The sequence below is a fragment of the Dipodomys merriami genome, unplaced genomic scaffold (genome assembly GCF_024711535.1).
Source record: "Dipodomys merriami isolate MVZ:Mamm:240054 unplaced genomic scaffold, mDipMer1.0.p SCAF_10, whole genome shotgun sequence".
Taxonomy (NCBI): Eukaryota; Metazoa; Chordata; class Mammalia; order Rodentia; family Heteromyidae; genus Dipodomys; species Dipodomys merriami.
Genome location: NW_027202271.1, coordinates 46,937,008 through 47,081,186, shown reverse-complemented (window position 1 = coordinate 47,081,186; position 144,179 = coordinate 46,937,008). Strand labels below are relative to the sequence as shown.

Below are 144,179 nucleotides of genomic sequence, written 5' to 3'. Positions count from 1 at the left end.
AAGGTGTGTGAATGAGAGAGAAAACACACGTGGCTCCATAGAAATTATATAATTTGGAAAGGGCAGAGCATGAGGAGAGAAAAAAAATCCCAGCAAGCTCAAGGAAGGAGATTTGTGGCCCTCTTCCAGCCCCTGAGAAAAGTCTGACGGGGAAAAGCAGCCTGTCTGTTATGTCTGCGGGCATCTGAGGCAAGCCCTGTTTCTCCACAGAACGAGGCGATTCATGGAGAATGTAAAGCTGAGAGGTGCCCATTTTCCAGGAGCTGTGATGCCAATTCCAGTTGCAGTAAGAAGGTGACAGGAGCCTGGAGGCCTGGTTGTGCCAAAGTACACAGTTCTAGTGGGTACACCATTAAGGCATATAATAAAAAAATCATAATTGTGCTCAGAGGATTTCCATAGATCTTGGCAGCTGGGACATGGCATAGAATATGTAGTTCCCAGGCTGACTAGATGTGTCAGAGGATTAGGGGCCTGGGGGTGGGTGGTGGGTGGTGGTGAAGAAGCCACAAAGATCTGCACCGATGCACAAAAACAATGTTAACTTTAATTCTACTTTGATATCTATGTTTAAGCAGCCACATAAAATTTGTTTCTGCAAACTAAAGTCACAAGAGGGTGGCATCACTCCATGAAGTTTCTCCTATGCAGAATGAACTGGGAATATATTTTTTAGAAATTCTAAATGTTCTTCTAAATGTTGTTGTTGGCTTTTTTTTTTTTGAGTTTTGCCTTGTAGAAATTGAAAGGGTGAAGTCTGGGCCCAGGCCAAGGGTAGGAATAAGTGCGAACTGCTATATTGTTTAGAATAAAAATGTTCAATCTCTATTGCCAGCTGCTATCAAAAAAAATTCCCCCCAAAATACCGAAAGAAAATTACAGATCTGAATTATCAAGTAATCTTGTGCATTGCTGCATTTCAATTTAATGAGGTGAATTAAAGTTAAATAAAAATTTAAATGCTATTCCTCAATTTCATTCACCACATTGTAAGTGTTCAATAGCCCAGGCTGACAATTAGCTATCCTGTTGGATGATAGAGAAAATGGCTCACACCTGTAATCTTAGCTACTTAGGAGGCTAAGAACTGAGGAATGTGGTTTGAAGCCAGCCCAGGCAGGAAAGCCCTTGAGACTCTTATCTCTAATTAACCATCAGAAAACCAGAAGTGGAGCTGTGGCTCAAGTGGTAGAATGCTAGCCTTGAGCAAAAAAGCTCAGGGACAGTACCCAGGCCCAGAGTTCAAGCCCCAGGATCAAGGGGAGTGGGGGAAAGAGATGGGACAGGAGAGAAGAGAAAGGAAAAGGGGGAGAGGGGAGAGGACATTTCTTTCATGGCAGAAAGTTCCGTGGGACACTGATTTCACCCAGAGTCTTGGTGCTCATAGACTGAATTAACTTCTTGACACACAAGTAATTGCAGTGAGGTCCCCATTACTGAGTCCTTGGGCTGCCTGGCACCATGTATTAAAGCTCTCTGTGTCTGGCAGGTTAATTCATTGAGAAGTTGACTTGCTCATGGGTATTGGTGGGAGGTAATCTAGCATGTATTAGGAAAGGGTTTTGCAGACTGAAAGCTAAAGTTGACTGAAAGCAAATTATCTACTTGGTTTTGAACAAAAGCTAGTCTAGCAGTCTAGATTATGCTGGGTCTCATGGTGAAGAAGAAAGGAAAGGAGAGGGAGGTAAAAGAAGAGAAAGGAAAAATACAGCAAGTCCTCCACTGAGGTGAGGGCAAAGGTCAGAAAGGCTTTGGGTAGACTCATGCAGGATGTAATAAGAGAAGAAAGGCTCTGCGTTTCTGGTGAGATTTCCAAAAGGGGAATGATATCAGTGATATAACCTGGTTTCTTCTGCTATACCAGGATACCTGAGACTGGGTCATTGTGTGTGTATGTGTGTGTGTGTGTATTGCACACACACGCGCCAGTCCTGGTACTTGAACTCAGGGCCTAAGTGCTGTCCCTAAGCTTCTGTTTGCTCAAAGCTAGCGCTCTACCACTTGTGCCATTGTTCCACCTCCAGCTATGTTTCATGGTTTGTTGGGGATAAGAGTCTCACAGACTTTCCTGCTTGGGCTGGCTTTGAATGGCAATCCTCAGAGCTCAACCTCTTGAGTAGTTAGGATTACAGCCTGAGCCAACAAATGCCCAGCCTGAGCCACCACTGCCCAGCTGAGACTGGGTCATTTCTAAGGGAAATTGCTTCCAGTTCTGGAGGCTAGGACTCCAGGGGCCTGGAACTAGCATCTAATGAGGACTTCAGACTCTTTCAGCCCATTGTGGGAAAATAAAAAAGCAAACAAATGTGTGAGAGAAAACCGTGAGGGGCTGGGTTCATTTTATAACAATGCTGTCAACCCACTTGTGAATGCAGAGCCCTCATTATCTTTACCCCCCCCACACACACACCCAAAATGATTCTTGAGATTCCCTTTCAACAGGAGTTGGGGAAAACCTTTAAAGTCTAGCATGAGACTGGACCCAGGTACTAAATTCCTTAGCCCTTGTAAGGGTTCCATCCACACCTGACACAGAAGCCAGAGAATCACTGAGTTTCAAGAGAACACCAGCTGGGCCACCACTACCCATATGATCTCCTTGTGCTAATTAGGAAAAAAATTGCCTTCTTCCTCAATGTAAATTAACTTATTTTTTTTTCTTCTGTCTTCTTTTTTTGGGTCCGGTCATGGGGCCTGAACACTGGTGCTGGGCGCTGTCCCTCAGCTCTTCAGCTCAAGGCTAGTGCTCTACCACTTGAGCCACAGCGCCACTTCCGGCTTTTTTCTTTTTGCTTATGTGGTGCTGAGGAATCAAACCCAGGGCCTCAGGCATGCAAGGCAAGTGCTCTACCACTGAGCCACCTTCTCAGCCTGTAAATTAACTTATTAAGTTACTAGATTATACATAAGCGCTCAATTGGGTTCTCCAAAAAATGTCAGAAGTTCCTAACTTATAGTATCTTAGAATCTCTGATTTGGGAGGTAAAGCCTTTTAAGAGGTAGTTTACATTAAAAATTAAACCATTAGGGAGGCTCTTGTCCAGGGCCATCTCTCTGCAGGTCAGGTGCATCACACCATACAACAGGGCCTCCTCCATTAGGGACACATGGAAAAGGTGTATGAGATGATATGGCAGGCACAGTGAGTCCAGGCCTGTCACTGAGGGAGGTACTTGGGCAGGGAGGTTCATACAATATGTGTACATTCAGAATACACACACATGCACACACACACACACTCAAAGGAGTCTCAACATCACACACATGCACGTGCACTCACTCTCTCTCTCTCTCTCTCTCTCTCTCTCTCTCTCTCTCTCTCTCTCTCTCTCTCTCTCTCTCTCTCTCAAGGGAGTCTCAACATCGGTTAGGGCCACTGCTCATAAAGATTTTTGGAAAGATCTACCCAGAACTTCCTTATCAGAGGAAATTGGCCCACACAGGGACATCAGGGCTGCGGTAGACACAGGTGTCACTGGTGTTATCGTGCCGCAAGACAGCACAGAGGCCACCAGTGCATACCTGGAGGGAGGGAGGCTCCAGAAACGGCCAACCCAGCTCGCACCTTCAGCTTAGCCTTTCTGCTTTCAGAGCTGTGAGAAAATACATTTCCATCGTTTAAGCCCTGCAGTCTGTGCTGCTTTGTTATATAGCAGCCTAAACTGATACACATGTACTATACAGTAGGTCCCGTTCAACCGGGTAGATCTTTCCAGAGTCTTTATGAGCATCAGTCTAACTGATGTTGAGATGAGAGAGAGAGAGAGAGAGAGAGAGAGAGAGAGAGAGAGAGAGAGAGAGAGAGAGAGAGAGAGAGAGAGTATGTGCATGTGTGTGTATTCTGAATGTGCACATACTGTATGAACCTCCCTGCCCAAGTACCTCCCTCAGTGACAGGCCTGGACTCACTGTGCCTGCCATATCATCTCATAAACCTTTTCCATGTGTCCCTAATGGAGGAGGTCCTGTTGTATGGTGTGATGCACCTGACCTGCAGAGAGATGGCCCTGGACAAGGAGGAAGCTGCAGGTAGCCAAGAATTGCTGAATGTAAAAGAGTACAGTTCTACATTCTAATGAAACCCCACAGAGGAGAATGGGTTTGGGCTTTTCCTGCCACCCTCCAATGCAAGGAGAGAGTGAAAGAGAATTTAATTCTGCTTCACAGAAGCTGGCTGCCTGACCCTCCTTGTACAGTTAAGTTTGTGAGATGAAATTCCTGCTTTGTGTGTGACTCAGAAGCAGAAGCCCAGCAGAAAAATCATGATCCATTCAAGAGGAGTAACTAGAGAGAGATTAAGGAGACTATTTGCAAAGATGTGGGGGTGGTGAAAGGCAATCAGGAAGATATGGGGAGGGCATGTGGACCTAGCCGCAGCTGACACCTTCTGATCAAAAGAGTTCCTGGTAGGTGCTGAAGCTGCAGGAGATGGTCACGTCTCAGGAACTGTGACTTTGTACCAGGTTAAGTAGCCTTTGCCTTCCAGAAGTCTAGCAAGATAGGAGCCGGAGGAAGTGGTTCCTAATCCCATGCTGCTACCTTTGATGTCTATCATGAATGGCTTAATGGTTCAGCCCAATAAAAGCTGGAGGGTGAGCAAGCTTGGGTCCCGCCATCTGCACAGATAAACATGCCAGGTCTTGGCCAGGATAAGAAGGATTGAGAATAGAGTTACAGGGAAACAGGTCAGTTCAGCATACCTTCCAAGCATCCTTCCTTCCATCAAGCTCTCTCCAGCAGCCCTCCAGTTAGGCCAATTGTTATTCCTGCCTCATAGATACAGAAGCTTGGGGTGGGGAGCAGTTGAAGTGATCTGTCTTACTAGATTCTAGAATATAGGACCCCAGAAAGCAGTTATCTTGTTTTGCTTATATCCAGTGCTATTCGCCATGTCTAGAAAAATAGCAGGAACATAGAAGGAGCTCATGATGTATTTGTTGAATGACTGAATGAGTGAATTCCTCCACAATCCAACATGTACCCCATAGTAAAGCCAAATTTGAACCCACACTGCCTGATAGTAAAAGTCATACTCCTAGCACATTAGTGTTCTTAAAGGAAGGTCTGTAGTTCTTGAATGTATAAGAGTTTGCTGAGATAATTCCAAAATGGGGTGAGTTTTGTATATACATTTCAGATATAACCTTAGTAACATAGTTACTATTAGCCTGTCCTGAGATTGCTTAATATCATGAATCCTATAAACAGGGTGGTATTTCCAATGTTGGGTCTGTGTTTGCACTGTAATTATCTTAGGATCATTAGGAAAGAGTATGGATGGACTTAATTCCTAAATGATTTCTAGGGGATGCTTATGGAAGCCAAGTGGCATCATGGAATGCTCTACAAACAAAAGTGTGTGTGGAGATTGGGTGTCAAGTGCAAAAGAGTTGGCAGCAGGGAGGTAGTTTCCTAACTCTGCAGAGGTTCTTGTTTTGTTTTCTAAATTCAAGAGTTTGGTTATAATTTCATGTTTATAGAAGTCAGAGCATTATATAATTTAAATCAAACCTTTAATGCTTTATTCTTGCCTTTTTAAAATATGCCCAGGCATTCATCAAGTAGAGAAAAAGCTTGTGTGCTATGCTACCAAACCTGGCCTGAACTATGGACAACATGAACTTAAAAATCAGCCCAGAGCTCCTTGGGCCTCTGGGGGGAGGGGATGGATCAAAGCTGGTAATAGTTGTTACTTACTGAGCACTTACTAGTCACAGCTGAGTTCTTCATATAGTTCTTCTCATAGCCTAACAACTTTGCAATGTAAATATTATTTTCCCATTTCACAGATGCTGAACCTGAGATTCAAGAGATGAGAGAGGGAATAGCTAGGAAATAGAGAACAGGGACTCAAAGCCCAGTGTCTGACTTTGGCAATTATACCAGTTAGTGTCTTCCTGGCATCAAAATAATTTTTAAGGCACAGAGGGATGACAAAACTTTTTTTGGGGGGGGTCCGGTTGTGGGGCTTGAACTCTGGGCCTGGGTGCTGTCCCTCAGCTCTTCAGTTCAAGGATAGCGCTCTACCACTTGAGCCACAGCGCCACTTCCGGCTTTTTTCTTTTTGCGTATGTGGTGCTGAGGAATCGAACCCAGGGCCTCAGGCATAAAGCGCTCTACCACTGAGCCACCTTCCCAGCCCGGCAAAACACTTTTTTTTTAATGTGAATTCTATTTTCCGATGTGTGATGAGTTTCATTCAAAGGAATAGAGAGTTGTGAATTTCTTTTCTACAATATTTCTCTGCTTTCTCTTTAAAGAGGTGACAAGGTTTGTTCCTACCATCTCTATGCCTGTCATGCTGTCTGTGCTGAAAGAAATGCTCCCCAGTCCCATGTGGACACTGCTTACACATTCCCTCCATTTGCTCCCAACACGAGCACTCAGTTCAGCTCTAATGATTTTATATTTTACCTCTTTAAACCTGGCTTCTCCTCCCACTGAAAACCAATCCTCTCTGAAGAAAGTATTATCTTGGTTGAATCTCCTAGCATCTCCGACTAGCTACAGCTCAGATAAAGAAGGTGCTCAGGTTGGGGTGTACAGCTTTGGGGCTACACTGGCTGGTGTAACCCCTTGTGGAAGTTTACCACAACACTGGTTGTGGTAAACATGATGGAGGCATGCATAAAAAGAGCAGCATGCTGGGCGGCAGCGTGACACAGCACTGTCCTGACACCATTGCTAAAGCGTATGGAGTCTACAAAGAAAACTCATATATATCTACTTGTGTACATGTCACATCAGAGGTGAAAGGAGGTGAAAATTGAATCCCCCCAAATATTAAATGACCTGTAAAAAAAAAAGTAATTTACACTGCATGGCTAGCTCCCATTGGATGGCATGCAATAGGTGCTCTATAACCATTGGCTGTTAATGATGACTACAGTATTTTGGGTCTGTTTTGGGTAGGAACAACAAAGAGAGAACTACAGTATCCAGGAAATGTTTATCTCAGTGTGGCTAACATCGTGTGAGCATTTCCTGACATTTGGAGAGGCAAACACCATCCTAGATTCAGATTCGGGACCTCTGCTTTCCCACAAAATCAGGAGAGTAAACATAGAAGGTGTTTCTTACTCAAGTAACATGTAAGAGGCTGAGCATGCAGTATACCTACACAGCCCTACCTCCGATTACTCAGAAACCTCTTAAGCCTCGGTTTTCACCATTTATCAGAGTCCATAATTATGGGTGCAAACTTCCAGCCATGGCTGATAGTGTATGTGAGCCATCTTTCTAATTAAAAAAAGAAATTCTTTTAGGATCTTTGGGGGATATGCTGGGTTTTTTTTCCTTTTGCAATCTTTGTTTCCCCATTTTATTAGATACTTGTTGTCTTTTATAAATTGACCTCGAAAATGAGATTTTTAGAGCGGTTGGATGGAGCTGAATCTCCTTTCCTCCCCCACTGGGAATTGTCCCTAGACAGGTTTTCAAAAAAGCACCCGGAATCTTTTCAGCATGCTGTGACTGTTCACAAGGCACAATTGTTTGTCTTCAACTCAGAATTCATCTCCATTGAGCCAGGAACAAAATCAAGGCGACAGAGGCTTTAAAATTCAGACAGGAAGTTCTGCCCTTTTGACCTGGGAAACTAAAAAGGAAGGTGAGGAGGAAGAACGATAAAGAAAAATAGCAGGAGAAGGTTTGATATGCGTCTAAGATACACCTTCCACATTTGCCCAAAAGACTTTTGGAAGGTGGAAGCAAGTCTTTGGAAGGCTATTGATGAAGACCCAGAGATCCATAAGACACACTCCCCATTACACCCAAACTATTGGGATGGATGCAGACATACTAAGACATACTAAGTAAGGCAAGTCTTTCTAAGAGAGACATGGAGAAGAAACACTGAAAATAGATTTCTGCCTTTCTGAGTGAGAGCAATGTACTTTCTGCACATATCTTCTATTTCCCACCTTGTCTTCATTTTCCCTCTGTCCATTTTTCACTGCTATCTACTCTCTCCTGCCATTTCTGTGGTGTGTGTGTATGTATGTGTGTGTGTGTGTGTATGTGTATGTGTACATCCACAAGCACTTGTGTACCAGTAGTAAGGATTGAACTCAAGGCCTCCTTTAGCTTTCTTGCTCACAGATGGTGGTGCCCTACCACTTGAGCTACGTCTCCATTCCAGCATTTTGCTGGTTAATTGGAGAGGGAGTCCCATAGATTTTTCTGCCCAGGGTTGGCTTTGAACCTCAATCCTTCAACTGTCAGCTTCCTGGGTAGCTGTGATTACAAGCATGAGCCACCGCCCCTGACAAATTCATGATGATTCTATTCTGACCCAGTCAGTTATCCTCTAACCCATCAACTTCCCTTTAAATCACCCTTGGTCTATTTCTTTCATTTCCACTGATTTTTCTCAGTAGGACCTTGAGAAGTAGCATCCCCTCCTTGTGGCTTTACACACGGTGGCCTTGTAGCCCAGGGTTGCATGTCTAAGTCTAAGTCAATGTTCTGCTACCAGCTAGCAGTAAACTAGACTAAAACTACATTCACACCCTTCATCCAGTTGTTTTTTCTTTATCATTTGGCCTCAAATAATTTTTCTCATCCATTTCCCACCTTGTGCTAGACCTTGGCTACCATGCATTCAACAGTTTTTTAAAGTTTGGTTATATGGTGCTCCATGATTGTAGTTTGGGGTTCATTGCCAGGACCTCAAATGAAGCCATGCAGCTTTGTGACCCAGGCTGTATCTATATTATCAACCTGAATTTAAGACAGGTACCAAATACAGTGATCTACCTGACCCCTGGCCGGCCCCTGATCACCTCATTACTTCAGGCCTATTAATACCACAAGGCTTAGAAAACCTCAGAATTAACCTCCAGCATTAAAAGATGGTGGATAAGATGTGTAGATTCCCCAAGCCAGATGTCATGAGCTATGTATGGTACCTGACTACACCCTAGTACAAGCTCTGGCCTCTCGGCTGAGTCTATCTGTAGCCATCATCGCATCCAGGAATGACATCAGGTCCTGAGAGAACTGACTCATAGAGCCCAGATGCGAACAGGTCAGATTTGTACCGGAAAGCTCTTTCATTAGCAAGCAGAAGCAAGAAACATTCATCTGCTCTCCAGAATACCTGTCCCTGGATGGATGGCCCATGCATGTTAATACAATCTCAGCTTTATTTCTTGGTAAATCTAATTAGTTATCAAGAGATTATTTGAGCTTATCAATTCAGAAGAAGAAGACAGGCTCATGATCCAGAGGCCTAATGAATTTGTTCCAGGAGTCTGTTAAGAGGACTGGGTTTCAAGCAACAGAAATGTATCCCATCTCCATAGAGCAAGAAGGGATGATCCCTGAAAGGATCTTGGATAGCTCCTGGCGGTTCTCCTTAGCCACTCTACCTGATGTGGTCTTTCCAGCTTCCCTTTACCACACCAGCTTACTTCTTTCACAGCATTTGTGTGGTCTGTAACTGCCTCATTTACTTGTTTGTCATCCATCTTCCTCATTGGACTGCATACTGCTTGGGGCAAGAAATGTTATTCTTGTTTCTGGCTCTATTTCTAGAACTTAGGACAGTCCTCAAAAACATTCACGGGGTGAATAAAAGAATAGAAAGGAAGAGCTAAGATTTTAAGCCCTGGGAATGATTGCAGACAGGGAATATTCATAGCAGAAAAGTCTAACTACATTTGTCCCTCTGTTTCTGTTCCAGGCTCACATGCCTAGAAGAGAGAATCAGTTGGTCTAAATAAGTCTCTTGAGCTAACTCCAGAGACTGTGATTTTGTAGCCTTTGGGATTGTCTGCAAAGCAGAGCCAGGAAGGAAGGAAGGATGGAAGCAGGGAGGGATGGATGGATGGAGGGATGAAGGGAGGAGGGAAGGTCTTCAAAGAAATGGCTACTGGCAGACACTTGCATTCCACCATAGTGATCACTCCTCTTAGAGACCTGACAGTAGGATGAGGCAGTTCTGCTCTCTAGAGAATTCTCAACAAAACATGTCACCAGGGGTCAGTTTACTTGTCTCTGCAGATTCCACCTCAGAGGGTTTCACCTACTTAAAAGTCTCAACTGTTCAAAAGAGACAGACAAGCTCAGGGCCTGCAGATGTGATCTATGCACTCCCTTCCTACTAAATCGTAGGACATCTTTTCATGCATTTGTTTCTTATTTTCTAGTTCATGAATAAAACATATATCTACTTTACATTTGAAGAATGTGTGCTTCCACTTAACCCAAATTCCTTGTTTTCTAGAAGCCAGCATTTGGGTTACTTCGTTGTGACTGAAACTGCCCATTGTTAAACCCAGAAGCCATTTGGGCTGCAGTCAGAGACCCAGGCATGGATCATAATGGACGCTCTTACTCCTTGACTTACGGTTGGACTAGAGATGGCATGTCACCCAGTTCTGAGCTATGAAAATAAGTCAAAATCTACTTAGGGCTTTTGGAAGCATTTTCTTCCCTGAGAAGCATATGGAGAGATTTTTTTTTTTAACTTGCCATGATCATTTCTTCAATCCTGAAATCAAACCACCTAAGCATTTTAATGATCCTCCTGGAAGTAAGGGTTTCAGTCTAGAAGGTTTTATTCCATTGGCCTTCAAGATTGGAAATCTGAGGGACCTGCAATAATGTTACATCAACACTGTCATTGATTCTGTCTAAATTAACGACCTTGCAACACAGGACTATCACTAACATTTAACATAGAAAGGAATTCAGGCTCAGATTTGTTGGTGGCACAAAACACACCACTAAGCAGTAGCTCTGGGCCTACAACTTTATTGTTCTTCCCACTGTATCAAGTTGTTCTTGGTTTAGAGGTGGGACTTTAGGATCTAGGACAGTATAATGAAGAAGAATTGTTCCTCCATTGAAAGGAGACTGTGTGAGATTATAAACTTCTTATCAGAGAAGAACAGATAACTGGAGGCTTGTGTGTGTGTGTGTGTGTGTGTGTGTGTGTGTGGAAATAGGCTGTCCAATCTCTCTCTCTCTCTCTCTCTCTCTCTCTCTCTCTCTCTCTCTCTCTCTCTCTCTCTCTCTCTCTCTCTCTCTTCTCTCTCTCTCTCTCTCCCCCTCTCTGGAGAGTATCTCTGATTATCCATTATCCATTTCTGAGTCCATGGATTTATTCAGAATATGAATTGTCTACCATTCCAGGTTTGCCAATAGGATAAATGGTCTTTACTAGACCAATCCACCAGAAAAAAAGCCATTAAGTTTTTTTTTTTTTTTTGTCGGTCGTGGGGCTTGAACTCTGGGCTTGGGCGCTGTCCCTCAGCTCTTCAGCTCAAGGCGAGCGCTCTACCACTTGAGCTATAGCGCCACTTCCGGTTTTCTGGTGGTTTATTGGAGATAGGAGTCTCACGGTCTCTCCTGCCCGGGCTGGCTTTGAACCGCGATCCTCAGATCTCAGCCTCCTGAGTAGCTAGGATTACAGGCGTGAGCCACCAGCGCCCGGCGCCATTAAGTTTTTGAGTAGAAAGAAGAAGTAGTCATGTCTTTTGTGTCCTCTGGAAAGTTGTTCGGGAAGAATATTTCCAATTTCCCAATAGCTATGTGGCAGCAAATAAAAGAGTCCTGTGTCCCAAAGAAAGGGAAGAATGGATTGAGGCACGGGCTGGTGGGCCAAGCAAACTGGCAGAGTCAAGACAAAGGCAACTGTGGGTTTTCCAGGCCAACAAAGGAAAGCAAGCTCAAGAAGAGCCCTGAGAAGTTACTAGTGGACCAGAATGGAATGAAAGGGAAAGAAAGAAAAAAGGAAAACTTACGTTGATAGACTGAGCAACTGAAAAGATTTTGCACATAAATGTGAAGAGAGCAATTCCGACTTTTCCACTCAGGACAGGGCAGTGACGTAATAATCAGTGTGAGACATCGTGGTCTGGCAAGCATGCCAAGAATGTGGGCCAGAGGGGCCTAGGTTATTCCAGGTTGCCATGGTGTTCAGCCAAGAGTAATAGAGCCCGACGAGGAAAGGAGGTAGCCTTATGCCTCACGGATGTCAATGCTGACTCTGAGGACCAGGACAAAGGAGTCTTGTTCATTCCCTTACTAGGTTGGCCAGTGAGTAGAGCTAGCAGTGGAGGGTGGTGTTAGTACAATACAAAAGGTCTGAAGTCAGGCCGACTGGGATTCAAATCCTGGCTCTACAGTATACTTGTTCCACGTGACATAAGTTAATTCAGAGGCTAGGTGATGTAACCTCTCTAAGCTTCACAGTTACCATCTGAAGGCTGATGTGAACACCTGATTGGTAAGAGCGTGGTGAGAATTAAACGCAATATGATCTGAAGAGTGCTTAATGTAATGCCTGATATGTAGCAGAAACACAATCTTTACCTAATCTTATTTTGAATGAAAAGTAAATATTGGGGTAAAACAGAGAATAAAAGAAGTAGGAGTCAGTCAACACACCTAATATGCATAATAAGAAGTGTGCAGAATGAATGACTGGAAAAGAAGTGAAAATAAAGAATGGGGCTAGACTATCAGGCAGAAGAAAGCAAATAGAGTCTTCTAGAATGCACTCTCAGGAAGTGTATAGCTTGTGTTAGGTCAGATTCAGGTGAAAATTTTTGAGGCTTCATACATCCACCTGAAAAGCAAGAGAGTATATGTCACAGATTTTCAAATACATGATCATATATGGGGACAATTCTTCTCTTTATACAAAGCAACAAACTGAGATCTGAGGATTGTTGGTTCAAAGCCAGCTGGGGCAGGAAAGTCCCTGAGACTCTCATCTCCAATTAATGACCAGAAAATCAGAGATGGAGCTGTGTTTCAAAGAGGTAGAGTAATAGCCTTAAGCAAAAGAGCTCAGGGATAGCACCCAGGCCCCGAGTTTAAGCCCTGTGACTGACAAAAAAAAAATTCCAGAAAGATTTTTGCCATTTAAAGTTTGGCATAAAGTGGGTCATTAAAGTCCTCAGAAGCTTGGCACTGAGGCACACCATATATTGGCACACAAATAATCTTAGTTATTCAGGAGGCTGAGATCAAGGGATCATGGTTTGAAGCCAGCCCAATGGAAAACAAATGCCTGGGAGACTCCCTCTCTGAACATTGGACTAGCAGTGTGATGCAAGCGCAGAGCATCAGCCATGAGCAAGCAAACCATGAATCCAAGCCCTGGTACTAGCACAGGAAAGAGAGACAGACAGACAGACAGACAGAGACAGAGACAGAGGAAGAAAGAAAGAGAGAGAGACAGGAAGAAAGAAAGAGAGAGAGAAAGAAAAAGAGAAGAGAGAGTAAAGAAGGGAGGAAGAGGAAAGGAGAGAAAGAGGGAGGAAGTGAGGGAGAGGGAAGGAGGAGAAAATTGGATGCATGCATACTGAATACATATAAATTAGTATATATAAAGTGCTCAGAAAAGTAGGTAAAAAGAATGATAGCTTTGCTTCTACAATACCATAAAACAGTCTGCACATACTGTGTATGTGGTAACCATGTTACCATCATTTGTAATTCCATTCCCAGCCCTCAACTTAGTAAGTTTAACCACCTTGCATATTTTACGTATATTCTTCCAATCTTCCAATTCTTCCAGTCCCCCTTTAACTGTGTGTGTGTGGGGGGGAGATATTTCCAAAACCCTTAGTGGATTTCAAAACCTTCAGGAGAAAATGAACCATATATCAATGGTTCAGAATATATGCATAAATAAATGATTTCCCTATAATGCATACCCATGTGTGAGAAAGTTTGTAAATTAGGCACAGTAGTGGAATAATAACACTAGTAATAAAGGAGAACAATTATAACAATATACTGTAATAAAAAGATATTCTCTCTCAAAATGGCTTTATTGTACTATACTCATGAAGTGATTATCCTTACATGCTGGGGTAAAAAGAGGCAAAGGACAGACACTATGTTAGAGTATTAGATTACCACATAAGAGTTTATTGGACACAAGCACGGAGACAGCTGATCTAATGATAGGCAGATAGCATATACACAGTGGATACACTGGACAGAGGGAGGATTTGTATTTGGGAGCAGAACTGATGGAAATAATGTAAGACTTCAACCACACTGCTCAGAATGGTGGAATTATTTATTTCCAAATTATTTATTTCTGGAAATTTCCATGTAGTGTTTTCTGACTCGAGCTAACTAGGATAAGTGAAACTGTAGAAAGCAAAATCCTGAATGGAAGAAAGAGGTCAACTGTGTTGTCATATAAATAGTTGTTTGTTTGTTTTACAAAAGAGATCCATGTGCAATATTTCCTTGTGATCTACCTTTTCACCCAGCAACACACAATGATGACCTTCCCATTTGTCAGCTCTACCAACTTCTGAGGTCATGGACATCCTCCTAGAGGGCCTCATCAGCAATGTTAGGACATGGTTAGTGCTTTCCATTTCCTGAGCCTTCTCACTCTCTCTGCTGTCCCTCCTCCTGGTCTTCCCAGCCTATAGAACCCTGCCCATGGAGCCCCCAACATACTACAGCTACATACACAGCCCTGACTCGAAGGAGCAATCTTCTAGAGCAGTGTTCCTTCCTTTAGTAGTTTATCTTTCAATTTTCCAAAATAGCATCATCCAAGTCTATCTATCTATCTATCTATCTATCTATCTATCTATCTATCTATCTATCTATCTATCTATCTATATCTGATGTTTCCAATGGACTAAAAATTACAATTAAATATATTAAATAAAATAAGAGAAGGAGGGCATAGCTCAAAACTTAAAATGTCTTGTTAAAGTTTTAGTCTAAGAGCTGGGAGTGTGGCTTCATGGTGGAGTGCTTGCCTAGCATGCATGAAGCACTGGGTTTGATTCTTCAGTACCACATACATAGAAAAAGCCAGAAATGGTGCTGTGGCTCAAGTGGTAGAGCACTAGCCTTGAGCACAGAGAGGCTCAGGGACAGAGCCCAGGCCCTAAGTTCAAGCCCCAGGACCAGCGAAAAATAAAGTAAAATAAAATAAAGATTGAGTCAAAGTGGGTGAATGAAAACACCATAGTCAGTATCTTCCCTGGCCTATCCAGCCCCAGTCCTCCTACCCCACTTGTAGCCCAGAAAACAAGCTTTTCCCTAGTGCCCCTCTGCCGTGATCATGTGTCTACTCAGATAAACTGGCAAGATTTGGACAGAATCCAACCGTGAGTGATGGTTTGGCCAACAAGTTCCACTTTCAAGTCTCACCTGAAAATCGGGAGATTCATGTAGATTTCTGGCTTTTCCTGAATGAGAAAAGGCTCTGGCATCAGTGAGCCCCATCCCTATAGGGAAATGATTCGGAGCTGAGAGGTTCTTGCTTCACACTGAGTGAACACGTTTCTCCACTGGTCTCTAGCATGTTACACTGGATTGTTTCTGTCCTTGCCTCGTTCCTGTAGGGATTGTAATATAAGTGGGGGGAATGGTGCCATTATCTCCCCACATTCATTGAGACCTTGCTCTCCAGTCTCCCCCTCCATCCCAATGGCTGACGCTTAAGAGGAGATTTCATGTCTGGGAAACTTATCCCCTTCCCCCAAGGGAAAGACCAGCTGGATAAAAGCCATTCACCTGGGAGGCTGGGAAGAGAGTCTACCTGAGGAATCTAATGACATACCAGGGTGCAAAGGTGGAATCAGTGTTGGAAAAGGTGGAGAAACAGCGGACTAGCAATTGTTTGAAAGTAGAACAGAAATGTGCAAGACATTGAAGAAAGGAGGCAACACATTTGAAGCTGGTGAAGTCAGTGGTGGGGGCAGAGGAGGCAGGAGATGGAGCAAAGTACATTTTGGGTCATTCAAGACATTTTCGGGTCATTGAAGACATTTTCTTGAGATATGGCATGGGAACAAGACTTTACCCATTCTGTGAAAATCAGAAATCTTGAACTCACCTTAAGCCTTTAAATGTTTAGCGTTCCTGCTTTCTTGGTGAAGACTCAATCCATGTATCCTTCCTTCCTTCCTGTCCAGCGTGGATTCTACTAGTCATCATTCCTTTCTGTGTGGTCTGCTCCTTCATGATCGCTCTTCACACCTGTCCTCCAAACCTGCAACCTGCTTCTCCCAGTGGGCTACCACGTGCTGCTGAGCCACCAAAGCCTGACCAATACCCAGCCTCACTAAGCTTCCTGCTTTACTTAGGTGAACACCCCACTAACTTCCTCTTCCCTGCCTCCCACTGGTGTTCATCACAGCTATTTTAATTCTCTCCTCTCATCTCATAGGGCCTTTGCTCCTATACCTGGAAACCATCTTTTATTCTCTTCTTGGACTTTGCTCTTTCTGTCTCCTCTATCTTTACCTTTTTCCTCTCTCCCTAGTACTTCTCAGATTCTAAACATAACCACGTCTCTCCCATTTTGGAAGACAAGTACCCCAGACCTTTGGTGGAAATGAGCACAAAAATGATAACATTCAGGGAGCTGAGGAAGGAAGGAGAGAAATCAGCAAGATAAAAAAAAAAATGATCTGCAGGAAATCACACTTCTATAAGCTCAGGATCTTGGCAAGAAAAGTCCAATGGGAACAAAATGGGAGGGACAAAGGGTGTGAGTGAACAGGATGGCCTTTCCATGCCATATGTAAATTCTTCGCATGCCTTTCTTGCGTGCAGGGCGGTGTAGCTCACGTGTGACAGCTCTTCCCATTTTCCCTTCAGGCCAGTGAGATGGACCAGGGAGGCCAGGTGGATAAGAAGAGGCGCTGGAGGAAGGGACTCCAGGAAATGCTAGTATCAAGCTACAGAAGGGCTTGACATGCACCCCAAGAAAGAAAGGGAAAGCAGATGTCTCCTTGAGAAAGCTCTAGGGAAGAGGCCAGCAGGCTTAACCCTACTTATAAGCCTTGCCTAGATATTTACCAGCTGGACAGCCGAGAGCCTTCCGGTGCCCCATTATCATCATCTCAATGATCCCCCCCTCCCAGGCTTCTTTGCAGATGTGGCAGGAATGAAATATGACAGCACATGGGAAAGTGCCTTGAATGACTAACCCCCCTGCTGCTGGCAAAGGTAGACAAAGGATTATGAAGATTCTAACAGGCCAACGTGCTGTGATCCAAGGGCTAAGTGGGTCCAGGTATAAAGATGGTACAAGAAGAGACAGTAACAGCGGGATAAAGATGATAAAGTAGAGACAAGGCAAGGGGAAATGAAACACCAGAGGCAGGGGGCAGGGGGAAAGAACAGCTTTTTAAAGACAAACAAGGGATCCGCCATCTATACAAATAATGTAAACCCAGAAATTGTCAGTGCCCTCCCTGGTAGGGGATTCTCCATTGGGGTTCCCCACTCAGTCGCCTCTGAGAACTATTAGATTTTATTTAAAGATACAGATTTCTTAGCCAGGAGTGGTGGTGCATGCCTGGAATCCCAACACTAGAGGGAATGAGGCAGGAAGATCACAAGTTCAAGTCTACCCTGGGCTATGTAATGAGTTGAAGACCTGTCTAGGATATATAGTGAGAGCCTGTCTTTAAAAAGAAACGAACAACAACAAGGGATGAAGATGTAGCTCAGTGGTAGAGTGCTTGTAGAGCATGTGTGAGGCCCTGGGTTCAATCCCCAGCACCACCCAAAAAAGTAAATAAATAAAATGAAGACAACAGAGTCCCTACAAGATAGGATCTACATCCTGTAAGAAAGAATGATCAGGAATTATAAGTTGTCAGTCTGTCCATCTTAAAAGGCACAGGATAGCTACCTGTAGTGAAGCACAATAAGCTTTACATTTCAACAAGCCAAGATTAAGATCCCCTGACTTGGCCCAAATCTGGGTCTTTGGTATTCCTTCCACAGTATATGAAGGCACGAGGTCAAGAAAACCCAGCTGCCTGTGTGCAGTAGTTCCCATGAACAGTTAGAGGAGAAAAGTAGATAGGCCAAATATTGGTTTGGGGCTATTAACAACCTTTATCTGATGCTGAATTCGTTATTTCTTTCAGAATTTGTGTCTTGGTCCCGGAAGAAGACCTCAAGCTTGATGATCATAGTAACGCACTGGAGGATGGAAATAATGTCATAAATCTTTTGGACAAACAAGAGGAGTAGTTTTCCAAAAGCAAAATGAAATCTTTATTGGGGAAAATGTGGTGAGAAGGAAGGGTCATGGAAATGACCCCAAGGCTATGAAGGACTCACATTTAGCATGGTCTGTGGTGCAGAATGGAAGGTGGGAAGACTGAGGTGGGGTCTTTTAGCTTTCCTCAGACTGAACAAGGCTATTTTCAACTGTTCAATGTTGAGCTTTGAAAGAAAAAAAAAAGATACGGAGAGGTCCATAGGAAAGCCATAATAGCTGGCAAATAAAAAAGATATTCTGAGACAGTCAAAAGGAGTTTGGGTTGTTTAACGTGGAAACGCGAAGACTGTATCCACTATCTCTGAATGTCAGAAAGATGATCACCAGGAGAAAAATGGCCACAGCTGCTCTCCATCTCAATGAAGGAGCAAATTATAGGAAATGGGCTGAGATTGCAGTGTAAGGGTGGTTGTGAATATGAAAGCATTCCTAATTGGACCAGACTGGACCTGACTGAAATGGACTTCAGAGAAAGGCAGCTCAACTTCTATTACTCATGTTTGCTAAAAATATACTAAGTATTGACCTAACCACAGACAAGAGACTAGATGTAATGACTTCTTGTACCTTCCCATTTCATAAAATTTACTGTGTATTCACAAGAACTAACTAATTAACTGAGGGATGGAAAATCAGTTGTTTCAGGGTATGGCCGATATAAGCTGTTTTGATCCATTTCATGTATTTTCATCTATTGGTTCATCAAAGTGACCGGGCTTTAGGGTCATGTTGACATGGCTTGTAATTTTATAGTATTCATTTTACTCCAGGTAGCCTAGAAATGAACCTATAAATTCTATCATGCTGGTGGTCATCCAGTTGGCTTTGTAGGGGCTGGACTGTTAGAATAGTGCTGTTTTATGAGCTGGCTGACATATACCTGATGTCATTTGAACCCTGTCATTCAGACCAGAGTAAACAAATTGAAGAAATGGTGCCAGCCTTTCAATTTGCTCTAGGGGTGTGCTCTTTGTACCAAGAGTCTATTCTCCTAGTGTTGAAGCCAAACATTTGAATTTAAGCATGGCTGGCGGGAAGCTGGAAAAGGAAATGCGATCCTCCTGTTTATAGCATTGTACAGAAATAAATACATCCCACTCTGAAGTGAATTTATTGAATTGTGGACAGAAAAGAACTCCATTCATTGGAATCATTGTCTAGTGCTGTAGGGGCAGCAAGTTCCTACAGCATGAGCACCAGTAACCACTAGTACCCTGGAGTTCTTCAAAGGTGCTTAAAACTGCTTAAAAAAATCATTGATAGGACTAAAAAATGGTGCACATTCAAAAGTAAATGAAAGTTACCAAAGAAGAACTCTATGGCAGATCCTTGTAACTGTTTTCTGTCTCTTGGGTAGTGTAGCTGCTTGTCCCCTAACAGCCAGTCTTCACATTTTCCTTTGCTAATACAACCTGAGTCTCCACCAGACCCAAGATAGTCCCCAATGAAGATTGTACTTTCTGGCCTTTCTTGCACTTAGGTGAGGTAATGAGGAAGTTCTGACAGATGGAAGTCAAAGAGAGGCAGGCAGAAGCAATTGGTACCACTTTGGAGCCATGACCTCAAAAGGAAAAGATACCATCTTTCATCTCATCCTTTTCCTTGTTCTGCAGGAAGGAAGAAGACTGTTGTTGAGAGTAATGGGGAATCAAGATGGAGGAAACTTGGATTTTCATTGTTGTGGAGACATCAGAGTAGCCTTGGACTCTTTATGCTTTGACTCTTGTTGGACAAATACAAACATTCCCCTCTGTACAGTATTTTCTCAATAAAAAAAAACTTATTTAAAAAAAAAAGAAATACAAATGTCCATCAGCTTAAGCTACTATTATCTTAACCTTTGTAATCTTAATCATATTGCTTTCCTAACAAGATATTACCATTTGTGACACCACAACCTTTAGGTTAGGTTTTAGTCATTCAATAGAAAATATATATGTTGTTCCAGATAGGCTAGCAGAGAGAGAGATACGATGCACACAACACATGCACTCACACTGAGAGACTTATTAACAGGTACTTAATGAAGACCACTGCAGAACTGGTTACAAAAAAAAAATCTCTCCCCACACACAGTGCTGTGCAGTGTATTGAACTTAGTGTGTCTTTTCATATGCAGGGAGCTAGAGAGGATACAGAGTGAGTGAAAATGAGCCCCTCATGATGTAACACACAGCACAGACCCACTGAATGACCAGGGGAAAAATACTTCATGACTCAGGGTCCAGGTGTCCAACTGGATAACTGAGTGTTGAATAGGGTAATATATGGTCCTCTTTCACTGGGAGCCTGTGAGGACTACCTGAGACTGTCCAGGTAAGGAACCTACAACTTCGCAGTGGTACCTGGCCCATACCAAGCACTACATACTACCATCAGAGTGAGTTCCCTTTTATTTATTGGCAGTGATGCTGAATAACTTGTGTTGGAATCATTCTAGGTTACTCTTGCCCTGCATGTATTCAAGGCATTTAATCAAAATTGTCTGCTTCTCTAGAGTTCCATAATGGTAAGGACTAATCTTGACTTATGTACATTTTCTAGGTAGTATCTGAAGTATTATATCATTGTATGTCTGTACATTGATTTGCAAAGAGAAAGACAGGAAGAGGGAGAGAAAAAGAGAGAGAGAGAATGGGAGAGAGAGGAAAGACACTTAAATAACAATAAAGAGGCAAATGCAATTGCATCCCTTCTCTCTCACCAGAGCATAGTCTCTGTGTCCTCATGCTGCGGGCAACGTTGAAATGGGTCGTAATTGTCTCCTCTCTGTTGGCTACCATCAGCTCATGACAATGAGGGTTTGGAAAGGAGGATTTGCTGAGAGATGAATAGCGTTGAACTTTCAAGGAGGGCCTCCTTGCAAGCTCTGGCTCCTTCTGAGGCTCCAAGAGTTCCCTCCCAGGGCTGCAGAGTCCATCATTGGAAGCATGGATCCAATCCTGGAGCTAAACATTTACCTAGCATCTACCTGCCAGTGGACCCTGCTGGAATATTCCAATGCTCTCTTTGATCCTAACAAGAAGGATTCAAATGAGCTATCATTCTAGTCACTGCTGAGAGGGTACTACCATCAGGTTCCATGGCCACTCCAGGACTAGTGGGAACATGATGAGGGAAAGTTAGGCCTCCCAGTTAGGTATAGGATGTAGCCAGGATCAGATCCAACAACAGGAAGGGTCGGGAGAATGACTCAGCACAGACACAGGGAGGCAGGGTGAGAAGGATAATTCAGCAAAATGCATGAGGGGAAGGACTTAGAAAAGTGCATCACTCCCCGAGGCGAGAAATGACTCAGCCCAGATGGGGGATCCAATCAGGAGACTCCAAAGATCCTACGTCCACCGCTCAACCAATCAAACAAGAAGCACACCCTAACGAGGAGGAGCAAAGTGGCTCCTGGATATACTTTTTGCAAGGAGTCCATTTCTTTCTTTTCTGCCGTAAAGACACTTGAGGAAGAAGCATATACATTGCTCTTAAAGGTTCTGAGCCACAGGAAGCTTTTCTAAACCACCAACATGAACTGAAAGAAGAAATAATAAAAACCATGCAAGGGAAGAATTGGGAGTATCTTTCTATGCTCTATAAATAACTACTTCATCACAGTGTTGTCATAGGGAGAGGTGAAAAGTATAGAGAGGAAATGGCAGAGAGAATTTTCAAGAGTTTCAGGTTGTTAATTAGTAAAGAAAATACTGTGTTATTTGAATGGATTTATTGTGGTGTCTGTGGTATCTGTCAGCATTTGAGAATTTGCAAATATTCATTTCAAACCTAAACTTGTTGCTTTTTAGTCTTTTTTCTTTCTGCAGAAGCCTCTCCAAGATTGGGTAAACTGCATGATCCTCAATGCTGATGTTCCCCTAGAGAACTGTGGACACCTACTTTGGTGAATATAGCCTTTCTCTCTCTGTATTGATTTTTCAGATGAAGATGGACTGGCCAAGCTGAGTGGCACTGTCTGGGTGATGTCATTAATCAGCTGCTAGAAAAGGAAGCCAGCCCCGTGGCAAATCAGCTGATGATCAGGTCATTGGCAGTGTGTTGACTGAGTATTAATGACTTGTCTTCAAGAAGTGATGATGTTGGGCTGTGTGCTTCCTTCCAGTCCTTTGCAGTTCTCTTTCTAGATACCATGAATGTGCACTTCGTCCTGTCTAATTGAGATTAAAAAATTAAAAAAAATCATCTTGACTTTTGGTCTTTCTCAGAATCTCAGCTGTCTTGATTTGACTCTGGTTGCACTGAGAGCAGTGAATGTCATCTGGAGGCCACATTCCTACCCCCCTCATCCTTCTTGGGGCCATTAGGACTAGAGGTCTAGGGGTGAGGCTCTGCCTAGCCCGAATGAGGTTCTGAGTGCAATCACCATACCACAAAAAATAAAAATAATAAAACTTGCTGGGCACTCGTGGCTCATGCCTGTAATCCTGGCCACTCTGGAGCCTGAGATTTGTGGATTGTAGTTTCAAGCCAGCCTTGGATGGAAAGTCTGTGAGACTATTTCCAATTAACTACCAAAAAGCTGAAGAAGCGGGAAGGAAGGAATGCCTGGCTTATTCTGGTTGTCTATGGGGTTCTTCACCACCAAAGCTCAGAGCAGAGCACCAAGAGATGACAAGTCCTAACCACACAGTCCAATGACAACAATTTGATGCTTCAAGACTCTTGAGTGACAGTTTGGCTTTTAGTTTTGGTGTTCATAATATAACTCTGGCTTCAACAGTTCCTGCTGGCCTAGCAGAATACCAAGGAAGGGGTAATATAAACAATACGAGTTTATTTGTCTCAAGGTTCTGAAGATCAAGGGTCACATCTGGTGAGGGCCTTCCTGCTGAACCTAACATGGTAAAGGCCCTACATGCTGAGACAAAGCCAGTATGCTAGCTAGGGTCTCTAGTCTTCTTATAAAGCCACTAGCTCTGTCTTTTCCATGTGTGTTCATCTTGGTGGGAGGTCTTCTCGTTATAATGCTCAAGCCACATAAGGGCAAGCCTAACTCTCTAAGCACACTGAAAGCCTCTTCCAGTCCCATGTGTGCTAGCATCCCATTCATTGAATGATGAAGTGCAGAGAACAATACTCCCACAAGCCCTTTTACCAAAGCAAGTCACATGACTGGACCCAACATCTATTAAGCAGAGAATAATCATCTATTGAGCAATAATCTCATAGTCCCAGAGTTTGAGAAGTATTTCTGTAAACTACTACCTGCAGGCCACGTCTAACTTATCACCTGTTTTTGTATAAAGTTTTATTGGAACATGGCCATGCCCATGACATCTGGAAGCCACATTCCCCCCACTTCCTTCCATCCTTCTTGTGTTCTCTGGAGCCATTAGGACTAGGTGATGAGGTCTATGGGTGAGGCTCAAGTGTCAGAACACCTGCTTACCCAGAATGAGGCCCTATGTGCAATCCCCATTCCATAAAAAAAATAAAAATAATAAAACTTGCTGAGCACTGGTAGCTATGCCTGTAATCCTAAGCTACTCAGGAGGTTGAGGTCTGTGGACTGTAGTTTGAAGCCAGTCCTGGATGGTAAGTCTGTGAGATTCTTAATTCCAATTAAAATGGCAAAACTGAGTAGCTGCAATAGAGACTGCAAAGGCTAATATGTTTGCTCTCTATACCTTTTTCTTTTTTGGGGGTTGGTTGTGGGGCTTGAACTCTGGGCTTGGGCACTGTCCCTGTGCTCTTCAGCTCAAGGTGTGCGCTCTACTGCTTGAGCCATGGTGCCACTTCTGGTTTTCTGGTTGTTTTTATTGGAGATAAGAGTCTCACGGACTTTCCTGACTGGGCTGGCTTTGAACTGCAATCCTCAGCTCTCAGCCTCCAGAGTAGCAAGAATTATAAGCTTGAGCCACCGGCGCACACCCAGCCTGCTCTCTATACCTTTATAGGAAAAGTTTATCCACATTGCACTTGAGAACAAAAAGTTGAGGATTTGATGGGAAGTCAGCATCAAACCAAAGCAAAGAATCAACAAGCTCTGTCTATGGCTTCACACTGGCAAGTGCTACTCAGTGCAGTTATAATCCTCATTCCTTCAGGAAGTACTGCCTCCTTAGTGTACCAGCCACTTGTGTGATAAGAGAGAGTCTTTTCTAGTCTGGCATTGGGGTCTGCCACAGAGCCTACCATTAGAATTCACAGGCCAACTCTTTTATGACTGTCCAATAAGGAGTTTCATACTATGAGTTTGGTTAAAGGATATATGAGAAGCTGGACATGGGGTGCACTCCTATGATCCTAGCACTCAGAAAATGGAGAGTTTGAGGCCAGCCTGCACTTACACAGATACTTTATCACAAAGAAAAACCAAAAACACATGATCCTTAGGGGGTTCCAAAAACTAAAAGAAAATTATTCAACTAAAACAAGGTATTTTGTTTTTATTTTTTTGCTTTTTTTTGGGGGGGGGGTTCTGGTCATGGGGTCTGAACTCTGGGCCTGGGCACTGTCCCTCAGCTCTTCAGCTCAAGGCTAGCGCTCTACCACTTGAGCCACAGCGCCACTTCCGGCTTTTTTCTTTTTGCTTATGTGGTGCTAAGGAATCGAACCCAGGGCCTCATGCATGCAAGGCAAGCGCTCTACCACTGAGCTACCTTCCCAGCCTAAAAAACAAGGTATTTTGAATGTTTATTAGATCAAAGCCCTCCCCTTCCCCCAGAAACTATAATCTTAGTTTGAAAACTATCAATAGAGTTAACTGATCTAAGGAAGAGCAGCTAAAATTCAGCTGTGAGTGGGGGGGGCCATGAGCTCAGGACCACACCCACTGTAGGACACCCCCTCCTCCCCGCACACTCACAGTCCTCTCAAAAGCCCCAGGAAACTAGTCGACATTAAAGCTCCTTGAACATTAGTTTGGCCTTTTGTGGGTTTTCTAATTTCCCAGGCAACAACTGTGCTATTAAAAAAAAAAAAAAGATTATTTCCAGGTCTTCAAAAAAAGGAATGGTTAATTTATTGGAATAACAAATGGAGAGCCCTGGTTTTACCTTTAAGTTTCACTTTCCCCAATCTTGTGTCATTAATAGAGAAAATCTTAATGGGAAACTTTGCTTAAGGATTCATTTTACTCAGACTGAGACAGCGTTCAAGGTTTTCAACTGCGTTGACAAAGTCCATCTATTTGTTTCGTTTTTCAGTCACAGTACAACAGCCTCCACCACGTTCAGACATTGTCCTTAGTAATTTCTGTTATTAGTGTATTTCACTCCCACAGCAAACATTCCATATTTTATCACTCCCATTTAAAACACAGGGAAACTGAGGTACCAAGTCATTCTCATGAAGTCAAACAAAATAATATTGGAATTATAATTCTGAACCCACAATGTTGGCCCTCAAAGTCCAGGTTTTGGCTCTTAACTTCTGCATTAATTAGCTGGCTACAAAGGGAAAATTCTTGAATACTTCAGTCACACTGATAAAACTAATAAAAGTAGCTGGGCACCGGTGGCTCACACCTGTAATCCTAGCTACTCAGGAGGCTGAGATCTGAGGATTGCTGTCTAAAGCCAGCCCAGGCAGGAAAGTCCATGAGACTCTGATCTCCAATAAACCACCAGAAAACCGGAAGTAGTGTTGTGGCTCAAGTGGTAGAGCGTTAGCCTTGAGCTGAAGAGCTGAGGGACAGCGCCCAGGCCCAGAGTTCAAGCCAAACGACTAACAACAACAACAACAACAAAATTAAATTAAATTAATAAGTAAGGTGTGGTCACATACATCTGTACATATGAGGTATAGCAGAAGGATTTAAATCCAAGGCCAGCCTTGATTATATAGTGAGATCTTGTCTCAAAATAAATAAACAAACAAACAAACAAACTTACAGTGTAACTAGCTGAAATTAGTTGTAATCAGTTGTGTAACAACTGATTATAAACTCACTTTTGTAGAAATGGCTGATGACTGCTTCTTTCCAAGACAAACATCAGAAATCAAAACTTTAAGGGGTCCTCGATGCTTTTAGTACACAGGGTTGAAAGCCAGCTTGACTTCAGGTCCTACTGACAGACTTCAGAACTGATACTGGTGAATGCATCAGGTACATCAGCAACTCCCCAAGAGGAGTCTGCAAGGGGACAAGGGGTGGGGGAGGGAGGCTTCTGGTGAGTTTGGGCTGAATTAATGTCTCACTAGGGGCAAAATACTGATTACTAATACGGGGGGGGCGGGGCTAGTTAAAAATAAGTAGACTGCACTTGCTCGTTAAAATGTAGGGAAATGGATGGATCTGGAAACTGTCATATTAAGTGAAGTAAGCCAGGCTCAGAAGGACAAAGGTCACATGTTGGCCATAGGTGGATACTAGACCTAAAATATAAACTAGATGCCAGTAGCACCTCTCCAACTGGGATTGTGACAACTGGAAATGTCTCCTGAGGGGCAAAGTTCAACCCTAATCAGGAACCACAGATTGGGAAGTATGGGATCCATGCATCTCAAATTAGAGCCCCATATGCAGTCTTCTGTGGCAGCCCTAACAGCATAAATCAAGTATCTGGCAGAACAAAGCAGGATCAGACAAGCTCAAAAGTGAGATGTTAGACACTGCATTTTGCATAGAGCATAATTTGCTGGTTAATCTCACTAAGAAGGAAGAGGAGGAAGAAGAGGTGGAAGAGGAGGGGGAGAAAGAGAAGGAATGAGGAGGATGAGGAGGAGGGAGAGAAAGAGGAGAGAGGAGGAGGGAGAGGAGGAGAAGGAGAAAAAAGAGGAGGAGAAAAATTCCCTTTTCTGTGAAGATTCTTAGGCCCTGGTAATTAGCTACTAACTTCATGAACAAGACAAAATCATAGAATTTGAAAAATACAGGGAGAGAAAGTGGGTTAGGGAAAAAAGAAGGAAAAGAGGGAGAGAAGGAAGGAGAAAAAGAAAAAAAAGAACAAAACTATAGATCCCTAAATACCAAGATCAAGTTCAATTGCACCATGTCTTAATCAATGAGAAGCAAAGGATGCTTTCATTACAGAGTCATGCTGCCTGCAGGATAGTTCACACGCACCCTACCTAGCCAGGCAGAGAGGCCCTGAACAGCCTGACCCCACAGACTGTTCCCACTGCTCACACGAAGGTGTCACTCTATCCCACCCGGTCACTCACATTTCCACAAAGACACCTGGCTAATGGCTATTCCTACACCTTTGCCTGTTAAACACGCTCCATTCAGCTCAATCCTTCCTTCATTCTCTCACTCTGGAGATTCAGCCAACAGCTGTCCAGCTATTTATAATGATGGAACAGACAGTCTTCCAAGCAATCTTTACTTGGATGCTAAAGAGGATTTCCCCCATCCAGGGCTGCCCACTGTGACAAGCACAACAGTCTGGGGTCAGCCAGCAACAACCACTGAGACCTTGGCTTTTGGTTTTCTCTCGTCTTCATGAGCCACGTACAAAGACTGGTGGAGAGGTGGGTTATAGGGCTACTGTGACAGTGGAGGGGGTTGAGGAGGGCAGGCGTGGGGTGAGGGAGGTTGAGCTGCTCCCAGGCGTGGGGGAGGGTTTGTCAGCCCACAGTGACCTTCAGGGCTAGAGAGAGGAAGAGGAAGCAGATTTTTGCTGCTCTCCGCTCATGGCTTCCTGAAGGTGGGGCTCTCCTGTTCTTTGCCGTTCTTTGGCCTTCCTCTGGGTGCACATTAGCTCAGGCGTTCACACACCCACACGTAGAGGATCAGAACTTGCCAGACTGCTAGTGACAATGTCCCCAAATCCTAGGCTGGAAACAAGGCCTCCATGTGTATGTAGTTGGAGACATTTCCTTCCCAGCAACTTCACTCTTCTGATTGAGAAGCAAGCCTCTGAAAAGCCAACCTCAAACCTTAGCCTGTGAGAACTTTGTAACTTTTAGATTTCAACAGCAGAATCCATTTTGAATCAAAAATTGCCTTCTTTGAATCCAGAATATCTCCTCTCTCTCTCTCTCTCTCTCTCTCTCTCTCTCTCTCTCTCTCTCTCTCTCTCTCTCTCTCTCTCTCTCTCTCTCTCTCTCTCTCTCTCTCTCTCTCTCCCCTCACTTTCTATTTCCTCTTCTCCCTGTCTCCTTAAAGATTGCTCAGCTATTAAAGAGTTGTACTGCTGCTTTCCAGAATGTTCTTGGGCTGAGCAGTGGAACTCAACTCCAGGCTGGTGTGATCTGATAGGCCCCAGGTCCTTTCCCAAAACGTGCACCATACCCCTGACTTTGATGGCAACTGTGTTCCTCTTAAAGTCTTGTCTGTTTGAAGAAGGCTGTGGCGGGGTGGGGTGGGGAGGGGGGAAATATTGGTGAAATGTTAGCCATGCTTGCCCAAAATTATCTCTGGAAGAAAAAGTCTTAAAAAGTTAGCCGTAGAAGGACTGTAGATGCAGTTCTATAATAGAACATTTCTGTAGCTTGAGCAAGTTCGTGAGTTTGAAGGTCAACACTGTCCCCCTAATATATCTCTCATATATATGCATATATACACATACACACATATTATATATACACATATGTTTATATGTGTATATGTAACATATATGTATACACATTATGTATAATGTATATATAAAAGACTATGTGTATGTATTACGTATATGTTATATGTGTCCATATACATAAAAGCTGGATGTGGTGGTTCATGCTTGTAATCCCAGACCTTGGGAGGCCAAGACAGGAATCAGAGACCAGCCTGAGCTCCATAGTATGACCTTACCTTAAAAAGAAAAGAAAAACATTTACTTTCAGATTGTGGAGGTGAAACTAGTGTCTCTAGTGAAGTGTTGTTTTTTGTTTGTTTTTTTCCCATGGACCCAGATGCTGATGACATTCTTCCTTCAACTCTCCCTCCCAGGCTGTCCCACAGCCCTAACTACCCTAGACTCGATCCGAATAGCAAGAACAGAGAAGGGCTAAGCAAGGAGGTCTGGGGTTCAGACAGTCCTCCCTTTAGCTCCCAAGTCTGTTGTGTGGGTTATGGATACATCATGACGGCTGCATCTAAAAGTCCAACTCCAAGGATTTGCATGGAGTACCAGAAGAAGCAATCGATGTGTAATAAGAACTTTTTTTTTTCTATTTATCCAAATTTCTCTTAGTAGCTTATCTTTGTGGAGGAAATAACTTCAAAATGCAAGTAGTAAACACGTTCTGGCCAGAGGTGGGTGGGACGCTCCTAGCCAGACAAAGGAAGGATTTTGTTTGCAGCTCTAGGGAGGAAGTGGGGGGCCAAGAGAGGGCGGAAATCCAGTGCTCCAGTAAGGGACCCCTCCCTGGAACACCATCCCCCTCCATGAAAATCTAGAGTTAAGTTTACCTAGCTCCTCTTGTGGAATACTTCAAGTAGGGAATGCACGAAACAGAGAAGGGGCTAAAGTCTGCCTTCTGGGAGCTGTGGGGCAAGAATCCGAGCACTTGAGGAGATGAGAAGATGGAGGAAAAGAGCTGCTAAGGAGCAAAGATACAGAGGCTCTCCTAGGGAGGGTAGCAGACCACCAAAGGCAAGGAGTCACAGCTCAGACTTCCAAGTTGTAGGGCACCAGCTGGTAAGCTGGTTAAGTGGGCAAAGAATTGCAGGTTAGTGTTATTATCTCATTGCCCGACTGACCCTTGTCCTTCCGAATTGACCTCCAGTCTCTGTTCAGCTGTGGCTTCTTCAGGAAGCTTTCTCTAATGTCTCAAGCATAACTAGAACTATAAACCCTGAGCACCTCCATGGGTCCGCCCGTAGGAGTTGTCACCCTGACTATGAGTTGCTCACTCAGTGTCTGGTTTCCTAATATACTCTAAACCCCATGAGGTAAAAGCTGAATCTTTTTTATTCCACTGTGTAAATCTGATAGAGTGCCTTGGATATCATAAATTTGAGAACAATATCCTTGATCAGCAAAAGATGGTATGATGTTGATAACTGGACTCTGCCACTTAACTGCTAGGTATTCTTCTGCTCAACCTAGCTGATCTCTGTGAACACATGTAAGACCGAGCTACCGGGTGAGGACCCAGTGGGAGGATGAGTGGGCTGTGCCAGCAGTGCTCAGTAGAGGTTGGATCCTCAACCCCAATCTCTTTCAGCGACACAAGTCTTTCATCCACGTATCCCAGTACTTCATAAGCCCCGCCTCATCTCCCAACCTCATGTGCTTCTCTCTGACTTGTTAAGCTCTTCCTGTATACCAAGCAATGCTGTAAACCAAGGGTCAGCAAATGAGAGCCTGGAGACCAAATCTAGCCCTGCACCTGCTTTGTAAGTACAGTCCAGGAGCTAAGAATGTTTTGTGTTTTGTTTTTTAACATTTTCAAATGACTGCAGAAAAGACTGACACTGTTCCGTGACACACAGAAAGTATTTGAAATTCAAATTTCAGTGCCCATAAATAAAATCTCACTGGTGTATGTCCACCTTCACTCTTTGTACTGTCTGTGCCTACTTATCTTAGGCTCTTTGAGTTATTATAACAAAATGCCATGTGCCCCAGGAAATGAAAACAAGAATTTTTTTTCTTTGTTGTTGTTGTTTTCTTTTTGTCTTGTGTGTTCATTTATCTGTCTTTGAGAGGGTAAGGGGGTACAGAAATGGAGGGACAAAAGATGAACAACTGCAGCAGTGGTACTCATTAGACACTATGTTGAAAATGAACTATACAACTTGTGGGTGGAGATGGGAGGGAAAAACTGGGAGAGAGAGAGGGAATGGGTGACGTCTGAAAAGAAACGTACTTAGTATCTTATGTAACTATAACTCCTCTGTACATCATCTTTATAATAAAAAAATTAATGCCATCTAATAGGTGGCTTACAAACAACAAAAATTTAGTTCTTTGCTGGGTGCCAGTGCCTCACACTTGTAATCCTAGTTATTCAGGAGGCTGAGATCTGAGGATCACTGTCCAAAGCCAACCTGGGCAGGAAAGTCTGTGAAACTTTATCTCCATTTAACCACAAGAAAATCCAAAGTGGAGCTATGGTTCAAAGTGGTAGAGCACTAGCCTTGAGCTGAAGAGCTCAGGGACAGCTGAGTATAAGTCCTGTGACTGACAAAACAAAAATTACTTCTTATAGCTCTGCAAACTATGAAGTCCAAGGCCAAGGCACCAGTAGATTAGCTCATAAGGGCTTCTGAGATTGTAGACAACACCTTCTTCCTATGTCCTCACATGATGGAAGGGACGCACAGCTCCCACAGATCCCTTTTATCAGGGCACTAATTACATTCATGAGGGCCCTGGCCACATGCACTAAAACTCCACCACCCATATTATCACCTTGAGATCAGGGACTCCATATTTGGGGTGGGGGGAGACACTAATAGCCAAACCATAGCACTAATTTGTTTTTTGGTCGGTCATGGTGCTTGAACTCTGGGCCTAGGCGCTGTCCCTCAGCTCTTCAGCTCAAGGCGAGCACCCTACCACTTGAGCCACAGCGCCACTTCTGCATATATGGTGCTGAGGAATCAAACCCAGGGCCTCCCGCATGCAAGGCAAGCACTCTACCACTGAGCCACCTTCCCAGCTCCCAGCACTACTTTTACACTATGGTGGCAGAGACTCTATGGCCCACATAGCCAAAAGTATTTAGTCTCTGGATCTTTAGAGGTCTGCGACCCTTCCCTGAGCAGGTCCCATGGGTGGCCCGAGGAAGCCCTCGGGGTGGCTGGGACGTCAGCGCCATCGCTGCCTCACTGGTAGTTGAGGAACTTGAGTGGAAAGAGACCAAGGGACATGGACAAGGCTCCACAGCTTGTAGACAGTGACGGGCAGGGGGCGGGAACAATGGTGGCAGCCAATGTGAAGGGCCCTTGCTGTGGCTGGCGGCCCACTGCCTCCTGAACTCCAACACCTTCCAGGCTTACTCCAGCCTCTTCCACCCACCATTCACTGTAGCACTGAGCAAGAATATAAGGAGCCCAAGAAGGTTCCTAGCACCCTGGCACAGGGTTGTCTCTGGACACAAGGTTCTTGGGGAAAATGGCTGGGCCATAATTTGGCCATTCCAACTCACTAAATTGCCACAAACTCAAAGGAGGATTTCCCTCCTTCCCTCCCTCCCACTCTTTCCTTCCTTCCTCTTTGTGCTGGTCCTGGGGCTTAAACTCAGAGCCTTGCACTCTTACTTGGCTTTTCTGTTTAAGGCTGGTGCTCTATCACTGAGGCACACTGTTGATTCCACACAGCAAAGGCCAGTAGTAGTTAGAGGCCCATCAGGTTCCAACCTAGACACCTGGCTAATGTGTCTTGAGATGGAGTAAGAAACCCAAGCCTGGGGCTGGGAAGGTGGCTCAGTGGTAGAGCGCTTGCTTTGCATGCATGAGGCCCTGGTTTCGATTCCTCAGCACCACATAAGCAGAAAAAGCCAGAAGTGGCACTGTGGCTCAAGTAGTAGAGGGCTAGCCTTGAGCTGAAGAGCTGAGGGACAGTGCTCAGGCCCAGAGTTCAGGTCCCATGACTGACAAAAAAAAAAAAAAAAAAGAAACCAAAGCAAATTTTACCATAAGCTAGTCATGGTAGTACATTCCTATAATCTCAGCACTACTCAGGAGAAAGGCTAGTGAGCTCTAAGCCAGTCTGGACAATATAGTGAGCCCTGATTCAAAAGATAAGAAAAAAAAAACACAATAAAATGTAATCATATTATATATCAGCATCTGCTTGCTTTGCATTGTTTAACTACTATGCATTAGTTATTGATTTGTCATTGGCAAGAGTATATTTATATATGGTAATATGGAGAATCTGGCATTCCACCAGAATAGTGATGGGACAAGTGAGAAGAGAAAGGCAAAGCAGAAGCTGTTCGTGAGTATCTCACAAATGTCTATGATCCTCCCCTTGAATCCTCAGACCTGTGCTTTCTCCTAGGGAAAGCTCTCAAGCATGCACATATTTTAAATGCTCCCTGGGTCATTTGGATATGTGTTCCTTCCTCTCAACTCTATCCCATACCTGATTGAAGCCATTCATAGCCTCCAGCTGTAAGTAATAGTGATAGCTGAGGATTGTAATTGCAATGATTATGATTAGAATTTCTATTGTTTCTATAAAAGTGATGTCCAGAGAGGTTACAGTTACAGAAGTCGGGTAATGAGTTTGCTTTTTGGACAGTGCCATTCCTTCCCTCGCTCTCTACCAGTTTTTTCCCTCCCATCTCCACTCACAAGTGGTATAGTTCGTTTCAGCATAGTGGTGAGTGAGTACCACTGCTACGTCTGCTCACTCTTCACCCCTCCATATCTGTGCCCCCTCGTTACCCTCCCAAAGACAGATAAACAAGCAAGACAAAAAGGAAAGAAAAGAAAAACAACAACCAAGAACACCCCCTGTACCTTGTTTTTTTTAACATGGCTGTGCTTTGCTGATGTTATTAAAATTCTACCAGGAACACATTAACTAGTGTGAATGGAGATGTAGAAGTCAGCTTCTTGAGTTCTAACCTATTGGTGGCAGGTCACTTGGCCTTAGTATAGTTGCTCATAAAAGGAGGGAAGTGATCATAGCTAATTAGCTGGCTTGCAGTGAAAAGTAAATGACTTAATACACAAGAAGCTCTTGAAACTGTTTGGTGAGTGTTGATGTCCTGTATGAGTTATTTATTATTAAAACATATGGAGAGCCAGACATCCTGTACTCTTAGCTACTCAGGAGGTTGAGATCTGAGGACTGTGGCTCAAAACAAGCAGAGGCAGAAAAGTCCACTAGACTCTTATCTCCAATGAACCAAGGGGGAAAGTAAAGCCAGGAGTGGTGATGTGGTTCAAGTAGTAGAGCACCAAAAAGCAGAAGAGGCTACGGGAAAAGCACCCAAGCCCTGAATTGAAGCCCTAGGACCATGCACATGAAAAGGAGAAGGGAATTTGCCATCTTTTTTTTTCATTTTTGAACTGTGAAAATAAAGTAACGAAGGAGAGAAAAAGAATCCATCCTATGGCATGTGTGGGAATCTTACCTAAACTGAAGAATAATTCCAGCCTGACTCCACCTTGTCTGTAAAATGGCACACACTGTAGTTTCTCCCTGAATCTGTTGTGAGGCTCAGGGGAAGGAAGGAGGTGAGGGGATCTGAAAACATGAAGCAACATTAAAAGGGAGAAATGCTTATTACCATTAGAAAAAGCATTGCACAGTGTCACAAAAAGGAAAGGCAAAAGGCCCACGGGCCACCCCAGCAAAGGCCAGTGGCCACAGGAAGGGGCTGGCTGCACTTCCCCTTCCGTCTCTCCATCCGGCTCCAGCTCAGACTCCACCCTGGCTGGAGAGCAAAGATTGAGCCGCCCTGAAAGGCACCTGACCATCCCCTTTCCTGTCTGATCTTAAACAGCACACCACGTTGTGAATGCATGTCTCTTCCTGTCTCTCAACTCCAGTTTGCCTGTGGCATCTCCACAGTGTTGCTCCTTAGCACCATTCTGTACTTTTCAAGTACCTGTTACAAACTGAACCATTTGTGGTTCCTCTCCACCAGATTCATTCTTGAGACCTACTCCCAGGTGTGATGGTATTTGGAGACAGTGACCTTGAGAGGTGATGGAGTCATAAAGGTGGAGTCCTCCTGTGATAGCAGCACCACGTTGTCTGCTTTCCACCACACAAGGAAGACATGGCCATCTACACTAAGAAGCCAGTCCTTACCAGACAATGGGTTGGTGCCTTGATCAGGGACTTCCCAGACTCCAGAATGGTGGGAAATAACTTTCTGTTGGTTAAGCAATTGGCCTATAATATGTTCTCATAAAAAAACAAAAAGACAGTGCTCGTATTGTCCTAGGACTACGTGGAGTATCTCATTTATCCTCTTAGTAGCAGTAGCAGATATTTCTTTCTTGGCTTTTATCTTTTCTCCTTCCTTCTTTCTTCCTTCCTCTCTTCCTGTCTTCCCTCATTCCTTCCTTCCTCCCTTCCATCCTTCTTTCCATCCCATCTGCTTTGCTACAGGGTTAAATTCAAGGCCTCCTGCTTGCTAGTCAAGTATTCTATCACTTGAGCCATGCCCCCAAGGCTCTTTTGCTTTTAGTTTGTTTTCACATAGAGGCTTGATCTGGCTTGGAGCCAGCTAGGCTCATTGGCATGAACCACCACCACAGCCAGCAATGGATACCTTTTCATCCTCTCCTTACAGAGAGGGAAACTGAGACACAGGGAAGTTAAGCAACGTGTGTGGTCTGTAGGTAAAGGATATTAGGCTCAAATAACAATAATTTATTTGCAGACTGTTGATATTCTTAATCACTAAGAAAACGGAGGAGAGCAGGCTCTAAGAGGCCTACAATACAACAATTCCCTCAGGTTTCAAGGGGCTACCTGTGCTGATGAACTGTTGGCATTGAGAGGCAGCACTTCTATCTGCCAGCTGATCTCAGTCCCACAACCCCTTTTGGGCTTACCAGTCCTGACCGAGTTAGAAGGCAGGCCCAGGCAGTCTAATTTCCATAGCTTCTCCTGCACATATGGAACCACAACTATCATGTAAGGAGCAAAAGTGGGCAAAGGACTCAAAAGCCAATGCTGAAGTCGAATGCTGGTATTCTTAGAGACTCTGCAGGCAGAATCAGTGCATAGGAATTGTGTCTAGGAGAAAGTTGCCAATGACCCTTGGCTTTAACAACTCTGGCTCTTGTTGCTGGGGAAGCAGCCGAGATGGTCAGATGCCAGCTGATGTGTGCGGCTCTGACAGTTCCTGGGATCCATTCCCTCCAGGATTTTGGATAGCACATGCTTAGAAGGTGGCCTTTCCTCTCAGAGGATGATGTAACTCACCAGTGCTCAGCCCCAAATGGTTTGCAGATTTTCTGGGGTGACTGTTTCCTCTTGCCCTGAGATCAGAGGTGGTAAGAGCAATCTGCCTGAGAACTGTGGACAGCATTTGCACAAGAGCGTCTTTTATCAGTCAGGATGTGCTTGGTGACAATGAAATGAAAACACAGAGCCCAGACTGGCGTAAGTAATAAAGAGGAGTGGACTGGCTCATGCGACTGAATTCTCTTTGGATAGATTTCAGGTGAGGATGGATGTTGGGACTCAACTATGTCACAAAAAACCTGGCTTTCTTTTAATCTCTCCTCCTCTGCTTTCCATGATGTCAAGTTCATCCTAAGGCTAGCTCTCCCCAGAAGAGCAGGAATGCTATTAGAAATCCCAGAGAACATACTTCCCTGTTCATCTCTAGCAAAAGCAAGAATCTCTTCCCCACTTCTTAAATGAAAGACTCGGCCTCTCCCAAAGCAATCACTGCAGCAGTGAGAAGTGACCAGGCAGTGATTGGTTGAAGCCAGTGAGAACCTGCCCCTAGATCTGGACATAATACTTTGTCAAACCTCAGTGCCTTGCGCCTTTGGCTTCTAACATAGAATCTTCTGGGATCATTATAAAAAAAAACAACAACAATCTAACTATGGTTCCATAAAGCAATAAAGTAAATGGCAACTTCGTTCGCTCAACCACTCAATTAGAAATAATGAGATCAGGCCCAGTGAGGTGGCTCAAACCTGTCATCCTAGCTACTTAGGAGGCAGAAATAGGGGGCTCATGGTCTGAGGCCAGTCCAGGCATAAAAGTTTGAGAGTCCATTCCAATCAGTGACTGTGTGAGGTGGCCTGTCTGGGAGAAGCTAGAAGCCCAGTAGGAGAACGGAAGCTCTGGCTAGTCTGAGTACAAATAAAGACTCTATCTGAAAAATAACCAATACAAAAGGGCTAGAGGTAGAGCTCAAGTGGTAGAGGGCTTGCCTAGTAAGCATGAGACCCTAACAGCAACAACAACAACAAAAATTAAACCAAGTTTTATTCACTCCAACAGAAAACACGTCTAGTATCTAACCCTTCTCACTTATCTACAGGAACACTCTAGCATCATCTTCCATCAGGACAGTACAATGGTCTTCTTGCCCCAACTTGTTCTCCTATGGTCTCGTACCTACACAGAAGCAGGTATAACCTTTTACATTGTAAGTCAGACCATGTTACTCCTCAGCTCGAAAGCCACCAGGGTCTCCCATATCGCTTCAAAGAAGAGTCAAAAGATTGGACCAACAAGGACTTACCTGTTCTAGCCTGTTACCTCTTCACTGTCACACACGTTACGTTCCTTCACACTTCCTTCTACAGAACTAGTTACATGGCTCTACTTAATGGCTGAATACTGAGAAGTGCAGTTTTCTGCAGGCCCCAAACAAGCAAAGAAACAGACATTAAATATTGTTAATAATATCTGTGACAGTCCCTGCCAAAGAACTGCCAAGAGTCCAACGTCCCTGCCAAGACCCCATTCCATGCTCACTGACTGTGGAGGGTCACAGTCTAGCAGGAATCCTACATGTCAACAAACCTGGTCCTTGCTGGCCTTGTTCTCAGGCCTGATGGGCTCTTTATACTCCCTCAGACCTGTGAGAGTTCCTGATGCCTAAAATACTGCCAGTAAATTCCAGTGTCCCCCCTTCCCCCAAACCTACTCTACTTACAGTCTTCTTAGCTCAGTAGACAGTACCTGCATTCTTCATTGCTCAGTCCTGTCGCTGTTGTTTTCAAGCGATCATTCTCTATTACTTTCTCACTACTTGCGATGAATCCTTTGGAAAATCCTAGAGGCTCCACCTTCAACTTATCTTTTAGGAGAAGACCATTTCTCACTCCCTCAACTCCTACCAGCCTGGTCCATGCCACTTCCATCTTTGACCCTGGTCCCCTGCCTCTGCCTTTGTTTCCAGTCTGTCCTGCATAAAGCAGCCAGCAAGGTCTGCTTAAACCCTCAGTCTGCTCAGGGAATTCCTCTGCTCAACTCTGCTCACATCTTTCCGCCAACAGGGTCAAATCCACTGTCCTTGCAATCATCTTTGGGATCTCTCTCCACAACTCTCAGACCTGTGAGACCTCAAGCTCCTGTCAGGAGCAGTCTGGTGAAATACTCCCAGAACAAGCCCGAAATGACCTCCTTCGCACGAAAAGTTTAGAAGAAGTAATCCTATAATGCATGCATGAAAATATAAAGCCAAAATTTAAAAAAGGAACAATAAAATGTGTACTTTACACATAAGCATTCAGGGACTGAGGGTGTAGCTTAGTGGTAGAATGTGTGCTTGGCAGGTGCAAAGCCCTGGGCGTGAGCTTTAGGGGGGTGGGGGGGGCGAGAGAGAGAGAGAGAGAGAGAGAGAGAGAGAGAGAGAGAGAGAGAGAGAGAGATCATTAAGTACTCAAAGACAAAAGAATCTCTAGGGCTGGGAAGATGGCTCAGTGGTAGAGTGCTTGCCTTGCATGCATGAGGCCCTGGGTTCGATTCCTCATCACCACATAAGCAGAAAAAGCTGGAAGTGGCGCTGTGGCTCAAGTGGTAGAGTGCTAGCCTTGAGCTGAAGAGCAGAGGGACAGCGCCCAGGCCCCACAACTGACAAAAAACAAATCTCTAGGACTTTCAGAAAGACCCACCATGAGGGAACTGCCCATCTTTCCTGTCTCCCTTCAATATGGGCTGCCTTCTCTGTCCCCTACACGAATCATCATGCACTTACTTATACTCAGGCTGCTGCTTCAGCCATGCTTCACTTCCCAGCAGCTTCCAGACCCAGCATAGCTATCCCTGGGGGCTTCACAATGAACACTGTTCTCTAGAGCCGATGGGGGCCACTGCCTTGTTCCCTCGGGGTTTTGCTCAACTATTCTTTTCTCAGCACAGCCTGGTCCCTGACTGCCCTCTTCAAACTAGCAGCCTCCCTGTCCTTCCCTCCCAGTCCCAATCTTCCCCTATGTATGTATGATTGCTTCTGTGGCTTCTGTGTACCTGGTTTTTTTCTGGACCCCTTAGTTACATCCTAGGTATTTTATATGATCGTGTTATATAAATAGAATATGCTCTATGAATTCACAGATCTCTCCAGTTTGTCACCAATAGTGTTGCCATCATATAAGCAGGTGATACAAAATGGCAGAATTGTCTTTCTTTTCTTTCTTTCTTTTTCTTTTTGGCCAGTCCTGGGCTCGAACTCTGGGCTTAGGTGCTGTCTCTGAGCTCCTTGGTGCTCAAGGCTATTACTCTATCACTTGAGCCACAGCACTACTTCCTGGTTTTTCTGACTAATTGGAGATAATGGACTTTCCTGCCCAGGGCTGGTTTCGAATCATGATCCTCCTGAGTTGCTAGGACTACAGGCGTGAGCCACCATCATCTGGCAAGATTTCCTAATATAGCAAAAGACTTAATTAAGGCCATACAAGTTAGGAATGATTTATCTGGTTGTAGGAACCAGAAAGTGGCCTTCTGGTGGTGGTCACAGCTACCTTGAAGGAGAATGAATTTTGAACCTGCCTCTGAAGGATTTTGATAGATGTATTCAAGAAGTGTTTGGGAAGGTAGAGGGTCAGGGAAGTGGAGCAGAAAGCAGGAGAGAGAACAAGACTGGTGTTGCCAGGGATCAGTTACAATATGATCTTATTTGGAGGTTGGGAGATTGAATCTATAATCCAGATGTGAAGATAAGTCTAGCTACAGCCTGGAGGATGAAGAATGGATCCAGTGGGACTATAGCATGGGGGGAGAGAACAAGTTTTGACTGAAGAAGAGCAGAGATGAGTTCCAAGCACAAACGATCCCTGATCAACTTATGGTAGTTCAACTTAGAAGTTTCTGACTTCACAACAGAGCAGAAATATGTCTGTGTCAGCACCAAATCATTCACTTTGTGCTCAGTCGTCACTAATACTGTTTTATAAAATGGGCTTTGTGATGGGTGATTTTTTCCTGCAGTCCTCATGAGTGTTCTGAGCCTGTTCAAGGTCAGCTGGGATGAGCTATGAGGTTCATCAGGTTAGGTGTATTAAGAGCATTTTTAAATTACAATATTCTTACCTGATGAGGAGTGTAGTGGGAAAGACAACACCATGGTACACCTGTAATGGCACAATTGCAATTTACTCACCCATCCAATCACTCCACCTGTATCTTTCATTTGCTGTTCTCACTCATTCAACAAGTATTCATTCAACACACATTTTATGTCAGGGTACCCATTTATATAATGGGCATACTTCTGGGGACAAACAGGAAAAACCTCCAAATTCGTGGAAAAGACCCAAGACAACATTGCATAAATAACTTCACAAGTTGGGTCCTGGTAGCTTATGCCTGTAATCTAGCTACTCAGGAAGCTGAGATCTGAGGATCACAGTTCGAAGCCAACCAGGGCAGGAAAATCTATAAGAATCTTGTCTCCAATTAAAAAAAAAAAAAGCTGGAAGTGGCACTGTGACTCAAGTAATAGAGCACTAGCCTGGAGCAAAGAAAGAAGTGGGAGAAAACCTTGTACATAACTAAGTGATCTGGAGAAAACTAGGTCTGTGGAGGCCATAAGTAGTGCTACTTGGGGAGAAACACTCCCTGAATCTTAATTATTACTGTTTGATTGATATGTAATCATTGCATATGCTTACAAGAAGGCTGGGGCTCTGAGGGGACTAGAGGGAGGTTGCTAACTTTAAGATGGTGGTTAGGGACCAGGCTGCTCTGAGAAAAAAACAGTTGAGCAAAACTCGGAGGGAACAAAGCAGTGGACCTTGTGGCTCTCTAGGGAAGAATGGCATTCCAAGCCATAAGCAGGGTTGTGGAGAATGTGGAAACCGCATTGGTCAGTTCACTGCCTCTTCCTCCATCTTTCAAGCCATCATCTCAGTGCTCCAAGCTCTGCTCTTGTCAGCAGCACCTCTTCCTCTCTGCCCTCCCGTGCTCCCTCTTTTCACATGTAAAAACTTTTATGATTACATTGAGCCCAAATCAGAGAATTAAAGATCCCAAATTGAATCACACCTGCAAGTTCCTTTTGTTATGTGCAATGATACTCACAGGTATCAAGAATTAGAAGGACCATTACTCAGCCTGTAACAGAGACAGCGCTGCTGACATCTGATTGCTATTTTGTTAGGCAAAGGCATTTTAAGCCAGGTACCGGTGGCTCGGGCCTGTAATCCTAGCTACTCAGGAGGCTGAGATCTGAGGATCTCTGTGGTTCAAAGCCAGCCAGGGCAGGAAAGTCTGTGACACTCTTATCTCTAATTAACCACCAGAAAACAGGAAGTGGCACTGTGGCTCAAGCAGTAGAGCACTAGCCTTGAGCTGAAGAGCTGAGGGACAGAGCTCAAGCCCAGAGTTCAAGCCCCATGACCACCACCAACAACAACAACAACAACAAAAAGGCATTTAAAAACCTCCCTGTATGCCAATTACAATGGGAGGACAGAGGAAAGTCATAGAAATTAATGGCTTCATCAGCCTATGAAAATGCAGGCACCTTTGGAAGAAACTATGCTATAAATTTCAGCCTCTACTGGCCCCTCAGCCTGCCACCCTTGGACAGGATACACTGTACAAAAAGAAACCATGGCCCCACATATCATCTTATCTATTTTCTTTAAAACTCTTCACACAGAAGGTTCAAGTAAATGCAAACGTAGGAAAGTATAATGAACCTCCGAGGGCCTGGGACCCAGCAGGACGGATCACCAATGTCTGATCTGTCTTGTTTCATCTGTATCCTTTCCTACTTCTCTCTTACACTGCATTGTTTGAAACAAATTACCCATTCAACCATGACTAAAAATGTTATCTCTGCCAAGCATAGTGGTGGCTCATGTCTGTCATTTCAGATAGTCAAGAGACACAGTTTAGAGAGATCAGAATTCAAGGCTAGCCTGGGCATAGTCAGTAGATGATAGATAGATAGATAGATAGATAGATAGATAGATAGATAGATAGATAGATAGATAATAAAACTGAGATCTGAAGTTTTCTGCACAGAAGACTGATGTATAAGAGAACCTGGCTTACTTCACTTAATATAATTTTTTCCAAGTTTTTCCATTTCCTAACAAATGGGGCAATGTCATTCTTTCTGATGGAGGCATAGAATTCCATTGTGTATATATACCACATTTTCTTGATCCATTCATCTACTGAGGGGCATCTGGGTTGGTTCCATATCTTAGCTATGGTAAATAATGCTGCAATAAACATAGTTGTGCTGGTAGCTTTAGTGTGGTCTTGTTTGTAAACATTTGGGTAAATGCCCAAAAGTGGGATTGCTGGGTCATAGGGGAGTTCTATGTGAAGTCTTTTGAGGAACCTCCATACTGCTTTCCAAAGTGGTTGAACAAGTTTACATTCCCACCAACAATGCAGTAAGGTTCCTTTCTGTTCACATCCCTTCCAGCATCTGTTGTTGTTAGAGTTCTTGATTTTTGCCGTTCTAACTGGGGTGAGGTGATATCTCAATGTTGTTTTGATTTGCATTTCTTTTATGGCTAGGGATGTTGAACATTTCTTCATGTGTCTATTGGCCATCCTTCTTTCTTCTTCAGAGAAGTTTCTCTTTAAGTCTTTCGCCCACTTATTTATTGGACAGTTGTTTCTTTGAGGATTTGTTGTTGGGGGGTTTAATTTTTTGAGTTCCAAGTATATTTTAGATATGAGGCCCTTGTCCGTTGTATGGCTAGTAAAGATCTTCTCCCAATCCGTGGGCTTTCTATTGATCTTGCTAGCTCTGTCATTTGCCCTGCAGAAGCTCTGCAACTTGAGGTGTATATTTTTAACAGTTAGGTGGGTTGTATGTGTGTGGGGGGGTGCATCTTGTTGCCCTGGAAAGTCTGTGCTGAGGCTGGGTGGCTGTAGGAAGTGACCCTCCCTCCTCAGGGACAATGTGTCCTATTCCATGCCGGATGGTGGCATATCACATAGCTCAGCCTCCCCGTGTCACCCACTGGCCTCCATTTCCCAGGTCATCCAAGGTCAAAGAGACCCAAGCCAACAAAGGTGACTCCACAGCTCCTCAGGAAGTGAAGGCTGTGAGAAGAAGGATGTGCAGCCTCGTGCACGTCCCCACAAGCTGTCCGTGCTTAGGCCAGGGCTGCTTCCGGGCCAGCATCCAGGTCTGCTCCCAAGGCCAGGTGCTGTTGGGGTTGGCAGACACCACCATCTCCCTCATATTTTCCAGGAAGGGTGGTCAGAGATGGGTGGTAGGAACACTGTCGGCAGGGAGTTGGATTTTTTGAGCAGAAGCCAATGCCTTGTGTGTTTCAGGGGCTCGGGAGACTGCCTCCACTCGGATATGGACAACAAGACTGTCGTCCCAGACCCGCGAGGATTTGTTTCTACGTTCTTGGGTGGATGGGCTCGGTGTGGTTCTTGTCACCACGGTCAATAGCCTCTCCATTTTCTTCCTTCACATCTTGAAGCAAGTGAAGCACGGAGGCCAGGCCAAATGGCGGGCGTCATGTTTTGGAAGGAAGCTCTTCCTTAACCATCCTTGCCCATCATCATCCAGGGGTTGGAAATCAACAGAGGTTGTAACTAAAATTTAGGGTGTTTCAGATGGCCTTTGGTTCTTCGGGGGTAAAGATGAGGTTGCTGTCCTAGATGTAGCCACAGAGCCGTGGAGAGTGGGATGATAGCAGAGGGATTTCCTAGCAAAGCAGAACAACATTTCAAGGTATGAGGTGGGCCATTGTTCAGGTAAGGGCTGCTTTCAATACACAAGGACTGAACACCTGGGTGCCATATTGGAAACAGAGAGAAGTACTCAACAGAGACTAGATACCAGCCCCTGGATCTTAGACTTTTAGCCTCCAGAACTATAAACAAATACAGGTCTCCTCTTTATCAGTTACCCAATGTCAAACACAGGCAGACTAAAAGACCTAGAACCTGGCAATCCCATTGCCTGGCCCATATGCAAAAGAGATGGAATCCAGATGGGGAAATGTCTACTGCTGTGCTCACTAGAGCATTGCTCACAATTAGCTAAGAAATGCAAACAGTGGATGGCTGGATAAGAAAAACGTGGCACATACATCCAGTGAAAAGATGACTCAGTATTCATAATAAGGAAATCCAATCATTTGTGACAAAGATGAACATAAAGGGCATTACATTAAGTGAAATAAGCCAGGCGCAGAAAGACTAATACCACAGTGGAATAATAATAATGTGTGGAAACATCATTATCATCATCATATCATCATCATCATCATCATCATCATCATCAGAGTAGAAGGGTTGTTACCAGAGGCCGAATTTATGGGGCTGTTGGTCAAAGGAGACAAAATTTCAGGTAGACCAGAGGAAAACGTTTAAGAGAAGAATTGTACAACGCCATGACTAGAGACAATCACAACATACTTTGTACTAGGAAAAAAATCATAGTGTTTTACCACAAAATGATCAATACATGAGACTATATATTTGTTAGTTATCTTGGTTTAGCCACTCCCATGCACAAATTCTGCTTATTTCAAAGTATTATGTGGTATGCCACAAAAATATACTCTTTTATCAGATTAAAAATATATTGAACCAGATGTAGTGGTGGTGCACATCTATAATTCCAGAACCTGGGAGGTCGAAGCAGAATAATTGCTTTACTTGCATTTATAAATACTTTAATTTTAAAAGTATTTGTTCTACAATGCCTATGTGCCTCTGATCATATACAATAATAGTTCTCTAGGAAATGGAAAGAAGTGGGTTTTTTTTTCTTTGTTGTAGGTTTTGTTTGCTATGTTTTATCTTGTTTATTCATTTGGGAGGGTAAGGGGGAAACAGAAATAAAGGGACGAGGGGTGAACAAATGCAGCAGTGCTACTCACTAGACCCTACACTGAAAATGAACTATACAACTTGTAGGAGGGGACAAGAGGAAAAAACTAGGAGAGTGCAAAGGACATTGTCCAAAAAGAAATGTACTCATTGCCTCACTTTTGTAACTGTAACAGCTCCAAATATCACTTTTATAATAACTGAAAAAAATAAATTTAGAAAGGTACTTATTCTGTACCTGAAATTCAAATAACAGAACATCTTGTATTTTTCTCTAACAATCCTACAGCTGCTTCCAGAAGCTTTACAGAAGGCTTCTTTTCTTTCTAATTAGCCTTCCAACTCTTGTAGGGCTGTTAAGCAGACAGTAGTATTGTGTGCATATGGGATAAGGCATACACTGAGAACCTTCAGCAAGTCCTGCCCAGGGACTGGGTTGTCATCAACCCAGCCAAAGGGATTTTACATGGACAGAAACGTTACTCTATAGTCATTAGGCTTCAGGTGGCTTTAGCTCAATGGTAGCCTGCTGCCCCCTGGAGGAAGTGCCAACTCAACTCACTGTGTACACTGTTGAAAAGCATCTGCCCAGTGCCCCTGATTCCTTCTTTGCTGTTCAGCTGGTCTTAGCAAGGGACTGGGAGAAGGAAAGCAAACCTCAGTAGTTCCCCCTAGAATTTCCTCATTCCTTCACTCACCTCATTGTCCTGAACCTGTTTGTCTGAGATCTGGGCCAATATTCACTGGGGAAAAGCAATTCCATTTTTTTTTTCCTTGGGGGGAGAGGGAGGGGGAGGAATTCCCATCACATAAAACTAATCATCTTCAAATGGATAACTTAGAAGCATTTAACACATTCGTAACACTGTATCTCTCCACAGGGATTCAGGTTTGTAATGTTTTCATTATCCTCCCCCCACCGTAAAGAAAACCCCACACTCAGTGAGCAGCCAGACCCCAGCAGCATGGCAATGATGACTTCAAAAGTAGGGTGCTTGCCCTTAGGAGGAAGAAGAGAGAACAATGAAGAAATGGAGGAGGAGCTTCTGAGCGAGGCCAACGCACAACTCTAGGTGACTGGTAAAACGGAAAGTTATGCAAAGTAAATCACTCCTGGAAGCCAGGTGCGTGAGTGAGCAGGGTCCACGGTCCTCTGAAAGCGGGGGGGGGGGGGGGGACACACAGGATTTGCTAGGGACAGCAGCTGGAGCTGGCAAGCTCTGAACGGGCACAAAAGTCATCTGAGCACGAGAGGGCATGGTGTGAAGAGTTGAAGCTTCTCATAGAAACATGCTTGGGAAACACAGTAAGAAAAGAAGCACCCAAACTCTGCACACTGGGCCAAGAGTTTCTGGGTTTAGAGGAAATCATGAATCACTATGGGGAGGTGCCTTTCTCTCTCCTAGACCATTTCCTGTCTTCTAGAAGAAGTTTCCTTCAAAGACTCTCTCTTCTCCAGAAGAACCAACCATCTTGGAGATGTTCTACTTCCTGCAGCTTCTTGCAGCATTTTCCTTTTCTTTTTGTCAGTCATGGGTCTTGAACTCAGGGCCTGGGTGCTGTCCCCTGAGCTTTTCTGCTCATGGCTAATGTTCTACCATTTTGAACCCACAGCATCACTTCTGGTTTTCTGGTGGTTAATTGGAGATAAGCGTCTCAGACTTTCCTGCCCCAGAGGGTGTTGAACCACGATCCCCAGATCTCAGCCTCCTGAGCAGTTAGGATTACAGGCGTGAGCCACCAGCGCCTGGCTAGCCATTTTCTTTTCTGTCCCCATGGGTTCCCGCCTCCTCCATTCTTTTGCTGCTGACAGAACTCCCCAGATCACTATAGAACCAGAAGCTTCTTAGCTGGGCACAAGCTTGCAAGGATCATACCACACCCACTTTGTGCAACTTCTGTGAATCAATCGCTGAGCTGACTTTTTGTAAATGATGCAGGAAAAAGAGCAAACCAAGAGGAAGATTGGCTGGAGACAACTGGAGCTGCCACCTGGCACCAAGTAATGGTCCTTCATTGAGAAACTTGTATGAATGATGCCGGCATAGGGCGACAGAGGAGGGGAGGGGATGAGGAATGGGTAATAGCTGATCCTCGGGTATTATGTCCAATGTGCCAGGTGCTCCACTTGAATGAACGCATGGGAGTACAACAGCCCTGGTAATGAGAAAATGAGCTGCTCCTGACACCTGCCTATTGTCCACAATGGGTTCACTGTGTGACTACTCTCCCACCAAAAGGAACTAAGGACTGGGAAATTGGCTCAGTGGTAGAGTGCTTGCCTTGCATGCACTAGACCCTGGGTTTGATTCTTCAGCACCACATAAGCAGAAAAAAGCCAGAAGTGGTGCTGTGGTTCAAGTGGTAGGGCACTCACCTTGAGCTGGAATGCTGAGGGATAACACCCAGGCCCAGAGTTCAGCCCTCACAACCAACCAAAAAAAAAAAAAGGAACTGAGTCTCCTCCTTTTTGTTTCCCTAGGGACTCACCACAGGATCCAATAAAGTAGTGATACAACCAGAAATGTGTTAAAACACAAGTATCTGTCCTTCCCCCTACATGCTGTCCACCCACAAATACTTTTTAATGTGTGTGTGTGTGTGTGTGTGTGTGTGTGTGTGTGTGTGTACAGGGGCTTGAGCTCAAGGCCTAGATGCTGACCCTAAGCTTTTGGCTCAAGATTAGTGATCTGCCACTTTGAGCCACTGCCCCACTTCTGGCTTTTTTGGTAGTTAATTGGAGATAAGTCTCATAGACTTTTCTACCCAGGCTGGCTTCAAACTGTGATCCTCAGATCTCAGCCTCCTGAGCAGTTAGGAGTATAGCGTGAGCCATGGGTTCACTTTTAACCTCTAAACATCTCTTTATCATTCCTGTGCTCCCGATGGGAGCTACAAGGCTTTTGCTCCATCATCAGTGAAGATACAGCATGTGAACAGATTACCTGAATAGATACAGCTTAACTGGGCATCAAGCAGGAAAGTCTGAAGGTGTAATGTCTGGGTCCAGGGGCCCAGCTGGTATTTCCATGAATAGAGCAGAAAGAGATTCTCTGGCCAGCCTGGAGAGTTAAGGTGTCCCAGGTCTGAGGCATGGAGGATCCACTACTTTAACCTTCCCCCTTGTTAATCCAGATACTCCGTTAAACAGATAACGAGTACAATCTTTTTTTAATATCGCTTTTCATATTAAAAAAATCTACAAATGAGGATCTGTGTCTGCATCCTAGGGAAGCGTGTCAGAAAAATAGAGTTACCATGTTTCCTTTGTAGTGAAGTAGAAACCTTGTATTTTAAAATTAAGTCCTGTTTGAAAGTATATATCCCTCTGTAATCTGTTTTTGAATGCTGAATACTCTTACCTTGATCCTTGTCTTGGCTCTGAGGTATATGTGTGTTTGTGGGGGGGGGGGGTTCTTTATGAATTATGTACAAATGAGCTTCTGCTCCACGGTGAACATTTGGAGTCCCAGGGCTTCCAAGTGAGATAGTGTAGGCTGCTTATGCTCTTGCTTCCCTGAGATGCTTCAGGAAGTGTGGGAAAAGATAAATTGGCTGGTCTGGGAAACAATTCAAGATGATTCCGCAAGTAGGAACCAGCTGCAGCCAGGAAGTGAAGAAAGATCCACCGTTGCCTGGCCTGTAAGCAGTGGGCACACTGATAAAGCAGCAGAGAGCCAAGGCCTCCATCTTCAAGAAGGGAGCAAAGAGGAGAGCTATCCCTTCCAGGGAGTGGGCTTGGCTTGCATTTTAAGTTACAGAACAGTTTCACTGGACTGAAGTTTTCACAACAGCTAAGGAGTTTGCTCACTGCACAAACCAGTCCCTGTGAGCTTAGAGGCTTTAAGGTGCGGCCAGACAGCATACTTGCCTAGGGTTAAGGGTGAGGCTTTCATAGAAGCAGTGGAGATGAAGAAATTGGTTTAAGATTGGGCGTGAGCACTCTTTAATCCTGGTTACCACATGTGGTTCGGTAAGGCATGGCACTGAACATTAGGCGGCGCCATCAACATGCAAATGGAACTAGCCAGACCTCCTCTCCCCCTGCAGATCACAGCCCATGCCATTTTCCTGGAAGCTTGATGATGCCTGATTTTTGGAAATCGAGTCTCTGGTTCAACTTCACTACACATGCTCAATGTAATCCTTCAGAGGGTCACAAGGAAGGAAGTAGTAGAGGGACCAGCAGCTACCCATGCGCCATTCACCTTCATTCCTGCAAGTGGGGATAGTGTTTTTCTAACAAACCCAAATTCCTAAACATATTAATGGAAACAGAGTGAAACCCTCAAATGCAGATTAACTCGGTGGAGATGGGTAAGAAGTAGGGAGAAAAACATAAGAATTAGTAAACAGGCTGGACATATGTTAAGTGCTGAAGTGTGGTGTCATTTCTTTATGCTTGAGTACGTCCAAATGATCAGTTAGGGTATGGCTATCAGTTGGGGTGGGGGTGGCCCTCTCAAATAGCTTATATTGGAAAATGTATTGTCTTGTTTAACAAAAATTCCTCAGATGAGGTTGTAGAAAGCCAATTCAACAGGTCAACAATGTCAAGAAAGTTTTGAGCTTTTGTAAATTTTCTCCGTTGACAAGTCAACCTTGACGCTCAGACCATCTCCCCTCATGGTTACAAAATAGCAGTTATTGTTCCAGACATCCCATAGAAACACACATAACCCTTTGGTTGGACAATGTGTGTGTGTGTGTGTGTGTGTGTGTGTGTGTGTGTGTGTGTGTGTGTGTGTGTGATCACAGAAAAAAATGCTTTCCATCAGAGTACAGATCAAATTTTAAAAACAAAAAGACTAAAACTGGATATCTCAAAGAAGGAAGTTCATTTTCTTCACAAGTGCCATCCCAATGTATGTTCTCCTGTCTTATTTCCCCACTTAAAGTTGGAATATTAATACTGCCTCCTGCTTCACACACACACACACACACACACACACACACACACACACACACACACACACACACACACACACAGAGGAATAGTAGAGAAAGTAAAGAATAAGCAATCCTTCCCATTAAAAAAATAGGATCTGAACATTAGACTCATCGTTGTTCTCACATCTCATTGGCCAAACCCTGCAGTAGGAGAGTCTGAGAACTGTCGTCTGTAGTTGGGCATGTGCCAAAGCAATCCTGGAGGTATACATCTACTGCAAGACAGGAAAGATGACAAGGGGAGGAAATGAACACTCTATGCCACATTCTCCTAGTCCATTTCTGTTAATAGCTCGCTGGTCAGAATTACTAACCACGATCAGATGGAAGCTACTAACCGCTTGGGCAATGAGACCATCATGATGGACTTAGACCACAGTTCCCCACCTCTGTCCATGACTATTTTGTTTCCAGGGATTGTCTGGAGCATTATAGAACATCTGGCAGCATCACTGGCCTCTACCCCTAGTAATGCAACCCTCCTGCCTCGTGTGACCACCACAAATATCTCCAGACATTGCCAGATCTCCTTCAGTTGAGACCTACAGACTTGGATCCAACCAGGATCTTACCCTGAAGCTGGAGTAGTATGTACCTTCCCTGATATTTGGAAAACAGAGATGCCAGGGCAAAGCCATTCTACAAGGACCAACAAGGCGATGCTGTCAGGGCAGGTGACACCGTCAGCTACATACAATGACACAACGATAAGCCAAACATCAGACATGTTATTAAATGGTTATCCTGCCAGATTATCCTCAATGTACAAATTCGCTTGTTTTCTTAACACTCATGAGTGTGCCTGGAACCTAAGTGTTCTAGATGTTCTACCTTCTGACAGTAACCAAGCAAAGTACAAAATCCTTTGCCTTCGTGGCTTATTAACGATGTGTCACTACACAAGTCACTTCTGTGAGTTTCATTTTTCTGGACTACGAAGATAATATGATTATCCATGTCTTAGGGCTATTCCAAGGATTGCATGAGATGTGTTCCTTAGCCCAACACCTAACATGTAATTCTCTTTAAGTCTTATAGCAAAAAAGTACTGTATTTAGAGTCCAAAGTGTTTTTTTTTCCACTCAATGAACACTTGTTGTGTATGTACTATGTGCCAAGCTCAGTTCTAGATACCGAGCATTCTGGAGAGTCTGATACCAACAACATATCCTCTGATCCTATACAGTCCTCTAACTCCGCAACAATGCCTAGTGGGCTGGGCGGTAGGGAGATGGCAAGCTGTAGTTTGGTGGCTGCAGCAAGCTGTTTCTTGAATGAAGAACTGTGGAAATGGTTCTACATGGTGAGAAGAAGAATATTCTGACCCAGAAGAGGAAATGCTTTTGTTGTTTACAAAATCCTATAGAAATGTCAGTGAAGTCAGGAACATTGAGTTTTTTTTTCATTATTGAAGTAACTGGTTTACAGGTAAACTGATAGTGTTTTCCAAACATTAGGCTTCTTGAATGGGTAGTTCACATTTTCTTCCCAAGGGCTTTCTTCCAGTAGCTAGAAAACACCAATCTTTAACTGATATCCAAACCATGGCAAATAGGGGTGAAGACCCCTATTTGAGTTTAAAATATTTTTAAGTTATTGAGCTCATTGACTACATCTATTTAAAAAATAGATTTGATTTACTTAGAACTTAGTTTAGTTGTTTGGGCGATGAAGTGGACACAGAAAGTAATAGCAAATGACAATCTAACAAGTTCTAAAAATCATTGAACAAAATTAATTCTTTTCTTCCACCCAGCTTGAGGTATTCTATCAGTTTTCTTTTCTTTCTTGAGTTTACTTTTTAGAATTCAGATGCTTCCACTTATGTAACCTTTACATTTTGCATGCAGCCATAGGAGATTGAGGACAGTTGGAATGTTCTAGGGGGAAAAAGAGGCCCAAAATAACACTATGTCGTAGGATTCATTCCCCACAATGTTTCATTTAAATCTGGAGAAATGGAAGGTAATGGATTTCTTAAATTCCTTGAGGGTGGAGATGGAACAGGCAAAGGTAAACTTGACATAGTACGAATGTTGGCAGGAAATGGTAGATGAGATTTAGCTTGAACATAGAAACTGATTTTTGAGGAAGTGAAAGATAAATTCCCTTTCCCTTCTCTCCCAAATGGTTCTGAAATGGGTAACTACTACTGTATGAACATGGAGTAAAGAATTTTCCCTTGCTACTTTGCACAAAATGGGGGTCAGTGTCCCATGGTAAACACCTATAGCTTTTGCTAATTAGCCAGCCTTTTGCATGCATGGACAACTGCATTTCTATTTAGACCCTATGATCCAATTGCATGTGGGTTGTTTTTTTTTTTATTTTAAAGAGCTATGGAAGCAAAAAGCATAAATAATAATCACTGGCATCCACAGAGGGGCAGGTCCACCAAAGGTACTAAAGAAAAATACGTGATGGTTGGGTAAAATAATCTCTTTATGGACATAGAGTGGGTTTAGCTTGAAGAGGATAATAAGGAAGGAGAAAAGTTGAAGAATATGAATAATGGAGAGGAGAAAAGGATGACGATGGAGGGAAATGGAAGGGGCCAACACCCATGTGTGACTCAGAAAGCCTCTTTCCTCTAGGCAGGTTACTGCCATTTCTCTCAACATCGCCACAGAAACTATGAATCTAACGCTGACTTTGATATGCATGATGCCCCCAGAGTGGGTCAGTGAACCAACAATTAAATTAGTCTTGGAAAATCCATACAAAGGTTGAAGGGAGTCAGGCATGGTGGTGCACACTTATAATCTGGTAACTCAGGAGGCTGAGGTAGGAGGATAGCAGTTCAAGTCCCCCCACAAGCTCATCTGTGCTTTAAGGAGGAAGTCTCTAATAAAGGAGTTCAGTGTTTTGGTCAGTCCTTACACGTGGGGCTCTACTGCCACCTGGTGGCAACATTCTTCATACAGTCATTGGTTCTTTTGTTCATCTAAACACCTATTGAGTGCTTGTTCTGTGCAATGCATTGTGAGAGGTAAAGAAGGCAGTATTGGGCATGTAAGTTTACTACATACTGAGCTTCAGCCTACACGCTTTCTTGTTTGTTTGTTTGTTTGTTTTGTTGTTGTTTTTGGGTCCGGTCGTGGGGCCTGAACTCTGGTCCTGGGCGCTGTCCCTCAGCTCTTGAGCTCAAGGCTAGCGCTCTACCACTTGAGCCACAGAGCCACTTCCGGCTTTTTTCTTTTTGCTTATGTGGTGCTGAGGAATCAAACCCAGGGCCTCATGCATGCAAGGCAAGCGCTCTACCACTGAGCCACCTTCCCAGCCCTCTACATGCTTTCATATTCTTTTCTTTTTTGCTGGTGCTGGGGTTTGAACTCAAGGCCTTGTGCTTGCCAAGCAGATAGTCTACCATGTGAACCAAGTCTCCATGCTTTTTCATAGACATGCTTTTTCTCCATGCTTTTCATAGACAGATTACCTAAGCATCCTTTCAATCCTCTGGAATAAGTATTACCTCTATTTTACAAAGAAGGAGACAAACAGATATAGAGATACAGAGAAATTAACGAGTCAGCTCCTGAACCAGGGAAGGTTCTAGGACTCTATTACAAATATATTCATCACTCTTGAGGATTATGTAGTTTTCTTTTTACAAAGAGGTCACTGATTTTCAAGGGGCTATAATGTAAGATGGTAGGATACCATTTGATTCCTTGCAGGTTCTGGTTTTCATTCACCATCAAGAATCTTTCTCTTTGGTCACTGCAGGCCACATTGACTCGGGTCCTTGTACATCTGCTCAGTTGAGAAACAAACTCAGATAGAGTCCGTGGTCCACAGGAACATTTCTGCAAGAGAGAAGGACAGAAGAGAAATAAGAAGGCCAAGCAGAAATGGGAAGAGAGATTTAAACACAGATTTTCATGCCACACTATTCCATTTGATTGACATCCAAAACACTGTTTCAAGTTTAGCTAGTAACATTACCTTTGAATTCAGTTCTTCTGAGCATTAGCCACAACTCAAGTACTTGGTAGCCACATGTGGCTATTAGGGTACCATGAGCATGGATATAAAACATTCCATCCCCTGCAGTTCCTTTCCCTCGCATTGTTATACAGCCCTTGTCCTGGAGAATGAGGTCGGGCTAGGCCTGGTCCAGTCTGGGATTGATACTGAAAAACTTCAACACCTCAATCAGGTTCTTTGTCTCCTTGGTTTTGAAAACATGAATCCTCCGACAAATTAAGAGAAGCATAATACCAAAGGTTTTTTGGTTTTTTTGTTTTATTAAGAAAAAAAAATAAGCAGAGTCCCCGCTAGATGGGAGTTCTCCCCAGGGTAACTTGCCTGGGGTGGATTGTGCTGCGGTTCACGAAGTGCAACAGAGAGAGAGCTATGTGACTCAAGATCATTGGACAATCTTGGGGTCATATAATTCTCCAGATCCAATCAGAGACTCCATACAGCCTACACAAGCTCTGCACCAGTCTTTCAGACCTTCTGACTGAGTACCCATTCCAGTGTTCCTCTCTGGGGTCCAATCAGCGCATTGCTCACAGTGCAAGTGTCCTGGGAGCAGGCTGTGAAGCCTGGGCGGGGGAGTGGGGGAAGGGTTCTGCATGGCTACCGGAGGCGTGGAGAGGAATTCCGGGCCTCAGTGGGAAAGGGACGGTTGCCTTGATGGCCTAACCAGGCGCCATCTTGTTCTTGGAGTCTGCAGGGTCAGTCGGTGGGAGAGCAGAACTGCAGGAATCCCACAGTAAAACAAATGGTGTCCATTCCTCCCAACCTATCTCAAGGACAGACAGAGGAGAAATGTGGAGCTAAAGTAGAAATTGGCTATATTTTTTTAAATGGGAGATGCTAGGGAGCTAAGAAGGATCAACTCTGTTCTTCCCTCCACTGAATCCTGGAGCTGGTCACTGGAGGCATACGATCCTTTTTAGGAGCCTCCTCTTGGCTGGTGTTTAGAGAAGGCACACAGAAGTTTATCTGCTAGACTGTATTTCGTTCAAGGCCTTTACTGTAGCTGTCCTGGGAATCAGCCTTCACTACAAGCTGAGTTAAATGGGCCTCTAAACTCTGCGCCCCAGCCTTATGAAGACATAGTGAATAAAAGCTCTCTGTGTATGTGTATGTGATCATTTTGCTTATATGTTTATATGTGAACCTCTCATTCTCTAGCATTAACTTTTCTATGTGTGATAAACTGGCAGAGATGGATGATATAAGTGGGTAATAACCATCTGGTACAATAAAATTTTGTTAGACTGGCTACTAAAGAGAAACTTATTAGTAAGACACACAGAGATATATGGATTGGGGGTAACAGTACATTTCAATGATTAGTCTACACACTCTACATCACTGCTATTAAATCTATCTTTCTTTGGCATCTGTCCCTTTCCTTTCAATTTCACCCTTCAATCTGATTGAGTCCTGTGATTATGTCTTGAATCAACCAAGTTTATTTTCCTCTCTGTAGGGATGCCCTGCAAAACATCATCCAGTTAATTTTATTTAAAAGCTGGGTGCCAGTGGCTCATACCTTTGATCCTACCTATTGAAGAGGCTGAGATCTGAGGTTCAAGGTTAAAAGACAGCTTGGAGGGAAAAGCCCCCAGGAGACACTTATTTCTCATAAACTACTCAAAAACCAGAAGTGGTGCTGTGGCTCAAGAGGTAGAGTGCTAGCCTTGAGCAAAAGAGCTCAGGGACAGTGCCTAGGCCCTGACTTCAAGCCCCATGACTGACAAAAATTTTTTAAATTATATATATATATATATAATATCATATATATAAATCTGTAGGGAAACACATTGGTAGACATATAATGAATAGACATGTAATGAAATTTATTTATCTATCATATATCTCTTTGGTTGAAAACTATAGACAACTCAAATTGGCTCAAGCTAAAATTTTTGAGTGAATAAAATACAAGAACAGGTCTTGAACTTAGGGAACACATAATCCAGAGCATGAAAGAGGGTTACTACAACTCAAATTGGCTCAAGCTAAAATTTTTGAGTGAATAAAATACAAGAACAGGTCTTGAACTTAGGGAACATATAATCCAGAGCATGAAAGAGGGTTACTAGCATATTTTCCCACTCTCTTTGCTTCCTGGCTCTGTTCATGTTGTCTCCATTCTCAGGTAGCATGTGAAGACAAGACTGCTAACAGCTCCCGGCTGACAAGGGAAACTCATACTTCTTCACAACCTCTCCCACCCATTTTCAGGATTTTCCATAATTAGACAGTCACCAGTCACTTGATTACTTCCGGACTGTAGCTTCTGGGTGTCCTGATTGACTTTACATGAACCACGTAGCTGCCTGTAGCAGAGTTACAGCTCCCTGCTCTGTGGCCAGAAAAGGAGGCTAGAAGCCAGCGTTAAAAGAAAAACTTTGGACAACTTAAATGGAATTGGATTTATGAGAGCAAAGAATGATTCATCAACTGGGCAGCACTTAGATCGTAAGAGACTCAGAGAGTTCCATTCAGCAGTGTAGCAGAAAGGTTTTTTGTTTGTTTGTTTGGCTTAGTGTAGAAGAAGCACCTGCCTTCTCTGAGCCTGGCCTATTCTGCTGGCTGTTTGTGATTGGCTGAATTTAGTTATTTGTTACAAAAATATATTCCTAAATTAGGTTCCAGTTTGTTTATGTGAGAGTTTGTTTTGTGAACTTAAGAGTATAAAGAAATCCTCCAGCCCTCTCCTAGAAAAAAAATAGTTCATGTCTCCACAGTATGAGCAAGACATTGAGAACACATCACACAAGGGCCTAAGTAGAATTGACTTGAGAGTGAAGCAGGCCAGGGAAGGGGGGAGAAGATGAAGAGGAAGGCATTCCAGTGGAGGTCTATGCAGAATCAATAACAAAGTATGAACTTTTCATGCCAGGCAAAAATCCGGATTAAAAGCTAGGCTCTGGAATCAGAGTAACTGGTCTGAATTGCACTTGAATTCTGAAATGTATTAGCCATTCAGTCTTGGCTGGTTATTTAACTGCGCTGTGTCCAGGCCTCTGTCACCCAATAAATTGGGGATAGTAGGCTGGGCCTAGTGGTATATGTCTGAGCATTGCCAGGAGGATCTTGAGTTAAAAGGCCAGCCTGGAATACATAAAGAGACCCAGTCAGAGAGAAAGAAGTAGAACTAGGAAAGAGAGAGAGAGAGAGAGAGAGAGACAGAGACAGAGACAGAGACAGAGACAGAGAGAGACAGAGAAGGAAGAGGAGGAGGAGGAGGAGGAAAGGAAGGAAGGAAGGAAAGAAGGAAGGAAGGAAGGTGGGAAGGTGGGAAGGAAGGTGGGAAGGAAGAAAGAAAGAAAGGAAGGAATGCAGGCAGGCAGGCAGGCAGGCATAAAGGAAGAAAGGAAATAAGAGGGGCAATAGTACTTATCTCCCAGGGTTCTTATTAGGCCTAAATGAAATGTTCCAATATATTTAAAACACTTAGAAAACATTAAATAGACTTGAAAAACATTAAATAGACACAAAAAGTAAAATAAGTATGGTCACCAATGAATGCTGCACTGTAACGTGGTTTAAAGTTTCCACCTCCTGGCAGAGGGCTTCAGTCACTGAGAAAACATAAGAAGAAGGCAGAGAAGGAGGATCACAAAGCTAGTCTTCATTCAATCTGCGTTTTTCCTTAGGTGAATACCACTTGCATTGGCAGGGAGAGTGTGGATGGTGTCAGAATTAATTCCAGAGGCCATTTGCCTATATAACTCTCATTCTGTCACACAGAGAGGCTTGCATAGCTGTATTCACCTTTCCTCCTCAGTCTACTCATTATTCCTTGAAATAACAATGTTAAAAGCAAGACAATATATAATACATGTTCAATAAAACTCTGAAAAAAGATGTTTTCACCTCCAATTATTTGGTGCCATGAAACACACAGACACAGACACACAGACACACAGACACACAGACACACACACACACACACACACACACAAAGATTAGAAGAACCACAAAATTTTACCTCCTAGTGATCATCTATATGAGTAACATCATGTATCATAAATACATTCGTTCCTTCTTACATATAAATTGCCCTCTATCCAGTCATACTTTCATTAAACTATTATTCTACAGTTCCACATTTTATAGGAAATGAAATTTCTCTTTCAGGCTTTCATTTCCTAAGGACAAATCTTGCAGACTTATTTTAGCAGTCTTGCATAATTTAGTGCACTGGATCTCATGAAACCACACATTCACCCAAACAATTATGCAGATGGAGACTGTAACAGCATGTGCACAGGACCTGCTCTGCCTTGTGTTCAGTTTGTAAATGCCAGGCTCTGAAACTGGGTCTGTGGTCCTGTTATTCCTAGTCTGTGTACGACACTGTCTTAATTGGGTTATGTAGTGAGGGACTGGCCAGATGTTGTCAGTATATTTTATTCTTTGGAAACCCTCCAACCTCTTCCCTTAAGTAACAATGACTTTCAAAATCGTCTACGGAAAAGAGAAACAATCTCATTTGCAATGTTTCATGCAATGGGGGAAGAGAGGAAGTTAGAAGGGAAAAAAAGAGGGGTCTGGGGTAAGTTAGGGTACTGGGTTGTGCAATGCAGGAGTATGGCCCGGGGGCCAGTTATTGGATTTGTGCCCCAGCTCTGCCTTTTCCAAGTTGAGACACTTGGATTAATTTATTGAGCCTTACTTTCTTCTTCCTAAAATAGGAATCAAGAACAACAACAACAACAACAATAATAATTAACTCACGGAGTAGCCAGACTTCAAGAACACCCCAAGGATTTCCACCTCCTGGCGCTCCTGGCTCACCTCCAGTTGGATTAGAGCTGGCCTGTGTAACCCAAGACAATGGTAGAAGTGGTGACCTGTCACGTTCAAGGCTTCATATTCTGAGAGAATCAAAACTATATTTCCAGTGGTGCTGTGGATCAAGTGGTAGGATGCTAGCCTTAAGCAAAAGAAGCTCAGGGATATAGCGCCCAGGCTCTGAGTTCAAGCCCCAGGCTTTGTGTGGATGTGCCGGGTGGACACAGATGTTCAAGAAACCTGCTCACGAAAACACTGCCGCCCCACCCCACCTCCATCACACCTGCTGCCTTCTACCTTGCTTCACTTCACTTTTTCTGCCTAATAAAAAAAGACCTTACTATAAAGGACGCACGCTTTTCCCTCAGTCAAACTGAAGGGGACTTGGTTGCCCATCCCAGGTTTTCATTCCAAATAAAACCTGTTATTCTTTTGAGTTCATCTTTCAGTTCTTATTTTTATTCCTATTTCCAGTACTCTAAATACTTCCTTACCTTTTCGCCCTCAGGACCTCATCTAAACTTAACCAGCTCTAAAAGGCCTTGCCACTTCATGTCACCATTTGGGAGAGCGAGAGAGAGCTTTCAACATACTGAAGTAGGAGAATTAAACAAAAATTTAGTCCATGATGCCCTGCCGTTCCTCCCAAATTCCTGTCTTTCTTGTCTGCAAGATACATCTCTCCTGCAAAAGTCTGATCTCATTCATACATCAACACTCAACTCCAGGGTCTCACCTCAATGAGATGGAAACTCCATTAGGCCTTAAAGCTGGAGAGAAATCCTCTTTGGCTTACTGGATGCTCTGGGGAAGTGAACACGCACACACTCCATTCCATGAAGGCCCTTCTGCATGGCTCTGCCAGGTAGCAGTCCCCTCCTTCAGAACTAAGATGGAGGCAGCGGTGATCCTAAGATTAGGTAGCAGCCCTGGTGATCCTTAAACTGTTCGTAGGCTGTTTCTATCCCTTTCTTGAAGGATAGCTAATGTTAACAACGTGACCTCATCCTGTTGCTCCCATTTACTTTAGTCTTGGCTTGCTATGGAGCTACCATCCCATCTCTATCCCTCTGAAGAAGGCTGATCCATGCCAGTGGCTCACATGTAATCCTAGAGACTCAGGAGGCTCAGATCTGAGAATTGAGGTTCAAAGCCAACACAGGCAAGCAAGTCTGTGAGACTCCCGTCTCCAATCAACCACCACCAAAAAGCTAAAAGTAGAGCTGTGGCTCAAGTGGTAAAGCACTAGCCTTGAGCAAGAATGCTCAGGAACAGTGTCTGGTCCTGAGTTCAAGTCCCAGGACCAGTAAAAAAAGGGGGGGGGTGAACAGGGATATGACACACATACACTAATCTCCTTATGAAATGGGAAGTCAGCCACACCCTTGGTGGATTCATTGTAGATGGGCGGAGAATTTTCTGTCTTTAAGTTCTAGTTCCTTTTTACTTGTCTCTTTAATTCATTTCTCTCTTGTCACATTTTATTGTCCTTGTCAGGAACCAAACTGCTCCTTCATTGTTGCACTTAGAAGTTGCTTCAGCTCATAATAGCTCAATAGCTAGGTGCATATGAGCATATAAAATGAAGCTTATCAAAATGAACTCCAAAAAATGGAAACAAGAGGTTTTTAAAATATACTGCTTGTAGTTATTTCTTTTGTCTTTCTCCCCCCCCCCCACCCTTGGTTTATGCCCTGTTGTCACTGGTTTTGATTTCTGTATCCCTTGTCTTGTATATGTTTATCTGATTTGCGCAAGAGAAGGGGAATCACAGAAATGGGGGGACGAAGGGTAAACCAATGCAACAGGGATACTCACTGGACACTACGTTGGAAAGAACTCTACAACTTAAGATGAAGGGAAGTCAGGGAGGGGGAAAGCAGGAGAAAATGAGGGAGAGAGTAACACTGTTCATAAAGAAATGTACTCATTACCTTATATAACTGTAACCCTTCTGTACATCACCTTTACAGTAAAACAAAAAAATGACATGATTCGATCCGTGCTTTCAAAAACCCTGAAAATCAATGGAGGCAAATAAATAATTGCAATAATGAAGGAAAAAAAAAAAGAAACTGTTTCAGCTATCCACCTAAGTTTGTAGTTAGCAAGTCTTGTTTTCTACAAAATACTGGAATATGCATACAATTCAGCAAATTCTTTTCCACTTTACAACAAGACTTTTATTTATTGTTTAGTAACATGTTCCTCGTTTTCATCTAAGATTTCATTAGGATAGCTAGCCCTTCCTTCCAAATTCTTGGCAATACTCTGCTTATGACTGTTTATGTATTCTAGAAGATGGCGGGGGGCTCCCTCTGTGGTCCCTTCTTTTGTTCCTGAGGCCCTGATCAGAATCAGAAACTCAGGGGTAGTTGCTGCCATAATAAATACATAAATAATCAGAGGCAGTTTGGGAATTTGGTGGAAGGGTTTGAGGTACAGGTTAGCCCAAACAAGACGATGTTCCCATTATCCACAGAAGTTTATATTCTACAAAGATGCAGTAAATAGCAAAGTCACGGATCCTGGACCGTTCCTCCAAGGGGAAATACAATAGGTTCTTCACCCAGAATCTTGTTTTATATTTGTTTCTTATTAAAAAGCACTCTATATAACACACAACTGATTCATTAATGTTGAACTCACAGATGGACATCCTAACTCATGCCTGAACCCCGCTCCTCTGACACACGGATGAGCTCCCCAAAGCATGCCACAGCCTTCTTGCATCTCAGTGGCACTCACTAGCACCTCCACCCTTAGCCGGGGAATTTCAGATGTGAAATCACCAACAAAAAGCCAAAGATACAAAAAAAGACATGAAAACAAAAGGCAGAGTCTGCTTGTTCGATGTCAGCTGAAACTGTGTGTCTTGGACAACTCAAAAATGTTCACAGCCTGAAAGCTCTGTGAGTATTGATTGGAGGTTAACAACTGAGCTTCAGCAAGTATACTAATCTATGTAATAAGTGTTGATGATGATGATGTGTGTGTGTGTGTGTGTGTGTGTGTGTGTGTGTGTGTGTAGTTAAGGGCCAAAGGAAAGGAAATACACTGGGAAAATGCTTCTGGAGAATAGGTCAAGGAACAGAGGTAAGAGAAAGTGGTACCAGAATGTCCCAGGGCCTGGTGTCTGGCTGAGGAGAAACTGCTCTGGAGACTGAGGGAAAGCAGCTAGAAAGCTAGGAAGGAAGGTGAGGCCATGGCCGGAGGTAGATGAAAGTCCATGGCTCAAAACAGTTACAAAGCGCCTGTTAGATGGGAAATACGTTTGGTCATCTCCTTCCTTCCCTTCCCTGTCCTCCCTTCTTTCTTCCCTCTTTTCTCTTCCCCCTTCTCTCCCCTACCGTGCCCCCTTCATCTTCTCTCTTCTTCTCCACTTTTTCTCCCCCTTCTCTTCCTCTTCTTACTCCTTCTTCTATTACATTTCTGTCACTGAGAAAGGAGATCACAAATATTTTTGACACAGAAAACATTAATTGATGGAGGTGATGGATGACTTGCTTTGGTCATTCTATCTTCTAGTAAAAACTCACAGTACTACTTTGTATCCCATAACTATGGACAGCTACCATCTGTCAATCTGAGAGAGACAGAGAGAGACAGAGAGACACAGAGACAGAGAAACAGAGACAGAGAGACAGAGAGATCAGAGATACCACTAGGAGACAGCGAAGAGTAGGCCGACTGAATGTCTCCTAGATTTTCTCAACTCTGTCCCAGATCAGAGGGGACTTTGGGAAGAAATTACTGAGTAGTAGCTCTTCCAACATGGAACTGTGTAGGAAAAGAGCAATTAGGAGGAAGCTCTTTGGGCTTCACAGAAACATAACTCATGAGCAAGTAGAAAGAGCCTGCTCTGGGTTAAATAGGAGAAATCGGGCTTCAAGCCAATGCACATGAGACAGAGAAATGACTACTGAAAATAAAAATCCTGCAGACATGTGTCAAACCATAGTCAAATTCGGCTTTAGGCCTTTGGAACAAAAGGTATATGTTTCTGCTATGATGAAATATCACTGGCCATTTAATAGGAAAACCATGAACAAGTGTGAATCACTCACTGAGTCAGAAACAACACCCCATACAACATAGCTGAGCTTGTGATCAGCACAGCCAGAAGAGAAAGAAAATCATAAAGGAACATCCAGGAAGAGTTAGATACAGCACAGCCTACAGCCTGCAAAGGCTTTTTAATTTTTTTTTTCTTAGAACTTGAAAAACAGCTTCCCTCCCAGCCCAGGTCAACCCTTCCCACTATACAAAATGGGAGGCTGGCTGATATGTAGGAAAACCACACGTACAGAGCCAAGTTGCTACAATGAAGGACTTTGTGTGGGGACAGCCATGGGAATGGGGCCTTACACATGGGTTCTGCTGTCCAGATTTCAAGCAGCACAGCAAAATATGGCTACAATGCCTTCACCAACAGACCCTGACTAAAATGTCCACAGAACTACCATTCATATTAACTCAGAACCAGAAATCACCCTAACTTTCACCTTAGCAAATAGATAAAGAAATTGTGGCATATCTACCCATGGAATACTATATAGCAGTGAAAATGCACAGCCTAGAGTTACACACAGCAGTATGGAAGAACGCCTCAACATAGTGTCCAAAACACAATGAACAAAACATAATATTGAAGCAAAGGAGCCTTTGTGCCATTGTGACAATACATGTCATGTTTCCATCTCCATAAAGAGAAAAATATAAACAGCAAAACAGGTTAAGGTAATATGCAAATCCATAGGCCTAAGGATGGGACTTGCAGAGACTGGAAGAGAACTTGGAGCACAGTGAGCAGTGGTGGTAATAGATTTTTCTAAGCTGATGTGCTCAATTGAAAGTTCAGAGAAAGTCGGGCGCCGGTGGCGCTACTCAAGAGGCTGAGATCTGAGGATCGTGGTTCAAAGCCAGCCTGGGCAGGAAAGTCCATGACACTCTTATCTCCAATAAACCACCAGAAAACCGGAAGTGGCGCTGTAGCTCAAGTGGTAGAGCACTAGCCTTGAGCTGAAAAGCTGAGGGACAGTGTTTAGGCCCAGAGTTCAAGCCTCATGACCGACAAAAAAAAAAAAGTTCAGAGAGCTACATACACTGATGATATGGGCCTTTCATAGTTTGAGGGGATCCCTCAAAAGTTCATGTGTTGGAAAGGTAATCCTTCAATTCATATGTTAATGGTATTTGGGGGTGGAGTCTGTGGGAGTTAACCAGGATTAAATGAAGTCTTGAAGGTGGATCTTCCAAGAAGGTATTCGTGAATGGCTTCCTAAGAAGAGGAAGAAAGACCTCAGTTGGTATGTTTGATCTGTCTTGGCCTGTCTTGGCATGCTATGCTTGGTACAATAAAAGGGCTCTCACATCAGGCTGGCATCATGCTCTTGAATTTCCTAGTCTCTTGTAAAACAAACTATGGTACTGGGGTTTGAATTCATCACCTCAAGCTTGCTCAGCTGGCATTCTACCACTTAAGCCACGTGCCTGCAGCCTATTTTGGAGGTGGAGTCTTGCAGACTTTTCTGCCTGATTGGCCTTGAACTGCCTACCCTCCAGAGCTCAGCCTCCTTTGTAGTTAGGATTACATGTGTGAGCCAGCACCTGGCCTAAAGTTTCCTTCTTTAGAAATGACCCAGCATCCGGTATTTTGTTACAACAGGAAATAGAGTAGGTCAAATAATGTGCGGCAGTGAAAATGTTTTGAGGTATTTACCATTAGTAAGAGGGAAGCCAAGGCATTGGTTGCTACAACAAAAAGATTGCCTGGTGGTTGGAGAAGGCAGGAAAGGGCTCAAGAGTGGCTGTCAACACCGAGCCACCAAGCATTGGATAAAAGGAAATCTCTTCATCTATCCATTTGCAAGCTTGAACACTCATCTATCCAACAAACAAACTCACAAGGAAGCTATAGCTGGGATTAAGAACGCTTCTTGTTATAGGGGAACTGCTTTGTTGGGATAACATTAGTGTATTTATGGGGTACTGATATGAGGGGTGGAGTTCAGAAAAGTGGACCCCAAAAGAGGGAATCCTGAAATGTCTAACTTTTGTGCTGAATTTTCTCCAATCCTAACAGTATCATCTGACTCTATCAGGAGTGTTTAATCACATACACACACACACACACACACACACACACACACACACACATACACACACACACACACACACACACACAATCTAGAGAGCTTATTAAAATGCAGATTCTAGCTTTCTGTGGTCTGTATTTCCTGTGAGGCTTCTAGAAGGTTCTGATGTTGCCGATCCTCCAGGAAACTATATGGGGAAATAAAGGTCAAGTGACCAGTGTCTCCAACTCCAACCCAGAACAGCCTGACAATCTATTGTGTTCCAGTCACTCTCTCCATGGGGCACGAGCAGAGAGAAACAAAAGGCATATATGTGGGGACAAAGACCCAGGTGACTGGAGAGATTCTCCAGATGTTGCTTGGTATTGACTGTGGGATGGGACCGTGGAATGGGACGTGGGTGGGGGCATGGAGGTCACGCACATATGCTGTTTTGCAAAATTGGCAGAACTTAAGTCTTCTGCATTTTTCACCTTTGACCCCCACCCCCATAGTGGCCAATGCCTTTGTCTTGACATAAAGCACAGACTGGAGGTGTGAATATAAATACAGAATTCTCTCTCTCTGCTCTTTTCTAGATCTTTCTCAGCTCTTTCCTTCTCTTCTCTTTCCCAGCTCCCTTCTCTTTTCTAGCTCTCTCTCTCTCTCTGCTCTTTTCTAGCTCTTTTCTCTCTCTTTTCTAGTTCTTTTCTCTCTCTTTCCCAGGTCTTTCCCAGCCATGTGGAGTGCCAACCTTGCCTGGTCCCAGCAGGTCTACTGAATAAACCTACCCCTTGACCTGAATACCACGTGCGTGCTGCTGTTCTTACTCGATTTTTATAAAATAAAAAAAGAAAAAACAAACAAACAAACAAACAAATAAATACAGAATTCTGGGGCTGGGAATATGGCTTACTGGCTTACTAGCATGCGTGAAACACTCAGTTCCACATAAACAGAGAAAGCCAGAAGTGGTGCTGTGGCTCAAGTGGGAGAGTACTAGCCTTGAGCAAAAGAAGTTCAGGAACAGTACCCTGGCCCTGAGTTCAAGCCCCAGAACTGGCCAAAAAATATATTTTTTATATATACATATATACACACATATTATATATATATAATTCCTCTTTGTTCAAATACATACATACATATATATATATATATATATATATATATATATATATATATAATTCTTGCAAGAGGCAGCACAAGCAGAAATGGACAAACAGACAGAGCACTGGCTCAGGGCTGCCTTGACTATTTTTAAATGAAACACAAAAATGGTGGCTGAAATAACTTCTTCCACTTCCTTACCCATGGGGGAAGTAAAGGATCCCCCATTCCTGTTTCCATAGGGGCAGATTCTAGAAGACTGCAGCCACATTGAAGGGAGGGAGGCCTGAGGAGGAGGCGGCTGGCCTGGCAGAGGCTGAGGGAGAGGCTGGGAGGGAGGGTGGAGGAGCACAGAGGCCTGCGGGCTTAATTAAGGAGGAGCAGAGAAGGCTTGGGCGACGAGTTCAGCCCCCTGGTACAGAGTTTGAGGCGCCACCTGAACCTGAAGTGGATGCTGCAGAGCTGGCTGACACCTCCTCCCTCCACCCACTGGGGAAAGCCTAACATAAACAGGAAAGCACAGACAGACCTGTTGTGTTTGCCTTTGTGCTTTGTGTTTCTGGGTTTGGGTGACCTTTAAATTTTTTTTTCATGTCACATAAACAACTTTTAAAAATAAATGTTTTAAACAAGAACCTATATTCACTTACATAAAAATTCAACTTCTTGAGCTATTCTACTTCTCTATTCCACAAGCAAATGATCCTGTGAGTTTCCTGTGGTTTTTTTTTTTTTTTTCTTTTTTCTTTGTTTTGTAGCACTGGGGTTTGAATTTAGGACCTTGTGCTGAGTGGTCTACCATTTGGGCCATACTCCCATCCCTTTTTCTTCTGTTTTTTTTTTTTTTAAATTGTGATTAGGTGATTACATACTTTCCCAAATTTCACAGTATTGTGGATAGTGATGCTCAGTTAAAGTCACAAACACATTCTAACTTTCCTGGAGCAAATTGTCTATCATGGTCTATAACATTTATGAGTTCTATGAGCTTTGCAATACAGTTATTTCTTCCACATTGGGTGATATGTACATTTCTTTTGTTTTGCACAGCATCAGCTGTTCCCTCTTTCCCATTTGTTCCCTCCCTCCCATCGCTGCCATTAAGTTGCTTAGTTCATTTTGGTCAATGTCCTGTGCAGCTAATGGGTCCCGCTGTTATATGTTTTTCCCTGATTCCCTCTAGTTCAGTGTCATCCTCCTGGTTCCCCTCCGGTGTACAATATATACCACACATGTGACCAGCAGCATGGGGTTATTTAGTAGTGATTTGGCCAGATGATGCTCATTTAAAGTCACAAGTTCATTCTAACTTTCCTGGAGCAAATTGTCTATCACAGTCTATAACATATAACGGTGTACACATATACACCATACATGTGATCAGCAGCATGGGGACATTTAGTAGTGGTTCGACCATATGAGTGGAAGTTCTTTGTTTCTTAAGTCCTGTTAATTTTGTCGTATCACCTAACATTTTGGATTTAACATCCACTTATCAGGGAGACCATGTACCATTTGTCTCTTTGTTCTTGGCTTACCTCGCTCAACATGATTTCTTCTAGCTCCATCCATTTCCCTGCAAATGCCATTATTTTGTCATTTCTAATGGCTGCATAATATTCCATTATGTATAGATACCACAATTTTTGGATCCATTCATCTGTGTTGGGGCATCTGGGTTGTTTCCATATCCTGGCTATTGTGAACAGTGCTGCAATAAACATGGAGGTGCATGTGTCCTTGTATCCTGGTTCCTGTTGTTCAGGATAGATGCCTAGAAGTAGTATGACTGGGTCATAAGGGAGGTCAATCTTTAGCTTTCTGAGGACCCTGCAGACTGCTTTCCAAAGTGGTTGTATAAGTGTACATTCTTCAGTTCATTTTAAGACAGGGTCTAGACCTTTGACCCAGGGCTAGCCCAGGCCACAGTCCTCCTAACTTTACCTCCCCGTAATGAAAAACAACTTAAACAGAAACAACTCACCTCTCTTCCCACCCCCTGCAGCCTTAACTTAGAACCATCCTGGCTACCCACCCAGCTAAACCATCTCCCCTCCCCTTCCCCTGGACAAATGCACCCAGTGGTCTTGGAAGGCCACATCTAGTGCCCATGGTGGACACAGAAGCTGTTGAAACTCTGAAACCCTCTACTCAAGACAAGATCGTCCCTCCACTCAACCCCCATCTCACCCCACTTCCATCTAGCTAATAAAAAAGACCCCAAGTTTTTGGGGAAGGGGGGTGCACCATTTCTTCTTCAGCCAGGCTGAGGGAGACTTAGTAGCCCTTCCCAGGTTTTCAGCCTGAGTAAAACCTGTTAGAGGAAGTGGCGCTGTGGCTCAAGTGGTAGAGTGCACACCTTGAGCTAAAGAGATGAGGGACAGCGCCCAGGCCCAGAGTTCAGGCCCCACGACCGACAAAAAAAATAAATAAAATAAAATAAAAGCCTGTTAGAGTGTTTATTCTGTCTTTCCTTTCCTTTCCTTTTCTTACACCATGTATCTGGGATTATAAGCATGTGCCAGCATCCCTAACACAAGGGCTCTTGAGAGTCCTTCCAGAAATATTTTATGAAATTTTAATATATTTTCCTCTTTTACCGGAAACAGTAACAGTCATTTAAATGAGCATTTTTCACATTTGGACTCCCTTTTCTCTCCAGATCATTAATCCTGACTCCAGCTACCTTTTGACTCTATTTGCACACTCCATGGGGCCAAACTACCCTCAGGCAACCATACCTGACTAGACAAAGTTCATCCAATCATGGTGGCTTGGCTCGTTAAATCTATAGCCAAGACCCTTCACTGGACTTTTAGAGGTACTTGTCCACCCAAATAATCCATTCAGCCTCCTTTTCTCCTTGATCACTACTTCATATCTTTTCTTCTCCCCTGGAATTTCCAGTGTTTTAGCTCATTCTCCACTGAAAACCAAAAATGTTTCCAAATGTCTTTCAGTTCTTTGGGTGAAATGTCTTAAGACTGGAACACTACCTTTGGTGCAGCAAAAGGACCATGAAGGGTAAGAAGATAGCACACAGTGATGTATTAGCAAAGTAGAATTAGGCTTCAGTGAGGCGGGCAGTTGGATAAGGGCTGTGTACATTAAATCTGTTGGGATTTGGGGCCAGATGAACTGGTGCCATGTCCTGGTAGGCAAGTAGAACCCCATTTAGTGTACCAGTATGAGGGGGCAAGAGACGACTCTGCAGTGACCTCTTGGCTCCATGGTACCTAGCAGCTCGGTTGGAGACTAGCCATTCCCTGTGATGGGCCCTTGCAGACGCACATGTGGTACATAAGCTATACCTGTCAAACTGACCATCAGAATTCTCCCAAAGGACTTAACCCTGATCTGAATAAAAGCCCAGTCAAACAAAGCCTGGGGCTCTGGAGAGCTACCAAGGCCCACTGCTCCCCTGCCGCACATATTGTTTTCATTATGCTTCTAGTCTTGCCTGAACTCATCTCTTGCAAGCCAAAAGAGTGAAGGTTTACCTGTCCGACCAATGAGTGAGCGACACCACCATCCTTCACCTCGGAATGGTTTCTACTGCTCTGTTTTCCTTGGCAAGTATTAGAACAACTCTCAAAACATGTAAAGCAACAGAAACCACAAAAAAGGACACTAGGAGAGCTCAACTTGAAATCTTAGTTTCTTTCTTCTCATCCATATCTCTCCCTCCATACCCTTCCCCTGAGCTTGTCTATGCTCCCAGAGAGAAATCTTTCTAAAGGGCAGTATATGAAAAACTTCTGAGTTCATTTCTAAGTTTTTTTGATTCCTTTGGTTCATTCCCTGTTATCATTGTTTTTGATTTCTGTGCCCTTCGTCTTGTATGTAAGTTTATCAGCTTTGGGCAAGGGAAGGGGGAATCACAGGAACAGGGGGACAAAGGTGAACCAATGCAACAGTGATACTCACTAGATGCCATGTTGGAAGTGATCTTTACAACTTGGAGGGAGGGGCATCAGGAGGAAGTGGAAGAAAACGAAGGAGGGGGTAACACTGTTCAAAAAGAAATGTACTCCTGACCTTACTTATGTAACTAACTCTTCTGTCCATCACCTTTACCATAAAACCAACTTTGAAATGCCCTACATTTTATTACAAAGGTTGGAGGGGGCCAGGAAAAGTTAAGGGAAATTACCACACCTATTGTGTCATAAAAAACGGTTCCATATTCCTGCCTGTAGCTATAACCTCAACTTGAAGTCCCTGGCTCTGAGCTTCAGGTACCACCGATTGCTTTGGGCATGGTATTTTCCCAGATGTTTAACCAAAGCCAATCCAGAAGCAACATCGCAGCCTGTGGACTTCCCTCCCATATCAAACTCAGTTTCCTCCCCAACCTTCATTATAAAAATTCTCTTGGCTTCTATAATAGGCATTTCCTACTGCTGCTTAGCTCTGCTACTGGAAGTTATGCAACTTGCCTTGGCCTTGATAACATCTGTAACTGCTCAGTAAACACTTTTATTTTAGAGAAGCTGTGGGGCAAGAGTTTCTGTTTAACAGCAACAGGTCCCGTCCTGGATATCTTTTTAAGATCCTCAACATCTTCTTGCAGCCTTCTCAAGGCAAATAGGGCTTTTCACTCATGTGCCCTCCTACCTGTTCTGTTCATTTCCATGTCTACACCACATATCCTCTCATTACCATCTGAAGTTGCCAGAATGGGCATTTCCAGGCCAAATTTAGAGGCAGGGAAGAGGATCACAGTATTCCTGGAGAGCTAAGAGAGTACCTAAAGGAGGATGCTTACCCATGAGCTGGGACAGCCTGAAGGAGCAGGCAGAAGGTGAGAAGGATGAAGCAGGAAAGAGGTCCTAAAGAGCTTCATGGTCACCAAAAGTCTCCCGTGTTTCTGTCACAGTGGGACGATAAACATTCCTGTAGAAGTAGGTTGAGGGATTTATACTGCACGGGTGGTGTTCATTACGTGGGATATGAAAGCTGAGTGAGTGACTTAAATAACTTGGTCCAAAGCAGATTAGGCAATTCTGTGAGATGAGGCAGAAAGCACCTGCAGTAGAAAGCCAAATGTGAAATAAGAAAGGTGTATCCGTGAACCATGTGTAAGGGCTTTGGATTAACTAGTAGAAGTGTTCTTTCTCAAACCCATCTCTGCTGTGCTGGCTCCATGACTTGGTTCCAGCTATGTTCATTCCCCATTCCTCATTCCCCATGCTCAGTTCTCCTATTTTTTCCGATGAAAATCTGCTGACTTTTCAAGTCCTGCTTCAAATGCCATAGTTCCCACTATGTCATTCCTGACCCTTCCCAAAGAATAGACTTCATATATAGTGTACCTAGGGCCTTAGCTTTGATCCTAACACCATGCTGTTTCAGGTCATTGCTGCTTCTGGGAATTAAGAATGTAAATTACCTATTAGGGAAGGCAAGCCTTTCCACCACTCTTCTCTAGGCAGCACAGAACAATAGAATGCACTTAATAGCTATAATAACTGCAAATGACACTGAGGATTCAAAGCAAGAGGGTAAAACAAGGTGAAGGTCTTATACCCCTTTTAAGGAAGTGTTTACTACACCAAGAAAAGTTTCTGTAAAGTGCATTTAAAAACATACAGTACTGGTTAATGTTGTTGTGGGTCTAATGTGAGCCTAATTTGGTGTGACCTGCTCTGGTGAACAAACATTGATTGTTTCTTATTTCCCAGGTCTTCTTTCCTTTGCTCTTGCTAATAAAGAAACGGTGTGTATGGTGGTGGGGAGGGGGGGGGAGGGAAACCACTAAAATGATCAAAATATAAAAAAATAAAAGCCAGCAGTAATACTAATACTAGCTAACAGCTTATTCTGTGTCAAGGGAAGTGCTAAGTACTTCACCTCATGGTATAATTCAACAACCCCGAGAGACACAGTTATCTCAATTATCCAGAGATGATGTCAGATCAAGCAACTTTCTCAGGAATGACGATACTACAATACTTTCTGTTTCTATGGTATTGTAATATGTATCATGATCTTTCATGAAGCTTCACATAGATGATTTCTTTCATCCTCATAAAAAGTCTCCTTTGGTAGATAGACTCTCCTATCATACTTATTTTTAAAAATTCAGTGGAAATTCTAGTTGTTTAAACCATTTCCAATCCTCAGTGGATATAAAAACATTCTATTTATGTGTGAATTGGTAACTTTGTATGTTGTATAGCAGAGGGTTCAGTGGTATCTTAGAAAATAATTCTTATTGTGTAACTATCTTTTGACACACCTATTAATCAACTGAGGAGTCCATTTTACTTAAGGGGGGAATATCTTTTCTTGAATACAAAAGGCATTGAAACCCTGTGGGTTCTTGATAATCAACAGTACATTGATGATAACAATGAAATTCATTAAAACAATCTGTCCTTTCTCTGTACTAAGTATGAAATAAAATCTGATTGTGTACTATTTGATTACATTGATTTGACTATATCATATTTGTCACCTTAGATTTAGTGACCTTGGAAATGTTTGCAAATGTTGACTGCAGCATAGGTGGATGGACTCTATGAAATTAAAACCTATGCATGTGTGAGGTATTAAATGTTTCTGTTTTCTTTTGGCTTGGCAGGGTATATAGATAACTAGCATCTTTTTCTGTTACTGGGGCTGCATTTAATTGTTAGAACAGCATTTAGTTTATAAAGATATTCAGAGCTAAACTCAGGGTTTCAAACAAATCATGACTGGTGCTCTACACTTGAGCCACACTTCCATCCCATGTTAGACCACGTTTGATAGAGAATTGTTCTGTATCAGCATACTCAGTCCATAGACCCTCCCCCACTTCTCAAATCTTCAATTCCCTTTTCTTAAGAAACTCTTTCACCTCTATATTTTAAAATGTCACAGTTTCTCTCACACCCACTTTCTCAATCTGCCTTTCTTTCTGTCTCTTTATCTTCCCCTCTCACATTGGCCAAGGGTCTTGAAAGAGTGACTTATGTTCCTTCTCCTTTCTTTCACTGCTCAATCCACTACTCTTTGGTTCTCACCTTCAACCAAACCACAGAACTCTGCAAAGGCCCACAAACCTGTGGGTTTCCTCATCCCCACCTTACCACCAAATCCAAAGGATTGATGGCTGGGCTGCATTTGACATTGTTGATTGGCTCTTTGTAGTTGATTTAGTACTTTTTGCTTCCTCTACCCCTTTGTATACATTAAACTCTGTTTTCCCAAATTCCAACTTATTTTCTTGGCTCTTCTTGGATCACTCTTCTTGGCTTATACTTACTCGCTGTCAATCCACATTATGGGACATTTTCATATCTATCTGGCATATTTCCAGAGCTAGAGATTGGAAAGTCCAAGTGACTGAGGCTAATCTTTGTTTTGACTTCCATAGTTTCTCAAACTCTGTATGTCCAATATGGAACTTAATGTCTTCCCTTCTGTCTTCTCCATATAGTCTTCTGAGGCTATGACTGGCATAAAACAAAAAAGAAAACCCTAAGAGTCTTGGTAGGCTCCTCTCAATCTGTGAATTCACTTCCTAAGAACCCTCTCTTTCTCCCCCTCCTTCTCTCCCACTCCTCTCCCTTGTACTATTTTAATACTTTCCTAATTCTCTTTCTTTTCCTGATCTCTTTAATTCTCTGAACACAATCCATGCTTTCTCGATAATATCCGCCTGTCCATTCATGCCACTGCCCCGCGTTAACAATTCTTCAACGTTGTGCCCATGCATACATTTTGTTCTTTGAAACCTATCTCATTCAATTTTCCCAGTTCCTCCTATGAGGCTCTGCCAAAAAGAAGGCATTCTTAAATTCTCCCAGCTTCTGCCTGGAGGATCTCACAGCTGAGCAAAAGTCCCAGCTCCACATTCCCATATGGTCAGTGCACAGCTCTATCACAGCATTCTTTGCTAGAATTCCTCAAATAAGAACGATTGGATGATTCTGTTTTGGATTTCCCGGGCTAGAAAATGTTCGCAGAAGATACATACAACGAACAGAGAGAAGCTTGTTTGCTACCAAGTCAACAACAATCTTCTTGGAGTGAAAAATGAAAAAGATTCCAATGCCTCCCCGTCGGGGAATCGAACCCCGGTCTCCCGCGTGACAGGCGGGGATACTCACCACTATACTAACGAGGAATTGCATACGGAAAGGTTTTCTGTTACAGCTTTTATCCTATTTCACCCTCCCGCCCCCGCCGCATTAACAGCAGCCAATAGGTTTGGCTTCTTTAGTTAGCAGGTAGTTTTCTCCTCCTTCAAATGGAATGAGAATGAAAATGCTGTGTTGCCCACCCCGCAGCACTTTGCGCCGTTCCCTCATCCCACCTCTTCTTTAACCGAGCCCTTCTCCCCACCCGGCGGCCCCCTCCCCGTGTCCCTCCCCGGGCTCTCCAACTCACACTCCCAGATGTCCTTGCGTTCACCCGCTCGCGCTGCATCACGGGATTAGTAGTTCGGTCGTGCCGTCTGCTCGCGCTCCTCGGCTCTAAGACACTTCTCTTCCCGGCGTGCATCGCGAGGCCGCTTCTCTTTGCCCCTTCTCTCTCTCTCTCAGTCCTGCAGTGGGAGTCGGGTCGCCTAGTGCCGGGGTTCGTGTCTCCGTGCATCGGGTCCCTCAGAGCCATGCCCGCGGTCGTGGATTCGTGTTCTCTGGCCTCTCCCGCCTCGGTCTGTCAGACCAAGCACCTGCACCTCCGCTGCAGCGTCGACTTCGCCCGTCGGGTGCTGGCCGGGACCGCGGCGCTCACCGTCCAGTCTCGGGAGGACAATCTGCGCAGCCTGGTACGGGGGGGGGGGTGTCCAGTGTCCCCTCTCCCCGGCCCCCTCCTGGGCCTCCAGTGCCCCCATCTCCCTTCCCGGCCCGCGCCGGGGCCGCCGCTCCGCGGGCGTTGCACCTCCGCTCCCGCCCCCACTCAGCTCTCCTTGTCCCCCCCCCCTCGGTCCCCCTCTCTCCATCCCCTCTTCAACCCCGCTTAGCGCCTCCGCGTCCTTCCACCCGGCCCTCCCGGAAGCCCCCTCCCCAGTGCCGGGGCACGTCCTAGCGCCCCATCCCTCACGCAGGGCTCAGGTTTCAAATTAGCAAAAGTCCCTCACCCCCCCCCCCCCATCCTAGTAGGCAGCGCCATCTGCCCCCCTCCACCCCCATTTCCTGGGCTACAACTCCCAACACCCCCTCCTCAGGCCCCACGCTTCTTCCAGCCCACCTTCCTCATCCCACATCCGGTGGATCCTGATAGCTCTCTTCCCACCCAGGAGCCTTTATTCCAACCCACAAGTCTGTGGGATACAGACCTGTGGGTCCAGTCCTGTGCCCGGCTCCCTAGATCTTCCCTGCAGTCATTTGCAAGCCCCAGACCTTTCTCTCGGCCCGGCTTTGAAGTTTCCAGTGTCTGCTCTCTGAAGTCTAGCTGTAGTGATTTCTCAAGGTTCTTTCTGCCCTTTCTTATCGCTTCCTTGTAATTTAAGGACTGGTGGGACAGTCAAGCTTTCTAGGAATGACTCTGTACAGTTCCAAGGAGCAAGTAATGATGGCGCTTCTAGCAAGTAGTACTTCTGATCATTTGCGTACAGTTTGTTTAGAATCATGGAATTGTATTCAGTGATTTTACCTGACTCGTGTCACACCTGTTCTTTAGAAATAAGATGGACATGAAAAGACCATCTGTGTTCAGCCTCCCAGGCCGGACAGGAGAGCGTACTGTGTGTGTCTCGCCGTGTGTTGAGGTAGTATGGATGGAAGCACAGCTAAATAAGCACTGTGATCAGTTATTGAGGAAGGAAATCAGTGGGGTCAAATAACTGGGCAGAATTACCAAGTGCAGGTAACAATTGGATGTTTTTGTCTGTCTTTTTCCTGTTTGTATACTATTTTAAGCCTATTGATATGAACTCATAAAGCACTTAGCTCTCTTATTCTTGTATTGATTTGCAGTTATCAAAAATGTACTTTAAAAAAAAAGCATTGTAAGCAAGAAGACAGTTCTTCCTTGGTAGCTTGACCTTTGGGCTTGGGAGTAGGATACTATCTTTTATTGCCTTGACAGATTTCTCCAGCAGGGCTGAAGTTAGGTTCTGTTTCAAGGCAATCTTCTCTCTTTTTGTTAAAACAAAAATGTTGCTAGTTTATCAGTGCATAATGTGACATTGCACTGCTGACTGTTTTGTAAAAGTAAAACAACAAACACAAAACTTCTGTACCATGTTAGGAAGCGTCAGGGGGTTTAAATTTTGAAAAGAATACCCAAATCTAAGAACTTACCCACTGTTTTAACATTCTTCAGATCTTCACAAAACTAAGACCTTTAAATTAGGATGTTTGATTGGCATGTCTATTTAGTAAGTTAGCTGGAATTATGTCAATTTTTATGCAAGGAGAGTGATTTGTATGTTTATACTTATTTGCTTATTTATGACCCATCAAAAGCATAGTCTTGTTTATATTTATTTGAATTTAGTTTCTTTCCTCTACTAGAGAGTCTTGAAGATGTCTCATGTCTTATTCTATCTCAGATTCTTAATATAGCACGTGGCCAGTAGAGACATTCAGAAGTTTAATTAATAGATCAATTGCATTAGAAAGCAGTGCCCTGCAAACGTAATATGGATTACATTGATGATAGTGCTCTTAGCTCCCTGGTGCTAAGGTATTATGCCCATCACCACCAGCAGAAGACCTGGGGGAGTGGGAGGTGTGGGGTAGGCGGAAGACATCAGGTTTTCCACCCCATTTTTCAAGTTGTGGAGCTGGGAAGCCTGAAGAAACCTCTAAAAGGAATAATTCCTAGCTTTCTATAATCCTTTTCAAGTTTTGGTATTTACACTGAAGGTTGATACTCAGAATTGATGACAACTTGAAAGCATTTGTGCCTTTTCTTGAAATTCCTGGTTTGGTTAGCTGTTCTTTCTGTTGGTAGCTCAGAGAAGACATACGGTCTTAGGGTCATGGTCATGATGAGACACAGGGAAGTGGCAGATGCCTAGCATTGACTGTAGATCATAAAATGGCTGAGCTAGAAATCACAGCAAGGTGTGTTTCTTGGTTTTTGGTTTTAGTTTTAGTTCCAACATGCATGCTGTGAGTTTTTTTTTTTCCAACACTGCTGACTGTAGATAAGGAGTAGAATTAACAGACACATTGTACCCAGGAGTAAGCACTTTTTCTTTCAAACCCTGCTTTGTTCCAGTAAGATTTTGAGATTGCTTACAGTTGCATATACAGTATAATAAGATAATTAAGGAATTTGGGGGAAGAGAGAATAAAGATAGTATAAAGAAGTTTGCTGCAGAGCTGACATGGAACTTTCTAGCAGTGTACACAAAAAGGGAATCAATCCATTATATGCTCGATGGCATCTGACCTTGGCAGCTGACCAGGCAGCTGACTGAATAGAAGTACAACCTTTTTTAGAATGTTGTTCAAAGGAGATATTGTGAGATATCCTAGAGTATATCCAAAATAACTTCCTACCATAAACAAGGCCGTTTCTTAGAATCATCTGTACCTATCTTGGACTATATATCTTGGAAATGAGGGCTGAGGACAGTTTGAGATATATAGCTTACAAATTTCATTCCTATTTTCTTTTCATTCAGAACTTGTTTCCTGTATTAATTGACATCTAGTATTTTCCAGGTACTGTGCTAAACTTTTTGCCTCGGAATGCCAGTGAAAGTTAACATTTTCTGTCTATGCGTCCTTAGTGTAGTGGAGAAAACAGTCATTCTAATTCAGTACAGTAAGTGTTGGGGAGAGTGGAGGACTAGTAACAAATGGATTTGAAGTTGTAGTGACAAAAAGTCGTCGTTACAATAACTGGCTCTTCTGATTCTGAACAGGTATGAGGTTTAGACAATACAGAAAATAGAATATGTTCTACAAGGAAATGGCCTAATGAATTTGTCTTTGTGGTTTTGAGGTCTATATGAGAATGAGTTGTTATAATCATAGATGTTTAAAGTATATTCTGAAAACAAATTAGATATTCAAGATAAGTGTTCAATTATGAAAGAATTTGTATGTGTGGGAAGATAAGCCAGTTCTGATTAGAGTAATAGTTGAGGAAAGTAACCTGAAAGAAATACTTGTCCAGTAGGTATGAAGCAAGGGATACTCATAGCAAATTTTGCTGCTCTTAGAGAAGAAAAGAAAAATTAAGAAACAACAAAGAAAATTAAGATAAGGTGAAATTTCTTTCCCAAACAAAAATTGTGGGCTCCAGAGAGATGAGAATGGAATTTAGTGATTGCCCTTGTAACTTTTTGTGAGCTTGTCATCCATGGATTACTAATACAAAAGAGAAGTGACCAGGAAATGGCTGTTATTACACGTGTGTGTGTGTGTGTGTGTGTGTGTGTGTGTGTGTGTGTGTGTTTGTGTGTGCATTTTTTCTAAATCCTAATACTGTTCCAGGCCAGATCAGAGAGAGAGAAAAAGAAGATGCTAGAGGTAGGGAGATGAGCTAGAGCAGAATTCTAACTGTCCAGGCTTTTAAACCCAGGGTAGTGGTAGAAGAACAAACATAATGGCTTAGAGCTGGGAAGTGAAACCAACTTGTGGGTTGATTGTTTCAATCAAATCTTTGGTATTTTGAGGCATTCCAGTAGCAGAATCTGGAAATCAAAAAAGGAAGTGAACTTAGGAGTCATAATGGTGACTTTGGTTTTTCTATAGCCTATTGACTATGAGGTTATACAACCCATGGAAAGGTTGAACAGATGTCTAGCTAACCACCATGGGCAGGGATACCATTACAGAAATACACTAGTAGAGTTGGACCGTGCTTATTATCCCAACATTCTAGAGGCTGAGGCTAGAAGCCAGCCCAGGTCACAAGGTAAGACCCTATCTCCGAAAACCAAAAAGAAAGAAAGGGGAGATGGGGAGAAAAGCAGGGAGGGAACGAAAGAGAAAAAGAGAGAGAAATAGATATCTTCACCGATATTAGCTGAATATGAGGGCATGGTAAGAGCTAGGGAGTGGAGAATATGGTTAGAAAATCAAAGGACCAACTGGAGAACAGATGGGGAAGGAAGAAGCATTAGACAAATAGGAGAACCATTTGGGGCTGGGAAGGTAGCTCAGCAATAGAGTGCATGCCTTGCAAGCATGAGGCCCTGGGTTCTATTCCTCAGCACCACATAAACAGAAAAAGCCGGAAGTGGCGCTGTGGCTCCAGTGGTAGAGCACTAGCCTTGAGCTGAAGAGCTGAGGGAAGCGCCCAGACCCAGAGTTCAGGCCCCATGACCGGCAAAAAACGACAAATAGGAGAACCATTTATGTGTAAAGGGGATTCAGCCAAGTAGCATAGCTCACAAATTCAAGTTGGTAAGTTCAAGGTTCAAATTCACAAGTCCAAGGTTATTGCACAGCAGAGCTATGCTATCTTGTAGACCCTGGGAGAATGCATTTTGAATAGCAAAGTAGCTACAAGTCACATTAAAGGGAAGGAAAAGTAATGATGAGGAAGTAAAAGTTGCAGCCATAGAAGATACTGCCCTCAGGGTTTCAAAAAGGAAGGAGAGAGGCCTGGTGTCCATGGCTCATGCCTATAATCCTAGCCACTCAGGTTTAGGTCTGCAAATCTTGGTTTGAAGTCAGCCCCAGTTAACTAGCAGTGTTGAATTGGAAGTGGAAGAGCACTGGCCCTGAGGGAAAAAGCCAAGCCATGCAGGAGTCCCAGGCCCTGATTTGAGTCAGTACCAGCACGAGACAGACAGAGAGACAGACAGACAGACAGACAGAGGGAAAGAGAACAGGGAAGAATCATTAAGTAACACTGAATGAATGTTGTTTAGATTGGAAATGGATGGCATAGGAAAACTGAATATTCTAGAATAAGACATTAGTGGTGAGGTAATGAAAGAGTCCGATTTTAAGAGGATTATTGGGTTTAAACTACTCAGACATTTGATGCCACTCCTTCCTGCCCAAAGCAGTCATCCTTAAGTGGCCATGGTAGGTACATATGATCTCCTCTACTGGGCCATTCGGTCCCAGCTGCCTTACAAGGTTCAACTTTATCCAGATACATAATGATGGTAATACCCAGTCTGCTTATTTGCTTAACAAGTGCCAAAGCTTGTTTTAATTTTTCGATAAAAATTTGAGGAAAGTATATCTTAAGAGTATACTAAGTGTGTATACTTATATGACAATACACTATCAGAGTTGGGTTATATAAATTCTAGGAAGAAATATATGGTGAGATGTATTGATGAGTCAGATTTTAATTTTTTTTAACCTTTTTTTTTTTTTTGTCGGTTGTGGGCCCTGAACTCTGGGCCTGGCTACTGTCCCTCAGCTCTTCAGCTCAAGGCTGGTGCTCTACCCCTTGAGCCACAGCACCAGTTCCAGCTTTTTCTGCTTATGTGGTGCTGAGGAATCGAACCCAGGGCATCATGCATGCAAGGCAAGCACTCTACCACTGAGCCACCTTCCCAGCCCAAGTCAGATTTTAAGTTATAACTGAAGAGCATGTTTAGCAGACAAAATGAAAGACATTTTAATATAGATTGACTTTTACTTAGAGTCTAATACTTGTGTAACTATCCCAGTATATATTCAAATCTTAGAACACAAAATGTTTTAGGAAGCCACGAGTCCTTGGCTACCATTTTAACTCCTTTCATTCCTGTAATCTCTCCCTGTACCCAGCTAGTCCTGTAATCCTTGTAGCTAACCCATACCTAATACTATTTTTTTCCAGTATATAGAACTGTTTTCTTGTTATTTAATATACTCATTTGATTTTAGGTTTTAGATACAAAAGACCTTACAATAGAAAAAGTGTTGATCAATGGGCAAGAAGTCAAATATACCCTTGGAGAAAGACAAAGTTACAAAGGATCACCGATGGAAATCTCCCTTCCTATCGCACTGAGCAAGTATGAATGCTGTCTTCCCCTTTTATACTTGAATAATGGAGAAATGTAGTAATTGACATGCCCTCTGATCTGATTAGATTTACAGTAAAAGTGAAATATACTTAAGATACTAAAGAAAACATTTAAGAATGGAACTTGGGGGCTGGGAATGTGGCTCAGTGGTAGAGTGCTTGCCTAGCATGTATGAAGCCCTGGGTTTGATTCCTCAGTACTGCATAAACAGAAAAAAACCTGAAGTGGCACTGTGGCTCAAGTGGTAGAGCACTAGCCTTGAGCCAAAAAAGCTCAGAGATGGTGCCCAGGCCCTGAGTTCAAGCCCCATGACAGGCAAAAAAGAGAAAAAAAAAAAGAATAGAACTTGGGGTAACTGTGACTTCTTTGGTTACTCATCATTTTACTGCTATCTTCCATGATGAAGGGACATGCCACCATAGGAGGTATTTCAGGAGGAACCTGGGACGTGTTTACAAGGTGCACCTTCTCCGTTGCCCCAGAGGCCAGCTGCTGCTGTTAATGGAATAATAATCATAGTGCTAATCATAGAAGTGTTAACTGAGTCCAATGTTGGGATAAGTAGTTAGATATATTCTTCAATCCTTATAGTAACCAGATTCAGATGAAGAACTCTCAGAGAAATAGTTACTTATTCAAAAAAAATTGTGATTCTGAAGCCAAAATCATCATAGCAGGAGTACATCATACCCCCTGATACACTGAGGAGGGGCAGAGGCCTGCATAAGGGTGCTCTGCTGCCACTTTTAAGTGGACAGGTTTTTCACGAATTCTCTTCTCCTTTGAGAGAAAGGAGGGGTGTGCTGGTGGTACAGGCCAGCATTTGGGTGGTGAAGGCAGGAGGATTGCTATTTTGAGGCCAGAGTGGGCTATACTACAAGTTTAGGGCAACCCAGACTCCATAACAAGAGCCTGTCTCAAAAAAGGAAGGGAGGGAGGGAGAGAGGGAAGAAACGCTCAACTTATTTGAGAGATGGACACCATTACCCCCATTCTTCACATGAAGAAACTATGGCATAGGGGCGCCCAGTACTTTGCTTCTCACAAGCCAGGCTGCTAGTCTTCAGAATTTTTATCACTTCCTTATTCTCAGTACTTTTGAGAGTAGCTGGGGTAAGGACCAGTTTTTGTTTTTGCCAGTCCATCATACACAAATACTTTTGTAGAATACCGTAAGTATGAATTGCTAATAAGAAGAGATTAAATACAAGCATATATTGTTTTCTTATTGTTAGATATAGCAGACATAAAATTAACTCTACAAATTTCTGAATACTTCTTCTTGGTTTCTAAATACGTTTCCTCTTGGTCAGGAACATTTTGCACGTCAGCACTCTGCTATCCCACGCACTGGCACCCACCACTATGGTAATAGAAGTTCCAAAATTATTTCTTCCACTTCCCCCTGTCATAAAAGACTAATTGTAGGATTGCAAGTTTGAGGTTAGCCCAAACAAAGTTAACAAGCTCCTCTCTTAAAAACAATAAAATCAAATGGACTGGGGGCATAGTTCAAGTGGTTAAGTACTTATCCAGAAAGCATGAAGCCCTAGATTTAATCTCCAGTACCGCCAAAGAAAGGGGGGAAAAAGAAAAAGAAAAAGGCTAATCAATATCACAATGAACACTGGTTGATCTTCACTAGAATAGTAGAGCAATAGAGCAAACAAGACCCACAGGCTAGCATACGGCTTGGAAAGCAAAAGGCACATTGAAGTAATCTGTTGATCTATGCTTCCTTAGAGCTCACTCAATTGGTACTGAGATCTCATATGGTATTGCTTATATTATTCAGTGTTTGTATTATGAACTGAATTTTAGGTAGCTAGAATTATACTCTATTGATATGTTCATTTCATATAGGAATCAAGAGGTTGTTATAGAAATTTCTTTTGAGACATCCCCAAAATCATCTGCTCTTCAGTGGCTTACTCCTGAACAGACTTCTGGGAAGAAACACCCATATCTCTTTAGTCAGTGCCAGGTAAGAGGGATGCATAAAGAAAACCACCATCACATGGGGGTTTTATGGGGGGGTCTTCCCCTCATGTGAATCTTGTGTAACATACAATTTTCATTTATTCTATAAAACGGTATAAAACTATATTCTATAAAACTTCACATATACTTCTTGCGGTTAATACATTCATATATTGTATTCAAAAATAAGTCCGCTTTAATTTGGTAATCGTACACCTTCATTGGAGTATTTAGGTTCTCACTGACACCCTGGTACCTAGCATAGAACTTGCCATAGAGTAAAGATCAGTAAATGACCATAAAGTGCAAGGAAAAATTTAATACAACAGGAATAATATGTACTGATTTGCAGTTTTAAAAAAAAAAAGAGGAAAGTGAAAGATCAAATCCTTAAACCTCCTCAGACAGCATTGCTCATTGAGTTTGGAGTGTAAGCTTTCCAGATTTCTCTTACACGCTTACTTATGTAGAGATATTATTTAATACGTTAAATATACTTTAAAATGATACTGTTCTCTGGGTGCCAGTGGCTCATACCTGTAATCCTAGCCACTCAGGAAGCTGAGATCTGAGGATTGTTGGTTCAAAGCCAGCCTGGGCAAGAAAGTCATTGAGACTCTTATCTCCAATTAACCACCAGAAAACCAGAAGTGGCTCTGTGGCTTAAAGTAATAGATAGAGCGCTTGCCTTGAGCAGAAGAGCTCAGGGATGGTTCCTAGGCCCTGAGTTCAAGCCTTATGACTGAAGGAAAAAACAAAAAAAAAACAAATGGTATTATTCAAATTACTTCTGTTTTCATTTCAAAACCAAGAACAAAAAAACCATACAATTAGAGACAGCCTCTCATAAGGAATAGTAAGTGTCAGACTCTTCTGAAAAAAGAAAGATATAGTTCTGTCAACTTAGTAAAATGACTATATTACCAGGCATATTTAATCATTTAAATATTGTTATGTGATAACTATCATGTTAGGCTTAAATGGAAGTTAAAGATTAGAAATAATAAAGCATGGTTTATAAACACATTTACTTTGTGTGGTCACTTAGAATATCTTTTCAATCTAAGAAAACTTAGTTCAGTAATCTGGAAGATGTAAAATGTTCTGGGCAAGAATATATATATTTTTCTCTACCAGTAGCTGATTTTCACTCAGTATTTCTCTGGAATGTCTGTAGGCTAAAGTTAACGGGGAATATAATATTTGTGAGTCCTAAGAATGTAAAATTTAAGTATATTATTCTATTTTTTATTGGTATCAGTTATTGAAATATGGGGAAATAAATTTCAGCTAAATAATTTTTGCAGTTGACAGCAAGTAAACAGACGGGATTCTTTTTGATGAATATGTTGGTTATACAAATTTATTTGCCTCAGTCTTTGCAATAAAATACATGTAACAATGCCTTTGACACTGCCCAATCACCTACCTACAACATAGATCAATAAAGAACACAGGAGTCATGAACTGAGAACCCTAATTTGGAGAGATCAACATGGTTCTTGTTGTCCTGCTTATTTCATCCAGAAGATATCTGGGAGCCTATGTCTTTGGGGAATCCTCTAGATCTGAAGAAAGAGGAGCTGAAGTCTAAGAGTTTTAAGGAAGGCTAGGATTTTTCACAGAGACTGGTGCTGATGATGTTAGTGTCAGACCTGCTTTAGCGCAGTAGACTGTCTCAACAAAGCTGGGCTTTGTTGTCTCTTAGGGATGACTTATTTATAAATAGTTTGGCTTATGAAATTGTGGCTGTTCTTTTTGGTGGAATCCGTGTTTATGACAAATTGATGTGAGAACATAGAACTAATATCACAACTTATAAGAATGATTATATGATGGAAGGAGAGAGGGAAAATTTGATCCCAATACATTATATGCATGGTATAAATAGCATAATGCAGCCCTTTTGTGCAACTAATTTACACTAATAATTTTTTTAAACAATGAATAATGGGAGTGTCTATTTCCTCCCTCCCATCCTTGTTTTTACTTTCAAGCTTTGCTGCAAGATTGAAATGTCAAAACAAGAACATTTCTCAAGCTATTTTCCTGAGAACACTGAGATTACATTAGATTTTACCTCACCAGAGAAAAACAGGTTTCATGCTAAAATACGTGTGATGAATTAAACAGGTTTCTTCATTGTAGGTCTTTCTAGACCATTCAGAAAGCTGGTGTTCCTAGCGACTCTCCAGGTTGGATGGAGTACGCGGTGGTCCATAGCTTTATGTCAGTGCATTGCCCTTCTTCCTCAGGGATTCTGAGAACCTGGAGCTCACTCTGGTTCCTAGTGCTTACTTGGTAGAGTTCAGAGCAGCAACATTGCCTAACAAGTTTCTTACTGCTTCACTGAAATGTGAAGGGTGACTGTAGATTATAAGGGGAAATCTGTATTTAGTTTTGGAAAGAATGTCTTAATGATTTCTTCATGACTCAATTTTTTAGGAAAAGGACTCACTATTTCTTTTTCTTGTGCCCTCTCTCAGGCCATTCACTGCCGAGCAATTCTTCCTTGCCAGGACACTCCTTCTGTGAAATTAACTTACAGTGCAGAGGTAAATATCACAGATTGTTAACTGTATCGAATAATAAGTAAATATGGCAGGCATGTTAAGAAGAGATGATAGTTTGAGTTTTAGAACTAGAAATAGTTTCATGGAATTCTACCTGAAATGTGTTTTTTAAAAAGTGAGGACATTAAACATCCACTTCAAAGGCAGTTTTAACATTATAAATATGAAAGAAGGAAATGAAACCCATTTATATTTTTAAAAAGGACTTCAGAATTCTAGATCTAAAACCAAGAACTTAAGGCCATTTTCTGGCTTTGTTTCAGTGGTTACTGTCTGTCAAGGTTTTGTTTTATATTGGTGGTACTGAGGATTTGAATGCTTGGCTTTCAGCTTGCTAGGCAGGTGCCTTCCCCCTTAATCCACATCCTCAGCCCTTTTATTTTGGTTATTTTTGAGGTAGGGTCACACTTTTATCCCTGAATTAGGCTTCTCTGTAGCTGTGGTTGCCAAGTATGAACCATTGCACCCAGCTCTTTGTTGGGTGAGATGGAGTGTCTCACTTTTTGCTGGACTGGCCTTGATCCTCCTGATCTCAACCTCCCTAGAAGCCAGTATTTCAGGCATGAGTCACTATACCGTGCGTGCGTGCGTGCGTGCGTGCGTGCGTGCGTGTGCGTGTGCGTGGGTGCTTGCGTGTGCGTGTGCGTGTGCGTTCGTGTGTGCGTGCGTGCGCGTGCGTGCGTGCGTGCATGCGTGTGTGCGTGCACGTGTGTGCGTGCACGTGTGTGTGCGCGTGTGTGCGCGTGTGTGTGCGCGTGTGTGTGCGCGTGTGTGCGTGTGCGTGTGTGTGTGTGTGTGTGTGTGTGTGTGTGTGTGTGTGTGTGTGTGTGTGTGTGTGTGTGTGTGTGTGTGTGTGTGTGTTGGTTCTGGGGCTTTAACTCAGAGCCTGAGCTTTTTTGATCAGGGCTAGAGTTCTCCCCTCGAGCCACAGCTTCACTTTTGGCTTTTTGGTTTTTAATTGGAGACAAGAGACTCATAGACTTTCCTGCTTGGGCTGGCTTTGAACTTCGATCCTCAGATCTCAGCCTCCTGACTAGGATTACAGGTATGAGCACCAGCACCTTGCTTGATATTCACTGTAAAAGAAACCAGCTTTATCTATGGCAACTTTTACTGTTAGGTTTTGTGTTCATATTCTATTATATAGGTGATCAAGAATAGTTAAGGGGATTATTTTATCATTGTAGTTTAAGATAGCATGGACCTTTTTATTTATAACTGGAAGTGATTTTTCTTCTTGATTAGGTGTCTGTCCCTAAAGAACTGGTGGCACTTATGAGTGCTCTTCGAGATGGAGATGCACCTGACCCAGAAGATCCAAGCAGGAAAATATACAAATTTAATCAAAAAGTAAGGTCATAGTGTCCAGATTTTGTTTCAGTTGATGGCAAGCTACAAATAGCTGTGCCCATCCAGACAGCACACTAGCTCTTGGTATTTCAGGGGTGTTTTGTTTTGTTTTGTTTTAAACAGCTCTTCTTTTTTGTTTTCTTTGTTTCATTTTCTTTGTGTTCCATTTACTGAGAGTACTGAAGAAAGAAAGTTGTTGAATAGGCAAAACAGAGAGTCCCCAGATTCCATTTCTCACACTCTAGTCAGTAGCAGGACAGGCTTCATATTCTTTTAGGTCATTTCTTCATTAGCCCTGTAGCCATGTGGACAAGTGAGTGATTTAGTGTTTATAACTTAGGGCAGAAAAGCATTGTTTTAAAATTCCTTTGTAGCCAGTAATTCGACTTTTGACCTTTAATGAACAGAATGCACATGTGTCCATATGTGGGTGAGTAAAACTTTGTGTCTTTGTTTTACTAATAATCTCATAATGGACAATTTTGCTTCCATCTTGACTTCTCAGATTTCAAACTGTCATAAATTTGGCATCGGTGATTTTAAATGTTAAGGAATTTAGCATTTGGAAAATGCTTCAAAAGTTGAGAAAAACCTCCCATAAAGACAAAGCAACGTTGCTTTCTTACAGCATACTTTTGGAGAAATACTGAGTGTAGCTTTTAGGTTACAGTAATGGCTTTCCTTTGGCAGAACCTTTCCTGCTGTGTAGAATGAGAGGCAATTAGAGGGTTGCAGATGTTTTGCATCATAGTTTTGAACTATTTGTCCTCTTTAAATTGAGACCCATTTGAGAAGTACAAAAGGGAAGTAATCAAAGGAAATTCAAAAGGAAATTTTTTTTTTGTTTTTTGTTTTTTTTGGGGGGGTCCAGTCATGGGGCCTGAACTCTGGGCCTGGGCGCTGTTCCTCAGCTCTTCAGCTCACGGCTAGTGTTCTACCACTTGAGCCACAGCACCACTTCCGGCTTCTTTCTTTTTGCTTATGTGGTGCTGAGGAATCGAACCCAGGACCTCAGGCATGCAAGGCAAGCGCTCTACCACTGAGCCACCTTCCCAGCCCCAAGGAAATTTGTTTTAATTGTAAATATGAATCGTCTGACTCTGCACCATTATGAGAAAATAACATTTGTGGTATGTGTGTTTCCCTCTTTAGGTTCCAATACCCTGCTACCTGATTGCTTTAGTTGTTGGAGCTTTAGAAAGCAGGTAAACTTTTGAACAAATTTGGGGGTTGTGAAAAAAGTCAAACCGTAGGCTATATTGCACCTCTGATAGGATTGGTGGGTGAATCATTTCTCAAGATATTAAGCTGACAGCTGTAGAAAAATTCCAATATAATAATGAAACAAAGGCAGCAAATTAATTTTTAAATTAAAAACAATCTTTACCAGTTGTCTGTTAGATTTCTTGAGTGTTACAGAATGAGCATGTTTTGCTTTACTTTGAAGTCTTGATTCTAGAGTAAGCTTGAACAAGTGACTTCCTACAATCTATTTCTTCATCCTTGAAATTACAAATCCCCCTTTCAACACCATTAGGGTAGGTATGTAAAACAAATGAAAACAAATGTTAAGGCACTTGGGAGCCTATAAATAGTACAGAAATGTAAGATGTTTTTGTTAGAGTATTGCCACTAACTAGAGTGTTCTTATTTGTAAACAACCAGAAATCAAGAATGTTTACATTCTTTAATGACTAGAAATGTGGACATGGTAGTGAAATCAGGCAAATCTAGAGGCAGGTTCCAGCTACAATAATTTCTAGCAACATCTTTAGGTAATGCACTCCCTATTTGGGTTTTACTTCCTTCACCTGGAAAACAAAAAGTATGTTTTTCTGAGGATGAATGGACCTAGCACATGTAAAGCTCCTGGCCTATCAGAAGTACTCAATAAATAATGATTGACAGCAGCTGACAACAAGAAGCTATTTTTCTGTTGTGTGCATTTATCTTACTGAATCCTCAACTCTGTGGAGTAGGTATGCTTATCTATTCCTATTTTATCAAGAAGAAACTGGTGCTCAGTGAGTTTTAGTAACATGCTCAATCATACATATTGGAAATGCCTCAGGTAGGCCCAAGCCTAGGGCTTGTTACTTTGACCCCGTGTTACTAGTCCTGTGCTGTTTAATGACCAGTTACACTAATTGGCTTCACATGGCTGCTGAGCACTGGAAATGTAACCCATCTAAACTGAGATGTGCAAAATGCAAGGTGGATTTCTAAAGATTGAATGGAAATAGTATTTCATAAGTAATGTGTTAAAATAGCATTTTAGATCTATTGGTCAAGTGAATATTATTAAAAGTAATTTTTTTAATGTGGCTACAATTTCAGGTACAAAAACTTGGATTTATGACTTGTGGCTCTTATTAAATTTATATTGGATGGCACTGTTTTCCATTACTACTCATAATGTGATCTGCACACCAGTAGTTTGGGCCTAACCTGGGAGTTTGTTAGGAATGCCAAGTCTTGGGCCCTCTACCAAGTCTACTAAATCTAAACTTATATTTTAATGAGTTCTGCAGATACTTATATGCACATTAAATTTCAGAAGAATTATTCTGGAGACTACTGACTACCAAGGCAAAAATCTTGCTTAGGGTTGATACCACATAAAAATTTTAACATGAAATTTGGATGAAAAGGGTGTTCTTTTGTTTAACACCGACCTTGTGCTTGCTAGGCAAATGCTCTACCATTGAGCTATACCCCCAGGTTGAAGATGTTTTAGAGTTCCAGCACATATAAGTGATACACTTACCATTCTTCAACTTTGTCCTTTTTACTATTTTTTTATTTTTATTTATTTATTTAATTATTTATTTTGGGTCTGGTCATGGGGCCTGAACTCTGGGCCTGGGTGCTGTCCCTCAGCTCTTCAGCTCAAGGCTAGCACTCTACCACTTCAGCCACAGCACCACTTCTGGCTTTTTTTCTTTTTGCTTATGTGGTGCTGAGGAGTCGAACCCAGGGCCTCATGCATGCAAGGCAAGCGCTCTACCACTGAGCCACCTTCCCAGCCCCAATTTTGCCCTTTTTAAAAATTACAAGTGGTTTTTCATTATAATTTACCATGATAACCATTTTTTTAAGTGTGCCAGTCAGTGAAACAGATCTGCAGAACTGAAACTCCATACCCATTAAACAACTCCTCTTCCCCCCAGTATTTAGTAACCACTGTTCTACTTTCTGTTCCTATTAATTTGGCTATTTCGAAACTTCATAAGTAGAGGCATACAGTGTTTGTCTTTGGTGACTGGCTTATTTCATAATGCAGAATGAATCCACAGGATTCATCTGTGTTGTAGCATGTAAAAGAATTTCCTTTGTTTTCTCTCTTTTGAGTGTTTTTTGCTTGTTTGTTTGTTTTACTGGTACAGGGGTTTGAGCTCAGGGCTTCACATTTGATTGGCTGGCATTCTCCAGCCTAAGTTCTTTCTGGTTATTTTGGGGTGGAGTCTTGGAGAGTTTTCTACACAGGCTGGCTTTGAATCTTGATCCACTGGATCTTAGCATCCTAAGAAGCTAGGATTACAACATGAGCCATGGTGTCTGGATTGTCTATGTTTCTTATATGCAAGTATCAAACATTTTAAGTGCATAGACAAGTGTTTCTTTATTCCTCTTCTGGGATAATGAATCTATTTCAAGCTGTGACTTTCTGCAATTGTGAGTTTGAAAGGGGAACCCATAACCCTGGAGGTCTTACCAAACAAGGCCAGTAAGCTAACCTTTAGGAGCACTTGTTTTTTTCCTTTTCTTTCTTCCTTTCTTTTTTTCTTTTCTTTTTTTTTTTTTTTTTTTGTTGGTCATGGGGCTTGAACTCTGAGCCTGGGCACTGTCCCTCAGCTCTGCAGCTCAAGGCAAGGGCTCTAGCACTTGAGCCACAGCACCACTTCCAAGGGAGCATTTGTCTTAATTTTCCTTTGACCCAGATTGTGCCTCCCTAGTGAGCTGCATCTCCCCAGCTTTGCATCTCACACCATTGAACCCCGCGGGCACACGGTAAATCCAGTCCTTCTTAGTACAAGTTTGGGTATAAGACATTTGTTAAGTCTGTCCTAGGAATTCATGAGTAGTTTGCCATGATTTGCTTTTTTATTAAACTTTTCAATTTTGCAGGCAAATAGGCCCAAGAACTTTGGTTTGGTCTGAAAAAGAGCAAGTGGAAAAGTCTGCTTATGAATTTTCTGAGGTTGGTCCTAGAGTTATCTTTTCTAACAGTTTTGGTAGACTGTAGATTTAACATTTTGAGGGTAACAAGTGATGGTCGGAGTAATGGGGTAAAAAATCAAGTATACCTTATGTGAATTTGCAGTTCCTGTCTTATTATCATTTTCATTTAAAATAAGCATCCTTTAAAAAATAAGTATATAAGTTAGGAGTCATCCTTGACTTACTTCACAGTAATATATGCTTTAAGAAATTATTGTGGTGATAAAGTATACAGTAAATAAATATGTATATATATGCATTCATTTTTCAGACTGAATCTATGCTCAAAATCGCAGAAGATCTGGGCGGCCCATATGTATGGGGGCAGTATGACCTGTTGGTCCTGCCGCCATCTTTCCCTTATGGTGGCATGGAGAATCCTTGCCTCACTTTTGTAACTCCTACTCTGCTGGTAAGTGTATACTTGTTTTTTTTGTTTTTCATTTGCAATAGAGGTAGTAGAAAGAAATTTAGACTCTTAGTAATATTTATAAAGTACTTTCCCATGTTTATAGAACCTTTGTTTCTAATTTTATTACTAGTTGTTGATATCAACATTTCATTTTTCAAGGAAAATGATCTGGCCATTTGGTGAAAGAGGATATTTTGCTGAGGGTGTTTTGGGGTGTTAAGAGTAGGGACACTGGGTAATAATAATCCATTGATGAATTATATATTCACACAAAGCAACTACATTTTTCAATTGATATATAGGTACCAGTCAAAAAAACCCAAACTCAGTGCACCATGTATGAGAAAGGATTAGGCCAATGTGTATTGCTGTATTTTATATGCTTTGCAAGCTACCTTGAATCCCTGCCAGAATCAATCAAGTAAAATGGATTAGCAACTAAGTAAATAAAGTAAAATGTATCATAGGACATATTGAATTCTACCAACTTTGCTATATTGTGGGTAATAAGGAAAGAAAGTAATAGGTGTAGATATACAAAATGGAATTAGGGGAAAATGAGTTTTGAAGTTAGAGACAAGAGTATTGGCCCTCCGAGTATTAGGAAAACTTCCTAGGATTGGGGAAAAAGAATAATGTTGGTCAGGTACAGTGGCACATTCCTGTAATCCCAGCTCTACAAGAAGCATAGGTAGAAGGATTGCAATCCAAGGCCAGCCCTAGGGGAAGAAAGTGGAAGACCCTATCTAAGAAATAACCTGAAAAAGCAAACAAAGTAGGTGAATAACTCAAGCTGTGGAGCACTTGGCTAGCAAGTGTAAAGCCTTGAACTGAAAACGGTGTCCAAAATAAATAAGTAAGGGGAGGTAGGGAGGGAAGTGATGGTAGGGGAAACAAAGGAGGAGTTAACAATGCTCACTACCAAAGGTACTCGTTACCCTATTCATGTAACTAACCCCTCTGTACAACATTTTTACAATAAATAAACTTTTTCATACTTGTATTTTTTGTTTTGTTTTGCTTTGTTTTCTTAATACCTGTCTCTTTTGAGCTTTGTGAGGTGCCATAGTTGAAACCCAATGGGCCACCAAATGCTACTATATTTAATAGGGAGGGAGGTAGTCTTTCATCTGTAGTCTGTCATTTATCTGCTGACCTACTAAGGGTTTCTTTCCCTCTCTCTGTTTTTTTATAGGCAGGTGACAAGTCACTCTCAAATGTAAGTTAAAATTTCTTAACAGTTTATCCACAAGAAGTTTTTGTTGTTGTTGTTGTTTTTGTTTTGGGGGGGGTCCTGTGTGGGGCCTGAACTCTGGGCCTAGGTGCTGTCCCTCAGCTCCTCAGCTCAAGGCTCTACCACTTGAGCCACAGCACCACTTCTGGCTTTTTTCGTTTTGCTTATGTGGTGCTGAGGAATTGAACCCAGGGCATCATGCATACAAGGCAAGCACTCTACCACTGAGCCATCTTCCCAGCCCCAATCCCCAAGAAGTTTTAAGTAAACAATTTTACAATACCCATCGTATTGTTGTATTGAAGATATACTTCTAAATGATAACTTGGAAGCCAGGTGCCAATGGCTCATCCCTGTAATCCTAGCTACTCAGGAGACTGAGATATGAGGATCAGAATTTAAAACCAGCCTAGTGGGAAAGTCCATGAGATTTTTTTTACCTCCAATTAACCACTGAAAAGTCAGAAGTAGAGCTTTGTGGCTCAAGTGGTAGAATGCCAGCCTTGAGTGAAAAGCTGAAGTACAGCACCCAAGTCTTGAGTTCAAACTCCAGTATCATCATAAACAAACAAAAAAGATAACTTGGCGCTTCTCCTTATAAGATATCATTTATGCTAACAACTTAACAGACATAAGAAATTTTGTGGTTTGATTTCATCATATATTTATACTGTATTTTGAAAAGAGTAATCTATCTATTTAATCCAATATTTTCTGATGTTTTTGTTTGTATGCCATAATTCTTTGGTCTTTGATTAAATTATTTTTCCCCCTATCTAAGTATGTTTCTTTTTTTTTTAATTCAAGAGCTATCAAGTTTTTAAATAACACCTTTTAGGTTGAGGTAATAAATTTTACCAATCTTTCCTTTAGGTTATTGCACATGAAATATCTCATAGTTGGACAGGAAATCTAGTGACCAACAAAACTTGGGACCACTTTTGGTATGATTTAAAAAAATTATTTGCGTGTTAGTTGTTATGATTGATCTCTTTCCCTGCCTCCCACCACTAATTGTTTTTGGTGTGAATATTGTTTTTCTTTGTTATAGTCATCTGGGTAGACAGCTTGTTTCTGCTTGCTTGTTTTTTAAATTCTGTGTTAGATTCAGTCTAGGTGTTGGTTTATGCTTCTTATAGTTCCTGACATAGTCGCATTCTATTTTATTTTATTTTATTTTATTTTTTTCAGGTAAGGGGTAGGTTTATTCAGTAGACCTGGCCAGGTTGGCCCTCCACGTGGCTGGGAAAGGCCTGGGAAAGGGAGAGAGCTGGGAAAGAGAGAAAAGAGCTAGAAATGAGCTAGGAAAGAGAAGAAAGAGCTACGAAAAAGAGGTGTGAAAGAGAGAGCTAGGAAAGAGAAGAGAGCTGGGAAAGAGAAGAGAAGGAAAGAGCTGAGAAAGAACTAGAAAAGAGCAGAGAGAGAGTGTCTGGGCCTGGGCTAGGCCTTATCTAGGGTATGGGCAGAGAAAGGTGTGGCCACATCAAATTCAGATGTGATCTCAGTGGATGCAGATGTGACCTCTTCCAGGTGTCCCAGTTGCCTAGGTAACGCAGGTACTGGGAGGAGGTGCTGCGAGGAGGGTGGAGTCTGCTAGCCATCCAGGAGGGGACCTTACATTCCAGCCTTTTAATAATTATGAAATAGGGCGCGGATTCTCTGGCTACTTCCTGCTGACAAGGGGCGTCGACAATAGGGGTAAAAGGCTGGAATTTGGTCTCCTCCCAGAGAAGGCAGTGAGCAGCAGCTGTCTCTTGGTGGCATGAGTCCTTACATGAAGTCTGGAGAAGTCTCATGAACATAGAGGGGCTGGAAAAAAAAAATACTAGAGAGCAAATAAGTGGCAAGAGGAAGGACTCGGGGCTGAAAATGTTGGTAGAAATGTCCCTAGCTACCTCTGACATCTGGCGACTAGGTAGAAAAGTCAGGTGACAAAGGCAAGAATATAAATTCCTGTTCAGTTAGTAGGTAGACAGGTATAGACATTGGATGGGCAGGCTTCTTGCTTCTACTGACCTCCCGGCTCTGGTTAATTTTGAAAGGGCAGGTACAAAGTAGCTGTGACATCATCTCCTCTTACTCCTCTCCATGTTCCCTTGTTCCCCAGACTGGCTGAGTCTAGGTGCTCGTTGCTGGGTGGCTTGTCCCAGTTGGTATTCAAGGAGGTTTGAACTCAAGGCCTGGGCACTGTCCCTGAGCACTTCTGCTCAAGGCCAGCACTGAACCACTTTGAGTTATAGTACCACTTGCAGTGTTTGCTGGTTCGAGAAAAGAGTCTTGAACCATGCTTTTAGCCTGGCTCTTCACAGGTTAGTTGGGAGATGGAGTCTTAGGGATTTTTTAGCCCGGGCTGGCTTTGAACTGCAATCTTTGCCACAAAAGCCCTTTATTATTTCCAATTAAAGCAACAAGGAGATCAAGTAGAATAAGTAGAGTTTCCCTGGTTCTTATCAAGAATTAACCAACAAATATTCTGAAATGACAAAACTTCTTAGATGTGAGAATCTTAGCACAGATATGCCCAATATTTTAGAGTCACATAGTTAGTACCAGAATACATAACACAAAACAAAAAAGGCAAAACTCAAAACCTAAAATTTTGACAACAATGTGTAGACATCTTTGCTAACAAAGCACATCAGATGGTTGGGCCTCACTTACCAGGGCCTGTGAAAAGAGCAACTTGTTAGCAAGGCACCTTAGAATAGATAGATGGAGTCGTAAACAGTGGAAGTTTAAGGGTCAGATGGGGCCAAACCCTTAACTCACCATGTGGCCAAGATGACGAATTTCTGAAAAAATGCAAAGAAACCCTGAACAAATAGATCAAGCCTACATTGGCTAGCCTTTGAGAGGGAACCTAGAGGGGGTCCCCCGGACCCAGCCTGCGTCGCACTATTCAAGGCACAAGACAAAAAGTTGTAGAAAAAAGGATAGAAAGTTGGACATGAATGGCAGAGAGAGAGCAAAAGAGCCTGAAATTAAACACACTTCTGACGATTTACCATTGCAGTAGCAAAAACTGTGTCTATCTGAGAATGGCATAAAATTAGGCACTCTGGCTTTCCAGGGAACGCAGGAGGCATTTCAGAGGGGTTTCACGGCTCAGGCGTGATTCGTAGCACCCCATTAAATGAGTAGGAGAGTCAGTCTGGTGAGTGAAGGAGAGCTGACCAGGCAGAAGCGGTGTTCCCACTTCCCCCAGAGCCCTCTAGAGAGAGCAACAGAACCGTAGAGAGTAGCTTCATTCACCAGAGTAGAGAAGTGGTGTGGACGTGGATGTGAAGGCAGCAATGGTATCGATGCACTGTGTCCGCAGCAGACAGACGGGTTCACAAAAGGCCATCAGAACTGTGGGTATTCCTCAGAGCAAAAAGGGAAAAACAAATAGAAAAAGAAAAAAGAGGAAAAAAAACAGAGGAATCCCAGCTATCCTGACTTCCTTTTATCCTAGTCACAGCACCATTTATGTTAGGTTTTTTTTTTTTTTAAAAAAGGTAGCCAGTAAGAACAGCAGCACACACGTGGTATTCAGGTAAGGGGTAGGTTTGTTCAGTAGACCTGCTGGGACCACGCTAGGTTGGCCTTCCACGTGGCTGGGAAAGGCCTGGGAAAGAGAGAGAGCTGGGAAAGGGAGAGAGCTGGGAAAGAGAGAAAAGAGCTAGAAATGATCTAGAAAAGATTAGAGAGAGCTGGGAAAGAGGTAGGAAAGAGAGAGCTAGGAAAGAGAAGAGAGCTGGGAAAGAGAAGAGAAGGAAAGAGCTGAGAAAGATCTAGAAAAGAGCAGAGAGAGCACATTCTATTTTATTGAGATGGAGTCTTCCTATGTAGTTCCGGCTGGCCTCTCAAACTTTGGAAACGCTCTTGCCTCAGCCTCCCAAGATGACACATGTGAACCACCATGCCTGGCTTCACGGTCACATTTAATACATGGACATCTAAAACTGGAACTATAGCTTACTTGTCTCTACTGCCATCTGCTGGGCTGGATTTCCTACTGCTTAGTTGTTTGTTTGAAAGTCACTTAGGCAGGAGACTGAGACTGCTGTAGTCATGCCATACAATTGCTGCCCCCCCACAGGAAAGCCTATATAACATACATATATTACATATGTAATACATATTTTTATTTAATATGCATTATATGTTACATATGTAATATATATATTATATTTTTAATGCCTTGCCTCTCAGCTGTGACAGTGCTACTTATCTCTTTCAGGTTAAATGAAGGACATACTGTGTATTTGGAGCGCCACATTTGTGGACGACTCTTTGGTGAGAAGTTCAGACATTTCCATGCTCTGGGAGGATGGGGAGAGCTACAGAATTCGGTAAAATACATTAGGATTTTCTCTCTTTATTTCTTTGTTCATTTGTTTGAAGCAAGGTCTTGCTTTGTAGCCCAGGTTGGCTTTGGACTCTCAGTCTCCCTATTTCAGCATCTCAAATTCCATAAACTGGAATTTCTTTGTTGTTGGTGGTCATGAGGCTTGAACTCGGAGCCTGGGTGCTTTCCCTGAGCTCTTTTGTTCAAGGCTAGCACTCTACCATTTTGAGCCACAGTGCCACTTCCAGTTTTTGGGTGGTTAGTTGGAGATAAGAGTCTCATACACTTTTCTGCCTGGGCTGGTTTCTAACTGCAATCCTCAGATCTCAACCTCTTGAGTAGCTAAGATTATAGGAATGAGCCACCAGCCTCTGGCTGTAAATCGGGCTCATTCCTATAATCCTAGCTACTCAGAAACCTGAGATCTAAGGATTGTGGTTCAAAGCCAGCCTGGGCAGGAAAGTCCATGAGACTCTTATCTCCATTTAACTACCTACAAAGCTGGAAGGGAAGATGTGACTCAGGTGGTAGAATACCAGTCTTGAGTGAAAAAGCTAATGGATGGTACACACACACACACACACACACACACACACACACACACACACACACACACACACACACACACACACACACACACACACACACACACACACTCATCCAAAGTTGTATGGTTGTTATAAAATTTAGATCATAAAGTATCTTCACTAACAAGCAATGAAGAAATCACTTTTAGAGGTATGGTGAGTTAGCAGATGGTATGAAGTACTCTTTGGCACCTGTCACTCAAGACCTGGTCCAGATTGGGACAGTGAGAATTAGCCAGGTCTTTGCTATTAATACATGTGGTTATTTGGTTGAATTTTATTTAGTATACATAGCAATTTTCAAAAGGCTCTCCTGACAACAACTGAAATTACTGAACAGGCATTGAATCATTTTTCTAATGATGCAGTTGATCAGTTCTCATGATTCCTTGATAAGAATAAAGCCTAATTATTGGGTGAGAGTTAAGCCATTCTTGATTCTTCCAAAGTTATGCCCCTGACTGAAGTAATACTTCTTACTAGATTCCTGGCATGGTAGTACCCATCTTCATTTGTGAGCATATATCTTACTTTGTGTCTTGTAGATAAAAACTTTTGGGGAGACACATCCTTTCACCAAACTTGTGGTTGATCTGAAGGATGTGGATCCTGATGTAGCCTATTCTTCAGTTCCCTATGAGAAGGGCTTTGCTTTGCTTTTTTACCTCGAACAACTCCTTGGAGGCCCAGGTAAGTAGTTTGCATTTTCTAATTTTGTTTTCTTTTTGAGGGTAATAGGAAGAATAGAGATGAATTCTAAATTGTTGCTTTGCTCATTTTATCTTTCTAATTCATTCTGCCAGAGAAATCTCTTGTTTGCTAATTTTACTTCTGCTCTTAAAATAATTCTTGAGGTGTAATGCTATTTGACTTTGTGAAAAGAAAAATCTCATTAGTGTTTTAATAATCAGGAAATAATACATACTCATTGAAACCATTTCGAGGTTTTAGTAGTTCACAAGAGTAATATATGAGAGGCTGTCAGTCCCTGGTCAGTTCCCCAGGGCTAACAAGTATTAGTTTGTTATGTATGTTTTCTAAGTGGAGATGAACACAAGTGTTTGTATAGTCATCTGCTCTTATCCAGTTTCATCAATTTGAGTTTCAGCTGTCAGCCACATGGAATAACTTGTACAGATTTCTTTTTCCTTTCTTAAAATTTCACAGGTAGAAGATTCACTCTCACTACAATTTTTTTTTCTTCCTTTGTTAAGTCAAGTACTTTCATCCTTCCATTTACGGCTTCTCTTTGGCATATCTGAATTACCAGCCTCATTTCGCTTCTGTGTTGGGGCCATGAATATATAAAGCAAGAATTACTTGAACAGAAACACTGTGATAATACCACAGTTGATTTGATAAGCAGTATGGCTACTGAGAAATACTCTCAGAATGCTGAGGCAGAGAAATATCACGTTCTCAAAACTTTTACTATAGTGTGATGGTTGCTCTATTTGTTTTTTAGGTGTCAATCCTTGCCATTGCTAATTTCATGACTTAAATTTTATCATAAGTATTATATGTAGATAAAAATGTAGTCCACTTAGAGTTCAGTGCATTCTGGTTTCGGCATCCTTTAAGAGTCTTGGAATCTCCCTCGCACACGTAAGAGGATACTATTACAGTATTATATATTTGTTCTGCATCTGGTTTTGTTTGTTGTTTGTGTTTTCACTGAGTATTCACATTTCTAGTTCAGTACACATAAATCCAGTCGACACCTTATTTTATTTTATTTTTTATAACAATTACAAGCTTCAGAAAGAAACTACCACAATAGTTTCACTTTAGTATCTTTTGTTTCTTTTCAGTACTGGGGCTTGAACTCAGAGCCTCATGCTCTGGTGGGCTTTCTTGTTCATAACTAGTGCACTACCTCCAGCCATACCTCCAGTCTGAAGTGTGTGTCATACTTTTTAATGCTTTCATACCATCTCACTTTAAGTCGTCATGACTTTCTCTTACTTATGGCATGGAGGTGCTCTCCTTTGTTGATTGACTTTGAAGGCCTTCCTTCCCTTGGACCCATTCTGCCTGTCTGATCTCATTTTTTTCCTTTCTAGTTCTATGAGGTTATGTCTTGTCAAATTTACATTGTGTCATCCCCTCACCTGTAAATAGGATTTCTCATCTCTCTTCCTCCAAATTACATACACTCTTTAAAGCCCAGCTTCAGTCTATCTTCCTTTCTTGAACATTCTTCCAAAGCCCTCATTGGTTTCCTTGTTCTTTGGATTGTTCTTTTTCTCTATAGCTAATAGTCCAATATGAACCACAACTAAAAGGTCAAGTAATTACCTTTCTGTGAATTGATTTCTTTTTCTTCTTTCTTTTAAAATTTTCACTTGTAGAGGTTTTCCTAGGATTCTTAAAGGCTTATGTTGAGAAATTTTCCTACAAGAGCATAACCACTGATGACTGGAAGAATTTCCTATATTCCCACTTTAAAGATAAGGTTGGATTTTAAACATTTTCTTATTTGTACTACTCAATATATATTTACTTATTGGCTGTTAGGCTAACTTGACTTAATGGAAGTATTTATTCAGGATTTTTTGCTTTAGGTCTTAAAATATCTAACAGAACACTAGTAGTGAGTCTAAATTTATTTTAGAAGAGACTTAGGTGATGTGATATATATATATAGAGAGAGAGAGAGATGTTAATTAGCTATGTTTACTCACTCCATGTTATATACTTATAACAAAATAAAAATACCACATTGTACCCCATAAATTCAATAATAATGTTTGTCAGTTAAATAATAATAATAAAAACAGAAAAGCTGAGCACTTGTGGCTCATATCTATACTCTAGCTACTTAGAAGGCTGAGATCTGGAGGATTATGGTTTAAAGCCAGCCTATCCAGAAAAGTGTAAGCCTTACTACTACCACAAAAGAAAAAAAAAGCATTAGAAATTACCTTGACTTGATAGAGTAGACAGAATTGTAGGCTTGAGGACTCTTACAAGTTTGCAAGATCATTCACCTTTTGGGTGTTTTCCCTGTTTTCAGGTTGATGTTCTTAATCAAGTTGATTGGAATGCCTGGCTCTATTCTCCTGGCCTGCCTCCTGTCAAACCCAAGTAAGTACTTACTGGCCACTCATTCACTCTCTCATTCCTAAATCCTAACCTTTCAAAATATCTGGATGAATTTTATTCCTTCCTTAAGCTATTACTAGATAGCCATGAATGCAGCATTCTTAGATGTTCCTTTATAAACATACTTGTAATGAATTAGTTAATCTATTACAAGTAATTTTTAACTTTCTGTCATGTCCAGGCTGCTGTACTTTTCATTTATAAGTGTTATATTAGTCATCCCAAAAGTGTTACGATTCCTGTTTTCAGAAGAGGCAAATCAGGGTTAGTTAGCTCAGGTGTCTTGCCCTAGGTTCAGAGAGCTATTCCTGCCAGAAAATGAACACTCAGTGTGCTCAGGTCCCATTCCCTTTGTCATCTGTTCGCTGAACATTGGGATGACCTTGTGGTGAGCGGTTGGCACCTCTGAAGGACAGCCTGGGTGTGTTCTCATGGCTAACCTTGGACTTGTGAGTTTTTAAATGAGGCCACAATATTGAAGTCAGGTAAAAGGTTTCCTATATCTATTTCTTTAGAAGCTTTTTATTTAAAAGACATTTTGAAATGTAAGTACATTTGATAGCTTTACCTACTGTACTTATATAAAAACATGTGCTTATTTATAGACTTTGATTTTTAATTTCTTTCATCTTTGCAGTTATGACATGACTCTGACAAATGCCTGTATTGCCTTAAGCCAAAGATGGATTACTGTGAGTAGTACTGTGCGATATTGATTCCTTAGTGAATTAGGCCCATAGGACTCCGCTCATGGGGTGTCTTTATGTCATAAACAATTTTATCCGGAAAGGCTGTCTACAAGTTAAGTGTGTCCAATGTGATACTGTCTTCACCCTTAGTATATAAAATCAAGTTTAATGAGGAGGGGAAAAATAGATGCTGATAGCATTAATTCTGCCTTTTCTTGTTTTGTTTTTTTTTTTCAACTCTTAAATAAAAAGTAGGGATAAGCCAGATGCCAGTGGCTCACACTGTAATCCCAGCTACTCAGGAGGCTGAGATCTGAGGACTGTGGTCCAAAGCCAGCCTGGGCGGGAATATCCATGAAACTCTTTTTTTTTTTTTTTTTTTTTTTTTTGTCGGCCGTGGGGCTTGAACTCTGGGCCTGGGCACTGTTCCTCAGCTCTTCAGCTCAAGGCTAGCGCTCTACCACTTGAGCTACAGCGCCACTTCCGGTTTTCTGGTGGTTTATTGGAGATAGGAGTCTCACAGGCTCTCCTGCCCCGGCTGGCTTTGAACCGCGATCCTCAGATCTCAGCCTCCTGAGTAGCTAGGATTACAGGCGTGAGCCACCAGCGCCCGGCTCCATGAAACTCTTAACCACCAAAAAACCCAAAGTGGTGCTGTGGCTCACGTGATAGAGTGCTCACTTTGAGCTGAAGAGCTCAGGGACAGTGCCCAGGCCCAGAGTTCAAGCTCCATGACCGACAAGAAAGAAAAAAAGTAGGGAAAATATTTTCTTTCTACCTGTTTTCTTTTCCTCATCACTTGTACAATATAATATTTGTATATGTACAATATGCAATCAAACATAGCAGTGATTTGGTGTTTATTAAAACCAAACCAGATGAATCTAAATCTTGGGTGAGTGCTAATGACAGCTATTAAGGATAGAAAGCCCTAGGACTTGCTTATTGCTAGCTTTGTTAATTTCTACAAGACTTCCTTAAAGGAAGCAGACTGAAGATATATACCCTGGATGATTTTTTGTTGTTGTCAGTTATGGGGCTCAAACTCTGGCCTGGGCACTGGCACTGTCCCTGAGCCCTTTTTGCTCAAGGCTAGCATTCTACCACTTTATGCCACAGCTCCACTTCTGGTTTTCTGCTGGTTAATTGAAGACAAGAGTCTCAGGGACTTTTCCTGCATGGGCTGGCTTTGAACCTTGATCCTCAGATCTCAGCCTCTCAAGTAGCTAGGATTATATGTGTGAGCCACCAGTACCCAGCTCTGAGTGATTCTTTAATGGAAAATGAGAACAAAAATAGCAATAATTTTACTTCAATTACTACAACAAATTTTGATGTTGCTCTTTGATATATGCCAATATTTCTTGGCATAGTTCTGCATACAAAATGATATGCTTCCCACAATGAATAGCACAGAAATGGCCTAACCTTTGGATTGTCTATAGTGTAATTAAGAAAGCAGACATAATAAGTAGCCTTAATAGGAGCAGTAGGTGATGAGAAGCATGAGAATGATGCAAATGAAGTAGAAAGAGGTCAGCAGTCGCAGCTGCCTCATACCCACCCTACGAAGAATTGGGATTTAATTGTGTGCTCTTCTAACTAACTTAGACTTAATTATTCCTATCCATGAACAGAAACCTGGTAACCTAGTTTACCACAGATAAGGCCTTGCTCTTCTACCTGCATCTTGAATGTTGCTTGTGTAGTTTACAAGTGTATCAAGTGATTTGTCTATCAGAAATAGAGTCTTGGGTCTTGGAAGTTAGCTCAGTGGTAGAGCGCTTGCCTTGCATGCATGAGGCCCTGGGTTTGATTCCTCAGCACCACATAAGCAAAAAGAAAAAAGCCGGAAGTGGCGCTGTAGCTCAAGTGGTAGAGCACTAGCCTTGAGCTGAAGAGCTGAGGGACAGCACCCAGGCCCCATGACCAGACCCCCCCAAAAAAAGGATGAAAAGATACATACAATAAACCACATTAAAAAAAAAAAAGAAATAGAGTCTTTTAACAACATGAATCTGTTATAACCCTCTGTTTAGTTTAAACAATATATTCCCCCTTGCCTGGTACTAGGTAAAGCTACCTTCTTCGGCTCAGATGTTCCTTTGGGCCCAGCAGCTAGAGTAGATGATTGATTAGCTCAGTGTCAGAGGGAACATGTAATGTTGTGCATTCCTCTCCTTACATTAGTTCTCAATTAGTTTTCTTAAATAGTAACAAAATGCAGAAGAATATGTACATAGAAAACATATGGGATTGTCTCCCTCCTCTCGTTTAGTCTATTAAAAATGTGGCTTTATACATTTTGTTAATTATCTCATAAAGTTAGCCATGCTTTTATGTTTCTTTGCTTGGGGAATCACTATACTTTGAATGCTACAAATTATGTGAAAAAAGTAAAAGTGGCAGTTCCTTCATTTGTGCTATTAATCATCTTTTTCTTAGTAACATAGATTTATTTTAGCAGTCAGCAGCTTTTTAGATAATAGTAATGTAATCTCAAGATTACATAAACTACCTCATCCTTAAGTTTATTTTTTATTTATTTATTTATTTTGTTGGTCATGGAGCCTGAACTCTGGGCCTGGGTGATGTCCCTAGCTGAAGGCTAGTGCTCTACCAATTAAGCCACAGCACCACTTCTGACTTTTACTGCTTGAATGGTGCTGAGGAATCGAACCCAGGGCCTCATGCATGCAAAGCAAGCACTCCACCACTGAGCCACCTTCCCAGCCTAAGTTTATTTTATATAATAATGTTATTCATGCATGTATTTGTCATCTTCTTCATTTTTGCTTTTATGTCATATTAACTATTAACTGGTACATGAACAGAAATAACTAGGTAATATTTATTTCAGGCCAAAGAGGAAGATTTAAGTTCATTCAGTGCTGCAGATCTGAAAGATCTCTCCTCTCATCAGTTAAACGAGTTTTTAGCGCAAATGCTCCAGAGAGTAAGTACTAGCTCAACCCAATAGAAATGAACTCTGGCACAATATCACAGTATGTGTCTTGTACTCAACCTTCAGAAAATCTTAGTGTAGGAATTCACGGAAAAAGTAATTTAGACAGTTCATTCTTTAAAAAAAATTTTTAATCAGTACCTATTATGTTTAGCATTATGTTGGATTATAAAAAAGAATGAATTTTATTCTCAAAAAGCATACTATAATCTACTAGGAAATAATATGTGAAATTTATCAATAAAGGGATTGTATTTTAGGTATCATTTGGAAAACTACTTAATAAAAGAACTTCCTCCCAACTGGAGTCCTTAAGGCAGGGATGGAAGAGTAAGGCTGCATTGCTGAGGCCGGATTGCTATTATCAGGAGTAAGTTGAGGAAGTGGTGGGCATGGAATGAGCCAGCCTTGAGTGCACAGCCAGGCTTTGTTGGAGAACAATGACGGGATCACTAGAAAGACTGTGAGTCCCAGCCATGATTCATCTTGAATGCTATGCAAGAAGTTTAGGTCTTTTTCTGGTTAGAAAGAAGGGAATCATCTGATGAATCTGTGGGTCATGGCTCATTCAAACTACAGGTGATGTGATGGCTTCAGTGTAGGGACACTAGTTGGGGGTGGGAGGAGGGAGGTGAGGGAGTGCGCGGGAGAGGAAGGCAAGACTAGGCCTGATGAGCAAGTTTGCACAGAATGAAAGCATAGGGCTTTGTAGTTGACTGTGTTTGGGGCTGAAAAGGAAAAAGTCCAACCAGATTTTAAGTTGAACTGCAGTAATAAGAGAATGCACTAGACAGCACGGGAGGGAAATAATGACTGGCTCTTTAAGTATTACAATAAAGGGAACACTCCTCAGCTTAAAGACCTCAAGGGGGATAGAGAAGATTTTAAGCAGAATTTCCTTTGGAATTAATGCCAAAATGAAGCATAGGATTTTGCGGCAATGGGGACCTCATTTTAGTAAGAAGGCATCAATCTACAAGTTCCTAAATTTCTGGATTTAGGAAGAGAGAAGATCTAATGGGATGACTGGGGCTTAGGTATGTCAACGCCTGGAGAAAGCCAGGTAGCCAGTTGGCCTGCCATGGTGGACTTGGATGTGAATGAGTCCTCCCCAGAGCAATTACACTCAATAGTGTTGAGTGTACACTAGCAGCTAGTGAGAGCAGAGATGGTTACCATGCACGGAGTGAGAGTCCTGTAAGGTAAGGAGCCTGTGGCTGGAGAGGAGAGGTACCGTCTCCCTAGTGGAATCTCTGCAGACATCTTAAACTCTACCTGTCCAAACTGAACTCCTCTCCTTTCCTTCATTCATCCATGCTTGTTCCTCCCTGTCGTGTGGGCTGACATGAACACAGGAGGATCATGAGCCCCCTCAAATGGTACACAGAAGTTTGTATTAATATGGTAAATGCAGTTTGCCCCCTGGAGAAAGTTCATATTATTCATCAGGCTTCAAAGGGTCCTATAATATAAAAGTTTTAAAACTGTGATTTTTATAAGAGATTTCAGAGGAAATGTACAATGATAAAGCCAGGGACAATCATTTGAGGAACAGTGATTTAATCTGAAACTGGGATACATTTAAGCTATATAGAAGGTGTAGGCAGAACCTGAAATACTCTGCAAAATGTCTGGAAGGTAGTATCTAAAACTGAGGAGAGTAATTCTCCTTTAATTCTTTTGTAGTACCTTAAAAGGTAATTATTGTTCCCAATTGAACATCTTTATCCAGAATACGTTTGCACAAGACTTACTTTAGAATACATTTGTTTATTTTATCTAACATTTCTATATTATAAAATACATAGGATTTTAATTTGGCTAAGAATTTCTCTCCAGCTCCTTTCTTCCAAGGAATCCTGTTGAAATGATACATTATACTTCTTTATTTTGCTCTTAGGCACCTCTTCCATTGGGGCACATAAAGCGAATGCAAGAGGTGTACAACTTCAATGCCATTAACAATTCTGAAATACGATTCAGGTACATCATTTTAACTTGTCTCTGTGGAAGAAAGCAGAACGATAGCTTAAAAGGTGGAGAAAGGGAAAGCAGAGTGTGAGAAACCCTTGTCAAGTTTACTACGTTTACATAAATCATCGAAGTCTGTTTAGTGAATACTTGCATTGTCCATAAGATGGTAATATTGATCTTTTGTTAGTTTGGGTTTAAGCTTTCTTGACTTAAAAAAAAAAATTAGAATGAAGGATACAATTGTAAATAGGCCTTTTCACAACCAGACATATCGAATCTGAAATGAGAACAGTTAGAAACTTTTGCTTCTGTTATAACTTAATTTTTCTTACTTCAAATTGGTAGCTTAAGGTTTAAACCAAAGTTTAGTTTCTGAAATTGCATAAATTCATAAGGCCCATGAGCACCTCCATAATCCCAAACTTTTAAAACTTAATATGATCTTTTAGTATGATCTTTTTCAAGAACAAAACTCCTCTTCCTTCTCTTCTCCAGTTGTTAAACTGTATATGTCCACATTCAAAATTCTCATAGTAAAGTACAATGCCACCACAATGGATTTGTTCATCTTTGATAGTGATACTCATTTCCTTTCTCTTCATTTTCTTCCACACCTCCTAAAATTCTCCTTTCAGATGGTTACGACTCTGCATTCAATCGAAGTGGGAGGAAGCGATTCCTTTGGCTCTCAAAATGGCAACTGAACAAGGAAGAATGAAGTTCACACGACCCTTATTCAAGTAAGACAAATCTTATTTCTTACTTATACAAAAAATGGGAAGATAAATCTTACACGTATTTGCTGTTAAGGTACTTTACAATGGGACTGGGAGTATGGCTTAGTGGTAGAGTGCTTGCCTAGCATGCACGAAGCTCTGGGTTCAATTCTTCCATGTATCACATAAACAGAAAAAAGCCAGAAGTGGTGCTGCAGTGCCTAAAATATCTGTGACACACTAGTTGAAGGACTCATACAGAGATTGATACAGAGCACCTGATTGGCTGGGATATATGCTTTGTCTGATACTTAGCTATCTGCTATGCTGTCATTTTAAATTTAATCTCAAGTATTGACTTATGTTCTTGTTCTCCAATCCCTTCCATCTCTCTCTCCCCCTTTCTGTTTCTCTTTTGCTTCTTTCCTTCTTCTTTTCCTCCCATTGGTAGGGATCTTGCTGCCTTTGACAAATCCCACGATCAAGCTATTCGTACCTACCAAGAGCACAAAGCCAGTATGCATCCCGTGACTGCGATGCTGGTGGGGAGAGACTTAAATGTGGATTAAGAACCTACCTATTGATGACTTCAGAAACTTCATTGTTTTTTTTTTTAATAAAGTCATGAAGAAATATGAAACTTTGCCTTACGTTATAATTAAAAGTATCTTTAGTTTTGGCTTTTTATGATATTTGTCTACCTTTTGCTACCTTTTCAAATAGTGGTATGTTCTTTGTTAAGTAAATTGTAGTGAACTTTAAAAATCTTGATCTGCGTATCTAAAAACTTTTTTTTTTTTTTTTGGAGATAGAGTCTAACTATGAGCCCACATTCCCTGCAAATTTGCAAATTTACCTTAGCCTTCTGAGTACTTGAATTACAGGCATGTGCCATCAAGCCCAGTTTAAATGTTTCAGTTAACTTAATTGTCTCTCAGTATGTTCACAAAGAATATAAACATATTATTTCCCTTATGTTTTATTGAAATTTATCCAGATCTGCTGCAAATCAAAATTTTAGAATGATTAGCATTTTGCTTTCAAAATAACCTTCTAGATGAACACTTAGTTGGATTTACTATCCACCTACTGAATGGGACAGACTCCCTTCCAAAGTACCTACACTACTGGTTACTCACACCTGTAATCCTATTTACTTAGGAGGCTGAGATCTGAGTATTGCAGTTCGAAGCCAGACCAGGCAGGAAAGTCTATAAGACTTTTAATCTTCAATCAACCACCCAAAACCCAAAATTGCCCTGTGACTCAAAGTGGTAGAGCACTAGCCTTGAGTATAAAAACTCGGGGACAGCTCCCAGGCCCTGAGTTCAAGCCCTACAACATGCCCACACAAGCGGGAGCCTTCTGCTCCGCAGTCCTGGGTGGAGCCTGCTGATCCTCTGGATTTGCCCTGGTTTGTTCTTCATGGTTTAGATGGCCACACTGAACCTCAGTGCCTTTCATCAGTTCCTCAGCAAGTCTGCCTCATCGCCTCCTTTTCACCCACAAGGAGCACATAGCATATAAAAAAACACCAAATAAAAGACAAGTACAACAAAGCACTCGGGTGCATGCAGTGTGATGCCCCAGGAAGCTTCGGCCCACGGTTTGGGAACCAGTGTGGCCCAAAACAACAAGAGAAGAGGAAGATTATTCAAAGAGTATAAGGACTGAGGGGGTGGGGATCTCAGAAGAAAGTGTGGACTTGACAGAAGTGGGCTACCGAGCCGTCGGCACTTGTGTCATCTGTGTGTCTCTGGTCCGTGTCCAGCCTGCACACCCTCCATCTCTACCTGGCAATTCTCAGGTGAGACTCAGACCCAGATTGGTTATACCTTTGCCAAATCAACGAACAGGAGTTTTGTGGGAATTGAAGTCTGGGTGGGTGGTATCATATCAATATAGTCATTCATATAGTCATTCCTGTTTTAAGATAGACGTGAACAGCCAGAGATAGGGTAGATATCAAAGGAACCAACTCCTCCCTATTCCTGGAATCCTGAGTCTTCTTGCTCCCTCTCTCCTTGCAGCTCTATTCTTTTGGACATTGTGTTGCAATGTGATTCTGTTTTTCAAGGCTCGGGTTTCATTTGCCTTCTTTCCCAAGATTATCAGGATAAGAGTTCAACAAACCCTGGTACATAGAAGGATGTCCTACGTGACTAGTGCGAATCCACATACCAAAATAATGTTATTTAAAGCTTCTGCCCTGTGAGCTTATAGGACAAACTCTAATGCCATTTAATAAGTGGTACTGAGTCATGTAGAAGGGCACTATTGAGAGTAGAGGGCGCTAGAGACCAACATCCTGCCTAGGTTTACCTAGGGCTGGTGCCGAAGAGTTTACTGTACTGTTCAGCTAATAAGCATACAGTGAGTATCTGACTGTCAGCTAAAGCTGAACGCATGATTACCAAACAAAGATAAGCAATTTGTAGATAATTCTAAAAGAAGGGTGAGGCTTACTAAAGCTGTCAACTGAACGGTTTAGGGACTGCTGTTTGGAAAAGACACAAATTGAGATTTCAAGAACAAGAATTATCTAGCCAAGACAAGGAAGTTGGGAACTATATGACCGAAAGAATCGTATTAGTAAATCTCCACAATGTCTACGGCCTATGTGTAGAGTCCTCAAACAGCATTAGGTGAGTTCGATCACTTAAATTCAACTTGACAGTTTAACAGGGCTCAGCTGAGGTTTGTCAGCTGGGTCATCTTGTGGTTTGAGGTCCCTTCCTGGCCTAGGGGGTAGTTGGACATTGTAGTCTTTTAAGTCTGTATCCATCGTGCTACACAGGAAGCACCATAAAGGCAGAGACTGTCTTAACTTCATCGCTGGCGCCTAAGATGGAGTTTGGCACATAACAGGTAATCATCCCATATGTGATTTGTTGAATGAATAGATGGAGGATGGGGGAGTGAAGGTAGTTCACATCTGAGGGCTTCAGTTTTCCAGAGATGTGGGAGATAGGCTTACCTCAAACTTGGATGGGGTGTATGCCGGGTGCCTGTAGCTCACGCCTGTACCTAGCTACTCAGGAGGCTGAGATCTGAGGATCATGGTTTAAAGCCGGCTCGAAAAGGAAAGTCCATGAGACTCTTATTTCCAATAAACCACTCAGAAAACCAGAAGTGGCACTGTGGCTCAAGTAGTAGAGCACTAGCCTTGAGCTGAAGAGCTCAGGGACAGCACCCAGGCCAATAGTTCAAGCCCTACAATTGACCAAAAAAAAAAAAAAATGGATGGGTGTATATTGAGGAGAGGTGTGGAGACTCACTGAGGTCAAAGGGTGGAGACATGCATGGATCACTGGACTTTCTGCAGTAGTCTTCTGTTCAAGGAAACAGAAATTGCAGCTTCTTATGAGGAGCCAGGTTGTGTGTTTCCCTACACACGTAGGCATATGTCTAGGCTTGCAAATTTCAATTAGATTGCATGAAGAAGACAGAGCCTCTGGGTGTGGATGTGGGGTGACTGTCTGTCTCTATTTCTAATGAGGTCTGGTGTAATAGAAAGAGACTTTTCAGGATTTTCTATTATAATAATCCAATTTCTAAAAACTAGCTTAATGCTAAAGTGCTTAGTGAAAAGAGTACATGCATTTCTTTGAGAACTTCTCCCATACTACGCAGAGTTCCTTCATGCTACGGGCAATGAATTGGGTTCAGGAAGCATTTATCTGTGGTGAAAAAGAATAATTGAATTAGGGATATCCAAGTACCATGATGAAAGAATATGCACAAACCAGAGATGATAAAGTGTTAAAGTCCTGATGATATTGATCCCAAATACTTCCAGAACATTTCCAACTTGCTGGGAAAGCCAAGGCTTCCCATATGTGAATTCATTTTGTCCTCCCTGAAGCTCTTTGCAATAGCTGTTATCATTAGCTCCATTTTACCAATGAGGAAACTGAGGCCTAGAAAAGTCAACTAGGGGCTGGGAAGGTGGCTCAGTGGTAGAGCGCTTGCCTTGCATGCAAGAGGCCCTGGGTTCGATTCCTTAACACCACATAAGCAAAAAGAAAAATTCTGGAAGTGGCACTGTGGCTCAAGTGGTAGAGCACTAGCCTTGAGCTGAAGAGCTGAGGGACAGCACCCAGGCCCAGAGTTCAGGCCCCACACTGCCCCCACCCCCCAAAAAAGTCAACTAATTTTCCCAAAGGTCAAACAGCTGATAAATCATAGGACCAGTATTAGGGGCTGTCTACAAATTACTGAAGTGGTTGGCTATCCCATTCTCCTTTGAATGCAGACACAAGCGAATAACTCTTCTTACTCAAGAACAATAAAGAATGATCCTTTAAGCCCTGGTAGTTCATTGGTCCAGATGACCTTGAGTTGGGAAAAATGATCTCTGGCCTTTGCAGTCTTCCTTTGTGGATCAAGAGCTTTAACAGCACTTCTGGGGTGGCAGGGAACAGTTGCTCCATACATGGTTGTGAAATAAACAAATGAATGAAAATTGCCAAACTCCCACTCCTGGGTGTCACAGTTGGCTAGCAGGGTGTATTTTACAATTGAGTAATTCTCAATAAAGTCACCGGGACAGAGTGTTTATAAAGCTGCCTTCCATGGAGGAGAATAGGGGCAGGGGGGGTCTAGCCAGAGAGGGCTAACAGCAGATACCAGCAAGGGCTGAGCCTTCCAGATGTGAGACTCCAGGTAGGACTGGATTGCAGGTAAACAGATGACGCACCTGTGTGTGTGTGTGTGTGTGTGTGTGTGTGTGTGTGTGTGTGTGTGTGTGTGTGTGTGTGTGTGCCTCTTCTAGCCCAACTGGAAAAAGCCAAAAGGACATCCCCACCCCCACCCCCATGAAACCTCCATAAATATTTGTCCAGCGCATGAATGAGTAAAGGAGACAGAAGGGGTGTGTTTTGAAAAGTCCATCCTCGTGCTCCTAACTTCTTCCCCCCTCCCCGCCCCGCACACACACACCCAGAAAAGTCACTTCTGGATAAAAACTCTTCCTTCCTGGACTGTGTTCTGGAAGGTGCAGGCACCCGGTTGACAGCAGGGTCGCCTACAGAAGAGCCATGCCCAGGTACACAGTGCACGTGCGCGGAGAATGGCTGGCTGTGCCCTGCCAGGATGCCCAGCTCACAGTGGGCTGGCTGGGCCGCGAGGCCGTGCGGCGCTACATGAAGAACAAGCCGGACAACGGTGGCTTCGAGTCGGTGGACGCCGTGCGCTTCCTCATGCGCAGGTGCAAAGGTCTAGGCTTGCTGGACAACGAGGATCTGCTGGAGGTAGCGCTGGAGGACAATGAGTTCGTGGAAGTGGGTGAGTGGCTGCCGGGAAGTGGGGGCAAACTGGGGTGGGGTGGCGCAGATTTGTCCCTCAGGCCTGGAGGGAGTTGGACAGGTCACCCTCGTTTCAGGAGAAATGATGAGGCTAGGTGTGCTTGCCTTGGGTCAAGCCTCAGCGACCAGGTCCTCACACCAAAGGGAGCAACCGATCCAGAGGTGGTGACTTCCCAAAGTCAGGCAGCCGTAGGTGACAAGGTCCAAACCGGAACCCGTGATTGCAGGTTTGGATCCCTTTGCTATCACCCAGGCACTGTGAAGAAAAATGTATCCTTCCAGCAGCCCAGAGGTGTCAGGAATTCAGACCTAAAAGACAACATTGCAAAGTGGAGGTGGAGGTGGAGGTGGGGACTAGGTCTTAGGCTTTCAGTTAAACTCATGTCTATGGTTCCGTGTGTGTGCATGTGTGTGCGCGTGTGTGTGTGTGTGTGTGTGTGTGTGTGTGTGTGTGTGCATGCACGCATCAGTACTGGGACTTGAACTCAGGGCCTGGGCATTGCCCCTTACTTAGCTTTTTCACTCAAGGCTGGCACTCAAACACTCTAGCACCTTTGCCATAGGTCCACTCGTGGCTTTTATTTGCGGGGGGGGGGGGGGGGGGGGGGGGGGGGGGGGGGGGGGGGGACGGGGGGGGGGTGTTAGTTGGAAATAAGACTCTCACAGACTTTCCTACCTGGGCTGGCTTCAAACTGTAATCCCAAATCTCAGCCTCTTGAGTAGCTAGGATTACAGGTATGAATCACCAGTGCCTGGCTACATCTCTGCCTGAGAGCCCAGTGTGAAGATGCTGAGGCATGGGAAAGCACAGGAAGTCATTATGAAGCAGCCATTTCCATACAATTCAAGGGCAATGGATAGATGATCTAGCAGCACAATCCACATGTGGAGCTCTGCGCTGTGATTTCTAAGAGCTGTCTCCTGCCTTCTTGTTTCAGTCATAGAAGGAGATGCAATGTCCCCTGACTTCATTCCCTCACAACCAGAAGGAGTTTATCTGTATCCTTTCCTGATGCTGTCTTTTTGGTCAGTTCCAAGGGTTCTACCCACCTTTGCGGGGCTAAGACTGGGGCTTTCCCACACTTCCAGAATTTTCCTTTACCTGACATCAGATACAGCAAATATAAAGAGCCGGAAAAGGTACGTAGCAAATCATTTCCTTTTTGTGGGGAAAACAAAGTCACATTTCTCATTTAAGGAGGAAGTGGAGGAGGAAAGCCAGCGACTCTCAGAGTGAACTCTATCCTCTAGGACAGGGCCTCGTCATCCTGTGTCATAGAGAAAGGGAGCTGGGAAGGCACGGAGTGTCTACATTTCTAACTTTTCCTTGTATAGTCTCTTCAGCGAGCTGTCTGTTTTTGTTAGCACAGTATTATTTTACAAACATAGTAAAATCAAGTGTCAACTTTGATTCTTCTGGATTAAGTAGAGCAGTGAAGCCCCCCATACTCACTGGGATTCTCTCTTCTTGTGCAGTTTATCGCCTTAGATGGGGACAGTTTGACCACCACAGACCTGGTCAACTTGGGAAAGGGACACTACAAAATAAAGGTATTGGGAGAGAGAGGGAAGGAAGGATGCCCTGTGGCCATTTTTCACCCGATATGGAAGTCTTTCATGTGCTCACTTCTGATGACCATTTTCCCAGCTCACTTCAATTGCTGAAAAGAAGGTACAGCAGTCCAGAGAAGTCATAAATAGCATCATCAAAGAACAGACAGGTATCTTGTACTCTTGGTGCCATCCAATTCTTTTATAGACAAATGCAGTCTGCCACATCTAATTATGGAATATCTGTTTGTTTTATTCTAGTGGTATATGGTATTACTACAGGTTTTGGGAAATTTGCCAGAACCGTAATTCCTGTCAATAAGCTACAGTAAGTTTCAAACACACATACACTCAAGTCCCAGAGCTCTCTATCTTTGAGATTTTGTTCAACAAGGCAAGTCATTGGCCTGTGCCCAGTGAACAGATAACTAGGGCAAGGCTTGGGTTCATTTATATCTGAATTGGAAATGAAAACAGATTGGCTGGCTGCCCAAAGATTTAATTATGCTTCTCCTCTCCCGAGCTAGGGGATTTTTTTTTAAACCAGAGGTTATTAAGTAAGATGTGCATCTTTTTCTTCCAGGGAGCTTCAGGTCAACCTAGTTCGTTCCCATTCTTCAGGTAACTGATTCAACAGATTTTGTTTGATTACATGAAAAAGATATTACAATAAGTCATTGTGCCAAGTGCATTCCAGAAACTGAGTGCTGGGACCAAAAGGCAGCAGATGGCATCAGGCAGGACCACCTTTCCAGGTGGAGGGGTGAGGTTGGCATAGGAGCATGTATCCCATCCTGTAGAGATAGTGGCGCATTCAGAGAAGAAAGTATAGGGAGAATGATTAAGGGTTAGCCAGATGAGTGGGAAAATCTGTCAAGGTTCAGGCCCCATTAAACCCAGAGGAGTCTCTTCACTATTATAAAGGTTTTCTGGAAGGTAGGGGGTTCACTGAAGAATTCAAGGGACGGGGCATGGAGAAGGGAATCCTGGGCCTTACCTTTGTCTGGACAAGCCTTTGGAGACGCAAGACAAGAAGCAGGGAGAGTGATCGAAGCAACTGTAGAAAGCCGCTTAGAGATTGGGCTGTACTGGGAGAAGAGTTGAGGGGTGAACAAAGCCAAAAGGTAGTAAAATATTTGGTTTGCTTGAAGAAAAAAATATGAATCGTGTTTTGTAGGTGTTGGAAAACCACTCAGCCCTGAGAGGTGCCGGATGCTCTTGGCTTTAAGGATCAATGTCTTAGCCAAAGGTTACAGTGGCATTTCCCTGGAGACCCTCAAACAAGTCATTGATGTATTTAATGGTAAGACAATGGATTCCTAGGCTGACTTTTCCTGGAGCCTGGGCACATCCTACAAGGTAGACTTGAGTGACGTTGTGGATGTTGAGATATCAGCTGAGATATGAAGACAAATTAATTGAGCTGAGTGGGAAATGAGCTTGGTGAGAAGGACAAGCTAGAAGAAGGTTTGAGGTGTGAGAGGCAGAGATAGTCATTCCTAGGAATGTTAGCCTAGCCTATAGTACCCTCACTTTAACATGTGGCATCTCTAAGAGTAGAATGAGCTGGGCCACACTTGTAATTCCAGATAACCAAGAGGCAGAGATCATGAGGTTCAAAGTTTGAGGCAGGCCTGAGCAAAATGTTAGTGAGATTTTTAGATCACCAAAAATGCTGAGTGTGGTGGTATACTTGTGTGATCTCAGCTAAGTGGGAGGCATAGTTAGAAGATCATAGTTGGGGCTGGCATTGGAGGTTAGTAGTAGGATATCTGGAAGTGAGGTCCTATCTGGAAAAATAACTAAAGCAAAAAAGGCCTGAGTATGTGGCATAATGAGCAAGCGTGAGGCTCTGATTTCAAACACCAGTACCACCTGGACAAAAAAAAATAAAACAGTAGAAAGAAAAATTAGACTGAGCCCTTCTTAAGCCTGCTCTTAAATTCAGGCCTCGACATAACCTTCTATTCAGTGATATCTATAAATGATTAGAGAAATTGCCCCATAGTAGGTAGAGAATGAAAGGATTGCTGGGTGGCATCTATATTGAAGCCTAGTTTTGTATGTCTGGCTGCCTGCTAGCTGATAGACCAGCTAGACTCACACCCTGAATCCAAATTCTTACAAAAGTGGAACAGGTGTATAATGAGGTTAATTATCTGCTTAATTATAAAATCATTCTTGGGGTGGGACATTATACAACTCAACTCTGGAGCTTTCTTCTTAGAAGAGGAGAGATTGACAAGGGTTGGGAAGCACTGTTTGTTTCTCAAAGATAAGGATAAAACTTCTAGCTCAGGCGCTTCATGGGTAAAGGAGAAGAGAAGCAGGGCCTTGCAGCAGCATAGACAAGACACACATTATACTGAGCGCCAGTGGCTCATGCCTGTAATCCTAGCTACTCAAGAGGCTGAGCTCTGAGGATTGTGGTTTGAAGCCAGCCCAGGCAGGAAACTCAGTGAGACCCTTATCTCCAATTAACCACCAGAAAACTAAAAGTGGTGCTGTGGTCCAAAGTGGTAGAGGGCTAGCCTTGAGCAGAAAACTCAGAGACAGCAACCAGGCCCTGAGTTCAAGCCCCCTGACTGGTAACACACATGCACATGTGCACTCGCACTCACACACACACACACACACACACACACACACACACACACACACACACACACACACACACACTCCAGTTGCTATAGGCACATATGTGACTCATACATGTGATTGGCCAACCAGTGAAGTTTGAATATAAGCCTACAGTCTTGATAGAGCTGTGCTGCACATCCAACCCAGTCTGTCCTTCTATAAGCCTTAAATCCCAGACAGTACAACTCCAACCTTGAACTCCCCTGTGCTTTGATGGTGAGTCTACATTCCCTATTATGCTGAGAATACCCCAAAGTAAACTGTGGTCTGGAAGCTGGCCTGTGCATAGATGAAGCTGCTTTATACTACTCAAACCATCATCATCATCATCAACAACATCATCACTACTACTACTACTACTACTACTACTACTACTACTACTATTATTGATAGGTTATTACTATATACCACAGATTGGCCTCAAACTTTCAGTCTTCCCGTCCACCTTCCAAGAGCTGGTTCATACAAGGTGTGCACCACCATGACCAATCTACTAACACTACTTAAAAGTTGGGAAAAACACCACTATCAGGAGTCTGATTTCATTTTAGAAACTTTTTTTTGGTAACTTTTCAGGGGAAATTCAATAAAACAGTTCATAGTCACTTAAAAGTGGTGATAGGTGGGGCTGGGAAGGTAGCTCAGTGGTAGAGCGCTTGCCTTGCATGTTTGAGGCCCTGGGTTCGATTCCTCAGCACCACATAAGCAAAAAGAAAAAAGCCAGAAGTGGCGCTGTGGCTTAAGTGGTAGAGCCCTAGCCTTGAGCTGAAGAGCTGAGGACAGTGCCCAGGCCCAGAGTTCAGGCCCCACGACCGGACCCAAAAAAAAAAAAAGAAGTGGTGATAGGTGACTGACTGAATGACAGGCAAACAAGCAAACAATAATAGTGAGACCAAATTGCCTATGAACTCACCACCCCCAGAGAACTGGTGTTAACACTTCAGTGCGCCATGTTCTTTTCAAGTACTTCACATTATTATTATTATTATTATTATTTTGGTCGGTCGTGGGGCTTGAACTCTGGGCCTGGGTGCTGTCCCTCAGCTCTTCAGCTCAAGGCTAGCGCTCTACCACTTGAGCCGCAGCGCCACTTCCAGCTTTTTCTGCTTATGTGGTGCTGAGGAATCAAACCCAGGGCCTCATGCGTATGAGGCAAACACTGTACCACTGAGCCACCCTCCCAGCCCATCTCACATTACTTTTAAATGGTCAATAGTTACCTGTTTTCAGACATTTGCTAATGACAAAATCATATGATTTGGTTGCACAAATGACCCTTAATTCCATATCTAGATAATTTCTAACTGTATGTTCTTCTAAACAAGGCTGTAATGAGCATCAGCTGGGTCCTGATTATGGCTTTGAGGTACATAGCTAGAATTTCTAGAAATGGAAGTATTTATCAGATTACAGTCTTTGCTACTGGGAGGGAGAGGTTATCCTTTTTTCTTAACTTGTTCCTCCTTCCTTCCCTCCATCCGTCCATTCCTTCCTTCCATACTTGCTTGCTTGTTTCATACCTTTGTCCCTCTCACCCTCCTTTCCATTCTTCCTTTCCTCACTTCCATCCTTCTTTCCTCCCTCCCTCCTTTCTTTCCTTTCCTTATTCTTCCTGCTTGTTTGCTTGCTTCTTTCCTTCCTTCCTTCTTTCCTTCCTTCCTTCCTTCCTTCCTTCCTTCCTTCCTTCCTTCCTTCCTTCCTTCCTCTTTCCCCTTCTCCATTCACTCCTCTCTCTTTCTACCCATGGAGCTCAGCAGGAACTTTAAACAATAATGTGCCTCTTGCTTGAAAAAAAAACCAAAAAACAATAATGAGCTTTAGGAATTGTCCTGCCTCGGGTATTTACAGCACAGAATGGTGCTATTGCTGGTAGGAGGGAGGGAGAGGGGGGAAGTGTTCACACTCAAAGCAAGTAACCACACTGACATAAGTAGTCTAGAGGTAATTGGTACCTACTTCTACTCCTCTTGTAGCCTCCTGCCTGTCGTACGTTCCAGAGAAAGGAACTGTTGGTGCCAGTGGAGACCTTGCCCCACTCGCTCATCTTGCACTTGGGTTAATTGGAGAAGGGAAGATGTGGTCCCCAAAGAGTGGCTGGGCTGATGCGAAATATGTAAGACTTTCATAACCACTTGATTAGATGATGGTGACGTTCCTAGGCTGGACCCCACATATTAGTGCATGCGTTATGTCTCTGAATAGTTATAACATCCCAATGAGAGAGCCACTCCTATCCTTAAGCTAGAAATGAGTCGACTGGAGCTTGGAAGTCAAACTAGGCAAGGTGATCATCTTGCATATACTTGCCTACCAACCTCCAGGATTTTTGTATCACTTCAGTGCAAAGGTATGACTGCGAGTGTGAATCACAGGAATTGATCTGGCACCTATCAACTGCCAGTGGGCATGTCGGGGGAGGGGTTTCACACTGTCCAAATTGGATTTAGGAACTAGTCTTAACCTGTGCAGAGCTATGGTTCCTAGCATGCTCTCTGTCATCTCTGAAAAGCAGCTTCTTCAAGCTCTTCCCTGGTAGCTAATCAGAAAGGTTGTGATAAAGCTTTAATGTTTTTCTTTAACCTCCAAATTCCCAGCCCAAAGCATCACATAAAGTATCAGGACAACGTGCTAGAGGACTCCTAATGGAAGTGAAAGAGGCAGAGGGCCAAGGAGGAGAAAAAGTTCAAGGACTAGGTCATCTTCTAGAGGGACAGCCTCCCTGATCATCTTTCTGTCCTGCAGCCTGATTTTGATCATTTCTCTATCAACAGTGCTTTCCCAACCACCTTCACACAGCATTCAGCCTGACCTGGGTCAATGGCAAATCCAGGCGTGTTCTGTAATGTTTCCCATTGTCCTCAGCATAAAGTGCAGACTTAATGTGGCTGAAGAGTTGTCTTTGTCATGTGATCCCACTCTACGGCCTGTCCACAGCTCTCCAGTATAGAATCTGGGGATTGCTGATGGCTGGGCAGAGAGCCCAGAGTGAGCACATTCTTCTTGCCTTGCTTTTCTTTCCTTCTGAAAAGTCCTCTAGTTGTGCTGCTTGCTCCTTTGGGCCTTTTCCTGACCCTGTCCTCCCCCCAAATCCCTTCACGCTCTCTGAGCAGCTTATGTGATTATTTTCCTATATGTGCCCAACACACCTCCTTCATCCTCAGTCTTGCAACATAGGATTCCTCTGTCTCCCTTCCTCCCACCCTCAGCCTCACCCTAACACCCCAAAGACAAACTGGTAAGTGATAGTTACTTAAATCCCCCTGAGAAATGGACATAGTGAAGAGGGACTCATTCTGTCTTTCTCTTACTGTAACTCCTCTTTCCTTCTTTGCTAGAGGAACCTTAATATAGAGGCTCTTTTTCTTTTAAACCTCTTTTGTTTCAGAAGAAGACTCTACTGCCTCTTTCCCCTCAGGATTCTGACTCAACCCAGTTGAGGGGTTTCTGTAGCCCCTACCCTTTTTGTTGGTGTGCCCATTTGCCCTGAAAGCCTTGGTCCACAGTTCTGCCAGTGATAGAAAAAACAGATACCAGGGTGAATGACTTTTCTAAGTCAAGCTCTAGAGGCAGCTAGGAAACCAGCCTTAATCTAGCCCCAGGTATGTCAAGAACTAGCAATCAGAGAGGTGAGTCACGAAAGTGGAAACTGAATGTAAAGGAACTCAAAACTGAGATTGATTCTGTAGAAAACGGAGCCCTGGATTAAGGCCAAACATTATTTGAAAACTAAATATGCTTTCTGACTTTAGAAAATGATCAGAATCAATGTATATGGTTCTTTTATAAGATGGCCATTTGGCCTAGAAAATCTTTAATTAAATAACACAGGAATCAGAAATGGGTTAGTATAACATTTGATACTAATTTTTATATTTTTTTAAAAATCACTCTACAGGTCCTAGAAGCTCATGGGTTGAAACCAGTTGTTTTAAAACCAAAAGAGGTAAAGAAATTCAAGAAAATTTTGGTACATTTTAAAGTCTTTATTCATGCACTATTTTCATTCTTAACAGTCTTACTACATCCTTGACACAAAAGTGACTTAAATGTTTGTAGAAAGTTGCTCACTGAACAAAGGCCCTTTTCATGAGCATTTCGAAGATTCTTCATGGCACAAATGCTTGGGGGCTCTCTTAGGAACTGAACCTTCAAATCCAGTTCTCTGAGGAGCCCAGCAAACCGCTGAGGGCCACTAAGATGTTCCAAGCAAGTCAGCTGGTGGCTCATGTCTATAATCCAAACTATTCAAAAGGCTGATATCTGATTGGTTTGAAGCCAGTTGGGACAGGAAAGTCTGTGAGATTCTCATCTCCAATTAGCCAGCAGAAAGACAGAAGTAGAGCCATGGCTCAAGTGGTAGAGCATCAGCATTGAGTAAAAAATGCTAAGGGACAGTGCCCAGGCAGAGTTTAAGTCCAGTACCAGCAATAAAATAAAAATAAAAGGCCCCACACCACAAAGTATTGACCAGATTGTTTTAGAATGTCTGTGTTTAGTGGGGAGAAAATAAAGAAGAAAGGAAGTGGAGTAATTAAAGATTGCCTGTGTAAACTGCTCTCCAGTTACATGGCTGCCCTGAGAACAGAGACATTCTTCAAGACATGCATTTTCCAGATCTGTACTAGTAACTCCATTATGAGGGCATTTGTTCCTCACGTGTGCCCACTTCCCTGTACTTGAGAAAACAGGCTAGCCCTAGTTCCGCTGAATGGCTGCTTTTTCTCTTACAAAAGCAAAAGGCATGAAATCCACTTGTAGGTAGGTTAATTACAATAAATACGGTAGACAACTTTTCTCTCCCTTCCCAAAGGGCCTGGCACTAATCAATGGGACACAGATGATCACCTCTTTGGGCTGCGAAGCTGTGGAGAGAGCCAGTGCCATTGCCCGGCAGGCTGACATTGTGGCAGCCCTGACCCTTGAGGTGCTGAAGGGCACCACCAAAGCCTTCGATACAGGTCAGCACGGGGCTTCTGTGCATTTGTCCATTCATCCAGAGTTGGTGAGCAGTCGATTGAGATCCTTAGGCACAGGAGTGGTGGTGGCGGGGGTGGGTGGTGGAGAAGAAAGAGACAACCTGGGAATCCATGGCGTGCCCAGTACCAGTACAGCTACATCTATCAAGTTCTGCCACACTTTATTGTGCCAACAACCATATGACAGACATCCACTGACCTTGAGAAGCGGATGACCTGCTACAGATCACTTCGCAATCTGGTCCTGTTAAGTACAGTACTGTTTTAGAAGTCTCTTTGCAGGACTTGGCACCTAGAGTAAGATTAGAATTGTCCTGATTAGAAAGTGGGGGGGGGGCAAGAAAAACTATAGAGGTAGCTTATTAAGAAGTGAGTTTCAGACCCAGTACTGTAAGAAGTAGGGTAGAAAGCTATTTCAAAAATGAATTTAATTAGGTCACTATCTGAGCTAGCCTCAGTCCAGTTCCTTCAAGGGTAAGTTTGATGTCTCAAGTTCAAGTCCTAGTGTATGAAACACACAGTATGCACTCAGCTAATTGAAGTAGAAAGAATAAAGTCAAGAAGGAATTATGTTTCAATTCTGAGGGGTAGATTAGGGGCCCCTGAGACTTTTGAAGCCTGTGTCAGAACCTTGGCTGGTCTTCTAACAGTAGTTCACCTTAATATCAGAATTTCTGAGACCTTTCTTCCCTTCCTCAATGCTAGACATTCATGCCGTCCGCCCTCAGCGTGGGCAGATTGAAGTTGCTTTTCGGTTCCGGTCGCTCTTGGACTCAGATCACCACCCATCAGAAATTGCAGGTCTGACCATGTTTATTTGAGTGAATTCATTTGGTTCTGTGTTCTGTGGGAAGGTTGGTAATTTGTTCCATGTTATCCTCCCACTGTTCCACAGAGAGCCACAGGTTCTGCGATCGTGTTCAGGATGCGTACACTTTACGCTGCTGTCCCCAGGTAAAAACAGGGAATAAGAAAACCAACAACAGCAGTTCTTTGCCAAGTTCAGAGGGGAAAATGTGTGTGTACACATATATATTTTAACACTTTCCTCATATATACCTATACATGTGTGTATGTACATATATATATGTATATATGGAAAGTGTTAGAAAACCATGACATGGCCAATTATAATCCAAATTTTTTTAATGCCTGTTTAAAATTAGGTACCTCTACTCCTTCAGTTATTAAAAACTTTCTACTCTATATGCCAAATTATTTCTTTTCTTTTGAATTGGTTTGCTTAACCTCCTATCAGGGTCCCACAGACAACTCTCTACGTTGGTTTAGTGCAAAGGCTAGGGTTGAGAGTCCTGCTAGTTATCCCTGTTGATAAAACGGAGCCAGCCATCAGCACAGTCTCATTCTATCTTTCAAAATTCTGGTGTCTATCTATGCCTGAACTTTTATCAGATATAAATTACTATCAGCTAATCTGTGAGGCTTAATTCATATAAAAATGCAGGTAAGCTGGATGCTGGTGGGTCATGCCTATGATCCTAGCTACTCAAGAGGCTGAAATCTGAGAATCATAGTTTGAAGCCAGCCCAGGCAGGAAAACCCATGAAATGGTCATCTCCAATTAACCACCAAAAAGCTAGAAGTGGAGCTGTGGCTCAAGTGGGAGAGAGTAGCCTTAAGCAAAAAATACTCAGAGATAGTGTGCAGGCCCTAAGTTCAAGCCCCAGGACTAACACCCAAAATTTTTTTTAAAATGTAGGCAAGCTGAATTGATGTTAGGCATCCATTTTGTATACTATTTGATTATGTGGACTGGTGGAAAGATTAAAAGCTATCCCAAGGCCAGGTACTGGGATGGTATGTGCATGGAATCCTAGCTACTCAGGGAGCCGAAATATGAGGATCAACATTCAAAGTCAGCTGGGCAGAAAAATTGGAAAGACTTTATCTCCATTTAGCCAGCAAAAAGCTGGGTGGAGGTATGGCTTAAGTGGTAAAACAACAGTGAGTAAGAAAGAGCACAAGGTCCTAAGGTCAAGTACAGTATCACACCCTTCCCAAAAGGTATCCCAAGGAACAAAATATCAACTTATGCCAGCTTCTAACCTAGAGTGTGACAGAAAATTGGAGAGGATATATTGTATCTGTCTATCTATGTTTCTTTCTATCTACATATCTATCCACACATGTATCTATCTATCTATCTAAAATAGCAAGTCTTGTTCTAATCTAATTCCAATCTAATTCAGATTATAATGAATTTATTCAAATTTATGTTAATGAGAATCTAGGAAGTTCATTGAAATTATCTTTGTATTCTTAAATGAGTTAAATATACTCTTTGTGGTCCTAATTGCAAAGCAATTTCTGGAGAAAGACTGAAGATGTTATCTGCTAAGAATGTTATCATCTTTACCAGACTCAATTAGTCATATATCTTTATTTGGGCTGTGTTTTAGGTCCACGGGGTGGTGAATGACACAATAGCATTTGTGAAGGACATCATTACCACAGAACTGAACAGTGCAACAGATAATCCTGTATCCTTTGAATGTCTACTCACTTGCAGTGATGCAATTCTAGCTGGTCACATTAGCATTTGGCAAGGTAATCTTTTTTTTTTCTTCTTAGCATCTCAGTTCTGTTTTTCCATGAATTAGTCTTTGAAGCCTAGGCTAAGTAACTCTCTTGGTAAGCAGACCTGCGAACCAGCTCTGTGGTTCTGAATTCAGTGTGTTATGTTTTCAAAAGTGACCCATGGAAGATTAAAGGAGGCATCTCCCGAATTGGTTGAAGCGATTCAGGAAGACACTGGCCCACTGCTGAGGTTGGCAGTAGAGTCACACATGGGACTGAAGGGAGCCTGGTGGGCTTGCCTCTATTTATGCAGCCTCCCTGCAACATTCCAATGCTTACGAAAGTGTTTAGAGAGATCTTCCTCATCCAAGCTTTATTTCTGACATGAACTTGACTTCAGTTAGCATTTCCCTATTTGTACAAAGCATAGCATGAATGCTTCCATTTCATAAGGATGGAGAACTTGATTCCTTAATGCTATAGTATTTGCAGGTAATCTGTGCACTTCTTCCCGTACACTATAAGTCATCTCTAGATTGCTTGTCATACCTAATATATTACAAATGCTATGTAAGTAGTTATTATACTATATTACTTAAGGAATTTAATGTCCAGTACAGACACATTTTTTTTCTTGAATGTTTTCAAACTCACATTGGTTGAAGCCATGAATGTAAAACCCATAGCTATAGAAAGCCAATTCTTCTTTAGACCAATAAATTAAAACTAGCATTTTTTTGGAACCAGGAAGAAGGTTCCATTACTGCCTTTGCCTGGGTGCCTGCTGGTTTAAGTAAAGGTTAGGATAGATGAGGATTATCATTTAGTCTAAAATTATCTCAGTGAGTCTAAAGTTGCCTCCTACTTAAATGAATTTGTGAGAACTTGGTGACTTTCATCTATCCTTTTTTGGGGGGGAGGGGACTGTTCATGGGGCCTGAACTCTGGGCCTGGGCCCTGTCCCTCAGTTCTTCAGCTCAAGGCTAGCGCTCTACCACTTGAGCCACAGTGCCACTTCCGGCTTTTTTCTTTTTGCTTATGTGGTGCTGAGGAATTGAACCCAGGGCCTCAGGCATGCAAGGCAAGCGCTCTACCACTGAGCCAACTTCCCAGCCCTCATCTGTCCTTGAATGCTGTACGGGATCCTGAGCAGACTCTGAAAATGTTCCCAGCATTGCTTATTCCCCGACATTATAATGGCTATTCACCAGGCACCATCTTCTATTTGACAAATTCTTCTTTGGAGCACAAACTCAGAGTGCTCAATGAAGCAACAAAACTTGCCTTCAAACAGGTGTTCTGGTACTTGGGAGTTCCGGTGCTAATCACCAGGTTAGTATAGTTAAGGTACTTGGGGATCACTGATCTGAAGAGTAAACACTAATTCATGTTCTGTACTCCATCAGTCTCCATTTGGGTGTATATATTTACCTTTAATTTTTAATTTTGTTTTTTACTTTGGACTTCTTTATGCCGATGACTACTTAGGGAAAGACCCATCCCTTTCCCTCCCCATGTCTGTACAAGGAATGCCACTTCACTATGCAAAACAAGCAGGTGGGGCAGGGCCCTACACTTGAAGTTGCCAGTAAGCCTTAACCTGTTTTGAAAGATGGTCTTTGCCAGTAGAGGAGAAACTATTTCTGGAGGAAACTTCCATGGTGAATACCCAGCCAAAGTAAGCTTTTCAAAGATGTGCTTGGTCCTGAATGCATAATCCAAGATAGGCCAACTAAACTGAAGCATTCTTTCAGGCCCTGGACTACTTGGCCATTGGTGTCCATGAGCTAGCTGCAATTAGTGAGAGAAGAATCGAAAGGCTCTGTAATCCTTCCCTCAGTGAGCTGCCAGCCTTCCTGGTGGCTGAAGGCGGCCTCAACTCTGGGTTTATGATAGCCCACTGCACAGCAGCGGCCCTCGGTAAGAGCCTCTCCCACCTCCCACAACACAAGGATGTCTAGCTAAAGGCCGGTCTGGTTTTGACTTTGAATGAGATCGCCACTTTTATTTTTACTCTCTTACCTCCCTCAGTACTAATGGAGCAGGATGACTCTTTTCACATGTTTCGGGGGGAGAAAAAAAAACCCTCAACAATAGTGAAAAATTACAATATAATTATGAGGTTGTAAATGGACAATGGTTCTGTGGAAAGCAATTTAACGATGTATAGGAACTTCATCCTTTCTTTTCCTTCTCTCTCTCTTTCTTTCCTTCTCTCTCTCTTTCTCTCTTTCTCTCTCTCTCTCTCTCTTTCTTTCTTTCTTTTCCTTCCTTCTTTCTTTCTTTCTTTCTTTCTTTCTCTCTTTCTTTCTTTCTTTCTTTCTTTCTTTCTTTCTTTCTTTCTTTCTTTCTTTCTTTCTTTCTTTCTTTCTTTCTTTCTTTCTTTCTTTCTTTCTTTCTTTCTTTCTTTCTTTTGTGCCAGTACTAGAGCCTGAACTCAAAGCACTCACTTAGCATTCTTGTTCCTGTCTCTGACACTTTACTGCTTGGGTCATCTCTCCAGTTAAGCATTTCTCTGATTAATTGGAGATGGGGCTTCACGGACTTTCCTGCCCAGGCTGGATTACACGCACAGACCACCCAGCTGTGTGTGGACTTCATCTTTATAGTTTGTTTTCCTAACTCAATTAACTCAATGTGAAAGTTATTAAAAGAAAAAAAAAACAAAAATGCTTATGAACCAGCCTGAACAATTAAACTTTGAAGACATTCTGCTAAATATACCTACAAGTAAAAAAAAAAAAGATGTTATTGCAACATATGAAAAATGTTTATGAGAAGCAATATGCCAACCAGGTGTGGCTGCTCATGCATAGAAAGTAGAGATAAGGGAATTATTCAATGCTCAGGGGTTAGAGTGGGAGTTAGCAAGATCCTGTCTTAAAGAACAATCTGGGCTTGGTACACATTTGTAATCCCAAGAAGTATAGGTAGGAAAATCTGAGCACAAAACGTGAGACTGTGTGAAAAAAGTTAAATAACGAAAGGAAAAAGGGTTAGGGATGTGGCTCTAATGATAACTTACCTCACAAGTTACCTCAGAGTTTCCAGGGATACATAAGTAAGGATCAGAACAGTGTCAGACACAAAGAAAGAGTATGGCTTGTGCTTACTCACCTAATCATGACAACAGATACCAGGAGAGAGGTGCTATTCTATCTTGATTTACAGAAGAATACTTGACCTGCAAAAGCCATTGATTTACTTAATATTGCACAACCAGTCAGATGTAGAACTGAATTCAAACTCAGGCAATTTGGCTCCCAAACCTATACTCTCACTTCAGTGACTGAGGCTCTCACTATAATCAGTACTTGGCCTTATAACAGAGTTGCCAAGCTTAATAAAGAAAAATACAGGATTACCTGGGACATTTGAATTACCTGGGACAATAAAAATTACTAGAAAATGACTTAGGTAGATTTTTTTTTCTCTCAGAAATCCATATTCATCTAGGCATCCTACATTTTCTTGAACGATCCTTCCTCAAAAGGCAGGACAGCATGGCAGGTGGTTAATTGAAAGCATCGGGCTGGATTTGAATCCAGTTCTGCTATTGACTAACACTATCACATCAGGTCACTGCTTCTTTTTCACTTAGTGTATATTAATTGAACAAATTAAGGAGTTTCATTTTGACATTTCCATATGAAGTTTCTTAATCCTATTGATGCTCAGTTAACCCCTGTGTAAAATGATGATGGTAAATTTATCTACTGGGGCTATTTGGGGGATTAAATAAAATCAATACATCCTTTGGAACTGTGCCTAGTACATCATGAGCACTCAATAGGTACTGATTATTATTAATGAAATTATTCTTATACCTTTTCTCACCTTAACATCTCACAAGACCCCAACTCAAAGAATTACCAGAGAACCACTTGATATTCACTTTCTTTTCTGGTCCAGTATATTCTGCTTGCCCAGTTGTTTATTTATTAAGATGTTCCTTCAGCAGAGAAAGAGACATCTTACTCCACAGGGTGCTGGTCACTATAACCCTCGGCTTAGGACCACAGAAGTTGGGACTTACAATGCCAGAATTTATCAAACACTGGACTACCCACAACCACCTGATCACCCTAGTTTCAACCTGAGTCCTGGATGGCACAGAAAAGTACCAAACTGAACCCAAGGTGGATGGAAGAGGAGAAAAGACTTTTGAGTGTGAACCTTGCAGACTTCTGAAGCTGAGGAGAAAGAACTTGTCATTCTAGAGTCCTTGCTACTTAAAGTCTTCAACCAACAATATGATATCACCTGAGAGCTTATTAGAAGAACAGGCTCTCAGGCCCAAACTCAAGATCAGTAAGGCAGTATAAGAAGATGTCTGAGACATTGATATACATAGTCAATCCGAGAGGTCTCGGTGCAAGGGACCCCCTCACCTCCCAAAGGGATCTCTGGTCATGATCACAAGCCCTTGCTTAAACATGAAACACCTACTTGTGCTGGACAGTGTGAATTGCTAAATCTTGCTGACTCTAGCTCTGGCCTCAGTCCTCCAATGTCACACTTGAATTCAAATCCCACCATTTCGCCTACGTAAGCAAGTTGTTCCTGACTACCGGCTGCACATCCAGGATGGCTTCTCTTTCCCAATCTCCACCAGCATGCTGAATGTGTCTAATGCCTCCCGTGTGTAATCAGAGGACTTCAGAGCCTCAGCCCTGGTTGATCTCAGAGCTCATAGAACGTTGCAGCCCTTCTTACTTAGGGGACAGAGAGGGAAGGAGATCAACCTGCTTCCTTTTCCCCAAAGGAAAAGGGGCTTGGGTCCAGTCCAGAGCTCCTGGACAGAAAGAAGCTAGAAATGCTCCCTAACTTGCTGTGGTCTCGTGTAGTTTCAGAGAGCAAGGCTCTGTGCCACCCCTCGTCCGTGGACTCGCTCTCCACCAGCGCTGCCACCGAGGACCATGTCTCCATGGGAGGATGGGCAGCCAGGAAGGCCCTCAGAGTGGTGGAGCACGCGGAACAAGGTAAAGCCAGTGAGCGGGGGATGGAGGACCTTCCTGTCTCAACCCATTTCTGGGATTCTCATTCAAAAGACAGGTTCTTGGGCCTCCTCCCAAGTCTGAGCTAGAAACTTTAGGGAGGGGAGTGGAGCAAGTGTGCCAGGCCTTTCGGATGCTTGCTGAGGACTAAGAATTGGGGATTATGAAAAGCTAAACTGGCACACTTGGCTGGCTTTCTCCCCCTCCCCCTTTTACTTTTTCAATGAAATTTTTTTTTTCAAAACACACTGAGAATTGGGGAGGAGGATACCAGCAACCTCCCACACCTCATCCTAATTCACATTTCCCCCATGTTTTCTTTTATTCCCCCCAAATTATTTGAATCAAATTCCCAATAGCCCCTACCTACTTTCTGTCTTCAATACTTGTGTTTTCTTTTTTAACAGGGCTCCATTACCACACCCAACAAAATTCCACATTGAGTCCTTTGCAGTGGGTTGGGTCAAACAAATCAGGATTCAAACTTAACAGTGTGTGTGTGTGTGTGTGTGTGTGTGTGTGTGTGTGTGTGTGTGTGTGTGTGTGTGTGAGACACACACATGTGCCTGAGTGCATTATTTCCACAACTTGAAATCTGAGCCTCCAGCTCTTTCTTGGCTTTTACACTTGAATCACATCTCCACTTCCAGATTTTTTTTTTTTTTTGTCGGTCGTGGGCTTGAACTCTGGGCCTGGGCACTGTCCCTCGGCTCTTCAGCTCAAGGCTAGTGCTCTACCACTTGAGCTACAGCGCCACTTCCGGTTTTCTGGTGGTTTATTGGAGATAGGAGTCTCACAGTCTCTCCTGCCCGGGCTGGCTTTGAACCGCGATCCTCAGATCTCAGCCTCCTGAGTAGCTAGGATTACAGGTGTGAGCCACCAGCGCCTGGCTCCACTTCCAGATTTTTGCTAGTTAATTGAAGATAAGAGTCTCAGAGACTTTTTTGCTCAGGCTGGCTTCGAATTGGGATCCTCAGATCTCAGAATCCTGAGCAGCTAAGAATCTATGAGCCATAAGCACCCATCTTGAAGCCTATTTTCAAATTTTGATTATAATGATGCTTTGATTATAATGATGCTTTTCATTTAGAACAGTCCCAGACTTTTTTCCCTCCCCTCCCCCCAGGTAATGCCATATTGTTGACCCAAGTCCTGGGAGTTCTACACTCCTAAGGAGCAAGGACGTAAATGGCCAAGTTTCTTCTCCCCAGCCAAAAAGAAAGTCAGCAAGGTTCAAACTGAAACTATTTGACTAGTTGAAAATCAAAGTTTTTTTTTTCTTTTATAAGCAAACTGACATTCTGGAATAAGTTCTTCCTGTCACTTCTTTTTTTCCCCCTGATCAGCTTGCTCCTTTGTTTGCTCAACTAGTGTTCTACCACCATACCTCCAGCTATGCTTTTTGCTACTTTTTTCTGGAGACGGAGTCTCACATTTTTCTTCCTGGATTAGCTTCAAACTACCATTCCTGATAACCTCAATTGATTAGCTAGGATTACAGGCTTGAGCATCAGCATCTGCCTTTCTTGTGTCACTTTTAATTTATATTTTGTTCTGAGTATTTCTCATAGATTGAAATGGACAATGGACTTGATAAGATGTAGATTCAACTGTTTGACAAAAGCATTTTTTCCCAAGAGAGTTGCACTAAAATTCCCTTTCCCTTTGACTTCTTTGTTGCTTGTGGTTTTTTTGTCCTTGAAGGAAAGAGAACTTGACTTCCTTTAAACATGGTCCTCTGGGTTTCTGAGTATGTCTAAGAACAATGCATAAATATTGCTGAATGAAGAATATCACCATTTTAAGAGAAATATGTCATTTCTTTGCTTTGAAGCAGCTATTTCAAGATACAATTCACTTGGTTGTTTTTTGTTTATTTGTTTTGAGATGAGGACTTGTTTTGCAGCCCTGGCTCTAAATGAATTTTCAGTCCTCCTGACTCCACCTCTCAAATACTGAAATTACAAGCATGCACCATCATATTAAGTTAACATTCATTTAAACTGTATAGTCTGGTGATTTTCATATGTTCACAGAATTATGTTATGATCACCATGATCAATTTAGAACTCAAGGCCTGGAAACTCTTCCTGAGCTTTTTTACTCAAGGTTAGCACTCTACCACTTTGAGCCACGGCACCACTTTTGATTTCCTGGTGGTTAATTGTAGATTGGAGTCTCATGGAGTTTCCTGCCTGGGCAGGCTTTGACCACAATCCTCAGAGCTCAGCCTCCTGAGTAATTAAGATTACAGGCGTGAGCCACCTGTGCTCGGTATAGCATGTGTCTTCTCTATGTAACTACAAGGTCTTCCCACTCCTTTCCCCAGGAAGCTCCTGAGCTTTGCTGACCTAGAAGTTTTACTGGTCTAGGGTGTGAATTCAGGGCCTAGACACCGAGCTTTTATACTCAAGGTTAGTGCTCTACCACTTGAGCCACAGATCCACATTTGGCTTTTGGGCAGTTTATTGAAGATAAGAGTTTCACAGACTTTTCTGCCCAAGCTGGTTTTCAACAGTTATCGTTAGATCTCAGCCTCCTGTGTAGCTCAGATTATAGGTGAGAGCCACAGATGCCCCAACATAAAGTCAGGGATCTTATCTGTCTTAATCACAATTCTCAATGGGCCTGAAATATATGAACAGGACCTGGTACAAACTTGATCAAATGTTTGTGTGACAAATGTTTGTACGTCGAGATGATAGATAGATCTGATTCATGACGTGTTGTTCTCTTCATTTATATCAGGAGAGTGCAGTTGGCAGCAAACGATTAAAGCAATTGCCATTTGTATCACATGCATATTCATTACCCACTTTTGTTTTGATTATAGATATTTAAATCTTGGAATCCAGTAGCACTGGCTATAAAGTATAAGATGAAGAACCTGCTTATCCTAGCAACTAGTGATTGTTCATGGTATTGGTAATGAATGCGGGAGCTTCATGAGACTTAATCCACCAAGCTGGGGTAGAAGGGCATCTACCATTTGATCCCAGTGCACTGAACAGGGAATGAGATCAGAGGTGCTTGGCTTCTGTTTTCATGGACACTAAAGTCTAGACAGAGAAGCAGAGGTTGTATGACAACTTGGTAACTCTATTGCACTTGATAAAATTTTAAGGAATGAAGTAGAGGAGAATATAACTAAATCAGATCTAGTATGGAGGGACCAAAAAGGCATTTCCAAAGGGATGTCTAAGGTTAAGTCCTGAACAGCACACACACACACACACACACACACACACACACACACACACACACACACACACACACACAAAACACACAATACACAGAGTACTAATTTTGCAAGGGAAAGGAAGACAGTGGCACAAAATAAATTCAGGTGAAGATCCTTACAAGAGGACATCCAAGAACAGATACCCAAAAGCTCAGGAGAAACACAGGTATAAATTAGCCCCCTAAGAAGATAACAATAAGTAGAATCCAAATTTTAGAACTTGGGAATATATTTGCAGTGTAATCTAAGTCAATCATATATTTGCAGTATATCTAAGTCGTAATGTTATTTATTTGTTCAGCATGGTTATTTCTTGTGAGTTATGCTGTTAAGATGAAAAGAATTAATTATTTAAGGGGGGAAGATGTTTCCATGATTCTTTGGATATTTTCTTTTTCTTTCTTTTTTTTTTTTGGGGGGGGGGACTAGTCCTGGGGCCTGTACTCTGGGCCTGGACGCTGTCCCTCAGCTCTTCAGCTCAAGGCTAGCGCTCTATCACTTGAGCCACAGCGCCACTTCCGGCTTTTTACTTTTTGCTTATGTGGTGCTGAGGAATCGAACCCAGGGCCTCATGCATGCAAGGCAAGTGCTCTACCACTGAGCCACCTTCCCAGCCCCTCTTTGGATATTTTCAATGCATTAAAAAAATATCTTAGAGACTGGGAGCTTGGCTTAAGTGGTAGAGCACCTGCACTGCAAGTGTAAGGGCCCTGAGTTCAAGCCCCATTACCACCAAAAAGCAAAACAAAAACAAAACAAAACAAAAAACTTGGATGGTTGAAGTGGCTATTAGGCCATAAGGTATCAGCTTAGTTCAAAATAAAAGCCACAGAAAAAGCATCCAGCTAAATAAAAATGCAGTGCACACTTTGAATTCATAATAATGAAGCGTGCAGTTTTTGAGTCCCAGTAAATGTGTTTAGGGAGTTTAGGGGAAACTGCTGGCTATGGAGAGCAAATGGTCACAGATGTGGTAACCTGGGGATTTAATATTTCTCTTGTAGATATTTACCTCTCAGTCTTTTCTGTCTCTGGCATAATCTGTAGATTGCCCTCCTTTGAGGTTGCAACATATTACTAACACATTGAGAATTCTCTGTGGGCAACCTTATAACTCCTTTAATCTGCACCATTACCCCAGAACGTATGGACTGTTGTCCCATTTTGTAGATCAGATACCCAAAGCACAGGTTCATGTAATGTAATGTGCCAGAAAGCTTTAACACCAGTGCTGGGGTTTAATCCCAGGTGATTGGTTCAAGTCTCCCACCCCACCACACCCCCGACCCCATCTTATGCCTCATTACACCTCCATGTACAGAACCGTTCTCTATGAGCCCCTGTCCCAGCTGTCTCAGAATATAAGATATGATAGTGCCCCTGAAGCTGGCTAATGAAGTAGTTAATCTGCCAATTTACTATGATTTACTATAATCATCTAAGTGGCTGTAGATGAAAAAAAATCTTTTCTCCCTTACAAACTCCTGCCCAACTTTAGTTTTAGATAATTAACTGTTTCCTATTTCTACCTTTATGTAAATTGTGAGTTGTTTTTAGACCTGATATTCCCTTTGGCTTGAGAGACCTGCCCTCATTTAAAGTTGGAAGGAGCCAATGAATGAGCAAGGATGTCTGATTACTATGGAACTAATTCTGTAATGACCATTTCATGTCTTTAAATCCACTAGAACTGAAATTCTAGAACTTAGTACCTTGTCAACTGTTAAGTTTCCCCATAGAGCAACCTAGATAGTCTTCCTTTGCTTAAAAAAAAACTTTTATTAAATGTACCATACCTTGTAATATACTTGACTATTAAAATGGACATTTCTCTACATTTGATACTAAGCAATTAAGAATTTTTAAGATTACAAAAAAAAGAATTTTTAAGATAAGATTGAACCACTCTGGATTCCATTATTTGCCAAGGAAATTTGTGGGGGTGGGGGTGGGGGGAGTCTTAGGGCTTGAACTCTGCGCCTGAGTGCTGTCCCTTAGCTCTTCAGCTCAAGGCTAGCGCTCTACCACTTGAGCTACAACGCTACTTCCAGTTTTCTGGTGGTTTATTGGAGATATGAGTTTCACAGACTTTCCTGCCCTGGCTGGCTTTGAATCACAATCCTCAGATCTCAGCCTCCTGAGTAGCTAGGATTACAGGAGTGAGCCACCAGCGCCCAGCTTCCAAGGAAATACTTTAGAAGCTTAAAGTTGATTAACCACATACATGGTGAACTCAAATCAAGTGTAAAATTATTTGATGTCTTTCAATCCATGAAGCACATTATGAATTCTGGTGAGTATGGAAAGTCACACGGGGAGAGGATGAAGAATCTATTGTGGATCTGGAATGCCCTCACTTCATGTACACAGAGTTGGAAATTATGAGCAAGGAAGTACCTTAGTTAAGAGGTCTGGGGCTCCAGAACTGAGCTGACTTCCTTCCTTACTCATATTTACAAAAACTTTGATTGGAGGATCTGAATGGGAGGAACTGGAAGATTTTGCTAGGGTAGCCTAAAGAACAGCTTCCTAGGATGGTTAGGGAGCCTGTTATTCTTTCCAGGGTAAATGTCTCCATTTTCTCTTTCTTACCATTAAAGACAGATCCAAAGAGCCGCCAGGATACCAAGGTGTCTTTCTTCTACCAATAGAGAACTAGCCATCTGTTGGTTGGTGAACAAGAGCTGCAACTTTGTGTGATTTCTGTTCCTCAAGCATGAAGTCAGACTTCAATCAACTACTGCCTTGTCATTTTTGTTTTAGTGCTGGCCATCGAGCTTCTCGCAGCCTGCCAGGGCATAGAGTTTCTACGCCCCCTGAAAACAACCACTCCACTGGAGAAGGTCTACGACCTGGTGCGCTCTGTTGTAAGGTAAAGTCAACAGGTCCCTGGGTGTCACACCAGATCAGAACCAAGAATCTTGGCAGAGCTCAGTGTTCACCTGAATGATTGATATATTTTCTTCGTAGGCCCTGGATTAAAGATCGCTTCATGGCCCCGGACATTGAGGCGGCACACAGGCTGCTACTTGAGCAGAAGGCAAGATGGCTACTTGCTTAATTCTTAGATTGGGGTTGTTATAGGAAATCAGAGTGGGAATCGGGTGAAGAAATGCTGCCATAGTCTATTGCCTTCTGTTGTCCTTGGAAGTAAACACAGAGGTACTGAAGCAACGTGACTAAGAAGTCAAACTGCCCAGCTAGGGGTTGGAAGTTGAAATGAGTTGTAGCTGGAATTTAGGAATGGGCATTCCTGGAGAGAAGATGAATGAAAGCTTCTCAGATTCCTCTCTGCAAGAAGGCCTCTTTCTTTCACAAGTACTTTCTCCTGGTGACCTTAGCACAGTACCACCACAAAGTGTACGCCTGCATAGACCTGGGACAAGGAATTACCAGGCATTTTTACTCCAAAGGACCTTGAGTCCACCTAAGATTCTGCTGTAGCCTGTCTCCTATATGGCTGGGGGAGGTATGGGCTTTCTTCTGATTTCATGAGCATAGAGTTAGCTGAATGATACGAGTGCTTAGTGTGCTGGTTCATTATATATACAGTGCATATTATATGCTATGAAAAGATAAAATATCTTTTGTATTGTGTGTGTGCGTGCACACATGCACACATGCGCACATGCACACCTTAAACCTTTCAAATAATTTATATCATGTTGTCTAGAATCACTTGATTCCCCCCTCCCCACCCCTGGCACTGGCCCTGAGCTTTTTTGCTCAGGGCTAGTGCTCTATTACTTGAGCCACAGCTCTACTTCCCTCATGTTTGCTCATTAACTGTAGATAAAAGTCTCACAGACTCCCCTGCCGGGTCTGACTTTGACCCATGATCCTCAGATCTCAGCCTTCTGAGGAAGGTTGCTCTGCTCAAGGGAAACAATTTTCTCTTTGATCTTAACCTCTCAGTTAAAGAAAGATACTTATCTGCTGCCAACTCTGGGGCTAATAAAAAGGTGTGGGAGGAGCTAGCTAGTCAGAACGTACAGTCTGGGAGGTAAGTCCTGAGAGAAAGAAAGATCTCCCTGGGTGGCAGGGGCCAACAGAAAAAAAAGGCAACTTTAATCCTAAAAACCTTATTTTGAGAAGATTTTACTAATTTTTTTATTATGCCTTCAATAAAAGAGATTGATGGATAAAGGGGGAAAAATACCAAAGCAAAACAAAACCAGGAGTCGAGGGCACGTTCCTCAGGTGTAATGTGTTTGTGACTCTCCTGGCCACCTTGCGAGAATGCAGCTTTGGATTCGGTAGCTCTGGGATGGGGTAAATGGCTGCAGGGGGAAGGATGCTGAGATTGTGATTTATCCCAGGCAGGACTTACAGGGCTAGAACATAGGTCACACTTCAGCAGCAAGAGGCAAGCATTCCTAAGTACAGAGCGCTTATGGCATGGAAATCAAGCCCTGGGGAAATCCAGCATGTTGCCCTTTATCATTCAAGGCTTGCTTTAGAAAGCACACCATCATATCAGACCCTTGAGCCAAGCATCCTTAACTCTGTGCATACCGAATCTTCTAGGTTCTGTTTCTTGCTTCTTTTGCTTTGAAAGGGAAAACAATACCTTAGAACAGATTTGGACTGTGGCAGTAAGCAAACACTGTACCACAGCATCCTTATCCTATTGGAAAATATTTATTCTGAAACAGACTCTCACTGAGTTGTCCAGGCAGGCCTCAAAGTTACAATCCTTCTGCCTTGAGCTTACCCAATAGCAGGGATTATATCAATGCACTACCACCCCAGCTTCCACACTATTTTTTTTTTAGATTGATCCCGAAGCTTGTATGTTCTATGCAAGTGCTCTGCCACTGTACCACACCCCCACCCCCGTGAACTTTGTATTTTTAAAACGCCTTTAATGCACCCAGCAACTAATTGACACACATCATGTGTCAAGTAGCTTCCAATAAATACAAGCAAACCGTCACTATGTGTTTAATCAGATGAAGAGGATGTTTTCGCTTAGGGTGAAGTCCATGTTTGATAGGACAGGGAAACAAGGTTGTGGCTCTCTCAACTCTGTTCTATCCCTGCTCTCCAGGTTTGGGAAGTGGCTGAACCATACATTGAAAAGTACAGAATGGAGCATATTCCAGAATCAAGACCTGTTTCCCCAACCGCCTTTTCCTTGGAATCCCTACGCAAGAAATCCATCAAAATCCCAGAGTCTGAAGACTTGTAGTGGACATTGTATTCTAGATGAGCAGATCAGTTGTCACTTAGCTGATTCCAAGGCAGTACTGTGCTGAAAGAGAGGCCTGGGGACAGCCCACTATGTAACACAGCTTCTCTAAAACCTGCTTTGGTTAGGCTGGTGGCAATTCCAGCGTTGGATTCTTGTTGCTCTGGTGAGAGGTACAAAGTGTCTCCAGGTTAGAGGGTTTTTTTTATTATTATTATTTCTTAGTATCATCAGGCTACTCATTCTTAACAATCACCCTTGCATTGATCTATTGTTTTCCTCTCTTTAAAATGTGGAAACAGGTGGCTAGCATTTATTTCTTTAAAAAACTTTGAATTCTGTGAACCTTATGATTTTGCTTTTTTGTTTTCTTGGTTTGTTTGTTTTGGTGCTGGTCCTAGGGCTTGAACTCAGGGTCTGGGCACTAACACTGGGCAATTTTGCCCAAGACTAGTGCTCTACTACTTGAGCCATAGCTCAATTCTAGGTTTTCAGTGATTAATTGGAGAGAAGAGTCTCACAGACTTTTGGCCCAGGCTGGCTTCAAACCGTGATCCTCAAATCTCAGCCTTCTGTGTAGCTAGCATTACAGATACAAGCCACCAGAATCAGGCTTTTTTTTTTTTTTTTTTTTTGCTAGTTGACTTTCTTTGGCAGATTATACAATGCCCTAATATGACAATTGTTCCTTTGTCAATAACTGCTTTCAGTCATAATTTGTCCTTAAGCCACCCTTCGTTTTATAATTGAATCACAGTATAGAATCATGAGTATGCCTTCAATATAAAAGTAGTTAAAAGGCACAAAAGCATTATGTGGTAAGGAGTTAAAGAATGAAGATTGATATTTAAATCCTATCAGGAGGCTGATATTTAAGGATCTCCAGTTGAATCCAGCCTAGGCACACAAATCCAAGAGACTCTTGTCTCCATGTACTGGCAAAAAGCAGCAGTGGAGATGTGGCTTAAGTGATAGCGTATCAGCCTAAAGCCAAATAGCTAACCAGAGTGCAAGATCCTGACTTTAATCTCAATACTGCACCAAAAGAAGAAAAAGAGGAGGAGGAGGAAGAGGATTATGGGTATCTGGGTGATCCTTGCTGAACTGTGTCATGCTGAACAACACGTTCAAGAGTTGGAGTTTGCAGTGAGCATGATGATGTCTACATTCATAATAACCCTGTGAAACAGCCTCACTGCACAGATCAGGAATCTGTGTGGGTTGGCCATTTCCTTCCCTGTAATGGTAATCTTTGGAACTATTTTGACACAGGTCAGCTAGGGTTCTACAAGGTATTGCCTAATCTATCTCCCCTGCCCCAACCCCCCAAAAAAGAGACAAAGGATCCTAGGGGTAGGCTCAAATGTAATTGTTTGGAAGAAGAATGGGTCACGTGACCTGTAAGCTTTCCAAGGCTGATTCTGTGCAAGTATGGGCAAAGCACTCCATGTGCAGGAAGCTGAAACTAAAGACTGCAGCTGGTCAACCTAAGGACAGACATTTGCTTACTGACCACAGCCTAGGATGGGCCCCACAGCATGTTTCACAATCAAATCTTCACCCTTTCACATGTACCTTGTCCACAGGAAAGGTGAAAACTTCCACCCAGGTGAGAACTGCTGGAGACAGCAAATCATAAAGGGGAAAAATGGGCTGAGGAACGTGTTTATCTAAAGGTGGTTCTTGGCACCATCCTTTGCTGGCTGAAAACACACAAGTAGTGATGGTTCTTTCTTACACACAAGTGCAGTTGAGCTCCTGAACCCTAGCAGATGGTTGTTTTCCCCACCAATTTGGATAATATTAGATTCCTTTAGGACACAATGACTCTTGGTCATGGGGGTTTTCTATACTGCTCTGTTATTGACTTATATCACCTATCTTCAAGATAACTATGAAATAAATTGTATATCCTAATGGTCTTGCCGTCACTTTATTCTTAGAATTTCTTTTTCCCTTAGATGCTGGGGACTGAGCCCAGAGTTCAGTATGTGCTAAGTATATGCTCTATCCCCAGTCCCTATTGGATTTTTTTTTCTGAACAGTTTTGGGGATTTTGTTTTTGACAATGCTGGGGTTTGGCCTCAGAGCCTCATGGTTACTAGGTAATTCAAGTCCTTGGGATTTTTGTTTGAAGTTTTTGGGACACAGGGTCTCACAGTGTAACCCATGCTAGCCTTGAATGCAAGATCTTCCTCTTGCCTCTGCCTCACAAGTGCTGGGATTACAAGTGTGCACTGTCACACGTGGCTTAAAGATTAAGAGCTCTTTAAGAAAAGCTATTTTAAAGGTAGGTCATTGGGTTTCTGAAAGACACAGTCACCAATGGATAATGTCTTTTAGAAAATCTGATGGACCTGGTGTACCCATCCTCTTTTGTCTTGAGTATCAGGGAAAGAATTGGACACATCAGGTCTCTTGAGGGAGGGGAACTCACCTGGCTTCTCCATCTGTCTCAGGTTAATTGGGGAGGGCGTGACCCAAACAAGGACTCTTCATCCTTCTGCTGTGCCAGCTCTGCTGATGTCCTAGTAACAACAAGCCACAGGACACTCCTAGTGGCAGTCAAGGCATGAATATGCTTTGGCAGGATCTGTAGCTGTTAGATAAGGGAAAAAAAGAAGATATCTTTCAATTGCTTTAAACTTCTTGTTTCCGGGTCTGCTTCCTATACTATCTTTTTTTTATTAATAGTATAGTTATCAACACTATGATCATTTTGGCCACTGTATTCATATCTTTTTATTAAACATGTTATTCCATGTGCAGTAAAACAATTTCGCCCTTTTGTTATCTGTGTTAAAGGTACTAGTTTATCAAATGTGAACGTTGGAAGTACATCTCCCCCCACCAAAGGAAAAACAAAGAGAAAGAGAAATGGAGACTATTTGAATACTTGGAGGTGTGGGCCTGATTAAAGATGGGTTTGTTGTTGTTGTTGTTGTTCCATGGTTATTTCAAGAAGGGAAGATCTGGGCACTGGTGGCTCATGCCTGTAACCCTAATTACTCAGGAGACTCAGATTTGAGGATTGCTGTTTGAAGCCAGCCAGAGCAAAAAAGTCTGTGAGACTCTTTTATCTCCAATAAACCACCAGAAAACCAGAAATGGCACTGTGGCTCAAAGTGGTAGAGTGCTAGCCTTGAGTGAAAAAGCTCAAGGACAGTGCCCAGGCCCTGAGTTCAGGCCCCATGACCAACAAACAACAACAAAAGGCTGAGATTGCAATTTAAGTCAGTGAGACAGAGAAGAGATTTATTTGAGGTTTCTGGCAAAGTATTTTCTGCCCTGAGAACAGGAAGCCACCTTTCTTCCTTGACCTCAATGAGTAGACACAGAGCTACGCCTGTTGACAGCCAGAGTTAGGCCACTGTGGATGGCAGCAGAGGAGGGAAGAAATCTGGCTCTTCCACTCCATTGAGCTTCTTAGATAAACTAATCTGCACCTACTCTGCCTCTGAGGTGGTGATGATAAGCAAAGACTCCCATGTTTTTGATGCTTGTTGCTCTTAGCATCCTACCCGGTCCAGCCACTGTCAAGGAGGGGCTGTACCAGGACTGGAGTTTATCAACTATGTCATGCAATTCTGTATTTAGGCTCTTCCCATCTACTATACTATAACAACCACTGCACAACCAACAGATGTGCCCTAGAGGAAGACAGAAGAGCTGCCATGTTGGATGCCATGATAATCCATGCTGGAAGCCATTCGTGTCAGGGAACCACCCTTGTGTTTGACCAATTTCCATCATTAAATATATGGGAACCGAGATGTCCTTGGTCCTTGCCCTCACAGTTCATATTCCAGGCATTGAACCAGAGGAGAAAACCATGGCAATGTGTGCAAATACTATGGGAAAGCAGATTGGGGAAGGGGCAGTCATGAAAAGCAAAAGTTTGTGCTAAAGGTACAGTAGGGGAAGAAACACTGGAAGTGTTCACACAACTCTGAGATCTTAGGATGAGTGGGGTAGATCATTGTGACTTCAGGAATTTCCACCATCTGGGTACCAGGCATGCCATGACCTTAAGAGTTTCTGTAGAGCCCCTTGGAACACACGTGGATTCATAGTTTGAAATAACGTTCCATCAGGGAGAGAAAAAAGATCTGTCCAACAGTCTTTATCCTTCAATGGCTTACTAAGAGACCCAGAGCTTCATGCTTAGGGGAAAATCTGGCCAAACTGATTTAAATAATGAAATGAATGTGTCTCATCAGTGTAATTCTTTCTTTTAAGAAAGCAAGCTCTTCATACTATAGATTCTACTTTTTAAAAAAATCCAAAGCTAGGCACCGGTGGCTATAATCCTAGCTACTCAGGAGGCTGAGATCTGAGGATCCTGGTTCAAAGCCAGCCTGGGCAGGAAAGTCTGTGAGACTCTTATCTCCAATAAACTACCAGAAAACTGGAAGTGGTATTGTAGAGCGCTCGCCTTGAGCTGAAGAGCTGAGGGATAGTGCCCAGGCCCAGAATTCAAGCCCCACGACCAAAAAAAAATCCATCTTATTGCCTAGTTAGATTGTAAATTTCCTGAAGGCAGTGTCCAACTTAGAGATAGCATTTCAGAGATGGAAGGAACCCATCCTTTACATCTTTCAGATATATACCTCAAGAATTCAAGATGGAATTAAAGCCTACAGGTGTTTTCTTTAGTGTATGATACCAGCTTGCCTGACTGTCACAGCAGCTAATAATGTGTACTCTCCTCCATGCTCCCAGAGGGGAGTAGATAATTGTTCTCGATGAGACTATTATAGTAGTTTGTGGTTCTCTAAAGCTCACAAAATCTTTTTTTTTTTAGGGGAACTGTAATTTTTCTATTGAAATAGCTGCTAGCTGAGAAATAGCTGAGAAATCAGTGTGGATCTGATTCAGTGGGACACACAGTAGGGATTTTCACAGTTTCCTGAGTCACTGTGCGTTTTTGTTCTAGATTTGGGCACCTCCTGCTCTATCAAAGGACCCAATCAGCTTTATACATGTCTTGCCAGCGTCCATTCACATAACGAATACTTGAGGGCCTACTGTGTTCACTGAAGCCTCATTACTCTTTCTATAACATACTTGTCCTGGTCCTCCCTTTTTCAAAACTGTTCCCTGGTTCCCCTGGCTTTAAGAATGAAGTTCGAGTTAGTGATCTTGATGTTCAAAGCACTGTGCAACCATAATGGCCCAGTTTTACAGAATTAGCTCCCCATTGAGTCTTCTGCGCTGGAGGAACATGTTGACATGCACCTCCTAAAAACTTCTTGAAGTTCTGCCTTTTGATGTTCTACTTCCTCAAAAGCCTTCCCAACCTTCAAAGCTGCAATTGTTCCTTTTCTGTTTTGGGATTTGAACTTAAGGCCTTTGCATGCTGAGCAGGCACTCTACAAATTAGCCCAGGCTTCTAGCCCTTTTTGCTTTCATTATTTTTTTTTCTCAGATGAAATCATGTCCGGGGCTGGGAATGTGGCTTCGTGGTAGAGTGCATGCCTGAAGCCCTGTGTTCAATTCCTCAGTCATATACACAGAAAAAGCCAGAAGTGGCACTGTAGTAGAGTTCTAGCCTTGAACACAGAAAGGCTTAGGGACAGTGCTCAGGCCCTGAGTTCAAGCCCCAAGACTGGCCAAAAAAAAAAAAAAATCACGCCTGTAATCCTAGCTACTCAGGAAGCTGAGATGGATCACAGTTCATAGCCAGCCCGGGCAGCGAAGTCCATGAGACTCTCATCTCCAATTAACCACCAGAAAGCCAGAAGTGGCACTGTGGCTCAAGTGGCAGAGTGCTTGCCTTGAGCTGAAGAGCTGAAGGACAGCTCCCAGGGCCAGAGTTCAAGACCCATGACCAACAAAAGAAAAAACAAATCATGTCCTTTTTGTCTGAGCCAACCTTGGACCAAGATCATCCTACCTACACCTCCTGGCTGGAATTACATGTGCACAACAGCATACCTGCCTTACAATTGTTTAGTTTTACAGTTAAACTTTCCCATGAGCATCATCCTTGGGCTAAGTAATAAATTCATATGCTCCTTCTGAAATACAGAATAAGAACTTGTACAGCATCCTGGATTGGTTTGCTTAGCAATGTTGTTTAATTTTATCTTGTTTCATTTGAGACAAGGCCTCATGTAGCCCAAGTTGGCTTCAAATTATTGATCCTTCTGTCTTAACCTCAAAAACGCTGGGATTACAGCTCTGTACCCCCAGGCCCAGAGACATTGTGTTTTGATAAATAACTTTCACATCATTGAGAGAGAGTGAGGGGAATGGTGACATTATCCAAAGGGAAATGAATTCTTTGCCTGACTGTAACCCCTCTGTTTTTATATTTTCAAATAAAAATAATAAAAACAAAAAACTTTCACATCCCTATGTGTTTTTTATATCATTCATTAATGCATCTACTAATCAACCAGTCCCCATATTGGTTCTAGGGACAGGACAAGGACCCTATTCTCTAATACCTTATAACTGAATGGGGAAAAGTTAAATTATGGCACTGTAAATATTATCCCAAATATGTGGGAGCCTAGAGGAGGGACAACCTCACATGTAGAGAGGAGAGGGAAAGTACAGTTATTCCTTCAGCCATGGCTTTTTTCTTTTTTTCTATAGTTTCAATTATCTGTGTTCAACTATGGGTTGAAATTATTAAATAGAAAATTCCAGAAATAAATAACTTCCAAGTTTTCAATGGTGTATTGTGCTGAGTAGCACAATGAAACCTGAAGCCCTCTCCTTGTGCCCCACCTGAAGTATGAATCATACATCTGGCCAGCGTCTCCACACTGGAAACACCACCTGCTGATTAGCTCTTAGTAGCATCTTGGTTGCAGAGTGCCTTTGGTGGTTAGGCGGTACTTGCTCTTAGTAATCATCCCCAAGGGTAGCAATGCTGGCTATTCAGATGCCAAAGAAAAGTCATCAAGTGCTTTCTTGACAAAGTGTGGGTACAGCACAGTATTTCAGAAGGAAATGACCATCTATGTGCACTTTTACTATGGGATAGTGTCATGATTTTCCTATTTTGCTAGTAACTGTTAATATCTACCTGTCTAATTAATAAACATGTGTGTGTGTGTGTGTGTGTGTGTGTGTGTGTGTGTGTGTGAGTGTGCATGTAGGTACTAGGGCTTGAACTCAGGGCCTGGGTACTGTTCCTGAGATTTGTGGCTCAAGACTGGCACTTTACCACTTGAACCACAGTGTTTTGAACCATAGCTTTTTGCTGGTTAATTGGAAACTGGACTCTCACAGATTTTCCTGCTGGGTCTGGCTTCA

At 42.6% G+C, this 144,179-nt stretch overlaps 2 protein-coding genes and 1 non-coding gene across 6 annotated transcripts; 2 read left to right on the top strand and 1 right to left on the bottom strand.

Moving 5' to 3' along the window:
* Positions 1–73,503: 73,503 nt before the first annotated feature.
* Trnad-guc (transfer RNA aspartic acid (anticodon GUC)) lies at positions 73,504–73,575 on the bottom strand. Its single transcript has one exon. It is a non-coding gene; the product is annotated as a tRNA-Asp (tRNA).
* A 399-nt stretch (positions 73,576–73,974) lies between these two features.
* Lta4h (leukotriene A4 hydrolase) lies at positions 73,975–107,110 on the top strand. 2 transcript variants are annotated; one of them, XM_069990446.1, is made up of 19 exons: positions 73,976–74,220; positions 80,192–80,322; positions 82,198–82,318; positions 84,801–84,869; positions 86,133–86,237; positions 87,390–87,442; positions 90,366–90,438; positions 90,730–90,870; positions 92,066–92,089; positions 92,978–93,048; positions 96,327–96,438; positions 97,567–97,711; positions 99,373–99,476; positions 100,038–100,108; positions 100,764–100,818; positions 103,676–103,771; positions 105,681–105,763; positions 106,390–106,494; positions 106,922–107,110. In XM_069990446.1, exons 1-19 carry the CDS (start codon positions 74,062–74,064, stop codon positions 107,037–107,039), a joined length of 1,836 nt encoding a protein of 611 aa, XP_069846547.1. In that variant the 5' UTR covers positions 73,976–74,061; the 3' UTR covers positions 107,040–107,110. The 2 variants fall into 2 exon arrangements, with proteins under 2 accessions (XP_069846556.1, XP_069846547.1); XM_069990455.1 differs by lacking the exon at positions 105,681–105,763 and having other exon boundaries at positions 73,975–74,220.
* Positions 107,111–111,050: 3,940 nt separating this feature from the next.
* On the top strand, positions 111,051–138,827 carry Hal (histidine ammonia-lyase). 3 transcript variants are annotated; one of them, XM_069990417.1, is made up of 21 exons: positions 111,051–111,135; positions 111,467–111,756; positions 112,715–112,775; positions 112,889–112,916; positions 113,253–113,327; positions 113,425–113,497; positions 113,589–113,655; positions 113,911–113,948; positions 114,505–114,630; positions 117,941–118,080; positions 119,863–119,910; positions 120,778–120,925; positions 121,649–121,744; positions 121,839–121,897; positions 123,364–123,444; positions 125,094–125,159; positions 125,236–125,401; positions 128,329–128,463; positions 134,483–134,591; positions 134,690–134,759; positions 136,770–138,827. In XM_069990417.1, exons 2-21 carry the CDS (start codon positions 111,510–111,512, stop codon positions 136,908–136,910), a joined length of 1,974 nt encoding a protein of 657 aa, XP_069846518.1. In that variant the 5' UTR covers positions 111,051–111,135; positions 111,467–111,509; the 3' UTR covers positions 136,911–138,827. The 3 variants fall into 3 exon arrangements, with proteins under 3 accessions (XP_069846518.1, XP_069846526.1, XP_069846535.1); XM_069990425.1 differs by having other exon boundaries at positions 111,119–111,152; XM_069990434.1 differs by lacking the exons at positions 111,051–111,135; positions 111,467–111,756 and adding an exon at positions 111,941–112,003.
* Positions 138,828–144,179: the final 5,352 nt, after the last annotated feature.

Excerpts from the sequence above, each read along its gene's own strand:
- Lta4h (XM_069990446.1), top strand. The coding sequence starts at position 74,062 with ATGCCCGCGGTCGTGGATTCGTGTTCTCTGGCCTCTCCCGCCTCGGTC. Across the intron at positions 80,323-82,197 it reads CTTCCTATCGCACTGAGCAA|GAATCAAGAGGTTGTTATAG; the intron begins GTATGAATGCTG and ends CATTTCATATAG. Across the intron at positions 106,495-106,921 it reads TTCACACGACCCTTATTCAA|GGATCTTGCTGCCTTTGACA; the intron begins GTAAGACAAATC and ends TCCCATTGGTAG.
- Hal (XM_069990417.1), top strand. The coding sequence starts at position 111,510 with ATGCCCAGGTACACAGTGCACGTGCGCGGAGAATGGCTGGCTGTGCCC. Across the intron at positions 113,656-113,910 it reads ATTCCTGTCAATAAGCTACA|GGAGCTTCAGGTCAACCTAG; the intron begins GTAAGTTTCAAA and ends TTTTTCTTCCAG. Across the intron at positions 119,911-120,777 it reads TTGTTTTAAAACCAAAAGAG|GGCCTGGCACTAATCAATGG; the intron begins GTAAAGAAATTC and ends CCCTTCCCAAAG.